This window comes from Homo sapiens, chromosome 21 (assembly GCF_000001405.40).
Source record: "Homo sapiens chromosome 21, GRCh38.p14 Primary Assembly".
Classification (NCBI taxonomy): Eukaryota; Metazoa; Chordata; class Mammalia; order Primates; family Hominidae; genus Homo; species Homo sapiens.
Genome location: NC_000021.9, coordinates 11,466,101 through 11,610,279, shown reverse-complemented (window position 1 = coordinate 11,610,279; position 144,179 = coordinate 11,466,101). Strand labels below are relative to the sequence as shown.

General features: G+C 38.8%; 1 annotated feature.

Annotated features, from left to right (window-relative positions):
* Positions 1 to 144,179: part of a centromere (Linear centromere model derived predominantly from reads generated in PMID: 17803354. This region does not represent an actual centromere sequence, as long-range ordering of repeats and unmapped WGS contigs is not provided by the model. For details of model production, see http://arxiv.org/abs/1307.0035.) that runs on past both edges of the window.

The following is a 144,179-nucleotide window of genomic DNA, read 5'->3' as shown; positions in this document are numbered from 1 at the left end:
TATTTGAAGATATTTCCTTTCTCACCATAGACCTGAAAGCTGTCCTAATGTTCACTTCCAGATACTACAGAAAGAGTGTTTCAAAACTGCTGTACAAAAGGGAATGTTCAACTCTGTGACTTGAATGCACACATCACAAAGAAGTTTCTGAGGATGCTGCTGTCTACTTTTTATACGTAATCCTGTTTCCAACGAAATCCTCCAAGCTATCCAAATATCCACTTGCAGATTCCACAGAAAGACTGTTTCAAACCTGCTCTGTCAATAGAAAGGTTCAACTCTGTTAGCTACGTGCATATATCCCAAAGAAGATTCTGAGATTGCTTCTGTCTACTTTTTATGAGAAGATATTTCCCTTTTCACCGTAGGCGTCAAGGCGCTCCAAATGTCCACTTCCAGATACTACAAAAAGAGTGTTTCAAACCTACTCTGTAAAAGGGAATATTCAACTCTGTGACTTGAATGCACATATCACAAAGAAGTTTCTGAGAATGCTTCTGTCGAGATTTTATATGAAGATATTCCCGTTTCCAACGAAATCCTGAAATCTATCGAAATATCCCCTCGCAGATTCTACAAAAAGAGTGTTTCAAAACTGCTCTGTAAAAAGAAAGGTTCAACTCTGTTAGTTGAGTACACACATCACAAACTAGTTTCACAGAATGCTTCTTTCTAGCTTGTAGGGGAAGATATTCCCTTTATCACCATGGGCCTCAAACCGTCCGAAACGTCCACTTCCATATGCTACAAAAAGAGCATTTCAAACCTGCTCTAGGAAAGGCAATGTTCAACTCTGTGACTTGAATGCAGACATCACAGAGCTGTTTCTGAGAATGCTTCTGTCTAGATTTCATAGGAAGATATTTCCGTTTCCAACGAAACCTTCACAGCTATCCAAATATCCACTTGCAGATTCTACAAAAAGAGTGTATCAAAACTGCTCTGTCAAAAGGAAGGTTCTTCTCTGTTAGGTGAGTGCATACGTCATAAAGGAGTTTCTGAGAATGTTTCTGTCTACTGGTTATGGGAAGATATTTGCTTTTTCACCGTAGGCCTCAGAGCGCTCCAAATATCCACTTGCACATGCTACAAAAAGAGTGCTTCAAAGCTGCTCTCTGAAACGGAATGTTCAACTCTATGAGTTGAATGCAAACATCACAAAGACGTTTCTGAGAATGCTTCTGTCTAGATTTGATATGAAGATATTCCCGTTTCCAACGAAATCTTCAAATCTATCCAAATGTCCACTTGCAGATTCAACAAAAAGTGTTTTTCAGAACTGCTCTATCAAAAGAAAGATCCACCTCTGTTAGCTGAGTTCGCACATCACAAACAAGTTTATGAGAATGCTTCTGTCTAGTTTTTATTTGAAGATATTTCCTTTCTCACCATAGACCTGAAAGCTGTCTTAATGTTCACTTCCAGTTACTACAGAAAGAGTGTTTCAAAACTGCTGTACGAAAGGGAATGTTCAACTCTGTGACTTGAATGCACACATCACAAAGAAGTTTCTGAGGATGTTGCTGTCTACTTTTTATACGTAATCCCGTTTCCAACGAAATCCTCCAAGCTATCCAAATATCCACTTGCAGATTACACAGAAAGACTGTTTCAAAACTGCTCTGTCAATAGAAAGGTTCAACTCTGTTAGCTGCGTGCATATATCCCAAAGAAGATTCTGAGATTGCTTCTGTCTAGTTTTTATGGGAAGATATTTCCCTTTTCACCGTAGGCGTCAAGGCGCTCCAAATGTCCACTTCCAGATACTACAAAAAGAGTGTTTCATACCTACTCTATGAAAGGGAATATTCAACTCTGTGACTTGAATGCACATATCACAAGGAAGTTTCTGAGAATGCTTCTGTCGAGATTTTATATGAAGATATTCCCGTTTCCAACGAAATCCTGAAATGTATCCAAATATCCCCTCGCAGATTCTACAAAAAGAGTGTTTCAAAACTGCTCTGTAAAAAGAAAGGTTCAACTCTGTTAGTTGAGTGCACACATCACAAACAAGTTTCACAGAATGCTTCTTTCTAGCTTGTAGAGGAAGATATTCCCTTTATCACCATGGGCCTCCAACCGTCCGAAACATCCACTTCCATATACTACAAAAAGAGCGTTTCAAACCTGCTCTATGAAAGGCAATGTTCAACTCTGTGACTTGAATGCAGACATCACAGAGCAGTTTCTGAGAATGCTTCTGTCTAGATTTTATAGGAAGATATTCCCGTTTCCAACGAAATCTTCACAGCTATCCAAATATCCACTTGCAGTTTCTACAAAAAGAGTGTATCAAAACTGCTCTGTCAAAAGGAAGGTTCTTCTCTGTTAGTTGAGTACATACGTCATAAAGGAGTTTCTGAGAATGTATCTGTCTAGTGGTTATGGGAAGATATTTGCTTTTTCACCATAGGCCTCAGAGCGCTCCAAATATCCACTTGCACATACTACAAAAAGAGTGCCTCACAGCTGCTCTCTGAAACGGAATGTTCAACTCTATGAGTTGAATGCAAACATCGCAAAGACGTTTCTGAGAATGCTTGTCTGTCTAGATTTGATATGAAGATATTCCCGTTTCCAACGAAATCTTCAAATCTATCCAAATGTCCACTTGCAGATTCAACAAAAAGTGTTTTTCAGAACTGCTCTATCAAAAGAAAGATCCACCTCTGTTAGCTGAGTTCACACATCAGAAACAAGTTTATGAGAATGCTTCTGTCTAGTTTTTATTTGAAGATATTTCCTTTCTCACAATAGACCTGAAAGCTGTCCTAATGTTCACTTCCAGATACTACAGAAAGAGTGTTTCAAAACTGCTGTACGAAAGGGAATGTTCAACACTGTGACTTGAATGCACACATCACAAAGAAGTTTCTGAGGATGCTGCTGTCTACTTTTTATGCGTAATCCCGTTTCCAACGAAATCCTCCAAGCTATCCAAATATCCACTTGCAGATTCCACAGAAAGACTGTTTCAAAACTGCTCTGTCAATAGAAAGGTTCAACTCTGTTAGCTGCGTGCATATATCCCAAAGTAGATTCTGAGATTGCTTCTGTCTAGTTTTTGTGGGAAGATATTTCCCTTTTCACCGTAGGGGTCAAGGCGCTCCAAATGTCCACTTCCAGATACTACAAAAAGAGTGTTTCAAACCTACTCTGTGAAAGGGAATATTCAACTCTGTGACTTGAATGCACATATCACAAAGAAGTTTCTGAGAATGCTTCTGTCGAGATTTTATATGAAGATATTCCCGTTTCCAACGAAATCCTGAAATGTACCCAAATATCCCCTCGCAGATTCTACAAAAAGAGTGTTTCAAAACTGCTCTGTAAAAAGAAAGGTTCAACTCTGTTAGTTGAGTACACACATCACAAATAAGTTTCACACAATGCTTCTTTCTAGCTTGTAGGGGAAGATATTCCCTTTATCACCATGGGCCTCAAACCGTCCGAAACGTCCACTTCCATATACTACAAAAAGGGCGTTTCAAACCTGCTCTATGAAAGGCAATGTTCAACTCTGTGACTTGAATGCAGACATCACAGAGCAGTTTCTGAGAATGCTTCTGTCTAGATTTTATAGGAAGATATTTCCGTTTCCAACGAAATCTTCACAGCTATCCAAATATCCACTTGCAGATTCTACAAAAAGAGTGTATCAAAACTGCTCTGTCAAAAGGAAGGTTCTTCTCTGTTAGTTGAGTACATACGTCATAAAGGAGTTTCTGAGAATGTTTCTGTCTAGTGGTTATGGGAAGATATTTGCTTTTTCACCTTAGGCCTCAGATCGCTCCAAATATCCACTTGCACATACTACAAAAAGAGTGCTTCAAAGCGGCTCTCTGAACCGCAATGTTCAATTCTATGAGTTGAATGCAAACATCACAAAGACGTTTCTGAGAATGCTTCTGTCTAGATTTGATATGAAGATATTCCCGTTTCCAACGAAATCTTCAAATCTATCCAAATGTCCACTTGCAGATTCAACAAAAAGTGTTTTTCAGAACTGCTCTATCAAAAGGAAGATCCACCTCTGTTAGCTGAGTTCAGACATCACAAACAAGTTTATGAGAATGCTTCTGTCTAGTTTTTATTTGAAGATATTTCCTTTCTCACCATAGACCTGAAAGCTGTCCTAATGTTCACTTCCAGATACTACAGAAAGAGTGTTTCAAAACTGCTGTACGAAAGGGAATGTTCAACTCTGTGACTTGAATGCACACATCACAAAGAAGATTCTGAGGATGCTGCTGTCTACTTTTTATACGTAATCCCGTTTCCAACGAAATCCTCCAAGCTATCCAAATATCCACTTGCAGATTCCACAGAAAGACTGTTTCAAAACTGCTCTGTCAATAGAAAGGTACAACTCTGTTAGCTGCGTGCATATATCCCAAAGAAGATTCTGAGATTGCTTCTGTCTAGTTTTGATGGGAAGATATTTCCCTTTTCACCGTAGGCGTCAAGGCGCTCCAAATGTCCACTTCCAGATACTACAAAAAGAGTGTTTCAAACCTACTCTGTGAAAGGGAATATTCAACTCTGTGACTTGAATGCACATATCGCAAGGAAGTTTCTGAGAATGCTTCTGTCGAGATTTTATATGAAGATACTCCCGTTTCCAGCGAAATCCTGAAATCTATCCAAATATCCCCTCGCAGATTCTACAAAAAGAGTGTTTCAAAACTGCTCTGTAAAAAGGAAGGTTCAACTCTGTTAGTTGAGTACACACATCAAAAACAAGTTTCACAGAATGCTTCTTTCTAGCTTGTAGGGGAAGATATTCCCTTTATCACCATCGGCCTCAAACCGTCTGAAACATCCACTTACATATACTACAAAAAGAGCGTTTCAAACCTGCTCTATGAAAGGCAATGTTCAACTCTGTGACTTGAATACAGACATCACAGAGCAGTTTCTGAGAATGCTTCTGTCTAGATTTTATAGGAAGATATTCCCGTTTCCAACGAAATCTTCACAGCTATCCAAATATCCACTTGCAGATTCTACAAAAAGAGTGTATCAAAACTGCTCTGTCAAAAGGAAGGTTCTTCTCTGTTAGTTGAGTGCATACGTCATAAAGGAGTTTCTGAGAATGTTTCTGTCTAGTGGTTATGGGAAGATATTTGCTTTTTCACCGCAGGCCTCACAGCGCTCCAAATATCCACTTGCACATACTACAAAAAGAGTGCTTCAAAGCTGCTCCCTGAAACGGAATGTTCAACTCTATGGGTTGAATGCAAACATCACAAAGACGTTTCTGAGAATGCTTCTGTCTAGATTTGATATGAAGATATTCCCGTTTCCAACGAAATCTTCAATTCTATCCAAATGTCCACTTGCAGATTCAACAAAAAGTGTTTTTCAGAACTGCTCTATCAAAAGAAAGATCCACCTCTGTTAGCTGAGTTCAGACATCACAAACAAGTTTATGAGAATGCTTCTGTCTAGTTTTTATTTGAAGATATTTCCTTTCTCACCATAGACCTGAAAGCTGTCCTAATGTTCACTTCCGGTTACTACAGAAAGAGTGTTTCAAAACTGCTGTACGAAAGGGAATGTTCAACTCTGTGACTTGAATGCACACATCACAAAGAAGTTTCTGAGGATGCTGCTGACTACTTTTTATACGTAATCCCGTTTCCAACGAAATCCTCCAAGCTATCCAAATATCCACTTGCAGATTCCACAGAAAGACTGTTTCAAAACTGCTCTGTCAATAGAAAGGTTCAACTCTGTTAGCTGCGTGCATATATCCCAAAGAAGATTCTGAGATTGCTTCTGTCTAGTTTTTATGGGAAGATATTTCCCCTTTCACCGTAGGCGTCAAGGCGCTCCAAATGTCCACTTCCAGATACTACAAAAAGAGTGTTTCAAACCTACTCTGTGAAAGGGAATATTCAACTCTGTGACTTGAATGCACATATCACAAGGAAGTTTCTGAGAATGCTTCTGTCGAGATTTTATATGAAGATATTCCCGTTTCCAACGAAATCCTGAAATGTATCCAAATATCCCCTCGCAGATTCTACAAAAAGAGTGTTTCAAAACTGCTCTGTGAAAAGAAAGGTTCAACTTTGTTAGTTGAGTACACACATCACAAACAAGTTTCACAGAATGCTTCTTTCCAGCTTGTAGGGGAAGATATTCCCTTTATCACCATGGGCTTCCAACCGTCCGAAACATCCACTTCCATATACTACAAAAAGAGCGTTTCAAACCTGCTCTATGAAAGGCAATGTTCAACTCTGTGACTTGAATGCAGACATCACAGAGCAGTTTCTGAGAATGCTTCTGTCTAGATTTTATAGGAAGCTATTCCCGTTTCCAACGAAATCTTCACAGCTATCCAAATATCCACTTGCAGATTCTACAAAAAGAGTGTATCAAAACTGCTCTGTCAAAAGGAAGGTTCTTTTCTGTTAGGTGAGTGCATACGTCATAAAGGAGTTTCTGAGAATGTTTCTGTCTAGTGGTTATGGGAAGATATTTGCTTTTTCACAGAAGGCCTCAGAGCGCTCCAAATATCCACTTGCACATACTACAAAAAGAGTGCCTCAAAGCTGCTCTCTGAAACGGAATGTTCAACTTTATGAGTTGAATGCAAACATCACAAAGACGTTTCCGAGAATGCTTCTGTCTAGATTTGATATGAAGATATTCCCGTTTCCAACGAAATCTTCAAATCTATCCAAATGTCCACTTGCAGATTCAACAAAAAGTGTTTTTCAGATCTGCTCTATCAAAAGAAAGATCCATCTCTGTTAGCTGAGTTCACACATCACAAACAAGTTTATGAGAATGCTCTGTCTAGTTTTTATTTGAAGATATTTCCTTTCTCACCATAGACCTGAAAGCTGTCCTAATGTTCACTTCCAGATACTACAGAAAGAGTGTTTCAAAACTGCTTTACGAAAGGGAATGTTCAACTACTGTGACTTGAATGCACACATCACAAAGAAGTTTCTGAGGATGCTGGCTGTCTACTTTTTATACGTAATCCCGTTTCCAACGAAATCCTCCAAGCTATCTAAATATCCACTTGCAGATTCCACAGAAAGACTGTTTCTAAACTGCTCTTTCAATAGAAAGGTTCAACTCTGTTAGCTGCGTGCATATATCCCAAAGAAGATTCTGAGATTGCTTCTGTCTCGTTTTTATGGTAAGATATTTACCTTTTCACCGTAGGTGTCAAGGCGCTCCAAATGTCCACTTCCAGATACTACAAAAAGAGTGTTTCAAACCTACTCTGTGAAAGGGAATATTCAACTCTGTGACTTGAATGCAGATATCACAAAGAAGTTTCTGAGAATGCTTCTGTCGAGATTTTATATGAAGATATTCCCGTTTCCAACGAAATCCTGAAATCTATCCAAATATCCCCTCGCAGATTCTACAAAAAGAGTGTTTCAAAACTGCTCTGTAAAAAGAAAGGTTCAACTCTGTTAGTTGAGTACACACATCACAAACAAGTTTCACAGAATTGTTCTTTCTAGCTTGTAGGGGAAGATATTCCCTTTATCACCATGGGCCTGAAACCGTCCGAAACGTCCACTTCCATATACTACAAAAAGAGTGTTTCAAACCTGCTCTATGAAAGGCAATGTTCAACTCTGTGACTTGAATGCAGACATCACAGAGCAGTTTCTGAGAATGCTTCTGTCTAGATTTTATAGGAAGATATTACCGTTTCCAACGAAATCTTCACAGCTATCCCAATATCCACTTGCAGATTCTACAAAAAGAGTGTATCAAAACTGCTCTGTCAAAAGGAAGGTTCTTCTCTGTTAGGTGAGTGCATACGTCATAAAGGAGTTTCTGAGAATGTTTCTGTCTAGTGGTTATGGGAAGATATTTGCTTTTTCACCGAAGGCCTCAGAGCGCTCCCAATATCCACTTGCACATACTACAAAATGAGTGCCTCAAAGCTGCTCTCTGAAACGGAATGTTCAAATCTATGAGTTGAATGCAAACATCACAAAGACGTTTCCGAGAATGCTTCTGTCTAGATTTGATATGAAGATATTCCCGTTTCCAACGAAATCTTCAAATCTATCCAAATGTCCTCTTGCAGATTCAACAAAAAGTGTTTTTCAGAACTGCTCTATCAAAAGAAAGATCCACGTGTGTTAGCTGAGTTCACACATCACGAACAAGTTTATGAGAATTCTTCTGTCTAGTTTTTATTTGAAGATATTGCCTTTCTCACCATAGACCTGAAAGCTGTCCTAATGTTCACTTCCAGATACTACAGAAAGAGTGTTTCAAAACTGCTGTACGAAAGGGAATGTTCAACTCTGTGACTTGAATGCACACATCACAAAGAAGTTCCTGAGGATGCTGCTGTCTACTTTTTATACGTAATCCCGTTTCCAACGAAATCCTCCAAGCTATCCAAATATCCACTTGCAGATTCCACAGAAAGAGTGTTTCAAAACAGCTCTGTCAATAGAAAGGTTCAACTCTGTTAGCTGCGTGCATATATCCCAAAGAAGATTCTGAGATTGCTTCTGTCTACTTTTTATGAGAAGATATTTCCCTTTTCACCGTAGGCGTCAAGGCGCTCCAAATGTCCACTTCAGATACTACAAAAAGAGTGTTTCAAACCTACTCTGTGAAAGGGAATATTGAACTCTGTGACTTGAATGCACATATCACAAAGAAGTTTCAGAGAATGCTTCTGTCGAGATTTTATATGAAGATATTCCCGTTTCCAACGAAATGCTGAAATCTATCCAAATATCCCCTCGCAGATTCTACAAAAAGAGTGTTTCAAAACTGCTCTGTGAAAAGAAAGGTTCAACTCTGTTAGTTGAGTACACACATCACAAACTAGTTTCACAGAATGCTTCTTTCTAGCTTGCAGGGGAAGATATTCCCTTTATCACCATGGGCCTCAAACCGTCTGAAACGTCCACTTCCATATACTACAAAAAGAGCATTTCAAACCTGCTCTATGAAAGCCAATGTTCAACTCTGTGACTTGAATGCACACATCACAGAGCAGTTTCTGAGAATGCTTCTGTCTAGGTTTTATAGGAAGATATTCCCGTTTCCAACGAAATCTTCACAGCTATCCAAATATCCACTTGCAGATTCTACAAAAAGAGTGTATCAAAACTGCTCTGTCAAAAGGAAGGTTCTTCTCTGTTAGGTGAGTGCATACGTCATAAAGGAGTTTCTGAGAATGTTTCTGTCTAGTGGTTATGGGAAGATATTTGCTTTTTCACCGTAGGCCTCAGAGCGCTCCAAATATCCACTTGCACATACTACAAAAAGAGTGCCTCAAAGCTGCTCTCTGAAACGGAATGTTCAACTCTATGAGTTGAATGCAAACATCGCAAAGACGTTTCTGAGAATGCTTATCTGTCTAGATTTGATATGACGATATTCCCGTTTCCAACGAAATCTTCAAATCTATCCAAATGTCCACTTGCAGATTCAACAAAACGTGTTTTTCAGAACTGCTCTATCAAAAGAAAGATCCACGTCTGTTAGCTGAGTTCAGACATCACAAACAAGTTTATGAGAATGCTTCTGTCTAGTTTTTATTTGAAGATATTTCCTTTCTCACCATAGACCTGAAAGCTGTCCTAATGTTCACTTCCAGATACTACAGAAAGAGTGTTTCAAAACTGCTGTACGAAAGGGAATGTTCAACTGTGTGACTTGAATGCACACATCACAAAGAAGTTTCTGAGGAGGCTGCTGTCTACTTTTTATACGTAATCCCGTTTCCAACGAAATCCTCCAAGCTATCCAAATATCCACTTGCAGATTCCACAGAAAGACTGTTTCAAAACTGCTCTGTCAATAGAAAGGTTCAACTCTGTTACCTGCGTGCATATATCCCGAAGAAGATTCTGAGATTGCTTCTGTCTACTTTTTATGAGAAGATATTTCCCTTTTCACCGTAGGCGTCAAGGCGCTCAAAATGTCCACTTCCAGATACTACAAAAAGAGTGTTTCAAACCTACTCTGTGAAAGGGAATATTCAACTCTGTGACTTGAATGCAGATATCACAAAGAAGTTTACTGAGAATGCTTTCTGTCGAGATTTTATATGAAGATATTCCCGTTTCCAACGGAATCCTGAAATCTATCCAAATATCCCCTCGCAGATTCTACAAAAAGAGTGTTTCAAAACTGCTATGTAAAAAGAAAGGTTCAACTCTGTTAGTTGAGTACACACATCACAAACAAGTTTCACAGAATGCTTCTTTCTAGCTTGTAGGGGAAGATATTCCCTTTATCACCATGGGCCTCCAACCGTCCGAAACATCCACTTCCATACACTACAAAAAGAGCGTTTCAAACCTGCTCTATGAAAGGCAATGTTCAACTCTGTGACTTGAATGCAGACATCACAGAGCAGTTTCTGAGAATGCTTCTGTCTAGATTTTATAGGAAGATATTCCCGTTTCCAACGAAATCTTCACAGCTATCCAAATATCCACTTGCAGATTCTGCAAAAAGAGTGTATAAAAACTGCTCAGTCAAAAGGAAGGTTCTTCTCTGTTAGGTGAGTGCATACGTCATAAAGGAGTTTCTGAGAATGTTTCCGTCTAGTGGTTATGGGAAGATATTTGCTTTTTCACCGTAGGCCTCAGAGCGCTCCAAATATCCACTTGCACATACTACAAAAAGAGTGCCTCAAAGCTGCTCTCTGAAACGGAATGTTCAACTCTATGAGTTGAATGCAAACATCGCAAAGACGTTTCTGAGAATGCTTCTGTCTAGATTTGACATGAAGATATTCCCGTTTCCAACGAAATCTTCAAATCTATCCAAATGTCCACTTGCAGATTCAACAAAAAGTGTTTTTCAGAACTGCTCTATCAAAAGAAAGATCCACCTCTGTTAGCTGAGTTCACACATCACAAACAAGTTTATGAGAATGCTTTTGTCTAGTTTTTATTTGAAGATATTTCCTTTCTCACCGTAGACCTGAAAGCTGTCCTAATGTTCACTTCCAGTTACTACAGAAAGAGTGTTTGAAAACTGCTGTACGAAAGGGAATGTTCAACTCTGTGACTTGAATGCACACATCACAAAGAAGTTTCTGAGGATGCTGCTGTCTACTTTTCATACGTAATCCCGTTTCCAACGAAATCCTCCAAGCTATCCAAATATCTACTTGCAGATTCCACAGAAAGACTGTTTCAAAACTGCTCTGTCAATAGAAAGGTTCAACTCTGTTAGCTGCGTGCATATATCCCAAAGAAGATTCTGAGATTGCTTCTGTCTAGTTTTTATGGGAAGATATTTCCCTTTTCACCGTAGGTCTCAAGGGGCTCCAAATGTCCACTTCCAGATACTACAAAAAGAGTGTTTCAAACCTACTCTGTGAAAGGGAATATTCAACTCTGTGACTTAAAGGCAGATATCACAAAGAAGTTTCTGAGAATGCTTCTGTCGATATTTTATATGAAGATATTCCCGTTTCCAACGAAATCCTGAAATCTATCCAAATATCCCCTCTCAGATTCTACAAAAAGAGTGTATCAAAACTGCTCTGTAAAAAGAAAGGTTCAACTCTGTTAGTTGAGTACACACATCACAAGCAAGTTTCACAGAATGCTTCTTTCTAGCTTGTAGGGGAAGATATTCCCTTTATCACCATGGGCCTCAAACTGTCCGAAACGTCCACTTCCATATACTACAAAAAGAGTGTTTCAAACCTGCTCTATGAAAGGCAATGTTCAACTCTGTGACTTGAATGCAGACATCACAGAGCAGTTTCTGAGAATGCTTCTGTCTAGATTTTATAGGAAGATATTCCCGTTTCCAATGAAATCTTCACAGCTATCCAAATATCCACTTGCAGATTCTACAAAAAGAGTGTATCAAAACTGCTCTGTCAAAAGGAAGGTTCTTCTCTGTTAGGTGAGTGCATACGTCATAAAGGAGTTTCTGAGAATGTTTCTGTCTAGTGGTTATGGGAAGATATTTGCTTTTTCACCGTAGGCCTCACAGCGCTCCAAATATCCACTTGCACAGACTACAAAAAGAGTGCTTCAAAGCTGCTCTCTGAAAGGGAATGTTCAACTCTATGAGTTGAATGCAAACATCACAAAGACGTTTCTGAGAATGCTTCTGTCTAGATTTGATATGAAGATATTCCCGTTTCCAACGAAATCTTCAAATCTATCGAAATGTCCACTTGCAGATTCAACAAAAAGTGTTTTTCCGAACTGCTCTATCAAAAGAAAGATCCGCCTCTGTTAGCTGAGTTCACACATCACAAACAAGTTTATGAGAATGCTTCTGTCTAGTTTTTATTTGAAGATATTTCCTTTCTCACTATAGACCTGAAAGCTCTCCTAAAGTTCACTTCCAGATACTACAGAAAGAGTGTTTCAAAACTGCTGTACGAAAGGGAATGTTCAACTCTGTGACTTGAATGCACACATCACAAGGAAGTTTCTGAGGATGCTGCTGTCTAATTTTTATACGTAATCCCGTTTCCAACGAAATCCTCCAATCTATCCAAATATCCACTTGCAGATTCCACAGAAAGACTGTTTCAAAACTGCTCTGTCAATAGAAAGGTTCAACTCTGTTAGCTGCGTGCATATATCCCAAAGAAGATTCTGAGATTGCTTCTGTCTAGTTTTTATGGGAAGATATTTCCCTTTTCACCGTAGGCGTCAAGGCGCTCCAAATGTCCACTTCCAGATACTACAAAAAGAGTGTTTCAAACCTACTCTGTGAAAGGGAATATTCAACTCTGTGACTTGAATGCACATATCACAAAGGAAGTTTCTGAGAATGCTTCTGTCGAGATTTTATGTGAAGATATTCCCGTTTGCAACGAAATCCTGAAATCTATCCAAATATCCCCTCGCAGATTCTACAAAAAGAGTGTTTCAAAACTGCTCTGTAAAAAGAAAGGTTCAACTCTTTTAGTTGAGTACACACATCACAAACAAGTTTCACAGAATGCTTCTTTCTACCTTGTAGGGGAAGATATTCCCTTTATCACCATGGGCCTCAAACCGTCCGAAATGTCCACTTCCATATACTACAAAAAGAGTGTTTCAAACCTGCTCTATGAAAGGCAATGTTCAACTCTGTGACTTGAATGCAGACATCACAGAGCAGTTTCTGAGAATGCTTCTGTCTAGATTTTATAGGAAGATATTCCCGTTTCCAACGAAATCTTCACAGCTATCCAAATATCCACTTGCAGATTCTACAAAAAGAGTGTACCAAAACTGCTCTGTCAAAAGGAAGGTTCTTTTCTGTTAGGTGAGTGCATACGTCATAAAGGAGTTTCTGAGAATGTTTCTGTCTAGTGGTTATGGGAAGATATTTGCTTTTTCACCGTAGGCCTCAGAGCGCTCCAAATATCCACTTGCACATACTACAAAAAGAGTGCTTCAAATCTGCTCTCTGAAAGGGAATGTTCAACACTATGAGTTGAATGCAAACATCACAAAGACGTTTCTGAGAATGCTTCTGTCTATATTTGATATGAAGATATTCCCGTTTCCAACGAAATCTTCAAATCTATCCAAATGTCCACTTGCAGATTCAACAAAAAGTGTTTTTCAGAACTGCTCTATCAAAAGAAAGATCCACCTCTGTTAGATGAGTTCACACATCACAAACAAGTTTATGAGAATGCTTCTGTCTAGTTTTTATTTGAAGATATTTCCTTTCTCACCATAGACCTGAAAGCTGTCCTAATGTTCACTTACAGATACTACAGAAAGAGTGTTTCAAAACTGCTGTACGAAAGGGAATGTTCAACTCTGTGACTTGAATGCACACATCACAAAGAAGTTTCTGAGGATGCTGCTGTCTTCTTTTTATACGTAATCCCGTTTCCAACGAAATCCTCCAAGCTATCCAAATATCCACTTGCAGATTCCACAGAAAGACTGTTTCAAAACTGCTCTGTCAATAGAAAGGTTCAACTCTGTTAGCTGCGTGCATATATTCCAAAGAAGATTCTGAGATTGCTTCTGTCTAGTTTTTATGGGAAGATATTTCCCTTTTCACCATAGGCGTCAAGGCGCTCCAAATGTCCACTTCCAGGTATACAAAAAGAGTGTTTCAAACCTACTCTGTGAAAGGGAATATTCAACTCTGTGACTTGAATGCAGATATCACAAAGAAGTTTCTGAGAATGCTTCTGTCGAGATTTTGTATGAAGATATTCCCGATTCCAACGAAATCCTGAAATCTATCCAAATTTCCCCTCGCAGATTCTACAAAAAGAGTGTTTCAAAACTGCTCTGTGAAAAGAAAGGTTCAACTCTGTTAGTTGAGTACACACATCACAAACAAGTTTCACAGAATGCTTCTTTCTAGCTTGTAGGGGAAGATATTTCCTTTATCACCATGGTCCTCAAACCGTCCGAAACGTCCACTTCCATATACTAAAAAAAGAGTGTTTCAAACCTGCTCTATGAAAGGCAATGTTCAACTCTGTGACTTGAATGCAGACATCACAGAGCAGTTTCTGGGAATGCTTCTGTCTAGATTTTATAGGAAGATATTCTCGTTTCCAACGAAATCTTCACAGCTATCCAAATATCCACTTGCAGATTCTACAAAAAGAGTGTATCAAAACTGCTCTGTGAAAAGGAAGGTTCTTCTCTGTTAGGTGAGTGCATACTTCATAAAGGAGTTTCTGAGAATGTTTCTGTCTAGTGGTTATGGGAAGATATTTGCTTTTTCACCGTAGGCCTCAGAGCGCTCCAAATATCCACTTGCACATACTACAAAAAGAGTGCCTCACAGCTGCTCTCTGAAACGGAATGTTCAACTCTATGGGTTGAATGCAAACATCGCAAAGACGTTTCTGAGAATGCTTCTGTCTAGATTTGATATGAAGATATTCCCGTTTCCAACGAAATCTTCAAATCTATGCAAATGTCCACTTGCAGATTCAACAAAAAGTGTTTTTCAGAACTGCTCTATCAAAAGAAAGATCCACCTCTGTTAGCTGAGTTCACACCTCACAAACAACTTTATGAGAATGCTTCTGTCTAGTTTTTATTTGAAGATATTTCCTTTCTCACCATAGAGCTGAAAGCTGTCCTAATGTTCACTTCCAGATACTACAGAAAGAGTGTTTCAAAACTGCTGTACGAAAGGGAATGTTGAACTCTGTGACTTGAATGCACACATCACAAAGAAGTTTCTGAGGATGCTGCTGTCTACTTTTTATATGTAATCCCGTTTCCAACGAAATCCTCCAAGCTATCCAAATATCCACTTCCAGATTCCACAGAAAGACTGTTTCAAAACTCCTCTGTCAATAGAAAGGTTCAACTCTGTTAGCTGCGTGCATATATCCCAAAGAAGATTCTGAGATTGCTTCTGTCTAGTTTTTATGGGAAGATATTTCCCTTTTCACCGTAGGCGTCAAGGCGCTCCAAATGTCCACTTCCAGATACTACAAAAAGAGTGTTTCAAACCTACCCTGTGAAAGGGAATATTCAACTCTGTGACTTGAATGCACATATCACAAAGAAGTTTCTGAGAATGCTTCTGTCGAGATTTTGTATGAAGATATTCCCGTTTCCAACGAAATCCTGAAATCTATCCAAATTTCCCCCCGCAGATTCTACAAAAAGAGTGTTTCAAAACTGCTCTGTAAAAAGAAAGGTTCAACTCTGTTAGTTGAGTACACACATCACAAACAAGTTTCACAGAATGCTTCTTTCTAGCTTGTAGGGGAAGATATTCCCTTTATCACCATGGGCCTCAAACCGTCCGATAAGTCCACTTCCATATACTACAAAAAGAGCGTTTCAAACCTGCTCTATGAAAGGCAACGTTCAACTCTGTAACTTGAATGCAGACATCACAGAGCAGTTTCTGAGAATGCTTCTGTCTAGATTTTATAGGAAGATATTCCCGTTTCCAACGAAATCTTCACAGCTATCCAAATATCCACTTGCAGATTCTACAAAAAGAGTTTATCAAAACTGCTCTGTCAAAAGGAAGGTTCTTCTCTGTTAGTTGAGTACATACGTCATAAAGGAGTTTCTGAGAATGTTTCTGTCTAGTGGTTATCGGAAGATATTTGCTTTTTCACCGTAGGCCTCAGAGCGCTCCAAATATCCACTTGCACATACTACAAAAAGAGTGCTTCAAAGCTGGTCTCTGAAACGGAATGTTCAACTCTATGAGTTGAATGCAAACATCACAAAGACGTTTCTGAGAATGCTTCTGTCTAGATTTATGACGATATTCCCGTTTCCAACGAAATCTTCAAATCTATCCAAATGTCTACTTGCAGATTCAACAAAGTGTTTTTCAGAACTGCTCTATCAAAAGAAAGATCCACCTCTGTTAGCTGAGATCACACTTCACAAACAAGTTTATCAGAATGCTTCTGTCTAGTTTTTATTTGAAGATATTTCCTTTCTCACCATAGAGCTGAAAGCTGTCCTAATGTTCACTTCCAGATACTACAGAAAGAGTTTTTCAAAACTGCTGTACGAAAGGGAATGTTCAACTCTGTGACTTGAATGCACACATCACAAAGAAGTTTCTGAGGATGCTGCTGTCTACTTTTTATACTTAATCCCGTTTCCAACGAAATCCTCCAAGCTATCCAAATATCCACTTGCAGATTCCACAGAAAGACTGTTTCAAAACTGCTCTGTCAATGGAAAGGTTCAACTCTGTTAGCTGCGTGCATATATCCCAAAGAAGATTCTGAGATTGCTTCTGTCTAGTTTTTATGGGAAGATATTTCCCTTCTCACCATAGGCGTCAAGGCGCTCCAAAAGTCCACTTCTAGATACTACAAAAAGAGTGTTTCAAACCTACTCTGTGAAAGGGAATATTCAACTCTGTGACTTCAATGCAGATATCACCAAGAAGTTTCTGAGAATGCTTCTGTCGAGATTTTATATGAAGATATTCCCGTTGCCAACGAAATCCTGAAATCTATCCAAATATCCCCTCGCAGATTCTACAAAAAGAGTGTTTCAAAACTGCTCTGTAAAAAGAAAGGTTCAACTCTGTTAGTTGAGTACACACATCACAAACAAGTTTCACAGAATGCTTCTTTCTAGCTTGTAGGGGAAGATATTCCCTTTATCACCATTGGGCCTCAAACCGTCCGAAACGTCTACTTCCATATACTACAAAAAGAGCGTTTCAAACCTGCTCTATGAAAGGCAATGTTCAACTCTGTGACTTGAATGCAGACATCACAGAGCAGTTTCTGAGAATGCTTCTGTCTAGATTTTATAGGAAGATATTCCCGTTTCCAGCGAAATCTTCACAGCTATCCAAATATCCACTTGCAGATTCTACAAAATGAGTTTATCAAAACTGCTCTGTCAAAAGGAAGGTTCTTCTCTGTTAGGTGAGTGCATACGTCATAAAGGAGTTTCTGAGAATGTTTCTGTCTAGTGGTTATGGGAAGATATTTGCTTTTTCACCGTAGGCCTCAGAGCGCTCCAAATGTCCACTTGCACATACTACAAAAAGAGTGCTTCAAACCTGCTCTCTGAAAGGGAATGTTCAACTCTATGAGTTGAATGCAAACATCACAAAGACGTTTCTGAGAATGCTTCTGTCTAGATTTGATATGAAGATATTCCCGTTTCCAACGAAATCTTCAAATCTATCCAAATGTCCACTTGCAGATTCAACAAAAAGTGTTTTTCAGAACTGCTATATCAAAAGAAAGATCCACCTCTGTTAGCTGAGTTCACACATCACAAACAAGTTTATGAGAATGCTTCTGTCTAGTTTTTATTTGAAGATATTTCCTTTCTCACCATAGAGCTGAAAGCTGTCCTAATGTTCACTTCCAGATACTACAGAAAGAGTGTTTCAAAACTGCTGTATGAAAGGGAATGTTCAACTATGTGACTTGAATGCACACATCACAAAGAAGTTTCTGAGGATGCTGCTGTCTACTTTTTATACGTAATCCCGTTTCCAACGAAATCCTCCAAGCTATCCAAATATCCACTTGCAGATTCCACAGATAGACTGTTTCAAAACTGCTCTGTCAATAGAAAGGTTCAACTCTGTTAGCTGCGTGCATATATCCCAAAGAAGATTCTGAGATTGCTTTTGTCTAGTTTTTATGGGAAGATATTTCCCTTTTCACCGTAGGCGTCAAGGCGCTCCAAATGTCCACTTCCAGATACTACAAAAAGAGTGTTTCAAACCTACTCTGTGAAAGGGAATATTCAACTCTGTGACTTGAAGGCAGATATCACAAAGAAGTTTCTGAGAATGCTTCTGTCGAGATTTTATATGAAGATATTCCCGTTTACAACGAAATCCTGAAATCTATCCAAATATCCCCTCGCAGATTCTACAAAAAGAGTGTTTCAAAACTGCTCTGTAAAAAGAAAGGTTCAACTCTGTTAGTTGAGTACACACATCACAAACAAGTTTCACAGAATGCTTCTTTCTAGCTTGTAGGGGAAGATATTCCCTTTATCACCATGGGCCTCAAACCGTCCGAAACGTCCACTTCCATATACTACAAAAAGAGCCTTTCAAACATGCTCTATGAAAGGCAATGTTCAACTCTGTGACTTGAATGCAGACATCACAGAGCAGTTTCTGAGAATCCTTCTGTCTAGATTTTATAGGAAGATATTCCCGTTTCCAACGAAATCTTCACAGCTATCCAAATATCCACTGTCAGATTCCACAAAAAGAGTGTATCAAAAGTGCTCTGTCAAAAGGAAGGTTCTTCTCTGTTAGGTGAGTGCATACGTCATAAAGGAGTTTCTGAGAATGTTTCTGTCTAGTGGTTATGGGAAGATATTTGCTTTTTCACCGTAGGCCTCAGAGCGCTCCAAATATCCACTTGCACATACTACAAAAAGAGTGCTTCAAAGCTGCTCTCTGAAACGGAATGTTCAACTCTATGAGTTGAATGCAAACATCACAAAGACGTTTCTGAGTATGCTTCTGTCTAGATTTGATATGAAGATATTCCCGTTTCCAACGAAATCTTCAAATCTATCCAAATGTCCACTTCCAGATTCAACAAAAAGTGTTTTTCAGAACTGCTCTATCAAAAGAAAGATCCACCTCTGTTAGCTGAGTTCACACATCACAAACATGTTTATGACAATGCTTCTGTCTAGTTTTTATTTGAAGATATTTCCTTTCTCACCATAGAGCTGAAAGCTGTCCTAATGTTCACTTCCAGATACTACAGAAAGAGTGTTTGAAAACTGCTGTACGAAAGGGAATGTTCAACTCTGTGACTTGAATGCACACATCACAAAGAAGGTTCTGAGGATGCTGCTGTCTACTTTTTATACGTAATCCCGTTTCCAACGAAATCCTCCAAGCTATCCAAATATCCACTTGCAGATTCCACAAAAAGACTGTTTCAAAACCGCTCTGTCAATAGAAAGGTTCAACTCTGTTAGCTGCGTGCATACATCCCAAAGAACATTCTGAGGTTGCTTCTGTCTAGTTTTTATGGGAAGATATTTCCCTTTTCACCGTAGGCATCAAGGCGCTCCAAATGTCCACTTCCAGATACTACAAAAAGAGTGTTTCAAACCTACTCTGTGAAAGGGAATATTCAACTCTGTGACTTGAATGCACATATCACAAGGAAGTTTCTGAGAATGCTTCTGTCGAGATTTTATATGAAGGTATTCCCGTTTCCAACGAAATCCTGAAATCTATCCAAATATCCCCTCGCAGATTCTACAAAAAGAGTGTTTCAAAACTGCTCTGTAAAAAGAAAGGTTCAACTCTGTTAGTTGAGTACACACATCACAAACAAGTTTCACAGAATGCTTCTTTCTAGCTTGTAGGGGAAGATATTCCCTTTATCACCATGGGCCTCAAACCGTCCGAAACGTCCACTTCCATATACTACAAAAAGAGCGTTTCAAACCTGCTCTATGAAAGGCAATGTTCAACTCCGTGAGTTGAATGCAGACATCACAGAGCAGTTTCTGAGAATGCTTCTGTCTAGTGGTTATGGGAAGATATTTGCTTTTTCACCGTAGGCCTCAGAGCGCTCAAAATATCCACTTGCACATACTACAAAAAGAGTGCTTCAAAGCTGCTCTCTGAAAGGGAATGTTCAACTCTATGAGTTGAATGCAAACATCACAAAGACGTTTCTGAGAATGCTTCTGTCTAGATTTGATATGAAGATATTCCCGTTTCCAACGAAATCTTCAAATCTATCCAAATGTCCACTTGCAGATTCAACAAAAATTGTTTTTCAGAACTGCTCTATCAAAAGAAAGATCCACGTGTGTTAGCTGAGTTCACACATAACAAACAAGTTTATGAGAATGCTTCTGTCTAGTTTTTATTTGAAGATATTTCCTTTCTCACCATAGACCTGAAAGCTGTCCTAATGTTCACTTCCAGATACTACAGAAAGAGTGTTTCAAAACTGCTGTATGAAAGGGAATGTTCAACTCTGTGACTTGAATGCACACATCAAAAAGAAGTTTCTGAGGATGCTGCTGTCTACTTTTTATACGTAATCCCGTTTCCAACGAAATCCTCCAAGGTATCCAAATATCCACTTGCAGATTCCACAGAAAGACAGTTTCAAAACTGCTCTGTCAATAGAAAGGTTCAACTCTGTTAGCTGCGTGCATATATCCCAAAGAAGATTCTGAGATTGCTTCTGTCTACTTTTCATGAGAAGATATTTCCCTTTTCACCGTAGGCGTCAAGGTGCTCCAAATGTCCACTTCCAGATACTACAAAAAGAGTGTTTCAAACCTACTCTGTGAAAGGGAATATTCAACTCTGTGACTTGAATGCACATATCACAAAGAAGCTTCTGAGAATGCTTCTGTCGAGATTTTATATGAAGATATTCCCGTTTCCAACGAAATCCTGAAATCTATCCAAATATCCCCTCGCAGATTCTACAAAAAGAGTGTTTCAAAACTGCTCTGTAAAAGAAAGGTTCAACTCTGTTAGTTGAGTACACACATCACAAACAAGTTTCACAGAATGCTTCTTTCTAGCTTGTAGAGGAAGAATATTCCCTTTATCACCATGGGCCTCCAACCGTCCGAAACATCCACTTCCATATACTACAAAAAGAGCGTTTCAAACCTGCTCTATGAAAGGCAATGTTCAACTCTGTGACTTGAATGCAGACATCACAGAGCAGTTTCTGAGAATGCTTCTGTCTAGATTTTATAGGAAGATATTCCCGTTTCCAATGAAATCTTCACAGGTATCCAAATATCCACTTGCAGATTCTACAAAAAGAGTGTATCAAAACTGCTCTGTCAAAAGGAAGGTTCTTCTCTGTTAGGTGAGTGCATACGTCATAAAGGAGTTTCTGAGAATGTTTTCTGTCTAGTGGTTATGGGAAGATATTTGCTTTTTCACCGTAGGCCTCAGAGCGCTCCAAATATCCACTTGCACATACTACAAAAAGAGTGCCTCAAAGCTGCTCTCTGAAACGGAATGTTCAACTCTATGAGTTGAATGCAAACATCACAAAGACGTTTCTGAGAATGCTTCTGTCTAGATTGGATATGAAGATATTCCCGTTTCCAACGAAATCTTCAAATCTATCCAAATGTCCACTTGCAGATTCAACAAAAAGTGTTTTTCAGAACTGCTCTATCAAAAGAAAGATCCACCTCTGTTAGCTGAGTTCACACATCACAAACAAGTTTATGAGAATGCTTCTGTCTAGTTTTTATTTGAAGATATTTCCTTTCTCACCATAGAGCTGAAAGCTGTCCTAATGTTCACTTCCAGATACTACAGAAAGAGTGTTTCAAAACTGCTGTACGAAAGGGAATGTTCAACTCTGTGACTTGAATGCACACATCAGAAAGAAGTTTCTGAGGATGCTGCTGTCTACTTTTTCTACGTAATCCCGTTTCCAACGAAATCCTCCAAGCTATCCAAATATCCACTTGCAGATTCCACAGAAAGACTGTTTCAAAACTGTTCTGTCAATAGAAAGGTTCAACTCTGTTAGCTGCGTGCATATATCCCAAAGAAGATTCTGAGATTGCTTCTGTCTAATTTTTATGGGAAGATATTTCCCTTTTCACCGTAGGCGTCAAGGCGCTCCAAATGTCCACTTCCAGATACTACAAAAAGAGTGTTTCAAACCTACTCTGTGAAAGGGAATATTCAACTCTGTGACTTGAATGCACATATCACAAGGAAGTTTCTGAGAATGCTTTCTGTCGAGATTTTATATGAAGATATTCCCATTTCCAACGAAATCCTGAAATCTATCCAAATATCCCCTCGCAGATTCTACAAAAAGAGTGTTTCAAAACTGCTCTGTAAAAAGAAAGGTTCAACTCTGTTAGTTGAGTACACACATCACAAACAAGTTTCACAGAATGCTTCTTTCTAGCTTGTAGGGGAAGATATTCCCTTTATCACCATGGGCCTCAAACCGTCCGAAAAGTCCACTTCAATATACTACAAAAAGAGCGTTTCAAACCTGCTCTATGAAAGGCAATGTTCAACTCTGTGACTTGAATGCAGACATCACAGAGCAGTTTCTGAGAATGCTTCTGTCTAGGTTTTATAGGAAGATATTCCCGTTTCCAACGAAATCTTCACAGCTATCCAAATATCCACTTGCAGACAGTACAAAAAGAGTGTATCAAAAATGCTCCGTCAAAAGGAAAGTTCTTCTCTGTCAGTTGAGTACATACGTCATAAAGGAGTTTCTGAGAATGTTTCTGTCTAGTGGTTATGGGAAGATATTTGCTTTTTCACCGTAGGCCTCAGAGCGCTCCAAATATCCACTTGCACATACTACAAAAAGAGTGCTTCAAACCTGCTCTCTGAAACGGAATGTTCAACTCTATGAGATGAATGCAAACATCACAAAGACGTTTCTGAGAATGCTTCTGTCTAGATTTGATATGAAGATACTCCCGTTTCCAACGAAATCTTCAAATCTATCCAAATGTCCTCTTGCAGATTCAACAAAAAGTGTTTTTCAGAACTGCTCTATCAAAAGAAAGATCCACGTGTGTTAGCTGAGTTCACACATCACGAACAAGTTTATGAGAATGCTTCTGTCTAGTTTTTATTTGAAGATATTTCCTTTCTCACCATAGAGCTGAAAGCTGTCCTAATGTTCACTTCCAGATACTACAGAAAGAGTGTTTCAAAACTGCTGTACGAAAGGGAATGTTCAACTCTGTGACTTCAATGCACACATCACAAAGAAGTTTCGGAGGATGCTGCTGTCTAATTTTTATACGTAATCCCGTTACCAACGAAATCCTCCAAGCTATCCAAATATCCACTTACAGATTCCACAGAAAGACTGTTTCAAAACTGCTCTGTCAATAGAAAGGTTCAACTCTGTTAGCTGCGTGCATATATCCCAAAGAAGATTCTGAGATTGCTTCTGTCTAGTTTTTATGGGAAGATATTTCCCTTTTCACCGTAGGTGTCAAGGCGCTCCAAATGTCCACTTCCAGATACTACAAAAACAGTGTTTCAAACCTACTCTGTGAAAGGGAATATTCAACTCTGTGACTTGAATGCACATATCACAAAGAAGTTTCTGAGAATGCTTCTGTCGAGATTTTATATGAAGATATTCCCGTTTCCAACGAAATCCTGAAATGTATCCAAATATCCCCTCGCAGATTCTACAAAAAGAGTGTTTCAAAACTGCTCTGTAAAAAGAAAGGTTCAACTCTGTTAGTTGAGTACAAACATCACAAACAAGTTTCACAGAATGCTTCTTTCTAGCTTGTAGGGGAAGATATTCCCTTTATCAACATGGGCCTCAAACCTTCCGAAACGTCCACTTCCATATACTACAAAAAGAGGGTTTCAAACCTGCTCTATGAAAGGCAATGTTCAACTCTGTGACTTGAATGCAGACATCACAGAGCAGTTTCTGAGAATGCTTCTGTCTAGATTTTATAGGAAGATATTCCCGTTTCCAACGAAATCTTCACAGCTATCCAAATATCCACTTGCAGATTCTACAAAAAGAGTGTATCAAAACTGCTCTGTCAAAAGGAAGGTTCTTCTCGGTTAGGTGAGTGCATACGTCATAAAGGAGTTTCTCAGAATGTTTCTGTCTAGTGGTTATGGGAAGATATTTGCTTTTTCCCCGTAGGCCTAAGAGCGCTCCAAATATCCACTTGCACATACTACAAAAAGAGTGCTTCAAAGCTGCTCTCTGAAACGGAATGTTCAACTCTATGAGTTGAATGCAAACATCACAAAGACGTTTCTGAGAATGCTTCTGTCTAGATTTGATATGAAGATATTCCCGTTTCCAACGAAATCTTCAAATCTATCCAAATGTCCACTTGCAGATTCAACAAAAAGTGTTTTTCAGAACTGCTCTATCAAAAGAAAGATCCACCCCTGTTAGATGAGTTCACACATCACAAACAAGTTTATGAGAATGCTTCTGTCTAGTTTTTATTTGAAGATATTTCCTTTCTCATCATAGACCTGAAAGCTGTCCTAATGTTCACTTCCAGATACTACAGAAAGAGTGTTTCAAAACTGCTGTACGAAAGGGAATGTTCAACTTTGTGACTTGAATGCACACATCACAAAGAAGTTTCTGAGGATGCTGCTGTCTACTTTTATACGTAATCCCGTTTCCAACGAAATCCTCCAAGCTATCCAAATATCCACTTGCAGATTCCACAGAAAGACTGTTTCAAAACTGCTCTGTCAATAGAAAGGTTCAACTCTGTTAGCTGCGTGCATATATCCCGAAGAAGATTCTGAGATTGCTTCTGTCTAGTTTTTATGGGAAGATATTTCCCTTTTCACCGTGGGCGTCAAGGCGCTCCAAATGTCCACTTCCAGATACTACAAAAAGAGTGTTTCAAACCTCCTCTGTGAAAGGGAATATTCAACTCTGTGACTTGAATGCACATATCACAAGGAAGTTTCTGAGAATGCTTCTGTCGAGATTTTATATGAAGATATTCCCGTTTCCAACGAAATCCTGAAATGTATCCAAATATCCCCTCGCAGATTCTACAAAAAGAGTGTTTCAAAACTGCTCTGTGAAAAGAAAGGTTCAACTCTGTTAGTTGAGTACACACAAACAAGTTTCACAGAATGCTTCTTTCTAGCTTGTAGGGGAAGATATTCCCTTTATCACCATGTGCCTCAAACCGTCCGAAACGTCCACTTCCATATACTACAAAAAGAGCGTTTCAAACCTGCTCTATGAAAGGCAATGTTCAACTCTGTGACTTGAATGCAGACATCACAGAGCAGTTTCTGAGAATGCTTCTGTCCAGACTTTATAGGAAGATATTCCCGTTTCCAACGAAATCTTCACAGATATCCAAATATCCACTTGCAGATAGTACAAAAAGAGTGTATCAAAAATGCTCTGTCAAAAGGAAAGTTCTTCTCTGCTAGTTGAGTACATACGTCATAAAGAAGTTTCTGAGAATGTTTCTGTCTAGTGGTTATGGGAAGATATTTGCTTTTTCCCCGTAGGCCTCAGGGCGCTCCAAATGTCCACTTGCACATGCTACAAAAAGAGTGCTTCAAATCTGCTCTCTCAAAGGGAATGTTCAACTCTATGAGTTGAATGCAAACATCGCAAAGACGTTTCTGAGAATGCTTCTGTCTAGATGTGATATGAAGATATTCCCGTTTCCAACGAAATCTTCAAATCTATCCAAATGTCCACTTGCAGATTCAACAAAAAGTGTTTTTCAGAACTGCTCTATCAAAAGAAAGATCCACCTCTGTTAGCTGAGTTCAGACATCACAAACAAGTTTATGAGAATGCTTCTGTCTAGTTTTTATTTGAAGATATTTCCTTTCTAACCATAGACCTGAAAGCTGTCCTAATGTTCACTCCCAGATACTACAGAAAGAGTGTTTCAAAACTGCTGTACGAAAGGGAATGTTCAACTCTGTGACTTGAATGCACACATCACAAAGAAGATTCTGAGGATGCTGCTGTCTACTTTTTATACTTAATCCCATTTCCAACGAAATCCTCCAAGCTATCCAAATATCCACTTGCAGATTCCACAGAAAGACTGTTTCAAAACTGCTCTGTCAATAGAAAGGTTCAACTCTGTTAGCTGCGTGCATATATCCCAAAGAAGATTCTGAGATTGCTTCTGTCTACTTTTTATGAGAAGATATTTCCCTTTTCACCGTAGGCGTCAAGGCGCTCCAAATGTCCACTTCCAGATACTACAAAAAGAGTGTTTCAAACCTACTCTGTGAAAGGGAATATTGAACTCTGTGACTTGAATGCACATATCACAAAGAAGCTTTCTGAGAATGCTTCTGTCGAGATTTTATATGAAGATATTCCCCTTTCCAACGAAATCCTGAAATCTATCCAAATATCCCCTCGCAGATTCTACAAAAAGAGTGTTTCAAAACTGCTCTATAAAAAGAAAGGTTCAACTCTGTTAGTTGAGTACACACATCACAAACAAGTTTCACAGAATGCTTCTTTCTAGCTTGTAGGGGAAGATATTCCCTTTATCACCATGGGCCTCAAACCGTCCGAAACGTCTACTTCCATATACTACAAAAAGAGCGTTTCAAACCTGCTCTATGAAAAGCAATGTTCAACTCTGTGACTTGAATGCAGACATCAGATAGCAGTTTCTGAGAATGCTTCTGTCTAGATTTTATAGGAAGATATTCCCGTTTCCAACGAAATCTTCACAGCTATCCAAATATCCACTTGCAGATTCTACAAAAAGAGTGTATCAAAACTACTCTGTCAAAAGGAAGGTTCTTCTCTGTTAGTTGAGTACATACGTCATAAAGGAGTTTCTGAGAATGTTTCTGTGTAGTGGTTATGGGAAGATATTTGCTTTTTCACCGTAGGCCTCAGAGCGCTCCAAATATCCACTTGCACATACTACAAAAAGAGTGCCTCACAGCTGCTCTCTGAAACGGAATGTTCAACTCTATGAGTTGAATGCAAACATCGCAAAGACGTTTCTGAGAATGCTTCTGTCTAGATTTGATATGAAGATATTCCCGTTTCCAACGAAATCTTCAAATCTATCCAAATGTCGACTTGCAGATTCAACAAAAAGTGTTTTTCAGAACTGCTCTATCAAAAGAAAGATCCACCTCTGTTAGCTGAGTTCACACATCACAAACAAGTTTATGAGAATGCTTCTGTCTAGTTTTTATTTGAAGATATTTCCTTTCTCACCATAGACCTGAAAGCTGTCCTAATGTTCACTTCCAGATACTACAGAAAGAGTGTTTCAAAACTGCTGTACGAAAGGGAATGTTCAACTCTGTGACTTGAATGCACACATCACAAAGATGTTTCTGAGGATGCTGCTGTCTACTTTTTATACATAATCCCGTTTCCAACGAAATCCTCCAAGCTATCCAAATATCCACTTGCATATTCCACAGAAAGACTGTTTCAAAACTGCTATGTCAATAGAAAAGTTCAACTCTGTTAGCTGTGTGCATATATCCCAAAGAAAATTCTGAGATTGCTTCTGTCTTGTTTTTATGGGAAGATATTTCCCTTTTCACCGTAGGTCTCAAGGGGCTCCAAATGTCCACTTCCAGATACTACAAAAAGAGTGTTTCAAACCTACTCTGTGAAAGGGAATATTCAACTCTGTGACTTAAAGGCAGATATCACAAAGAAGTTTCTGAGAATGCTTCTGTCGAGATTTTATATGAAGATATTCCCGTTCCAACGAAATCCTGAAATCTATCCAAATATCCCCTCGCAGATTCTACAAAAAGAGTGTCTCAAAACTGCTCTGTAAAAAGAAAGGTTCAACTCTGTTAGTTGAGTACACACATCACAAACAAGTTTCACAGAATGCTTCTTTCTAGCTTGTAGCGAAGATATTTCCTTTATCACCATGGGCCTCAAACCGTCCGAAACGTCCACTTCCATATACTACAAAAAGAGCATTTCAAAACTGCTCTATGAAAGGCAATGTTCAACTCTGTGACTTGAATGCAGACATCACAGAGCAGTTTCTGAGAATGCTTCTGTCTAGATTTTATAGGAAGATATTCCCGTTTCCAACGAAATCTTCACAGCTATCCAAATATCCACTTGCAGATTCTACAAAAAGAGTGTATCAAAACTGCTCTGTCAAAAGGAAGGTTCTTCTCTGTTAGTTGAGTACAAACGTCATAAAGGAGTTTCTGAGAATGTTTCTGTCTAGTGGTTATGGGAAGATATTTGCTTTTTCACCTTAGGCCTCAGAGCGCTCCATATATCCCCTTGCACATACTACAAAAAGAGTGCCTCAAAGCTGCTCTCTGAAACGGAATGTTCAACTCTATGAGTTGAATGCCAACATCACAAAGACGTTTCTGAGAATGCTTCTGTCTAGATTTGATATGAAGATATTCCCGTTTCCAACGAAATCTTCAAATCTATCCAAATGTCCACTGCAGATTCAACAAAAAGTGTTTTTCAGAACTGCTCTATCAAAAGAAAGATCCACCTCTGTTAGCTGAGTTCACACATCACAAACAAGTTTATGAGAATGCTTCTGTCTAGTTTTTATTTGAAGATATTTCCTTTCTCACCATAGACCTGAAAGCTGTCCTAATGTTCACTTCCAGATACTACAGAAAGAGCGTTTCAAAACTGCTGTACGAAAGGGAATGTTCAACTCTGTGACTTGAATGCACACATCACAAAGAAGTTTCTGAGGATGCTGCTGTCTACTTTTTATACGTAATCCCGTTTCCAAAGAAATCCTCCAATCTATCCAAATATCCACTTGCAGATTCCACAGAAAGACTGTTTCTAAACTGCTCTGTCAATAGAAAGGTTCAACTCTGTTAGCTGCGTGCATATATCCCAAAGAAGATTCTGAGATTGCTTCTGTCTAGTTTTTAGGGGAAGATATTTCCTTTTTCACAATAGGCGTCAAAGCGATCCAAATGTCCAATTCCAGATACTACAAAAAGAGTGTTTCAAACCTACTCTGTGAAAGGGAGTATTCAAGTCTGTGACTTCAATGCAGATATCACAATGAAGTTTCTGAGAATGCTTCGGTCTTCTGTCGAGATTTTATATGAAGATATTCCCGTTTCCAACGAAATCCTGAAATCTATCCAAATATCCCCTCGCATATTCTACAAAAAGAGTGTTTCAAAACTGCTCTGTAAAAAGAAAGGTTCAACTCTGTTAGTTGAGTACACACATCACAAACAAGTTTCACAGAATGCTTCTTTCTAGCTTGTAGGGGAAGATATTCCCTTTATCACCATGGGCCTCAAACCGTCCGAAACGTCCACTTCCATATACTACAAAAAGAGCGTTTCAAACCTGCTCTAGGAAAGGCAGAGTTCAACTCTGTGACTTGAATGCAGACATCACAGAGCAGTTTCTGAGAATGCTTCTGTCTAGATTTTATAGGAAGATATTCCCGTTTCCAACGAAATCTTCACAGCTATCCAAATATCCACTTGCAGATTCTACAAAAAGTGTGTATCAAAAATGCTCTGTCAAAAGGAAGGTTCTTCTCTGTTAGGTGAGTGCACACGTCATAAAGGAGTTTCTGAGAATGTTTCTGTCTAGTGGTTATGGGAAGATATTTGCTTTTTCACCTTAGGCCTCAGAGCGCTCCAAATACCCCCTTGCACATACTACAAAAAGAGTGCTTCAAAGCTGCTCTCTGAAAGGGAATGTTCAACTCTATGAGTTGAATGCAAACATCACAAAGACGTTTCTGAGAATGCTCTGTCTAGATTTGATATGAAGATATTCCCGTTTCCAACGAAATCTTCATATCTATCCAAATGTCCACTTGCAGATTCAACAAAACGTGTTTTTCAGAACTGCTCTATCAAAAGAAACATCCACCTCTGTTAGCTGAGTTCACACATCACAAACAAGTTCTTGAGAATGCTTTCTGTCTAGTTTTTATTTGAAGATATTTCCTTTCTCACCATAGAGCTGAAAGCTGTCCTAATGTTCACTTCCAGATATTACAGAAAGAGTGTTTCAAAACTGCTGTACGAAAGGGAATGTTCAACTCTGTGACTTGAATGCACACATCACAAAGAAGTTTCTGAGGATGCTGCTGTCTACTTTCTATACGTAATCCCGTTTCCTACGAAATCCTCCAAGCTATCCAAATATCCACTTGCAGATTCCACAGAAAGACTGTTTCAAAACTGCTCTGTCAATAGAAAGGTTCAACTCTATTAGCTGCGTGCATATATCCCAAAGAAGATTCTGAGATTGCTTCTGTCTAGTTTTTATGGGAAGATATTTCCCTTTTCACCGTAGGTGTCAAGGCGCTCCAAATGTCCACTTCCAGATACTACAAAAAGAGTGTTTCAAACCTACTCTGTGAAACGGAATATTCAACTCTGTGACTTGAATGCACATATCACAAAGAAGTTTCTGAGAATGCTTCTGTCGAGATTTTATATGAAGATATTCCCGTTTCCAACGAAATCCTGAAATCTATCCAAATATCCCCTCGCAGATTCTACAAAAAGAGTGTTTCAAAACTGCTCTGTAAAAAGAAAGGTTCAACTCTGTTAGTTGAGTACACGCATCACAAACATGTTTCACAGAATGCTTCTTTCTAGCTTGTAGGGGAAGATATTCCCTTTATCACCATGGTCCTCAAACCGTCCGAAACGTCCACTTCCATATACTACAAAAAGAGCGTTTCAAACCTGCTCTAGGAAAGGCAATGTTCAACTCTGTGACTTGAATGCAGACATCACAGAGCAGTTTCTGAGAATGCTTCTGTCTAGTATTTTATAGGAAGATATTCCCGTTTCCAGCAAAATCTTCACAGCTATCCAAATATCCACTTGCAGATTCTACAAAAAGAGTGTATCAAAACTGCTCTGTCAAATGGAAGGTTCTTCTCTGTTAGGTGAGTGCATACGTCATAAACGAGTTTCTGAGAATGTTTCCATCTAGTGGTTATGGGAAGATATTTGCTTTTTCACCGAAGGCCTCAGAGCGCTCCAAATATCCACTTGCACATACTACAAAAAGAGTGCCTCAAAGCTGCTCTCTGAATCGGAATGTTCAACTCTATGAGTTGAATGCAAACATCACAACGACGTTTCTGAGAATGCTTCTGACTAGATTTGATATGAAGATATTCCCGTTTCCAACGAAATCTTCAAATCTATTCAAATGTCCACTTGCAGATTCAACAAAAAGTGTTTTTCAGAACTGCTCTATCAAAAGAAAGATCCACCTCTGTTAGCTGAGTTCACACATCACAAACAAGTTTATGAGAATGCTTCTGTCTAGTTTTTATTTGAAGATATTTCCTTTCTCACCATAGACCTGAAAGCTGTCCTAATGTTCACTTCCAGTTACTACAGAAAGAGTGTTTCAAAACTGCTGTACGAAAGGGAATGTTCAACTCTGTGACTTGAATGCACAGATCACAAAGAAGTTTCTGAGGATGCTGCTGTCTACTTTTTATACGTAATCCCGTTTCCAACGAAATCCTCCAAGCTATCCAAATATCCACTTGCAGATTCCACAGAAAGACTGTTTCAAAACTGCTCTGTGAATAGAAAGGTTCAACTCTGTTAGCTGCGTGCATATATCCCAAAGAAGATTCTGAGATTGCTTCTGTCTAGTTTTTATGGGAAGATATTTCCCTTTTCACCGTAGGCATCAAGGCGCTCCAAATGTCCACTTCCAGACTACTACAAAAAGGGTTTTTCAAACCTAGTCTGTGAAAGGGAATATTCAACTCTGTGACTTGAATGCACATATCACAAAGAAGTTTCTGAGAATGCTTCTGTCGAGATTTTATATGAAGATATTCCCGTTTCCAACGAAATCCTGAAATCTATCCAAATATCCCCTCGCAGATTCTACAAAAAGAGGGTTTCAAAACTGCTCTGTAAAAAGAAAGGTTCAACTCTGTTAGTTGAGTACACACATCACAAACAAGTTTCACAGAATGCTTCTTTTCTAGCTTGTAGGGGAAGATATTCCCTTTATCACCATGGGCCTCAAACCGTCCGAAACGTCCACTTCCATATACTACAAAAAGAGTGTTTCAAACCTGCTCTATGAACGGCAATGTTCAACTCTGTGACTTGAATGCAGACATCACAGAGCAGTTTCTGAGAATGCTTCTGTCTAGATTTTATAGGAAGATATTCTCGTTTCCAACGAAATCTTCACAGCTATCCAAATATCCACTTGCAGATTCTACAAAAAGAGTGTATCAAAACCGCTCTGTCAAAAGGAAGGTTCTTCTCTGTTAGGTGAGTGCATACGTCATAAAGGAGTTTCTGAGAATGTTTCTGTCTAGTGGTTATGGGAAGATATTTGCTTTTCCACCGTAGGCCTCAGAGCGCTCCAAATATCCACTTGCACATACTACAAAAAGAGTGCTTCAAAGCTGCTCTCTGAAAGAGAATGTTCAACTCTATGAGTTGAATGCAAACATCACAAAGACGTTTCTGAGAATGCTTCTGTCTAGATTTGATATGAAGATATTCCCGTTTCCAACGAAATCTTCAAATCTATCCAAATGTCCACTTGCAGATTCAACAAAAAGTGTTTTTCAGAAGTGCTCTATCAAAAGAAAGATCCACCTCTGTTAGCTGAGTTCACACATCACAAACAAGTTTATGAGAATGCTTCTGTCTAGTTTTTATTTGAAGATATATCCTTTCTCACTATAGACCTGAAAGCTCTCCTAAATTTCACTTCCAGATACTACAGAAAGAGTGTTTCAAAACTGCTGTACGAAAGGGAATGTTCAACTCTGTGACTTGAATGCACACATCACAAGGATGTTTCTGAGGATGCTGCTGTCTACTTTTTATACTTAATCCCGTTTCCAACGAAATCCTCCAAGCTATCCAAATATTCACTTGCAGATTCCACAGAAAGACTGTTTCAAAACTGCTCTGTCAATAGAAAGGTTCAACTCTGTTAGCTGCGTGCATATATCCCAAAGAAGATTCTGAGATTGCTTCTGTCTAGTTTTTATGGGAAGATATTTCCCTTTTCACCGTAGGCATCAAGGCGCTCCAAATGTCCACTTCCAGATACTACAAAAAGAGTGTTTCAAACCTACTCTGTGAAAGCGAATATTCAACTCTGTGACTTGAATGCACATATCACAAAGAAGTTTCTGAGAATGCTTCTGTCGAGGATTTTATATGAAGATATTCCCGTTTCCAACGAAATCCTGAAATGTATCCAAATATCCCCTCGCAGATTCTACAAAAAGAGTGTTTCAAAACTGCTCTGTAAAAAGAAAGGTTCAACTCTGTTAGTTGAGTACACACATCACAAATAAGTTTCACACAATGCTTCTTTCTAGCTTGTAGGGGAAGATATTCCCTTTATCACCATGGGCCTCCAACCGTCGGAAACATCCGGTTCCATATACTACAAAAAGAGCGTTCCAAACCTGCTCTATGAAAGGCAATGTTCAACTCTGTGACTTGAATGCAGACATCACAGAGCAGTTTCTGAGAATGCTTCTGTCTAGATTTTATAGGAAGATATTCCCGTTTCCAACGAAATCTTCACAGCTATCCAAATATCCACTTGCAGATTCTACAAAAAGAGTGTATCAAAACTGCTCTGTGAAAAGGAAGGTTCTTTTCTGTTAGGTGAGTGCATACGTCATAAAGGAGTTTCTGAGAATGTTTCTGTCTAGTGGTTATGGGAGATATTTGCTTTTTCCCCGTAGGCCTCAAAGCGCTCCAATTGTCCACTTGCACATACCACAAAAAGAGTTCTTCAAAGCTGCACTCTGAAAGGGAATGTTCAACTCTATGAGTTGAATGCAAACATCACAAAGCCGTTTCTGAGAATGCTTCTGTCTAGATTTGATATGAAGATATTCCCGTTTCCAACGAAATCTTCAAATCTATCCAAATGTCCACTTGCAGATTCAACAAAAAGTGTTTTTCAGAACTGCTCTATCAAAACAAAGATCCACCTCTGTTAGCTGAGTTCACACATCACAAACAAGTTTATGAGAATGCTTCTGTCTAGTTTTTATTTGAAGATATTTCCTTTCTCACCATAGTCCTGAAAGCTGTCCTAATGTTCACTTCCAGATACTACAGAAAGAGTGTTTCAAAACTGCTGTACGAAAGGGAATGTTCAACTCTGTGACTTGAATGCACACATCACAAAGAAGTTTACTGAGGATGCTGCTGTCTACTTTTTATACGTAATCCCGTTTCCAACGAAATCCTCCAAGCTATCCAAATATCCACTTGCAGTTTCCACAGAAAGACTGTTTCAAAACTGCTCTGTCAATAGAAAGGTTCAACTCTGTTAGCTGCGTACATATATCCCAAAGAAGATTCTGAGATTGCTTCTGTCTACTTTTTATGAGAAGATATTTGCCCTTTTCACCGTAGGCGTCAAGGCGCTCCAAATGTCCACTTCCAGATACTACAAAAAGAGTGTTTCAAACCTACTCTGTGAAAGGGAACATTGAACTCTGTGACTTGAATGCACATATCACAAAGAAGTTTCTGAGAATGCTTCTGTCGAGATTTTATATGAAGATATTCCCGTTTCCAACGAAATCCTGAAATCTATCCAAATATCCCCTCGCAGATTCTACAAAAAGAGTGTTTCAAAACTGCTCTGTAAAAAGAAAGGTTCAAATCTATTAGTTGAGTACACACATCACAAACAAGTTTCACAGAATGCTTCTTTCTAGCTTGTAGGGGAAGATATTTCCTTTATCACCATGGTCCTCAAACCGTCCGAAACGTCCACTTCCATATAGTAAAAAAAGAGTGTTTGAAACCTGCTCTATGAAAGGCAATGTTCAACTCTGTGACTTGAATGCACACATCACAAAGAAGTTTCTGAGGATGCTTCTGTCCAGACTTTATAGGAAGATATTCCGGTTTCCAACGAAATCTTCACAGCTATCCAAATATCCACTTGCAGATACTACAAAAAGAATGTATCAAAAATGCTCTGTCAAAAGGAAAGTTCTTCTCTGCTAGTTGAGTACATACGTCATAAAGAAGTTTCTGAGAATGTTTCTGTCTATTGGTTATGGGAAGATATTTGCTTTTTCCCCGTAGGCCTCAGAGCGCTCCAAATGTCCACTTGCACATGCTACAAAAAGAGTGCTTCAAAGCTGCTCTCTGCAAGGGAATGTTCAACTCTATGAGTTGAATGTAAACATCACAAAGACGTTTCTGAGAATGCTTCTGTCTAGATTTGATATGAAGATATTCCCGTTTCCAACGAAATCTTCAAATCTATCCAAATGTCCACTTGCAGATTCAACAAAAAGTGTTTTTCAGAACCGCTCTATCAAAAGAAAGATCCATCTCTGTTAGCTGAGTTCACACATCACAAACAAGTTTATGAGAATGCTTCTGTCTAGTTTTTATTTGAAGATATTTCCTTTCTCACCATAGAGCTGAAATCTGTCCTAATGTTCACTTCCAGATACTACAGAAAGAGTGTTTCAAAACTGCTGTACGAAAGGGAATGTTCAACTCTGTGACTTGAATGCACACATCACAAAGTAGTTTCTGAGGATGCTGCTGTCTACTTTTTATACGTAATCCCGTTTCCAACGAAATCCTCCAAGCTATCCAAATATCCACTTGCAGATTCCACAGAAAGACTGTTTCAAAACGGCTCTGTCAATAGAAAGGTTCAACTCTGTTAGCTGCGTGCATATATCCCAAAGAAGATTCTGAGATTGCTTCTGTCTACTTTTTATGAGAAGATATTTCCCTTTTCACCGTAGGCGTCAAGGCGCTCAAAATGTCCACTTCCAGATACTACAAAAAGAGTGTTTCAAACCTACTCTGTGAAAGGGAATATTCAACTCTGTGACTTGAATGCAGATATCACAAAGAAGTTTCTGAGAATGCTTCTGTCGAGATTTTATATGAAGATACTCCCGTTTCCAACGAAATCCTGAAATCTATCCAAATATCCCCTCGCAGATTCTACAAAAAGAGTGTTTCAAAACTACTCTGTAAAAGGAAAGGTTCAACTCTGTTAGTTGAGTACACACATCACAAACAAGTTTCACAGAATGCTTCTTTCTAGCTTGTAGGGGAAGATATTCCCTTTATCACCATGGGCCTCAAACAGTCCGAAACGTCCACTTCCATATACTACAAAAAGAGCGTTTCAAACCTGCTCTAGGAAAGGCAATGTTCAACTCCGTGACTTGAATGCAGACATCCCAGAGCAGTTTCAGAGAATGCTTCTGTCTAGATTTTATAGGAAGATATTCCCGTTTCCAACGAAATCTTCACACCTATCCAAATATCCACTTGCAGATTCTACAAAAAGAGTGTATCAAAACTGCTCTGTCAAAAGGAAGGTTCTTCTCTGTTAGGTGAGTGCATACGTCATAAAGGAGTTTCTGAGAATGTTTCTGTCTAGTGGTTATGGGAAGATATTTGCTTTTTCCCCGTAGGCCTCAGGGCGCTCCAAATGTCCACTTGCACATGCTACAAAATGAGTGCTTCAAAGCTACTCTCTGGAAGGGAATGTTCAACTCTATGAGTTGAATGCAAACATCACAAAGACGTTTCTGAGAATGCTTCCGTCTAGATTTGATATGAAGATATTCCCGTTTCCAACGACATCTTCAAATCTATCCAAATGTCCACTTGCAGATTCAACAAAAAGTGTTTTTCAGAACTGCTCTATCAAAAGAAAGATCCACCTCGGTTAGCTGAGTTCACACATCACAAACAAGTTTATGAGAATGCTTCTGTCTAGTTTTTATTTGAAGATATTTCCTTTCTCAATATAGACCTGAAAGCTGTCCTAATATTCACTTTCAGATACTACAGAAAGAGTGTTTCAAAACTGCTGTACGAAAGGGAATGTTCAACTCTGTGACTTGAATGCACACATCACAAAGAAGTTTCTGAGGATGCTGCTGTCTACTTTTTATACGTAATCCCGTTTCCAACGAAATCCTCTAAGCTATCCAAATATCCACTTGCAGATTCCACAGAAAGACTGTTTCAAAACTGCTCTGTCAATAGAAAGGTTCAACTCTGTTAGCTGCATGCATATATCCCAAAGAAGATTCTGAGATTGCTTCTGTCTAGTTTTTATGGAAGATATTTCCCTTTTCACCGTAGGCGTCAAGGCGCTCCAAATGTCCACTTCCAGATACTACAAAAAGAGTGTTTCAAACCTACTCTGTGAAAGGGAATATTCAACTCTGTGACTTGAATGCACATATCACAAAGAAGTTTCTGAGAATGCTTCTGTCGAGATTTTGTATGAAGATATTCCCGTTTCCAACGAAATCCTGAAATCTATCCAAATTTCCGCTCGCAGATTCTACAAAAAGAGTGTTTCAAAACTGCTCTGTGAAAAGAAAGGTTCAACTCTGTTAGTTGAGTACACACATCACAAACAAGTTTCACAGAATGCTTCTTTCTAGCTTGTAGGGGAAGATATTCCCTTTATCATCATGGGCCTCAAACCGTACGAAACGTCCACTTCCATATACTACAAAAAGAGCGTTTCAAACCTGCTCTATGAAAGGCAATGTTCAACTCTGTGACTTGAATGCAGACATCACAGAGCAGTTTCTGAGAATGCTTCTGTATAGATTTTATAGGAAGATATTCCCGTTTCCAAAGAAATCTTCACAGCTATCCAAATATCCACTTGCAGATTCTACAAAAAGAGTGTATCAAAACTGCTCTGTCAAAAGGAAGGTTCTTCTCTGTTAGCTGAGTGCATACGTCATAAAGGAGTTTCTGAGAATGTTTCTGTCTAGTGGTTATGGGAAGATATTTGCTTTTTCACCTTAGGCCTCAGAGTGCTCCAAATATCCCCTTGCACATACTACAAAAAGAGTGCTTCAAAGCTGCTCTCTGAAACGGAATGTTCAACTCTATGAGTTGAATGCAAACATCACAAAGACGTTTCTGGGAATGCTTCTGTCTAGATTTGATATGAAGATATTCCCGTTTCCAACGAAATCTTCAAATCTATCCTAATGTCCACTTGCAGATTCAACAAAAAGTGTTTTTCAGAACTGCTGTATCAAAAGAAAGATCCACCTGCTGTTAGCTGAGTTCACACATCACAAACAAGTTTATGAGAATGCTTTCTGTCTAGTTTTTATTTGAAGATATTTCCTTTCTCACCATAGACCCGAAAGCTGTCCTAATGTTCACTTCCAGATACTACAGAAAGAGTGTTTCAAAACTGCTGTACGAAAGGGAATGTTCAACTCTGTGACTTGAATGCACACATCACAAAGAAGTTTCTGAGGATGCTGCTGTCTACTTTTTATACGTAATCCCGTTTCCAACGAAATCCTCCAAGCTATCCAAATATCCACTTGCAGATTCCACAGAAAGACTGTTTCAAAACTGCTCCGTCAATAGAAAGGTTCAACTCTGTTAGCTGCGTGCATATATCCCAAAGAAGATTCTGAGATTGCTTCTGTCTAGTTTTTATGGGAAGATATTTCCCTTTTCACCGTAGGTGTCAAGGCGCTCCAAATGTCCACTTCCAGATACTACAAAAAGAGTGTTTCAAACCTACTCTCTGAAAGGGAATATTCAACTCTGTGACTTGAATGCACATATCACAAAGAAGTTTCTGAGAATGCTTCTGTCGAGATTTTATATGAAGATATTCCCGTTCCAACGAAATCCTGAAATCCATCCAAATATCCCCTCGCAGATTCTACAAAAAGAGTGTTTCAAAACTGCTCTGTAAAAAGAAAGGTTCAACTCTGTTAGTTGAGTACACACATCACAAACAAGTTTCACAGAATGCTTCTTTCTAGCTTGTAGGGGAAGATATTCCCTTTATCACCATGGGCCTCAAACCGTCCGAAACGTCCACTTCCATATACTACAAAAAGAACGCTTCAAACCTGCTCTATGAAAGACAATGTTCAACTCTGTGACTTGAATGCAGACATCACAGAGCAGTTTCTGAGAATGCTTCTGTCTAGATTTTATAGGAAGATATTCCCGTTTCCAACGAAATCTTCACAGCTATCCAAATATCCTCTTGCAGATTCTACAAAAAGAGTGTATCAAAACTGCTCTGTCAAAAGGAAGGTTCTTTTCTGTTAGGTGAGTGCATACGTCATAAAGGAGTTTCTGATAATGTTTTCTGTCTAGTGGTTATGGGAAGATATTTGCTTTTTCACCGTAGGCCTCAGAGCGCTCCAAATATCCCCTTGCACATACTACAAAAAGAGTGCTTCAAAGCTGCTCTCTGAAAGGGAATGTTCAACTCTGTGAGTTGAATGCAAACATCACAAAGACTTTTCTGAGAATGCTTCTGTCTAGATTTGATATGAAGATATTCCCGTTTCCAACGAAATCTTCAAATCTATCCAAATGTCCACTTGCAGATTCAACAAAAAGTGTTTTTCAGAACTGCTCTATCAAAAGAAAGATCCACCTCTGTTAGCTGAGTTCACACATCACAAAGAAGTTTATGAGAATGCTTCTGTCTAGTTTTTATTTGAAGATATTTCCTTTCTCACCATAGAGCTGAAAGCTGTCCTAATGTTCACTTCCAGATACTACAGAAAGAGTGTTTGAAAACTGCTGTACGAAAGGGAATGTTCAACTCTGTGACTTGAATGCACACATCACAAAGAAGTTTCGGAGGATGCTGCTGTCTACTTTTTATGCGTAATCCCGTTTCCAACGAAATCCTCCAAGCTATCCAAATATCCACTTGCAGATTCCACAGAAAGACTGTTTCAAAACTGCTCTGTCAATAGAAAGGTTCAAATCTGTTAGCTGCGTGCATATATCCCAAAGAAGATTCTGAGATTGCTTCTGTCTACTTTTTATGAGAAGATATTTCCCTTTTCACCGTAGGCGTCAAGGCGCTCTAAATGTCCACTTCCAGATACTACAAAAAGATTGTTTCAAACCTACTCTGTGAAAGGGAATATTCAACTCTGTGACTTGAATGCACATATCACAAAGAAGCTTCTGAGAATGCTTCTGTCGAGATTTTATATGAAGATATTCTCGTTTCCAATGAAATCCTGAAATCTATCCAAATATCCCCTCGCAGATTCTACAAAAAGAGTGTTTCAAAACTGCTCTGTAAAAAGAAAGGTTCAACTCTGTTAGTTGAGTACACACATCACAAACAAGTTTCACAGAATGCTTCTTTCTAGCTTGTAGGGGAAGATATTCCCTTTATCACCATGGGCCTCAAACCGTCCGAAACTTCCACTTCCATATACTACAAAAAGAGCGTTTCAAACCTGCTCTATGAAAGGCAATGTTCAACTCTGTGACTTGAATGCAGACATCACAGAGCAGTTTCTGAGAATGCTTCTGTCTAGATTTTATAGGAAGATATTCCCGTTTCCAACGAAAGCTTCACAGCTATCCCAATATCCACTTGCAGATTCTACAAAAAGAGTATCTCAAAACTGCTCTGTCAAAAGGAAGGTTCTTCTCTGTTAGGTGAGTGCATACGTCATAAAGGAGTTTCTGAGAATGTTTCTGTCTAGTGGTTATGGGAAGATATTTGCTTTTTCACCGAAGGCCTCAGAGCGCTCCAAATATCCACTTGCACATACTACAAAAAGAGTGCCTCAAAGCTGCTCTCTGAAACGGAATGTTCAACTCTATGAGTTGAATGCAAACATCACAAAGACGTTTCCGAGAATGCTCTGTCTAGATTTGATATGAAGATATTCCCGTTTCCAACGAAATCTTCAAATCTATCCAAATGTCCACTTGCAGATTCAACAAAAAGTGTTTTTCAGAACTGCTCTATCAAAAGAAAGATCCACCTCTGTTAGCTGAGTTCAGACATCACAAACAAGTTTATGAGAATGCTTTCTGTCTAGTTTTTATTTGAAGATATATCCTTTCTCACTATAGACCTGAAAGCTGTCCTAAAGTTCACTTCCAGATACTACAGAAAGAGTGTTTCAAAACTGCTGTACGAAAGGGAATGTTCAACTCTGTGACTTGAATGCACACATCACAAGGGATGTTTCTGAGGATGCTGCTGTCTACTTTTTATACGTAATCCCGTTTCCAAAGAAATCCTCCAAGCTATCCAAATATCCACTTGCAGATACCACAGAAAGACTGTTTCAAAACTGCTCTGTCAATAGAAAGGTTCAACACTGTTAGCTGCGTCCATATATCTCAAAGAGGATTCTGAGATTGCTTCTGTCTAGTTTTTATGGGAAGATATTTCCATTTTCACCGTAGGTGTCAAGGCGCTCCAAATGTCCACTTCCAGATACTACAAAAAGAGTGTTTCAAACCTACTCTGTGAAAGGGAATATTCAACTCTGTGACTTGAATGCACATATCACAAAGAAGTTTCTGAGAATGCTTCTGTCGAGATTTTGTATGAAGATATTCCCGATTCCAACGAAATCCTGAAATCTATCCAAATTTCCCCTCGCAGATTCTACAAAAAGAGTGTTTCAAAACTGCTCTGTGAAAAGAAAGGTTCAACTCTGTTAGTTGAGTACACACATCATAAACAAGTTTCACAGAATGCTTCTTTCTAGCTTGTAGGGGAAGATATTTCCTTTATCACCATGGTCCTCAAACCGTCCGAAACGTCCACTTCCATATACTAAAAAAAGAGTGTTTGAAACCTGCTCTATGAAAGGCAACGTTCAACTCTGTGACTTGAATGCAGACATCACAGAGCAGTTTCAGAGAATGCTTCTGTATAGATTTTATAGGAAGATATTCCCGTTTCCAACGAAATCTTCACAGCTATCCAAATATCCACTTGCAGATTCTACAAAAAGAGTGTATCAAAAGTGCTCTGTCAAAAGGAAGGTTCTTCTCTGTTAGGTGAGTGCATACGTCATGAAGGAGTTTCTGAGAATGTTTCTGTCTAGTGGTTATGGGAAGATATTTGCTTTTTCACCATAGGCCTCAGAGCGCTCCAAATATCCACTTGCACATACTACAAAAAGAGTGCTTCAAAGCTGCTCTCTGAAAGGGAATGTTCAACTCTATGAGTTGAATGCTAACATCACAAAGACGTTTCTGAGAATGCTTCTGTCTAGATTTGATATGAAGATATTCCCGTTTCCAACGAAATCTTCAAATCTATCCAAATGTCCACTTGCAGATTCAACAAAAAGTGTTTTTCAGAACTGCTCTATCAAAAGAAAGATCCACCTCTGTTAGCCTGAGTTCACACATCACAAACAAGTTTATGAGAATGCTTCTGTCTAGTTTTTATTTGAAGATATTTCCTTTCTCACCATAGAGCTGAAAGCTGTCCTAATGTTCACTTCCAGATACTACAGAAAGAGTGTTTCAAAACTGCTGTACGAAAGGGAATGTTCAACTCTGTGACTTGAATGCACACATCACAAAGAAGTTTCTGAGGATGCTGGCTGTCTACTATTTATACGTAATCCCGTTTCCAACGAAATCCTCCAAGCTATCCAAATATCCACTTGCAGATTCCACAGAAAGACTGTTTCAAAACTGCTCTGTCAATAGAAAGGTTCAACTCTGTTAGCTGCGTGCATATATCCCAAAGCTGATTCTGAGATTCCTTCTGTCTAGTTTTTATGGGAAGATATTTCCCTTTTCACCGTAGGCGTCAAGGCGCTCCAAATGTCCACTTCCAGATACTACAAAAAGAGTGTTTCAAACCTACTCTGTGAAAGGGAATATTCAACTCTGTGACTTGAAGGCAGATATCACAAAGAAGTTTCTCAGAATGCTTCTGTCGAGATTTTATATGAAGATACTCCCGTTTCCAACGAAATCCTGAAATCTATCCAAATATCCCCTCGCAGATTCTACAAAAAGAGTGTTTCAAAACTGCTCTGTAAAAAGAAAGGTTCAACTCTGTTAGTTGAGTACACACATCACAAACAAGTTTCACAGAATGCTTCTTTCTAGCTTGTAGGGGAAGATATTCCCTTTATCACCATGGGCCTCAAACCGTCCGAAACGTCCACTTCCATATACTAAAAAAAGAGTGTTTCAAACCTGCTCTATGAAAGGCAATGTTCAACTCTGTGACTTGAATGCAGACATCACAGAGCAGTTTCTGAGAATGCTTCTGTCCAGAATTTATAGGAAGATATTCCCGTTTCCAACGAAATCTTCACAGCTATCCAAATATCCACTTGCAGATAGTACAAAAAGAGTGTATCAAAAATGCTCTGTCAAAAGGAAAGTTCTTCTCTGCTAGTTGAGTACATACGTCATAAAGGAGTTTCTGAGAATGTTTCTGTCTAGTGGTTATGGGAAGATATTTGCTTTTTCACCGTAGGCCTCAGAGCGCTCAAAATATCCACTTGCACATACTACAAAAAGAGTGCTTCAAAGCTGCTCTCTGAAAGGGAATGTTCAACTCTATGAGTTGAATGCAAACATCACAAAGACGTCTCTGAGAATGCTTCTGTCTAGATTTGATATGAAGATATTCCCGTTTCCAACGAAATCTTCAAATCTATCCAAATGTCCACTTGCAGATTAAACAAAAAGTGTTTTTCAGAACTGCTCTATCAAAAGAAAGATCCACGTGTGTTAGCTGAGTTCACACATTACAAACAAGTTTATGAGAATGCTTCTGTCTAGTTTTTATTTGAAGATATTTCCTTTCTCACCATAGACCTGAAAGCTGTCCTAATGTTCACTCCCAGATACTACAGAAAGAGTGTTTCAAAAATGCTGTACGAAACAACTCTGTTACTTGAATGCACATATCACAAAGAAGTTTCTGAGGATGCTGCTGTCTACTTTTTATACGTAATCCCGTTTCCAACGAAATCCTCCAAGCTATCAAAATATCCACTTGCAGATTCCACAGAAAGACTGTTTCAAAACTGCTCTGTCAATAGAAAGGTTCAACTCTGTTAGCTGCGTGCATATATCCCAAAGAAGATTCTGAGATTGCTTCTGTCTAGTTTTTATGGGAAGATATTTCCCTTTTCACCGTAGGCGTCAAGGTGCTCCAAATGTCCACTTCCAGATACTACAAAAGGAGTGTTTCAAACCTACTCTGTGAAAGGGAATATTCAACTCTGTGACTTGAATGCAGATATCACAAAGAAGTTTCTGAGAATGTTTCTGTCGAGATTTTATATGAAGATATTCCCGTTTCCAACGAAATCCTGAAATCTATCCAAATATCCCCTCGCAGATTCTACAAAAAGAGTGTTTCAAAACTGTTCTGTAAAAAGAAAGGTTTAACTCTGTTAGTTGAGTACACACATCACAAACAAGTTTCACAGAATGCTTCTTTCTAGCTTGTAGGGGAAGATATTCCCTTTATCACCATGGTCCTCAAACCGTCCGAAACGTCCACTTTCATATACTACAAAAAGAGTGTTTCAAACCTGCTCTAGGAAAGGCAATGTTCAACTCTGTGACTTGAATGCAGACATCACAGAGCAGTTTCTGAGAATGCTTCCTGTCTAGATTTTATAGGAAGATATTCCCGTTTCCAACGAAATCTTCACAGCTATCCAAATATCCACTTGCAGATTCTACAAAAAGAGTGTATCAAAACTGCTCTGTCAAAAGGAAGGTTCTTTTCTGTTAGGTGAGTGCATACGTCATAAAGGAGTTTCTGAGAATGTTTCTGTCTAGTGGTTATGGGAAGATATTTGCTTTTTCACCGTAGGCCTCACAGCGCTCCAAATATCCCCTTGCACATACTACAAAAAGAGTGCCTCAAAGCTGCTCTCTGAAACGGAATGTTCAACTCTATGAGTTGAATGCAAACATCACAAAGACGTTTCTGAGAATGCTTCTGTCTAGATTTTACATGAAGATATTCCCGTTTCCAACGAAATCTTCAAATCTATCCAAATGTCCACTTGCAGATTCAACAAAACGTGTTTTTAAGAACTGCTCTATCAAAAGAAAGATCCAACTCTGTTAGCTGAGTTCACACATCACAAACAAGTTTATGAGAATGCTTCTGTCTAGTTTTTATTTGAAGATGTTTCCTTTCTCACCATAGACCTGAAAGCTGTCCTAATGTTCACTTCCAGATACTACAGAAAGAGTGTTTCAAAACTGCTGTACGAAAGGGAATGTTCAACTCTGTGACTTGAATGCACACATCACAAAGAAGTTTCTGAGGATGCTGCTGTCTACTTTTTATACGTAATCCCGTTTCCAAAGAAATCCTCCAAGCTATCCAGATATCCACTTGCAGATTCCACAGAAAGACTGTTTCAAAACTGCTCTGTCAATAGAAAGGTTCAACTCTGTTAGCTGCGTGCATATATCCCAAAGAAGATTCTGAGATTGCTTCTGTCTACTTTTTATGAGAAGATATTTCCCTTTTCACCGTAGGCGTCAAGGCGCTCCAAATGTTCACTTCCAGATACTACAAAAAGAGTGTTTCAAACCTACTCTGTAAAAGGGAATATTCAACTCTGTGACTTGAATGCACATATCACAAAGAAGTTTCTGAGAATGCTTCTGTCGAGATTTTATATGAAGATATTCCCGTTTCCAACGAAATCTTGAAATCTATCCAAATATCCCCTCGCAGATTCTACAAAAAGAGTGTTTCAAAACTGCTCTGTAAAAAGAAAGGTTCAACTCTGTTAGTTGAGTACACACATCACAAACAAGTTTCACAGAATGCTTCTTTCTAGCTTGTAGGGGAAGATATACCCTTTATCACCATGGTCCTCAAACCGTTCGAAACGTCCTCTTCCATATAGTACAAAAAGAGCGTTTCAAACCTGCTCTATGAAAGGCAATGTTCAACTCTGTGACTTGAATGCAGACATCACAGAGCAGTTTCTGAGAATGCTTCTGTCTAGATTTTATAGGAAGATATTCCCGTTTCCAACGAAATCTTCACAGCTATCCAAATATCCACTTGCAGATTCTACAAAAAGAGTGTATCAAAACTGCTCTGTCAAAAGGAAGGTTCTTCTCTGTTAGGTGAGTGCACACGTCATAAAGGAGTTTCTGAGAATGTTTCTGTCTAGTGGTTATGGGAAGATATTTGCTTTTTCACCGTAGGCCTCAAAGCGCTCCAAATCTCCACTTGCACATACTACAAAAAGAGTGCTTCAAAGCTGCTCTCTGAAAGGGAATGTTCAACTCTATGAGTTGAATGCAAATATCACAAAGACGTTTCTGAGAATGCTTCTGTCTAGATTTGATATGAAGATATTCCCGTTTCCAACGAAATCTTCAAATCTATCCAAATGTCCACTTGCAGATTCAACAAAAAGTGTTTTTCAGAACTGGTCTACCAAAAGAAAGATCCACCTCTGTTAGCTGAGTTCACACATCACAAACAAGTTTATGAGAATGCTTTTGTCTAGTTTTTATTTGAAGATATTTCCTTTCTCACCATAGACCTGAAAGCTGTCCTAATGTTCACTTCCAGATACTACAGAAAGAGTGTTTCAAAACTGCTGTACGAAAGGGAATGTTCAACTCTGTGACTTGAATGCACACATCACAAAGAAGTTTCTGAGGATGCTGCTGTCTACTTTTTATAAGTAATCCCGTTTCCAACGAAATCCTCCAAGCTATCCAAATATCCACTTGACAGATTCCACAGAAAGACTGTTTCAAAACTGCTCTGTCAATAGAAAGGTTCAACTCTGTTAGCTGCGTGCATATATCCCAAAGAAGATTCTGAGATTGCTTCTGTCTAGTTTTTATGGGAAGATATTTCCCTTTTCACCGTAGGTGTCAAGGCGCTCCAAATGTCCACTTCCAGATACTACAAAAAGAGTGTTTCAAACCTACTCTGTGAAAGGGAATATTCAACTCTGTGACTTGAATGCAGATATCACAAAAGAAGTTTCTGAGAATGCTTCTGTCGAGATTTTATATGAAGATATTCCCGTTTCCAACGGAATCCTGAAATCTATCCAAATATCCCCTCGCAGATTCTACAAAAAGAGTGTTTCAAAACTGCTCTGTAAAAAGAAAGGTTCAACTCTGTTAGTTGAGTACACACATCACAAACAAGTTTCACAGAATGCTTCTTTCTAGCTTGTAGGGGAAGATATTTCCTTTATCACCATGGGCCTCAAACCGTCCGAAACGTCCACTTCCATATACTAAAAAAAGAGTGCTTGAAACCTGCTCTATGAAAGGCAATGTTCAACTCTGTGACTTGAATGCAAACATCAAAGAGCAGTTTCTGAGCAATGCTTCTGTCGAGATTTTATATGAAGATATTCCCGTTTCCAACGAAATCCTGAAATCTATCCAAATATCCCCTCGCAGATTCTACAAAAAGAGTGTATCAAAACTGCTCTGTCAAAAGGAAGGTTCTTCTCTGTTAGGTGAGTGCATACGTCATAAAGGAGTTTCTGAGAATGTTTCCATCTAGTGGTTATGGGAAGATATTTGCTTTTTCACCGAAGGCCTCAGAGCGCTCCAAATATCCACTTGCACATACTACAAAAAGAGTGCCTCAAAGCTGCACTCTGAAACGGAATGTTCAACTCTATGAGTTGAATGCAAACATCGCAAAGACGTTTCTGAGAATGCTTCTGTCTAGATTTGATATGAAGATATTCCCGTTTCCAACGAAATCTTCAAATCTATCCAAATGTCCACTTGCAGATTCAACAAAAAGTGTTTTTCAGAACTGCTCTATCAAAGGAAAGATCCACCTCTGTTAGCTGAGTTCACACTTCACAAACAAGTTTATCAGAATGCTTCTGTCTAGTTTTTATTTGAAGATATATCCTTTCTCACTATAGACCTGAAAGCTGTCCTAATGTTCACTTCCAGATACTACAGAAAGAGTGTTTCAAAACTGCTGTACGAAAGGGAATGTTCAACTCTGTGACTTGAATGCACACATCACAAGGATGTTTCTGAGGATGCTGCTGTCTACTTTTTACACGTAGTCCCGTTTCCAAAGAAATCCTCCAAGCTATCCAAATATCCACTTGCAGATTCCACAGAAAGACTGTTTCAAAACTGCTCTGTCAATAGAAAGGTTCAACTCTGTTAGCTGCGTGCATATATCCCAAAGAAGATTCTGAGATTGCTTCTGTCAAGTTTTTATGGGAAGATATTTCCCTTTTCACCGTAGGCGTCAAGGCGCTCCAAATGTCCACTTCCAGATACTACAAAAAGAGTGTTTCAAACCTACTCTGTGAAAGGGAATATTCAACTCTGTGACTTGAATGCAGATATCACAAAGAAGTTTCTGAGAATGCTTCGGTCTAGATTTTATATTAAGACATCCCCGTTTCCGACGAAATCTTTAAATCTATCCAAATATCCACTTGCAGGTTCTACAAAAAGAGTTTTTCAAAACTGTTCTGTAAAAGAAAGGTTCAACTCCATTAGTTGAGTACACACATCACAAAGAAGTTCCTGAGAATGCTTCTTTCTAGCTTGTAGGGGAAGATATTCCCTTTATCACCATGGGCCTCAAACTGTCCGAAACGTCCACTTCCATATACTACAAAAAGAGCGTTTCAAACCTGCTCTATGAAAGGCAATGTTCAGCTCTGTGACTTGAATGCAGACATCACAGAGCAGTTTCTGAGAATGCTTCTGTCTAGATTTTATAGGAATATATTCCCGTTTCCAACGAAATCTTCACAGCTATCCAAATATCCACTTGCAGATTCCACAAAAAGAGTGTATCAAAACTGCTCTGTCAAAAGGAAGGTTCTTTTCTGTTAGGTGAGTGCATACGTCATAAAGGAGTTTCTGAGAATGTTCCTGTCTAGTGGTTATGAGAAGATATTTGCTTTTTCCCCGTAGGCCTCAAAGCGCTCCAATTGTCCACTTGCACATACTACAAAAAGAGTGCTTCAAAGCTGCTCTCTGAAAGGGAATGTTCAACTGTATGAGTTGAATGCAAACATCACAAAGACGTTTCTGAGAATGCTTCTGTCTAGATTTGATATGAAGATATTCCCGTTTCCAACGAAATCTTCAAATCTATCGAAATGTCCACTTGCAGATTCAACAAAAAGTGTTTTTCAGAACTGCTCTATCAAAAGAAAGATCCACCTCTCTTAGCTGAGTTGACACATCACAAACAAGTTTATGAGAATGCTTCTGTCTAGTTTTTATTTGAAGATATTTCCTTTCTCACCATAGACCTGAAAGCTGTCCTAATGTTCACGTCCAGATACTACAGAAAGAGTGTTTCAAAACTGCTGTACGAAAGGGAATGTTCAACTCTGTGACTTGAATGCACACATCACAAAGAAGTTTCTGAGGATGCTGCTGTCTACTTTTTATACGTAATCCCGTTTCCAACGAAATCCTCCAAGCTATCCAAATATCCACTTGCAGATTCCACAGAAAGACTGTTTCAAAACTGCTCTGTCAATAGAAAGGTTCAACTCTTTTAGCTGCGTGAATATATCCCAAAGAAGATTCTGAGATTGCTTCTGTCTAGTTTTTATGGGAAGATATTTCCCTTTTCACCGTAGGCGTCAAGGCGCTCCAAATGTCCACTTCCAGATACTACAACAAGAGTGTTTCAAACCTACTCTGTGAAAGGGAATATTCAACTCTGTGACTTGAATGCACATATCACAAAGAAGTTTCTGAGAATGCTTCTGTCGAGATTTTATATGAAGATATTCCCGTTTCCAACGAAATCCTGAAATCTATCCAAATATCCCCTCGCAGATTCTACAGAAAGAGAGTTTCAAAACTGCTCTGTAAAAAGAAAGGTTCTACTCTGTTACTTGAGTACACACATCACAAACAAGTTTCACAGAATGCTTCTTTCTAGCTTGTAGGGGAAGATATTCCCTTTATCACCATGGGCCTCCAACCGTCCGAAACATCCACTTCCATATACTACAAAAAGAGCGTTTCAAACCTGCTCTATGAAAGGCAATGTTCAACTCTGTGACTTGAATACAGACATCACAGAGCAGTTTCTGAGAATGCCTCTGTCGAGATTTTATAGGAAGATATTCCCGTTTCCAACGAAATCTTCACAGCTATCCAAATATCCACTTGCAGATTCTACAAAAAGAGTGTATCAAAACTGCTCTGTCAAAAGGAAGGTTCTTCTCTGTTAGTTGAGTACATACGTCATACAGGAGTTTCTGAGAATGTTTCTGTCTAGTGGTTATGGGAAGATATTTGCTTTTTCACCGTAGGCCTCAGGGCGCTCCAAATTTTCTCTTGCACATGCTACAAAAAGAGTGCTTAAAAGCTGCTCTCTCAAAGGGAATGTTCAACTCTATGAGTTGAATGCAAACATCGCAAAGACGTTTCTGAGAATGCTTCTGTCTAGATTTGATATGAAGATATTCCCGTTTCCAACGAAATCTTCAAATCTATCCAAATGTCCACTTGCAGATTCAACAAAAAGTGTTTTTCAAAACTGCTGTAACAAAAGAAAGATCCGCCTCTGTTAGCTGAGTTCACACATCACAAACAAGTTTATGAGAATGCTTCTGTCTAGTTTTTATTTGAAGATATTTCCTTTCTCACCATAGACCTGAAAGGTGTCCTAATGTTCACTTCCAGATACTACAGAAAGAGTGTTTCAAAACTGCTGTACGAAAGGGAATGTTCAACTCTGTGACTTGAATGCACACATCACAAAGAAGTTTCTGAGGATGCTGCTGTCTACTTTTTATACGTAATCCCGTTTCCAACGAAATCCTCCAAGTTATCCAAATATCCACTTGCAGATTCCACAGAAAGACTGTTTCAAAACTGCTCTGTCAATAGAAAGGTTCAACTCTGTTAGCTGCGTCCATATATCCCAAAGAAGATTCTGAGATTGCTTCTGTCTAGTTTTTATGGGAAGATATTTCCCTTTTCACCGTAGGCGTCAAGGCGCTCCAAATGTCCACTTCCAGATACTACAAAAAGAGTGTTTCAAACCTATTCTGTGAAAGGGAATATTCAACTCTGTGACTTGAATGCACATATCACAAAGAAGTTTCTGAGAATGCTTCTGTCGAGATTTTATATGAAGATATTCCCGTTTCCAACGAAATCCTGAAATCTATCCAAATATCCCCTCGCAGATTCTACAAAAAGAGTGTTTCAAAACTGCTCTGTAAAAAGAAAGGTTCAACTCTGTTAGTTGAGTACACACCTCACAAACAAGTTTCACAGAATGCTTCTTTCTAGCTTGTAGGGGAAGATATTCCTTTATCACCATGGGCCTCAAACTGTCCGAAACGTCTACTTCCATATACTACAAAAAGAGCGTTTCAAACCTGCTCTATGAAAGGCAATGTTCAGCTCTGTGACTTGAATGCAGACATCACAGAGCAGTTTCTGAGAATGCTTCTGTCTAGATTTTATAGGAAGATATTCCCGTTTCCAACGAAATCTTCACAGGTATCCAAATATCCACCTGCAGATTCTACAAAAAGAGTGTATCAAAACTGCTCTGTCAAAAGGAAGGTTCTTCTCTGTTAGGTGAGTGCATACGTCATAAAGGAGTTTCTGAGAATGTTTCTGTCTAGTGGTTATGGGAAGATATTTGCTTTTTCCCCGTAGGCCTCAGGGCGCTCCAAATGTCCACTTGCACATGCTACAAAAAGAGTGCTTCAAAGCTACTCACTGGAAGGGAATGTTCAACTCTATGAGTTGAATGCAAACATCACAAAGACGTTTCTGAGAATGCTTCTGTCTAGATTTGATATGAAGATATTCCCGTTTCCAACGAAATCTTCAAATCTATCCAAATGTCCACTTGCAGATTCAACAAAAAGTGTTTTTCAGAACTGCTCTATCGAAAGATCCACCTCTGTTAGCTGAGTTCACACATCACAAACAAATTTATGAGAATGCTTCTGTCTAGTTTTTATTTGAAGGTATTTCCTTTCTCACCATAGACCTGAAAGCTGTCCTAATGTTCACTTCCAGATACTACAGAAAGAGTGTTTCAAAACTGCTGTACGAAAGGGAATGTTCAACTCTGTGACTTGAATGCACACATCACAAAGAAGTTTCTGAGGATGCTGCTGTCTACTTTTTATACGTAATCCCGTTTCCAACGAAATCCTCCAAGCTATCCAAATATCCAATTGCAGATTCCACAGAAAGACTGTTTCAAAACTGCTCTGTCAATAGAAAGGTTCAACTCTGTTAGCTGCGTGCATATATCCCAAAGAAGATTCTGAGATTACTTCTATCTAGTTTTTATGGGAAGATATTTCCCTTTTCACCGTAGGCGTCAAGGCGCTCCAAATGTCCACTTCCAGATACTGCAAAAAGAGTGTTTCAAACCTACTCTGTGAAAGGGAATATTCAACTCTGTGACTTGAATGCAGATATCACAAAGAAGTTTCTGAGAATGCTTCTGTCGAGATTTTATATGAAGATATTCCCGTTTCCAACGAAATCCTGAAATCTCTCCAAATATCCCCTCGCAGATTCTACAAAAAGAGTGTTTCAAAACTGCTCTGTAAAAAGAAAGGTTCAACTCTGTTAGTTGAGTACACACATCAAAAACAAGTTTCACAGAATGCTTCTTTCTAGCTTGTAGGGGAAGATATTCCCTTTATCACCATGGGCCTCAAACCGTCTGAAACGTCCACTTCCATATACTACAAAAAGAGCATTTCAAACCTGCTCTATGAAAGGCAATGTTCAACTCTGTGACTTGAATGCACACATCACAGAGCAGTTTCTGAGAATGCTTCTGTCTAGATTTTATAGGAAGATATTCCCGTTTCCAACGAAATCTTCACAGCTATCCAAATATGCACTTGCAGATTCTACAAAAAGAGTGTATCAAAACTGCTCTGTGAAAAAGAATGTTCTTCTCTGTTAGTTGAGTACATACGTCATAAAGGAGTTTCTGAGAATGTTTCTGTCTAGTGGTTATGGGAAGATATTTGCTTTTTCACCGTAGGCCTCAGAGCGCTCCAAATATCCACTTGAACATACTACAAAAAGAGTGATTCAAAGCTGCTCTCTGAAACGGAATGTTCAACTCTATGAGTTGAATGCAACCATCACAAAGACGTTTCTGAGAATGCTTCTGTCTAGATTTGATATGAAGATATTCCCGTTTCCAACGAAATCTTCAAATCTATCCAAATGTCCACTTGCAGATTCAACAAAAGAGTTTTTCAGAACTGCTCTATCAAAAGAAAGATCCACCTCTGTTAGCTGAGTTCACACATCACAAACAAGTTTATGAGAATGCTTCTGTCTAGTTTTTATTTGAAGATATTTCCTTTCTCACCATAGACCTGAAAGCTCTCCTAATGTTCACTTCCAGATACTACAGAAAGAGTGTTTCAAAACTGCTGTATGAAAGGGAATGTTCAACTCTGTGACTTGAATGCACACATCACAAAGAAGTTTCTGAGGATGCTGCTGTCTACTTTTTATACGTAATCCCGTTTCCAACGAAATCCTCCATGCTATCCAAATATCCACTTGCAGATTCCACAGAAAGACTGTTTCAAAACTGCTCTGTCAATAGAAAGGTTCAACTCTGTTAGCTGTGTGCATATATCTCAAAGAAAATTCTGAGATTGCTTCTGTCTTGTTTTTATGGGAAGATATTTCCCTTTTCACCGTAGGCGTCAAGGCGCTCCAAATGTCCACTTCCAGATACTACAAAAAGAGTGTTTCAAACCTACTCTGTGAAAGGGAATATTCAACTCTGTGACTTGAATGCACATATCACAAGGAAGTTTCTGAGAATGCTTCCTGTCGAGATTTTATATGAAGATATTCCCGTTTCCAACGAAATGCTGAAATGTATCCAAATATCCCCTCGCAGATTCTACAAAAAGAGTGTTTCAAAACTGCTCTGTAAAAAGAAAGGTTCAACTCTGTTAGTTGAGTACACACATCACAAACAAGTTTCACAGAATGCTTTCTTTCTAGCTTGTAGGGGAAGATATTCCCTTTATCACCATGGGCCTCAAACCGTCCGAAAAGTCCACTTCCATATACTACAAAAAGAGCGTTTCAAACCTGCTCTATGAAAGGCAATGTTCAACTCTGTGACTTGAATGCAGACATCACAGAGCAGTTTCTGAGAATGCTTCTGTCTAGATTTTATACGAAGATATTCCCGTTTCCAACGAAATCTTCACAGGTATCAAAATATCCACTTGCAGATTCTACAAAAAGAGTGTATCAAAACTGCTCTGTCAAAAGGAAGGTTCTTCTCTGTTAGGTGAGTGCATACGTCATAAAGGAGTTTCTGAGAATGTTTCTGTCTAGTGGTTATGGGAAGACATTTGCTTTTTCACCGTAGGCCACAGAGCGCTCCAAATATCCACTTGCACATACTACAAAAAGAGTGCCTCAAAGCTGCTCTCTGAAAGGGAATGTTCAACTCTATGAGTTGAATGCAAACATCGCAAAGACGTTTCTGAGAATGCTTCTGTCTAGATTTGATATGAAGATATTCCCGTTTCCAACGAAATCTTCAAATTTATCCAAATGTCCACTTGCAGATTCAACAAAAAGTGTTTTTCAGAACTGCTCTATCAAAAGAAAGATCCACCTCTGTTAGCTGAGTTCACACATCACAAACAAGTTTATGAGAATGCTTCTGTCTAGTTTTTATTTGAAGATATTTTCTTTCTCACCATAGACCTGAAAGCTGTCCTAATGTTCACTTCCAGATACTACAGAAAGAGTGTTTCAAAACTGCTGTACGAAAGGGAATGTTCAACTCTGTGACTTGAATGCACACATCACAAAGAAGTTTCTGAGGATGCTGCTGTCTACTTTTTATGCGTAATCCCGTTTCCAACGAAATCCTCCAAGCTATCCCAATATCCACTTGCAGATTCCACAGAAAGACTGTTTCAAAACTGCTCTGTCAATAGAAAGGTTCAACTCTGTTAGCTGCGTGCATATATCCCAAAGAAGATTCTGAGATTGCTTCTGTCTAGTTTTTATGGGAAGATATTTCCCTTTTCACCGTAGGTGTCAAGGCGCTCCAAATGTCTACTTCCAGATACTACAAAAAGAGTGTTTCAAACCTACTCTGTGAAAGGGAATATTCAACTCTGTGACTTGAATGCACATATCACAAGGAAGTTTCTGAGAATGCTTCTGTCGAGATTTTGTATGAAGATATTCCCGTTTCCAACGAAATCCTGAAATCTATCCAAATTTCCCCTCGCAGATTATACAAAAAGAGTGTTTCAAAACTGCTCTGTGAAAAGAAAGGTTCAACTCTGTTAGTTGAGTACACACATCACAAACAAGTTTCACAGAATGCTTCTTTCTAGCTTGTAGGGGAAGATATTCCCTTTATCACCATGGGCCTCAAACCGTCCGAAAAGTCCACTTCCATATACTACAAAAAGAGCGTTTCAAACCTGCTCTATGAAAGGCAATGTTCAACTCTGTGACTTGAATGCAGACATCACAGAGGCAGTTTCTGAGAATGCTTCTGTCTAGATTTTATAGGAAGATATTCCCGTTTCCAACGAAATCTTCACAGCTATCCAAATATCCACTTGCAGATTCTACAAAAAGAGTGTATCAAAACTGCTCTGTCAAAAGGAAGGTTCTTCTCTGTTAGGTGAGTGCATACGTCATAAAGGAGTTTCTGAGAATGTTTTCTGTCTAGTGGTTATGGGAAGATATTTGCTTTTTCACCGTAGGCCTCAGAGCGCTCCAAATATCCACTTGCACATACTACAAAAAGAGTGCCTCAAAGCTGCTCTTTGAAACGGAATGTTCAACTCTATGAGTTGAATGCAAACATCACAAAGACGTTTCTGAGAATGCTTCTGTCTAGATTTGATATGAAGATATTCCCGTTTCCAACGAAATCTTCAAATCTATCCAAATGTCCACTTGCAGATTCAACAAAAAGTGTTTTTCAGAACTGCTCTATCAAAAGAAAGATCCACCTCTGTTAGCTGAGTTCACACATCACAAACAAGTTTATGAAAATGTTTCTGTCTAGTTTTTATTTGAAGATATTGCCTTTCTCACCATAGACCTGAAAGCTGTCCTAATGTTCACTTCCAGATACTACAGAAAGAGTGTTTCAAAACTGCTGTACGAAAGGGAATGTTCAACTCTGTGACTTGAATGAACACATCACAAAGAAGTTTCCTGAGGATGCTGCTGTCTACTTTTTATACGTAATCCCGTTTCCAACGAAATCCTCCAAGCTATCCAAATATCCACTTGCAGATTCCACAGAAAGACTGTTTCAAAACTGCTCTGTCAATAGAAAGGTTTAACTCTGTTAGCTGCGTGCATATATCCCAAAGAAGATTCTGAGATTGCTTCTGTCTAGTTTTTATGGGAAGATATTTCCCTTTTCACCGTGGGCATCAAGGCGCTCCAAATGTCCACTTCCAGATACTACAAAAAGAGTGTTTCAAACCTACTCTGTGAAAGGGAATATTCAACTCTGTGACTTGAATGCACATATCACAAGGAAGTTTCTGAGAATGCTTCTGTCGAGTATTTTATATGAAGATATTCCCGTTTCCAACGAAATCCTGAAATCTATCCAAATATCCCCTCGCAGATTCTACAAAAAGAGTGTTTCAAAACTGCTCTGTAAAAAGAAAGGTTCAACTCTGTTAGTTGAGTACACACATCACAACAAGTTTCACAGAATGCTTCTTTCTAGCTTGTAGGGGAATATATTCCCTTTATCACCATGGGTCTCAAACCGTCCGAAACGTCCACTTCCATATACTACAAAAAGAGCGGTTCAAACCTGCTCTATGAAAGGCAATGTTCAACTCTGTGACTTGAATGCAGACATCACAGAGCTGTTTCTGAGAATGCTTCTGTCTAGATTTTATAGGATGATATTCCCGTTTCCAACGAAATCTTCACAGCTATCCAAATATCCACTTGCAGATTCTACAAAAAGAGTGTATCCAAACTGCTCTGGCAAAAGGAAGGTTCTTCTCTGTTAGGTGAGTGCATACGTCATAAAGGAGTTTCTGAGAATGTTTCTGTCTAGTGGTTATGGGAAGATATTTGCTTTTTCACCTTAGGCCTCAGAGTGCTCCAAATATCCTTTTGCACATACTACAAAAAGAGTGCTTCAAAGCTGCTCTCTGAAACGGAATGTTCAACTCTATGAGTTGAATGCAAACATCACAAAGACGTTTCTGGGAATGCTTCTGTCTAGATTTGATATGAAGATATTCCCGTTTCCAACGAAATCTTCAAATCTATCCAAATGTCCACTGGCAGATTCAACAAAAAGTGTTTTTCAGAACTGCTCTATCAAAAGAAAGATCCACCTCTGTTAGCTGAGTTCACACATCACAAAGAGGTTTATGAGAATGCTTCTGTCTAGTTTTTATTTGAAGATATTTCCTTTCTCACCATAGACCTGAAAGCTGTCCTAATGTTCACTTCCATGTACTACAGAAAGAGTGTTTCAAAACTGCTGTACGAAAGGGAATGTTCAACTCTGTGACTTGAATGCACACATCACAAAGAAGTTTCTGAGGATGCTGCTGTCTACTTTTTATACGTAATCCCGTTTCCAACGAAATCCTCCAAGCTATCCAAATATCCACTTGCAGATTCCACAGAAAGACTGTTTCAAAACTGCTCTGTCAATAGAAAGGTTCAACTCTGTTAGCTGCGTGCATATATCCCAAAGAAGATGCTGAGATTGCTTCTGTCTAGTTTTTATGGGAAGATATTTCCCTTTTCACCGTAGGCGTCAAGGCGCTCCAAATGTCCACTTCCAGATACTACAAAAAGAGTGTTTCAAACCTACTCTGTGAAAGGGAATATTCAACTACTGTGACTTGAAGGCAGATATCACAAAGAAGTTTCTGAGAATGCTTTCTGTCGAGATTTTATATGAAGATATTCCCGTTTCCAACGAAATCCTGAAATCTATCCAAATATCCTCTCGCAGATTCTACAAAAAGAGTGTTTCAAAACTGCTCTGTAAAAAGAAAGGTTCAACTCTGTTAGTTGAGTACACACATCAAAAACAACTTTCACAGAATGCTTCTTTCTAGCTTGTAGGGGAAGATATTCCCTTTATCACCATGGGCCTCCAACCGTCCGAAACATTCTCTTCCATATACTACAAAAAAGCATTTCAAACCTGCTCTATGAAAGGCAATGTTCAACTCTGTGACTTGAATGCAGACATCACAGAGCAGTTTCTGAGAATGCTTCTGTCTAGATTTTATAGGAAGATATTCCCGTTTCCAACGAAATCTTCACAGCTATCCAAATATCCACTTGCAGATTCTACAAAAAGAGTGTATCAAAACTGCTCTGTCAAAAGGAAGGTTCTTCTCCGTTAGGTGAGTGCACACGTCATAAAGGAGTTTCTGAGAATGTTTCAGTGTAGTGGTTATGGGAAGATATTTGCTTTTTCCCCGTAGGCCTCAGAGCGCTCCAAATATCCACTTGCACATACTACAAAAAGAGTACTTCAAAGCTGCTCTCTGAAACGGAATGTTCAACTCTATGAGTTGAATGCAAACATCACAAAGACGTTTCTGAGAATGCTTCTGTCTAGATTTGATATGAAGATATTCCCGTTTCCAACGAAATCTTCAAATCTATCCAAATGTCCACTTGCAGATTCAACAAAAAGTGTTTTTCAGAACTGCTCTATCAAAAGAAAGATCCACCTCTCTTAGCTGAGTTCACACATCACAAACAAGTTTATGAAAATGCTTCTGTCTAGTTTTTATTTGAAGATATTTCCTTTCTCACCATAGAGCTGAAAGCTGTCCTAATGTTCACTTCCAGATACTACAGAAAGAGTGTTTCAAAACTGCTGTACCAAAGGGAATGTTCAACTCTGTGACTTGAATGCACACATCACAAAGAAGTTTCGGAGGATGCTGCTGTCTACTTTTTATACGTAATCCCGTTTCCAACGAAATCCTCCAATCTATACAAATATCCACTTGCAGATTCCACAGAAAGACTGTTTCAAAACTGCTCTGTCAATAGAAAGGTTCAACTCTGTTAGCTGCGTGCATATATCCCAAAGAAGATTCTGAGATTGCTTCTGTCTACTTTTTATGAGAAGATATTTCCCTTTTCACCGTAGGCGTCAAGGCGCTCCAAATGTCCACTTCCAGATACTACAAAAAGAGTGTTTCAAACCTACTCTGTGAAAGGGAATATTCAACTCTGTGACTTGAATGCACATATCACAAAGAAGCTTTCTGAGAATGCTTCTGTCGAGATTTTATATGAAGATATTCCCATTTCCAACGAAATCCTGAAATCTATCCAAATATCCCCTCTCAGATTCTACAAAAAGAGTGTTTCAAAACTGCTCTGTAAAAAGAAAGGTTCAACTCTGTTAGTTGAGTACACACATCACAAACAAGTTTCACAGAATGCTTCTTTCTAGCTTGTAGGGGAAGATATTCCCTTTATCACCATGGGCCTCAAACCGTCCGAAACGTCCACTTCCATATACTACAAAAAGAGCGTTTCAAACCTGCTCTAGGAAAGGCAATGTTCAACTCTGTGACTTGAATGCAGACATCACAGAGCAATTTCTGAGAATGCTTCTGTCTATATTTTATAGGAAGATATTCCCGTTTCCAACGAAATCTTCACAGCTATCCAAATATCCACTTGCAGATTCTACAAAAAGAGTGTATCAAAACTGCTCTGTCAAAAGGAAGGTTCTTTTCTGTTAGGTGAGTGCATACGTCATAAAGGAGTTTCTGAGAATGTTTCTGTCTAGTGGTTATGGGAAGATATTTGCTTTTTCACCTTAGGCCTCAGAGCGCTCCAAATATCCCCTTGCACATACTACAAAAAGAGTGCTTCAAAGCTGCTCTCTGAAAGGGAATGTTCAACTCTATGAGTTGAATGCAAACATCACAAAGACGTTTCTGGGAATGCTTCTGTCTAGATTTGATATGAAGATATTCCCGTTTCCAACGGAATCTTCATATCTATCCAAATGTCCACTTGCAGATTCAACAAAAAGTGTTTTTCAAAACTGCTGTATCAAAAGAAAGATCCACGTCCGTTAGCTGAGTTCACACATCACAAACAAGTTTATGAGAATGCTTCTGTCTAGTTTTTATTTGAAGATATTTCCTTTCTCACCATAGACCTGAAAGCTGTCCTATTGTTCACTTCCAGATACTACAGAAAGAGTGTTTCAAAACTGCTGTACGAAAGGGAATGTTCAACTCTGTGACTTGAATGCACACATCACAAAGAAGTTTCTGAGGATGCTGCTGTCTACTTTTTATACGTAATCCCGTTTCCAAAGAGATCCTCCAAGCTATCCAAATATCCACTTGCAGATTCCACAGAAGGACTGTTTCTAAACTGCTCTGTCAATAGAAAGGTTCAACTCTGTGAGCTGCGTGCATATATCCCAAAGAAGATTCTGAGATTGCTTCTGTCTACTTTTTATGAGAAGTTATTTCCCTTTTCACCGTAGGTGTCAAGGCGCTCCAAATGTCCACTTCCAGATACTACAAAAAGAGTGTTTCAAACCTACTCTGTGAAAGGGAATATTCAACTCTGTGACTTGAATGCACATATCACAAAGAAGTTTCTGAGAATGCTTTCTGTCGAGAATTTTCTATGAAGATATTCCCGTTTCCAACGAAATCCTGAAATCTATCCAAATATCCCCTCGCAGATTCTACAAAAAGAGTGTTTCAAAACTGCTCTGTAAAAAGAAAGGTTCAACTCTGTTACTTCAGTACACACATCACAAACAAGTTTCACAGAATGCTTCTTTCTAGCTTGTAGGGGAAGATATTCCCTTTATCACCATGGGCCTCAAACCGTCCGAAACGTCCACTTCCATATACTACAAAAAGAGCGTTTCAAACCTGCTCTATGAAAGGCAATGTTCAACTCTTTGACTTGAATGCAGACATCACAGAGCAGTTTCTGAGAATGCTTCTGTCTAGACTTTATAGGAAGATATTCCCGTTTCCAACGAAATCTTCACAGCTATCCAAATATGCACTTGCAGATTCTACAAAAAGAGTGTATCAAAAGTGCTCTGTCAAAAGGAAGGTTCTTCTCTGTTAGTTGAGTACATACGTCATAAAGGAGTTTCTGAGAATGTTTTCTGTCTAGTGGTTATGGGAAGATATTTGCTTTTTCACCTTAGGCCTCAGAGCGGCTCCATATATCCCCTTGCACATACTACAAAAAGAGTGCTTCAAAGCTGCTCTCTGAAAGGGAATGTTCAACTCTATGAGTTGAATGCAAACATCACAAAGACGTTTCTGAGAATGCTTCTGTCTAGATTTGATATGAAGATATTCCCGTTTCCAAAGAAATCTTCAAATCTATCCAAATGTCCACTTGCAGATTCAACAAAAAGTGTTTTTCAAAACTGCTCTATCAAAAGAAAGATCCACGGCTCTTAGCTGAGTTCACACATCACGAACAAGTTTATGAGAATGCTTCTGTCTAGTTTTTATTTGAAGATATTTCCTTTCTCACCATAGACCTGAAAGCTGTCCTAATGTTCACTTCCAGATACTACAGAAAGAGTGTTTCAAAACTGCTGTACGAAAGGTAATGTTCAACTCTGTGACTTGAATGCACACATCACAAAGAAGTTTCTGAGGATGCTGCTGTCTACTTTTTATACGTAATCCCGTTTCCAACGAAATCCTCCAATCTATCCAAATATCCACTTGCAGATTCCACAGAAAGACTGTTTCAAATCTGCTCAGTCAATAGAAAGGTTCAACTCTGTTAGCTGCGTGCATATATCCCAAAGAAGATTCTGAGATTGCTTCTGTCTAGTTTTTATGGGAAGATATTTCCCTTTTCACCGTAGGTGTCAAGGCGCTCCAAATGTCCACTTCCAGATACTACAAAAAGAGTGTTTCAAACCTACTCTGTGAAAGGGAATATTCAACTCTGTGATTGAATGCACATATCACAAAGAAGTTTCTGAGAATGCTTCTGTCGCGATTTTATATGAAGATATTCCCGTTTCCAACAAAATCCTGAAATCTTTCCAAATATCTCCTCGCAGATTCTACAAAAAGAGTGTTTCAAAACTGCTCTGTAAAAAGAAAGGTTCAACTCTGTTAGTTGAGTACACACATCACAAACAAGTTTCACAGAATGCTTCTTTCTAGCTTGTAGGGGAATATATTCCCTTTATCACCATGGGCCTCCAACCGTCCGAAACATCCACTTCCATATACTACAAAAAGAGCGTTTCAAACCTGCTCTATGAAAGGCAATGTTCAACTCTGTGACTTGAATGCAGACATCACAGAGCAGTTTCTGAGAATGCTTCTGTCTAGATTTTATAGGAAGATATTCCCGTTTCCAACGAAATCTTCACAGCTATCCAAATATCCACTTGCAGATTCTACAAAAAGAGTGTATCAAAACTGCTCTGTCAAAAGGAAGGTTCTTCTCTGTTGGGTGAGTGCATACGTCAGAAAGGAGTTTCTGAGAATGTTTCTGTCTAGTGGTTATGGGAAGATATTTGCTTTTTCACCTTAGGCCTCAGAGCGATCCAAATATCCACTTGCACATACTACAAAAAGAGTGCTTCAAAGCTGCTCTCTGAAAGTGAATGTTCAACTCTATGAGTTGAATGCAAACATCACAAAGACGTTTCCGAGAATGCTTCTGTCTAGATTTGATATGAAGATATTCCCGTTTCCAACGAAATCTTCAAATCTATCCAAATGTCTACTTGCAGATTCAACAAAAAGTGTTTTTCAAAACTGCTGTATCAAAAGAAAGATCCACGTCTGTTAGCTCAGTTCACACATCACAAACAAGTTTATGAGAATGCTTCTGTCTAGTTTTTATTTGAAGATATTTCCTTTCTCACCATAGACCTGAAAGCTGTCCTAATGTTCACTTCCAGATACTACAGAAAGAGTGTTTCAAAACTGCTGTACGAAAGGGAATGTTCAACTGTGTGACTTGAATGCACACATCACAAAGAAGTTTCTGAGGATGCTGCTGTCTACTTTTTATACGTAATGCCGTTTCCAACGAAATCCTCCAAGCTATCCAAATATCCACTTGCAGATTCCACAGAAAGACTGTTTCAAAACTGCTCTGTCAATAGAAAGGTTCAACTCTGTTAGCTGCGTGCATATATCCCAAAGAAGATTCTGAGATTGCTTCTGTCTAGTTTTTATGGGAAGATATTTCCCTTTTCACCGTAGGCGTCAAGGCGCTCCAAATGTCCACTTCCAGATACTACAAAAAGAGTGTTTCAAACCTACTCTGTGAAAGGGAATATTCAACTCTGTGACTTGAATGCAGATATCACAAAGAAGTTTATGAGAATGCTTCTGTCGAGATTTTATATGAAGATATTCCCGTTTCCAACGAAATGCTGAAATGTATCCAAATATCCCCTCGCAGATTCTACAAAAAGAGTGTTTCAAAACTGCTCTGTAAAAAGAAAGGTTCATCTCTGTTAGTTGAGTACACACATCACAAACAAGTTTCACAGAATGCTTCTTTCTAGCTTGTAGGGGAAGATATTCCCTTTATCACCATGGGCCTCAAACCGTCCGAAACATCCACTTCCATATACTACAAAAAGAGCGTTTCCAACCTGCTCTATGAAAGGCAATGTTCAACTCTGTGACTTGAATGGAGACATCACAGAGCAGTTTCTGAGAATGCTTCTGTCTAGATTTTATAGGAAGATATTCCCGTTTCCAACGAAAGCTTCACAGCTATCCAAATATCCACTTGCAGATTCTACAAAAAGAGTGTATCAAAACTGCTCTGTCAAAAGGAAGGTTCTTCTCTGTTAGGTGAGTGCATACGTCATACAGGAGTTTCTGAGAATGTTTCTGTCTAGTGGTTAGGGGAAGATATTTGCTTTTTCACCTTAGGCCTCACAGCGCTCCAAATATCCCCTTGCACATACTACAAAAAGAGTGCTTCAAAGCTGCTCTCTGAAACGGAATGTTCAACTGTATGAGTTGAATGCAAACATCACAAAGACGTTTCTGAGAATGCTTCTCTCTAGATTTGATATGAAGATATTCCCGTTTCCAACGAAATCTTCAAATCTATCCAAATGTCCACTTGCAGATTCAACAAAAAGTGTTTTTCAGAACTGCTCTATCAAAAGAAAGATCCACCTCTGTTAGCTGAGTTCACACATCACAAACAAGTTTATGAGAATGCTTCTGTCTAGTTTTTATTTGAAGATATTTCCTTTCTCACCATAGACCTGAAAGCTGTCCTAATGTTCACTTCCAGTTACTACAGAAAGAGTGTTTCAAAACTGCTGTACGAAAGGGAATGTTCAACTTCTGTGACTTGAATGCACACATCACAAAGAAGTTTCTGAGGATGCTGCTGTCTACTTTTTATACTTAATCCCGTTTCCAACGAAATCCTCCAAGCTATCCAAATATCCACTTGCAGATTCCACAGAAAGACTGTTTCAAAACTGCTCTGTCAATAGAAAGGTTCAATTCTGTTAGCTGCGTGCATATATCCCAAAGAAGATTCTGAGATTGCTTCTGTCTAGTTTTTATGGGAAGATATTTCCCTTTTCACCGTGGGCGTCAAGGCGCTCCAAATGTCCACTTCCAGATACTACAAAAAGAGTGTTTCAAACCTACTCTGTGAAAGGGAATATTCAACTCTGTGACTTGAATGCACATATCACAAGGAAGTTTTCTGAGAATGCTTCTGTCGAGATTTTATATGAAGATATTCCCGTTTCCAACGAAATCCTGAAATCTATCCAAATATCCCCTCGCAGATTCTACAAAAAGAGTGTTTCAAAACTGCTCTGTAAAAAGAAAGGTTCAACTCTGTTAGTTGAGTGCACATATCACAAACAAGTTTCACAGAATGCTTCTTTCTAGCTTGTAGGGGAAGATATTCCCTTTATCACCATGGGCCTCAAACCGTCCGAAACGTCCACTTCCATATACTACAAAAAGAGCGTTTCAAACCTGTTCTAGGAAAGGCAATGTTCAACTCTGTGACTTGAATGCAGACATCACAGAGCAGTTTCTGAGAATGCTTCTGTCTAGATTGTATAGGAAGATATTCCCGTTTCCAACGAAATCTTCACAGCTATCCAAATATCCACTTGCAGATTCTACAAAAAGAGTGTATCAAAACTGCTCTGTCAAAAGGAAGGTTCTTCTCTGTTAGGTGAGTGCATACGTCATAAAGGAGTTTCTGAGAATGTTTCTGTCTAGTGGTTATGGGAAGATATTTGCTTTTTCACCTTAGGCCTCAGAGTGCTCCAAATATCCCCTTGCACATACTACAAAAAGAGTGCTTCAAAGCTGCTCTCTGAAAGGGAATGTTCAACTCTATGAGTTGAATGCAAACATCACAAAGACGTTTCTGAGAATGCTTCTGTCTAGATTTGATATGAAGATATTCCCGTTTCCAACGAAATCTTCAAATCTATCCAAATGTCCACTTGCAGATTCAACAAAAAGTGTTTTTCAGAACTGCTCTATCAAAAGAAAGATCCACATCTGTTAGCTGAGTTCACACATCACAAACAACTTTATGAGAATGCTTCTGTGTAGTTTTTATTTGAAGATATTTCCTTTCTCACCATAGAGCTGAAATCTGTCCTAATGTTCACTTCCAGATACTACAGAAAGAGTGTTTCAAAACTGCTGTACGAAAGGGAATGTTCAACTCTGTGACTTTAATGCACACATCACAAAGAAGTTTCTGAGGATGCTGCTGTCTACTTTTTATACGTAATCCCGTTTCCAACGAAATCCTCCAAGCTATCCAAATATCCACTTGCAGATTCCACAGAAAGACTGTTTCTAAACTGCTCTGTCAATAGAAAGGTTCAACTCTGTTAGCTGCGTGCATATATCCCAAAGAAGATTCTGAGATTCCTTCTGTCTAGTTTTTATGGGAAGATATTTCCCTTTTCACCGTAGGCGTCAAGGCGCTCCAAATGTCCACTTCCAGATACTACAAAAAGAGTGTTTCAAACCTACTCTGTGAAAGGGAATATTCAACTCCTGTGACTTGAAGGCAGATATCACAAAGAAGTTTCTGAGAATGCTTCTGTCGAGATTTTATATGAAGATATTCCCGTTTCCAACGACATCCTGAAATCTATCCAAATATCCCCTCGCAGATTCTACAAAAAGAGTGTTTCAAAACTGCTCTGTAAAAAGAAAGGTTCAACTCTGTTAGTTGAGTACACACCTCACAAACAAGTTTCACAGAATGCTTCTTTCTAGCTTGTAGGGGAAGATATTCCCTTTATCATCATGGGCCTCAAACCGTCCGAAACGTCCACTTCCATATACTACAAAAAGAGCGTTTCAAACCTGCTCTATCAAAGGCAATGTTCAACTCTGTGACTTGAATGCAGACATCACAGAGCAGTTTCTGAGAATGCTTCTGTCTAGATTTTATAGGAAGATATTCCCGTTTCCAACGAAATCTTCACAGCTATCCAAATATCCACTTGCAGATTCTACAAAAAGAGTGTATCAAAACTGCTCTGTCAAAAGGAGGGTTCTTCTCTGTTAGTTGAGTACATACGTCATAAAGGAGTTTCTGAGAATGTTTCTGTCTAGTGGTTATGGGAAGATATTTGCTTTTTCACCGTAGGCCTCAGAGCGCTCCAAATATCCCCTTGCACATACTACAAAAAGAGTGCTTCAAAGCTGCGCTCTGAAAGGGAATGTTCAACTCTGTGAGTTGAATGCAAACATCACAAAGACGTTTTCTGAGAATGCTTCTGTCTAGATTTGATATGAAGATATTTCCGTTTCCAATGAAATCTTCAAATCTATTCAAGTGTCCACTTGCAGATTCAACAAAAAGTGTTTTTCAAAAGGGCTGTATAAAAAGAAAGATCCACCTCTGTTAGTTGAGTTCACACATCAAAACAAGTTTATGAGAATGCTTCTGTCTAGTTTTTATTTGAAGATATTTCCTTTCTCACAATAGACCTGAAAGCTCTCGTCCCGTTCACTTCCAGGTACTAGAGAAAGAGTGTTTCAAACCTGCTGTACGAAAGGGAATGTTCAACTCTTTGACTTGAATGCACACATCACAAAGAAGTTTCTGAGAATGCTGCTGTCTACTTTTTATACGTAATCCTGTTTCCAACGAAATCCTCCAAGCTATCCAAATATCCACTTGCAGATTCCACAGAAAGACTGTTTCAAAACTGCTATGTCAATAGAAAAGTTCAACTCTGTTAGCTGTGTGCATATATCCCAAAGAAGATTCTGAGATTGCTTCTGTCTAGTTTTTATGGGAAGATATTTCCCTTTTCACCGTAGGTGTCAAGGCGCTCCAAATGTCCACTTCCAGATATTACAAAAAGAGTGTTTCAAACCTACTCTCTGAAAGGGAATATTCAACTCTGTGACTTGAATGCAGATATCACAATGAAGTTTCTGAGAATGCTTCTGTCGAGATTTTATATGAAGATATTCCCGTTTCCAACGAAATGCTGAAATCTATCCAAATATCCCCTCGCAGATTCTACAAAAAGAGTGTTTCAAAACTGCTCTGTAAAAAGGAAGGTTCAACTCTGTTAGTTGAGTACACACATCACAAACAAGTTTCACAGAATGCTTCTTTCTAGCTTGTAGGGGAAGATATTCCCTTTATCACCATGGGCCTCAAACCGCCCGAAACGTCCACTTCCATATACTACAAAAAGAGGGTTTCAAACCTGCTCTATGAAAGGCAATGTTCAACTCTGTGACTTGAATGCAGACATCACAGAGCAGTTTCTGAGAATTCTTCTGTCTAGATTTTATAGGAAGATATTCCCGTTTCCAACGAAATCTTCACAGCTATCCAAATATCCACTTGCAGATTCTACAAAAAGAGTGTATCAAAACTGCTCTGTCAAAAGGAAGGTTCTTCTGTGTTAGGTGAGTGCATACGTCATAAAGGAGTTTCTGAGAATGTTTCTGTCTAGTGGTTATGGGAGATATTTGCTTTTTCCCCGTAGGCCTCAAAGCGCTCCAAATGTCCACTTGCACATACTACAAAAAGAGTGCTTCAAAGCTGCTCTCTGAAAGGGAATGTTCAACTCTATGAGTTGAATGCAAACATCACAAAGACGTTTCTGAGAATGCTTCTGTCTAGATTTGATATGAAGATATTCCCGTTTCCAACGAAATCTTCAAATCTATCCAAATGTCCACTTGCAGATTCAACAAAAAATGTTTTTCAGAACTGCTCTATCAAAAGAAAGATCCACCTCTGTTAGCTGAGTTCACACATCACAAACAAGTTTATGAGAATGCTTCTGTCTAGTTTATATTTGAAGATATTTCCTTTCTCACCATAGACCTGAAAGCTGTCCTAATGTTCACTTCCAGATACTACAGAAAGAGTGTTTCAAAACTGCTGTACGAAAGGGAATGTTCAACTCTGTGACTTGAATGCACACATCACAAAGAAGATTCTGAGGATGCTGCTGTCTACTTTTTATACGTAATCCCGTTTCCAACGAAATCCTCCAAGCTATCCAAATATCCACTTGCAGATTCCACAGAAAGACTGTTTCAAAACTGCTCTGTCAATAGAAAGGTTCAACTCTGTTAGCTGCGTGCATGTATCCCAAAGAAGATTCTGAGATTGCTTCTGTCTAGTTTTTATGGGAAGATATTTCCCTTTTCACCGTAGACGTCAAGGCGCTCCAAATGTCCACTTCCAGATACTACAAAAAGAGTGTTTCAAACCTACTCTGTGAAAGGGAATATTCAACTCTGTGACTTGAATGCACATATCACAAAGAAGTTTCTGAGAATGCTTCTGTCTAGATTTTATAGGAAGATATTCCCGTTTCCAACGAAATCTTCACAGCTATACAAATATCCACTTGCAGATAGTACAAAAAGAGTGTATCAAAAATGCTCTGTCAAAAGGAAAGTTCTTCTCTGCTAGTTGAGTACATACGTCATAAAGAAGTTTCTGAGAATGTTTCTTTCTAGCTTGTAGGGGAAGATATTCCCTTTATCACCATGGGCCTCCAACCGTCCGAAACATCCACTTCCATATACTCCAAAAAGAGCGTTTCAAACCTGCTCTATGAAAGGCAATGTTCAACTCTGTGACTTGAATGCAGACATCACAGAGCAGTTTCTGAGAATGCTTCTGTATAGATTTTATAGGAAGATATTCCCGTTTCCAACGAAATCTTCACAGCTATCCAAATATCCACTTGCAGATTCTACAAAAAGAGTGTATCAAAACTGCTCTGTCAAAAGGAAGGTTCTTTTCTGTTAGGTGAGTGCATACGTCATAAAGGATTTTCTGAGAATGCTTTTGTCTAGTGGTTATGGGAAGATATTTGCTTCTTCCCCGTAGGCCTCAGAACGCTCCAAATATCCACTTGCACATACTACAAAAAGAGTGCTTCAAAGCTGCTCTCTGAAACGGAATGTTCAACTCTATGAGTTGAATGCAAACATCACAAAGACGTTTCTGAGAATGCTTCTGTCTAGATTTGATATGAAGATATTCCCGTTTCCAACGAAATCTTCAAATCTATCCAAATGTCCACTTGCAGATTCAACAAAATGTGTTTTTCCGAACTGCTCTATCAAAAGAAAGATCCGCCTCTGTTAGCTGAGTTCACACATCACAAACAAGTTTATGAGAATGCTTCTGTCTAGTTTTTATTTGAAGATATTTCCTTTCTCAATATAGACCTGAAAGCTGTCCTAATATTCACTTTCAGATACTACAGAAAGAGTGTTTCAAAACTGCTGTATGAAAGGGAATGTTCAACTCTGTGACTTGAATGCACACATCACAAAGAAGTTTCTGAGGATGCTGCTGTCTACTTTTTATACGTAATCCCGTTTCCAACGAAATCCTCCAAGCTATCCAAATATCCACTTGCAGGTTCCACAGAAAGACTGTTTCAAAACTGCTATGTCAATAGAAAAGTTCAACTCTGTTAGCTGTGTGCATATATCCCAAAGAAGATTCTGAGATTGCTTCTGTCTAGTTTTTATGGGAAGATATTTCCCTTTTCACCGTAGGTGTCAAGGTGCTCCAAATGTCCAATTCCAGATACTACAAAAAGAGTGTTTCAAACCTACTCTGTGAAAGGGAATATTCAACTCTGTGACTTGAATGTAGATATCACAAAGAAGTTTCTGAGAATGCTTCTGTCGAGATTTTATATGAAGATATTCCCGTTTCCAACGAAATCCTGAAATCTATCCAAATATCCCCTCGCAGATTCTACAAAAAGAGTGTTTCAAAACTGCTCTTTAAAAAGAAAGGTTCAACTCTGTTAGTTGAGTACACACATCACAAACAAGTTTCACAGAATGCTTCTTTCTAGCTTGTAGGGGAAGATATTCCCTTTATCACCATGGGCCTCAAACCGTCCGATAAGTCCACTTCCATATACTACAAAAAGAGCGTTTCAAACCTGCTCTATGAAAGACAACGTTCAACTCTGTGACTTGAATGCAGACATCACAGAGCAGTTTCTGAGAATGCTTCTGTCTAGATTTTATAGGAAGATATTCCCGTTTCCAACGAAATCTTCACAGCTATCCAAATATCCACTTGCAGATTCTATAAAAAGAGTGTATCAAAACTGCTCTGTCAAAAGGAAGGTTCTTTTCTGTTAGGTGAGTGCATACGTCATAAAGGAGTTTCTGAGAATGTTTCTGTCTAGTGGTTATGGGAAGATATTTGCTTTTTCCCCGTAGGCCTCAGGGCACTCCAAATGTCCACTTGCACATGCTACAAAAAGAGTGCTTCAAAGCTACTCTCTGGAAGGGAATGTTCAACTCTATGAGTTGAATGCAAACATCACAAAGACGTTTCTGAGAATGCTTCTGTCTAGGTTTGATATGAAGATATTCCCGTTTCCAACGAAATCTTCAAATCTATCCAAATGTCCACTTGCAGATTCAACAAAAAGTGTTTTTCAGAACTGCTCTATCAAAAGAAAGATCCACCTCTGTTAGCTGAGTTCACACATCACAAACAAGTTTATGAGAATGCTTCTGTCTAGTTTTTATTTGAAGATATTTCCTTTCTCACCATAGACCTGAAAGCTGTCCTAATGTTCACTTCCAGATACTACAGAAAGAGTGTTTCAAAACTGCTGTACGAAAGGGAATGTTCAACTCTGTGACTTGAATGCACACATCACAAAGAAGTTTCTGAGGATACTGCTGTCTACTTTTTATACGTAATCCCATTTCCAACGAAATCCTCCAAGCTATCCAAATATCCACTTGCAGATTCCACAGAAAGACTGTTTCAAAACTGCTCTGTCAATAGAAAGGTTCAACTCTGTTAGCTGCATGCATATATCCCAAAGAAGATTCTGAGATTGCTTCTGTCTAGTTTTTATGGGAAGATATTTCCCTTTTCACCGTAGGTGTCAAGGCGCTCCAAATGTCCACTTCCAGATACTACAAAAAGAGTGTTTCAAACCTTCTCTATGGAAGGGAATATTGAACTCTGTGACTTGAATGCAGATATCACAAAGAAGTTTCTGAAAATGCTTCTGTCGAGATTTTATAGGAAGATATTCCCGTTTCCAACGAAATCCTGAAATCTATCCAAATAACCCCTCGCAGATTCTACAAAAAGAGTGTTTCAAAACTGCTCTGTAAAAAGAAAGGTTCAACTCTGTAAGATGAGTACACACACCACAAACAAGTTTCACAGAATGCTTCTTTCTAGCTTGTAGGGAAAGATATTCCCTTTATCACCATGGGCCTCAAAGCGTCCGAAACGTCCACTTCCATATACTACAAAAAGAGCGTTTCAAACCTGCTCTAGGAAAGGCAATGTTCAACTCTGTGACTTGAATGCAGACATCACAGAGTAGTTTCTGAGAATGCTTCTGTCTAGATATTATAGGAGGATATTCCCGTTTCCAACGAAATCTTCACAGCTATCCAAATATCCACTTGCAGATTCTACAAAAAGAGTGTATCAAAACTGCTCTGTCAAAAGGAAGGTTCTTCTCTGTTAGATGAGTGCATACGTCATAAAGGAGTTTCTGAGAATGTTTCTGTGTAGTGGTTATGGGAAGATATTTGCTTTTTCCCCGTAGGCCTCAGAGCGCTCCAAATATCCACTTGCACATACTACAAAAAGAGTGCTTCAAAGCTGCTCTCTGAAACGGAATGTTCAACTCTATGAGTTGAATGCAAACATCACAAAGACGTTTCTGAGAATGCTTCTGTCTAGATTTGATATGAAGATATTCCCGTTTCCAATGAAATCTTCAAATCTATCCAAATGTCCACTTGCAGATTCAACGAAAAGTGTTTTTCAAAACTGCTGTATCAAAAGAAAGATCCACCTCTGTTAGCTGAGTTCACACATCACAAACAAGTTTATGAGAATGCTTCTGTCTAGTTTTTATTTGAAGATATTTCCTTTCTCACCATAGACCTGAAAGCTGTCCTAATGTTCACTTCCAGATACTACAGAAAGAGTGCTTCAAAACTGCTGTACGAAAGGGAATGTTCAACTCTGTGACTTGAATGCACACATCACAAAGAAGTTTCTGAGGATGCTGCTGTCTACTTTTTATACGTAATCCCGTTTCCAACGAAATCCTCCAAGCTATCCAAATATCCACTTGCAGATTCCACAGAAAGACTGTGTCAAAACTGCTCTGTCAATAGGAAGGTTCAACTCTGTTAGCTGCGTGCATATATCCCAAAGAAGATTCTGAGATTGCTTCTGTCTAGTTTTTATGGGAAGATATTTCCCTTTTCACCGTAGGCGTCAAGGCGCTCCAAATGTCCACTTCCAAATACTACAAAAAGAGTGTTTCAAACCTACTCTGTGAAAGGGAATATTCAACTCTGTGACTTGAATGCACATATCACAAAGAAGTTTCTGAGAATGCTTCTGTCGAGATTTTATATGAAGATATTCCCGTTTCCAACGAAATCCTGAAATCTATCCAAATATCCCCTCGCAGATTCTACAAAAAGAGTGTTTCAAAACTGCTCTGTAAAAAGAAAGGTTCAACTCTGTTAGTTGAGTACACACATCACAAACAAGTTTCACAGAATGTTTCTTTCTAGCTTGTAGGGGAAGATATTCCCTTTATCACCATGGGCCTCAAACCGTCCGAAACGTCCACTTCCATATACTACAAAAAGAGCGTTTCAAACCTGCTCTAGGAAAGGCAATGTTCAACTCTGTGACTTGAATGCAGACATCACATAGCAGTTTCTGAGAATGCTTCTGTCTAGATTTTATAGGAAGATATTCCCGTTTCCAACGAAATCTTCACAGCTATCCAAATATCCACTGGCAGATTCTACAAAAAGAGTGTATCAAAACTGCTCTGTCAAAAGGAAGGTTCTTCTCTGTTAGTTGAGTACATACGTCATAAAGGAGTTTCTGAGAATGTTTCTGTCTAGTGGTTATGGGAAGATATTTGCTTTTTCACCGTAGGCCTCAGAGCGCTGCAAATATCCGCTTGCACATACTACAAAAAGAGTGCTTCAAAGCTGCTCTCTGAAACGGAATGTTCAACTCTATGAGTTGAATGCAAACATGACAAAGACGTTTCTGAGAATGCTTCTGTCTAGATTTGATATGAAGATATTCCCGTTTCCAATGACATCTTCAAATCTATCCAAATGTCCACTTGCAGATTCAACAAAACGTGTTTTTCAGAACTGCTCTATCAAAAGAAAGATCCACCTCTGTTAGCTGAGTTCACACATCACAAAAAAGTTTATGAGAATGCTTCTGTCTAGTTTTTATTTGTAGATATTTCCTTTCTCACCATAGAGCTGAAAGCTGTCCTAATGTTCACTTCCAGATACTACAGAAAGAGTGTTTCAAAACTGCTGTACGAAAGGGAATGTTCAACTCTGTGACTTGAATGCACACATCACAAAGAAGTTTCTGAGGATGCTGCTGTCTACTTTTTATACGTAATCCCGTTTCCAAAGAAATCCTCCAAGCTATCCAAATATCCACTTGCAGATACCACAGAAAGACTGTTTCAAAACTGCTCTGTCAATAGAAAGGTTCAACTCTGTTAGCTGCGTCCATATATCTCAAAGAGGATTCTGAGATTGCTTCTGTCTACTTTTTATGAGAAGATATTTCCCTTTTCACGGTAGGTGTCAAGGCGCTCCAAATGTCCACTTCCAGATACTACAAAAAGAGTGTTTCAAACCTACTCTGTGAAAGGGAATATTCAACTCTGTGACTTGAATGCACATATCACAAAGAAGTTTCTGAGAATGCTTCTGTCGGGATTTTATATGAATATATTCACGTTTCCAACGAAATCCTGAAATCTATCCAAATATCCCCTCGCAGATTCTACAAAAAGAGTGTTTCAAAAGTGCTCTGTAAAAAGAAAGGTTCAACTCTGTTAGTTGAGTACACACATCACAAACAAGTTTCACAGAATGCTTCTTTCTAGCTTGTAGGGGAAGATATTCCCTTTATCACCATGGGCCTCAAACCGTCCGAAACGTCCACTTCCATATAATACAAAAAGAACGCTTCAAACCTGCTCTATGAAAGACAATGTTCAACTCTGTGACTTGAATGCAGACATCACAGAGCAGTTTCTGAGAATGCTTCTGTCTAGATTTTACAGGAAGATATTCCCGTTTCCAACGAAATCTTCACAGCTATCCAAATATCCACTTGCAGATTCTACAAAAAGAGTGTATCAAAACTGCTCTGTCAAAAGGAAGGTTCTTCTCTTTTAGGTGAGTGCATACGTCATAAAGGAATTTCTGAGAATGTTTCTGTCTAGTGGTTATGGGAAGATATTTGCTTTTTCACCGTAGGCCTCAGAGCCCTCCAAATATCCACTTGCACATACTACAAAAAGAGTGCTTCAAACCTGCTCTCTGAAACGGAATGTTCAACTCTGAGTTGAATGCAAACATCACAAAGACGTTTCTGAGAATGCTTCTGTCTAGATTTGATATGAAGATATTCCCGTTTCCAACGAAATCTTCAAATCTATCCAAATGTCCACTTGCAGATTCAACAAAAAGTGTTTTTCAGAACTGCTCTATCAAAAGGAAAGATCCACCTCTGTTAGCTGAGTTCACACATCACAAACAAGTTTATGAGAATGCTTCTGTCTAGTTTTTATTTAAAGATATTTCCTTTCTCACCATAGAGCTGAAAGCTGTCCTAATATTCACTTCCAGATACTACAGAAAGAGTGTTTCAAAACTGCTGTACGAAAGGGAATGTTCAACTCTGTGACTTGAATGCACACATCACAAAGAAGTTTCTGAGGATGCTGCTGTCTACTTTTTATACGTAATCCCGTTTCCAACGAAATCCTCCAAGCTATCCAAATATCCACCTGCAGATTCCACAGAAAGACTGTTTCAAAACTGCTCTGTCAATAGAAAGGTTCAACTCTATTAGCTGCGTACATATATCCCAAAGAAGATTCTGAGATTGCTTCTGTCTAGTTTTTATGGGAAGATATTTCCCTTTTCACCGTAGGTGTCAAGGCGCTCCAAATGTCCACTTCCAGATACTACAAAAGGAGTGTTTCAAACCTACTCTGTGAAAGGGAATATTCAACTCTGTGACTTGAATGCAGATATCACAAAGAAGATTCTGAGAATGCTTCTGTCGAGATTTTATATGAAGATATTCCCGTTTCCAACGAAATCCTGAAATCTATCCAAATATCGCCTCGCAGATTCTACAAAAAGAGTGTTTCAAAACTGCTCTGTAAAAAGAACGGTTCAACTCTGTTAGTTGAGTACACACATCACAAACAAGTTTCACAGAATGCTTCTTTCTAGCTTGTAGGGGAAGGTATTCCCTTTATCACCATGGGCCTCAAACCGTCCGAAACGTCCACTTCCATATACTACAAAAAGAGCGTTTCAAACCTGCTCTAGGAAAGGCAATGTTCAACTCTGTGACTTGAATGCAGACATCACAGAGCAGTTTCTGAGAATGCTTCTGTCTAGGTTTTATAGGAAGATATTCCCGTTTCCAACGAAATCTTCACAGCTATCCAAATATCCACTTGCAGATTCTACAAAAAGTGTGTATCAAAACTGCTCTGTCAAAAGGAAGGTTCTTCTCTGTTAGTTGAGTACATACGTCATAAAGGAGTTTCTGAGAATGTTTCTGTCTAGTGGTTATGGGAAGATATTTGCTTTTTCACCGTAGGCCTCAGAGCGCTCCAAATATCCACTTGCACATACTACAAAAAGAGTGCCTCAAAGCTGCTCTCTGAAACGGAATGTTCAACTCTATGAGTTGAATTCAAACATCACAAAGACGTTTCTGAGAATGCTTCTGTCTAGATTTGATAGGAAGATATTCCCGTTTCCAACGAAATCTTCAAATCTATCCAAATGTCCACTTGCAGATTCAACAAAAAGTGTTTTTCAGAACTGCTCTATCAAAAGAAATATCCACCTCTGTTAGCTGAGTTCACACATCAAAAACAAGTTTATGAGAATGCTTCTGTCTAGTTTTTATTTGAAGATATTTCCTTTCTCACCATAGACCTGAAAGCTGTCCTAATGTTCACTTCCAGATACTACAGAAAGAGTGTTTCAAAACTGCTCTACGAAAGGGAATGTTCAACTCTGTGACTTGAATGCACACATCACAAAGAAGTTTCTGAGGATGCTGCTGTCTACTTTTTATACGTAATCCCGTTTCCAACAAAATCCTCCAAGCTATCCAAATATCCACTTGCAGATTCCACAGAAAGACTGTTTCAAAACTGCTCTGTCAATAGAAAGGTTCAACTCCGTTAGCTGCGTGCATATATCCCAAAGAAGATTCTGAGATTGCTTCTGTCTAGTTTTTATGGGAAGATATTTCCCTTTTCACTGTAGGCGTCAAGGCGCTCCAAATGTCCACTTCCAGATACTACAAAAAGAGTGTTTCAAACCTACTCTGTGAAAGGGAATATTCAACTCCTGTGACTTGAATGCAGATATCACAAAGAAGTTTGCTGAGAATGCTTCTGTCGAGATTTTATATGAAGATATTCCCCTTTCCAACGAAATCCTGAAATCTATCCAAATATCCCCTCGCAGATTCTACAAAAAGAGTGTTTCAAAACTGCTCTGTAAAAAGAAAGGTTCAACTCTGTTAGTTGAGTACACACATCACAAAGAAGTTTCACAGAATGCTTCTTTCTAGCTTGTAGGGGAAGATATTCCCTTTATCACCATGGGCCTCAAACCGTCTGAAACGTCCACTTCCATATACTACAAAAAGAGCATTTCAAACCTGCTCTATGAAAGGCAATGTTCAACTCTGTGACTTGAATACAGACATCACAGAGCAGTTTCTGAGAATGCTTCTGTCTAGATTTTATAGGAAGATATTCCCGTTTCCAACGATATCTTCACAGCTATCCCAATATCCACTTGCAGATTCTACAAAAAGAGTGTATCAAAACTGCTCTGTCAAAAGGAAGGTTCTTCTCTGTTAGGTGAGTGCATACCGTCATAAAGGAGTTTCTGAGAATGTTTCTGTCTAGTGGTTATGGGAAGATATTTGCTTTTTCACCGTAGGCCTCAGAGCGCTCCAAATATCCCCTTGCACATACTACAAAAAGAGTGCTTCAAAGCTGCTCTCTGAAACGGAATGTTCAAATCTATGAGTTGAATGCAAACATCACAAAGACGTTTCTGGGAATGCTTCTGTCTAGATTTGATATGAAGATATTCCCGTTTCCAACGAAATCTTCAAATCTATCCAAATGTCCACTTGCAGATTCAACAAAGTGTTTCTCAAAACTGCTGTATCAAAAGAAAGATCCACCTCTGTTACCTGAGTTCACACTTCGCAAACAAGTTTATGAGAATGCTTCTGTCTAGTTTTTATTTGAAGATATTGCCTTTCTCACCATAGACCTGAAAGCTGTCCTAATGTTCACTTCCAGATACTACAGAAAGAGTGTTTCAAAACTGCTGTACGAAAGGGAATGTTCAACTCTGTGACTTGAATGCACACATCACAAAGTAGTTTCTGAGGATGCTGCTGTCTACTTTTTATACGTAATCCCGTTTCCAACGGAAATCCTCCAAGCTATCCAAATATCCACTTGCAGATTCCACAGAAAGACTGTTTCAAAACTGCTCTGTCAATAGAAAGGTTCAACTCTGTTAGCTGCATGCATATATCCCAAAGAAGATTCTGAGATTGCTTCTGTCTAGTTTTTATGGGAAGATATTTCCCTTTTCACCGTAGGTGTCAAGGCGCTCCAAATGTCCACTTCCAGATACTACAAAAAGAGTGTTTCAAACCTACTCTGTGAAAGGGAATATTCAACTCTGTGACTTGAATGCACATATTACAAAGAAGTTTCTGAGAATGCTTCTGTCGAGATTTTATATGAAGATATTCCCGTTTCCAACGAAATGCTGAAATGTATCAAATATCCCCTCGCAGATTCTACAAAAAGAGTGTTTCAAAACTGCTCTGTAAAAAGAGAGGTTCAACTCTGTTAGTTGAGTACACACATCACAAACAAGTTTCACAGAATGCTTCTTTCTAGCTTGTAGGGGAAGATATTCCCTTTATTACCATGGGCCTCCAACCGTCCGAAACATCCACTTCCATATACTACAAAAAGAGCGTTTCAAACCTGCTCTATGAAAGGCAATGTTCAACTCTGTGACTTGAATGCAGACATCACAGAGCAGTTTCTGAGAATGCTTCTCTCTAGATTTTATAGGAAGATATTCCCGTTTCCAACGAAATCTTCACAGCTATCCAAATATCCACTTGCAGATTCTACAAAAAGAGTGTATCAAAACTGCTCTGTCAAAAGGAAGGTTCTTCTCTGTTAGGTGAATGCATACGTCATAAAGGAGTTTCTGAGAATGTTTCTGTCTAGTGGTTATGGGAAGATATTTGCTTTTTCACCGTAGGCCTCAGAGCGCTCCAAATATCCACTTGCACATACTACAAAAAGAGTGCTTCAAATCTGGTCTCTGAAACGGAATGTTCAACTCTATGAGTTGAATGCAAACATCACAAAGACGTTTCTGAGAATGCTTCTGTCTAGATTTGATATGAAGATATTCCCGTTTCCAACGAAATCTTCAAATCTATCCAAATGTCCACTTGCAGATTCAACAAAAAGTGTTTTTCAGAACTGCTCTATCAAAAGAAAGATCCACCTCTGTTAGCTGAGTTCACACATCACAAACAATTTATGAGAATGCTTCTGTCTAGTTTTTATTTGAAGATATATCCTTTCTCACTATAGACCTGAAATCTGTCCTAAAGTTCACTTCCAGATACTACAGAAAGAGTGTTTCAAAACTGCTGTACGAAAGGGAATGTTCAACTCTGTGACTTGAATGCACACATCACAAGGATGTTTCTGAGGATGCTGCTGTCTACTTTTTATACGTAATCCCGTTTCCAACGAAATCCCCCAAGCTATCCAAATATCCACTTGCAGATTCCACAGAAAGACTGTTTCAAAACTGCTCTGTCAATAGAAAGGTTCAACTCTATTAGCTGCGTACATATATCCCAAAGAAGATTCTGAGATTGCTTCTGTCTAGTTTTTATGGGAAGATATTTCCCTTTTCACCGTAGGCGTCAAGGCGCTCCAAATGTCCACTTCCAGATACTACAAAAAGAGTGTTTCAAACATACTCTGTGAAAGCGAATATTCAACTCTGTGACTTGAATGCACATATCACAAAGAAGTTTCTGAGAATGCTTCTGTCGAGATTTTATATGAAGATATTCCCCTTTCCAACGAAATCCTGAAATCTATCCAAATATCCCCTCGCAGATTCTACAAAAAGAGTGTTTCAAAACTGCTCTGTAAAAAGAAAGGTTCAACTCTGTTAGTTGAGTAAACACATCACAAACAAGTTTCACAGAATGCTTCTTTCTAGCTTGTAGGGGAAGATATTCCCTTTATCACCATGGGCCTCAAACCGTCCGAAAAGTCCACTTCCATATACTACAAAAAGAGCATTTCAAACCTGCTCTATGAAAGGCAATGTTCAACTCTGTGACTTGAATGCAGCCATCACAGAGCAGTTTCTGAGAATGCTTCTGTCTAGATTTTATAGGAAGATATTCCCGTTTCCAACGAAATCTTCACAGCTATCCAAATATCCACTTGCAGATTCTACAAAAACAGTGTATCAAAACTGCTCTGTCAAAAGGAAGGTTCTTCTCTGTTAGGTGAGTGCATACGTCATAAAGGAGTTTCTGAGAATGTTTCTGTCTAGTGGTTATGGGAAGATATTTGCTTTTTCACCTTACGCCTCAGAGTGCTCCAAATATCCTTTTGCACATACTACAAAAAGAGTGTTTCAAAGCTGCTCCCTGAAACGGAATGTTCAAATCTATGAGTTGAATGCAAACATCACAAAGACGTATCTGGGAATGCTTCTGTCTAGATTTGATATGAAGATATTCCCGTTTCCAACGAAATCTTCAAATCTATCCAAATGTCCACTTGCAGATTCAACAAAAAGTGTTTTTCCGAACTGCTCTATCAAAAGAAAGATCCACATCTGTTAGCTGAGTTCACACATCACAAACAAGTTTATGAGAATGCTTCTGTCTAGTTTTTATTTGAAGATATTACCTTTCTCACCATAGACCTGAAAGCTGTCCTAATGTTCACTTCCAGATACTACAGAAAGAGTGTTTCAAAACTGCTGTACGAAAGGGAATGTTCAACTCTGTGACTTGAATGCACACATCACAAAGAAGTTTCTGAGGATGCTGCTGTCTAATTTTTATACGTAATCCCGTTTCCAACGAAATCCTCCAAGCTATCCAAATATCCACTTGCAGATTCCACAGAAAGACTGTTTCAAAACTACTCTGCCAATAGAAAGGATCAACTCTGCTAGCTGCGCGCATATATCCCAAAGAAGATTCTGAGATTGCTTCTGTCTAGTTTTGATGGGAAGATATTTCCCTTTTCACCGTAGGCGTCAAGGCGCTCCAAATGTCCACTTCCAGATACTGCAAAAAGAGTGTTTCAAACCTACTCTGTGAAAGGGAATATTCAACTCTGTGCCTGGAATGCAGATATCACAAAGAAGTTTCTGAGAATGCTTCTGTCGAGATTTTATATGAAGATATTCCCGTTTCCAACGAAACCCTGAAATCTATCAAAATATCCCCTCGCAGATTCTACAAAAAGAGTGTTTCAAAACTGCTCTGTAAAAAGAAAGGTTCAACTCTGTTAGTTGAGTACACACATCACAAACAAGTTTCACAGAATGCTTCTTTCTAGCTTGTAGGGGAAGATATTCCCTTTATCACCATGGGCCTCAAACCTTCCGAAAAGTCCACTTCCATATACTACAAAAAGAGCGTTTCAAACCTGCTCTATGAAAGGCAATGTTCAACTCTGTGACTTGAATGCAGACATCACAGAGCAGTTTCTGAGAATGCTTCTGTCTAGATTTTATAGGAAGATATTCCCGTATCCAACGAAATCTTCACAGCTATCCAAATATCCACTTGCAGATTCTACAAAAAGAGTGTATCAAAACTGCTCTGTCTAAAGGAAGGTTCTTCTCTGTTAGTTGAGTACATACGTCATAAAGGAGTTTCTGAGAATGTTTCTGTCTAGTGGTTATGGGAAGATATTTTCTTTTTCACCGTAGGCCTCAGAGCGCTCCAAATATCCACTTGCACATACTACAAAAAGAGTGTTTCAAAGCTGCTCTCTGAAAGGGAATGTTCAACTCTATGAGTTGAATGCAAACAGGACAAAGACGTTTCTGAGAATGCTTCTGTCTAGATTTTATATGAAGATATTCCCGTTTCCAACGAAATCTTCAAATCTATCCAAATGTCCACTTGCAGATTCAACAAAAAGTGTTTTTCAGAACTGCTCTATCAAAAGAAAGATCCACCTCTGTTAGCTGAGTTCACACATCACAAACAAGTTTATGAGAATGCTTCTGTCTAGTTTTTATTTGAAGATATTGCCTTTCTCACCATAGACCCGAAAGCTGTCCTAATGTTCACTTCCAGATACTACAGAAAGAGTGTTTCAAAACTGCTGTACGAAAGGGAATGTTCAACTCTGTGACTTGAATGCACACATCACAAAGAAGTTTCTGAGGATGCTGCTGTCTACTTTTTATACATAATCCCGTTTCCAACGAAATCCTCCAAGCTATCCAAATATCCACTTCCAGATTCCACAGAAAGACTGTTTCAAAACTGCTCTGTCAATAGAAAGGTTCAACTCTGTTAGCTGCGTGCATATATCCCAAAGAAGATTCTGAGATTGCTTCTGTCTAGTTTTTATGGGGAGATATTTCCCTTTTCACCGTAGGCGTCAAGGCGCTACAAATGTCCACTTCCAGATACTACAAAAAGAGTGTTTCAAACCTACTCTGTGAAAGGGAATATTCAACTCTGTGACTTGAATGCACATATCACAAAGAAGTTTCTGAGAATGCTTCTGTCGAGATTTTATATGAAGATATTCCCGTTTCCAACGAAATCCTGAAATCTATCCAAATATCCCCTCGCAGATTCTACAAAAAGAGTGTTTCAAAACTGCTCTGTAAAAAGAAAGGTTCAACTCTGTTACTTCAGTACACACATCACAAACAAGTTTCACAGAATGCTTCTTTCTAGCTTGTAGGGGAAGATATTCCCTTTATCACCATGGGCCTCAAACCGTCCGAAACGTCCACTTCCATATAGTACAAAAAGAGCGTTTCAAACCTGCTCTAGGAAAGGCAATGTTCAACTCTGTGACTTGAATGCAGACATCACAGAGCAGTTTCTGAGAATGCTTCTGTCTAGATTTTATAGGAAGAATTTCCCGTTTCCAACGAAATCTTCACAGCTATCCAAATATCCACTTGCAGATTCTACAAAAAGAGTGTATCAAAACTGCTCTGTCAAAAGGAAGGTTCTTCTCTGTTAGGTGAGTGCATACGTCATAAAGGAGTTTCTGAGAATGTTTCTGTCTAGTGGTTATGGGAAGATATTTGCTTTTTCACCATAGGCCTCAGAGGGCTCCATATATCCACTTGCACATACTACAAAAAGAGTGCTTCAAAGCTGCTCTCTGAAAGGGAATGTTCAACTCTATGAGTTGAATGCTAACATCACAAAGACGTTTCTGAGAATGCTTCTGTCTAGATTTGATATGAAGATATTCCCGTTTCCAACGAAATCTTCAAATCTATCCAAATGTCCTCTTGCATATTCAACAAAAAGTGTTTTTCAGAACTGCTCTATCAAAAGAAAGATCCACGTGTGTTAGCTGAGTTCACGCATCACGAACAAGTTTATGAGAATGCTTCTGTCTAGTTTTTATTTGAAGATATTTCCTTTCTCACCATAGACCTGAAAGCTGTCCTAATGTTCACTTCCAGATACTACAGAAACAGTGTTTCAAAACTGCTGTATGAAAGGGAATGTTCAACTCTGTGACTTGAATGCACACATCACAAAGAAGTTTCTGAGGATGCTGCTGTCTACTTTTTATACGTAATCCCGTTTCCAATGAAATCCTCCAAGCTATCTAAATATCCACTTGCAGATTCCACAGAAAGACTGTTTCAAAACTGCTCTGTCAATAGAAAGGCTCAACTCTGTTAGCTGCGTGCATATATCCCAAAGAAGATTCTGAGATTGCTTCTGTCTACTTTTTATGAGAAGTTATTTCCCTTTTCACCGTAGGTGTCAAGGCGCTCCAAATGTCCACTTCCAGATACTACAAAAAGAGTGTTTCAAACCTACTCTGTGAAAGGGAATATTCAACTCTGTGACTTGAATGCACATATCACAAAGAAGTTTCTGAGAATGCTTCTGTCGAGATTTTATATGAAGATATTCCCGTTTCCAACGAAATCCTGAAATGTATCCAAATATCCCCTCGCAGATTCTACAAAAAGAGTGTTTCAAAACTGCTCTGTAAAAAGAAAGGTTCAACTCTGTTACTTGAGTACACACATCACAAACAAGTTTCACAGAATGCTTCTTTCTAGCTTGTAGGGGAAGATATTTCCTTTATCACCATGGTCCTCAAACCGTCCGAATCGTCCACTTCCATATACTAAAAAAAGAGTGTTTGAAACCTGCTCTATGAAAGGCAATGTTCAACTCTGTGACTTGAATCCAGACATCACAGAGCAGTTTCTGAGAATGCTTCTGTCCAGACTTTATAGGAAGATATTCCCGTTTCCAACGAAATCTTCACAGCTATCCACATATCCACTTGCAGATACTACAAAAAGTGTGTATCCAAAGTGCTCTGTCAAAAGGAAAGTTCTTCTCTGCTACTTGAGTACATACATCATAAAGAAGTTTCTGAGAATGTTTCTGTCTAGTGGTTATGGGAAGATATTTGCTTTTTCACCGTAGGCCTCAGATCGCTCCAAATATCCACTTGCACATACTACAAAAAGAGTGCTTCAAACCTGCTCTCTGAAACGGAATGTTCAACTCTATAAGTTGAATGCAAACATCACAAAGACGTTTCTGAGAATGCTTCTGTCTAGATTTGATATGAAGATATTCCCGTTTCCAACGAAATCTTCAAATCTATCCAAATGCCCACTTGCAGATTCAACAAAAAGTGTTTTTCAGAACTGCTCTATCAAAAGAAAGATCCACCTCTGTTAGCTGAGTTCACACATCACAAACAAGTTTCTGAGAATGCTTCTGTCTAGTTTTTATTTGAAGATATTTCCTTTCTCACCATAGAGCTGAAAGCTGTCCTAATGTTCACTTCCAGATACTACAGAAAGAGTGTTTCAAAACTGCTGTAGGAAAGGGAATGTTCAACTCTGTGACTTGAATGCACACATCACAAAGAAGTTTCTGAGGATGCTGCTGTCTACTTTTGATACGTAATCCCGTTTCCAACGAAATCCTCCAATCTATCCAAATATCCACTTGCAGATTCCACAGAAAGACTGTTTCAAATCTGCTCAGTCAATAGAAAGGTTCAACTCTGTTAGCTGCGTGCATATATCCCAAAGAAGATTCTGAGATTGCTTCTGTCTAGTTTTTACGGGAAGATATTTCCCTTTTCACCGTAGGTGTCAATGCGCTCCAAATGTCCACTTCCAGATACTACAAAAAGAGTGTTTGAAACCTACTCTGTGAAAGGGAATATTCCGCTCTGTGACTTGAATGCAGATATCACAATGAAGTTTCTGAGAATGCTTCTGTCGAGATTTTATATGAAGATATTCCCGTTTCCAACGAAATCCTGAAATGTATCCAAATATCCCCTCGCAGATTCTACAGAAAGAGTGTTTCAAAACTGCTCTGTAAAAAGAAAGGTTCAACTCTGTTAGTTGAGTACACACATCACAAACAAGTTTCACAGAATGCTTCTTTCTAGCTTGTAGGGGAAGATATTCCCTTTATCACCATGGGCCTCAAACCGTCCGAAACGTCCACTTCCATATACTACAAAAAGAGCGTTTCAAACCTGCTCTATGAAAGGCAATGTTCAACTCTGTGACTTGAATGCAGACATCACAGAGCGGTTTCTGAGAATGCTTCTGTCTAGATTTTATAGGAAGATATTCCCGTTTCCAACGAAATCTTCACAGCTACCCAAATATCCACTTGCAGATTCTACAAAAAGAGTGTATCAAAACTGCTCTGTCAAAAGGAAGGTTCTTTTCTGTTAGTTGAGTGCATACATCATAAAGGAGTTTCTGAGAATGTTTCTGTCTAGTGGTTATGGGAAGATATTTGCTTTTTCCCCGTAGGCCTCAGGGCGCTCCAAATGTCCACTTGCACATGCTACAAAAAGAGTGCTTCAAAGCTACTCTCTGGAAGGGAATGTTCAACTCTATGAGTTGAATGCAAACATCACAAAGACGTTTCTGAGACTGCTTCTGTCTAGATTTGATATGAAGATATTCCCGTTTCCAACGAAATCTTCAAATCTATACAAATGTCCACTTGCAGATTCAACAAAGTGTTTTTCAAAACTGCTGTATCAAAAGAAAGATCCACCTGTGTTAGCTGAGTTCACACTTCACAAACAAGTTTATCAGTATTCTTCTGTCTAATTTTTATTTGAAGATATATCCTTTCTCACTATAGACCTGAAAGCTCTCCTAATGTTCACTTCCAGATACTACAGAAAGAGTGTTTCAAAACTACTGTACGAAAGGGAAAGTTCAACTCTGTGACTGGAATGCACAAATCACAAGGAAGTTTCTGAGGATGCTGCTGTCTACTTTTTATACGTAATCCCGTTTCCAACGAAATCCTCCAATCTATCCAAATATCCACTTGCAGATTCCACAGAAAGACTGTTTCAAAACTGCTCTGTCAATAGAAAGGTTCAACTCTGTTAGCTGTGTGCATATATCCCAAAGAAGATTCTGAGATTGCTTCTGTCTAGTTTTTATGGGAAGATATTTTCCTTTTCACCGTAGGCGTCAAGGCGCTCCAAATGTCCACTTCCAGATACTACAAAAAGAGTGTTTCAAACCTACTCTGTGAAAGGGAATATTCAACTCTGTGACTTGAATGCACATATCACAAGGAAGTTTCTGAGAATGCTTCTGTCGAGATTTTCGATGAAGATATTCGCGTTTCCAACGAAATCCTGAAATCTATCCAAATATCCCCTCGCAGATTCTACAAAAAGAGTGTTTCAAAACTGCTCTGTAAAAAGAAAGGTTCAACTCTGTTAGTTGAGTACACACATCACAAACAAGTTTCACAGAATGCTTCTTTCTAGCTTGTAGGGGCAGATATTCCCTTTATCACCATGGGCCTCAAACCGTCCGAAACGTCTACTTCCATATACTACAAAAAGAGCGTTTCAAACCTGCTCTATGAAAGGCAATGTTCAACTCTGTGACTTGAATGCAGACATCACAGAGCAGTTTCTGAGAATGCTTCTGTCTAGATTTTATAGGAAGATATTCCCATTTCCAACGAAATCTTCACAGCTATCCAAATATCCACTTGCAGATTCTACAAAAAGAGTGTATCAAAACTGCTCTGTCAAAAGGAAGGTTCTTCTCTGTTAGTTGAGTACATACGTCATAAAGGAGTTTCTGAGAATGTTTCTGTCTAGTGGTTATGGGAAGATATTTGCTTTTTCCCCGTAGGCCTCAGAGCGCTCCAAATATCCACTTGCACATACTACAAAAAGAGTGCTTTAAAGCTGCTCTCTGAAAGTGAATGTTCAACTCTATGAGTTGAATGCAAACATCACAAAGACGTTTCTGAGAATGTTTCTGTCTACATTTGATATGAAGATATTCCCGTTTCCAACGAAATCTTCAAATTTATCCAAATGTCCACTTGCAGATTCAACAAAGTGTTTTTCAAAACTGCTGTATCAAAAGAAAGATCAAACTCTGTTAGCGGAGTTCACACTTCACAAACAAGTTTATCAGAATTCTTGTGTCTAGTTTTTATTTGAAGATATTTCCTTTCTCACCATAGACCTGAAAGCTGTCCTAATGTTCACTTCCAGATACTACAGAAAGAGTGTTTCAAAACTGCTGTACGAAAGGGAATGTTCAACTCTGTGACTTGAATGCACACATCACAAAGAAGTTTCTGAGGATGCTGCTGTCTACTTTTTATACGTAATCCCGTTTCCAACGAAATCCTCCAAGCTATCCAAATATCCACTTGCAGATTCCACAGAAAGACTGTTTCAAAACTGCTCTGTCAATAGAAAGGTTCAACTCTGTTAGCTGCGTGCATATATCCCAAAGAAGATTCTGAGATTACTTCTGTCTAGTTTTTATGGGAAGATATTTCCCTTTTCACTGTAGGTGTCATGGCGCTCCAAATGTCCACTTCCAGATACTACAAAAAGAGTGTTTCAAACCTACTCTGTGAAAGGGAATATTCAACTCTGTGACTTGAATGCACATATCACAAAGAAGTTTCTGAGAATGCTTCTGTCGAGATTTTATATGAAGATATTCCCGTTTCCAACGAAATCCTGAAATCTATCCAAATATCCCCTCGCAGATTCTACAAAAAGAGTGTTTCAAAACTGCTCTGTAAAAAGAAAGGTTCAACTCTGTTAGTTGAGTACACACATCACAAACAAGTTTCACACAATGCTTCTTTCTAGCTTGGAGGGGAAGATATTCCCTTTATCACCATGGGCCTCCAACCGTCCGAAACATCCACTTCCATATACTACAAAAAGAGCGTTTCAAACCTGCTCTATGAAAGGCAATGTTCAACTCTGTGACTTGAATGCAGACATCACAGAGCAGTTTCTGAGAATGCTTCTGTCTAGATTTTATAGGAAGATATTACCGTTTCCAACGAAATCTTCACAGCTATCCCAATATCCACTTGCAGATTCTACAAAAAGAGTGTATCAAAACTGCTCTGTAAAAAGGAAGGTTCTTCTCTGTTAGGTGAGTGCACACGTCATAAAGGAGTTTCTGAGAATGTTTCTGTCTAGTGGTTATGGGAAGATATTTGCTTTTTCACCGTAGGCCTCAGAGCGCTCCAAATATCCACTTGCACATGCTACAAAAAGAGTGCTTCAAAGCTGCTCTCTGAAACGGAATGTTCAACTCTATGAGTTGAATGCAAACATCACAAAGACGTTTCTGAGAATGCTTCTGTCTAGATTTGATATGAAGATATTCCCGTTTCCAACGAAATCTTCAAATCTATCCAAATGTCCACTTGCAGATTCAACAAAACGTGTTTTTCAGAACTGCTCTATCAAAAGAAAGATCCACGTCTGTTAGCTGAGTTCAGACATCACAAACAAGTTTATGAGAATGCTTCTCTCTAGTTTTTATTTGAAGATATTTCCTTTCTCACCATAGAGCTGAAAGCTGTCCTAATGTTCACTTCCAGATACTACAGAAAGAGTGTTTCAAAACTGCTGTACGAAAGGGAATGTTCAACTCTGTGACTTGAATGCACACATCACAAAGAAGTTTCGGAGGATGCTGCTGTCTACTTATTATACGTAATCCCGTTTCCAACGAAATCCTCCAAGCTATCCAAATATCCACTTGCAGATTCCACAGAAAGACTCTTTCAAAACTGCTCTGTCAATAGAAAGGTTCAACTCTGTTAGCTGCGTGCATATATCCCAAAGAAGATTCTGAGATTGCTTCTGTCTACTTTTTATGAGAAGATATTTCCCTTTTCACCGTAGGTGTCAAGGCGCTCCAAATGTCCACTTCCAGATACTAGAAAAAGAGTGTTTCAAACCTACTCTGTGAAAGGGAATATTCAACTCTGTGACTTGAATGCACATATCACAAAGAAGCTTCTGAGAATGCCTCTGTCGAGATTTTATGTGAAGATATTCCCGTTTCCAACGAAATCCTGAAATCTATCCAAATATCCCCTCGCAGATTCTACAAAAAGAGTGTTTCAAAACTGCTCTGTAAAAAGAAAGGTTCAACTCTGTTAGTTCAGTACACACATCACAAACAAGTTTCACAGAATGCTTCTTTCTAGCTTGTAGGGGAAGATATTCCCTTTATCACCATGGGCCTCAAACCGTCTGAAACGTCCACTTCCATATACTACAAAAAGAGCATTTCAAACCTGCTCCATGAAAGGCAATGTTCAACTCTGTGAGTTGAATGCAGACATCACAGAGCAGTTTCTGAGAATGCTTCTGTCCAGACTTTATAGGAAGATATTCCCGTTTCCAACGAAATCTTCACAGCTATCCAAATATCCACTTACAGATACTACAAAAAGAGTGTATCAAAAATGCTCTGTCAAAAGGAAAGTTCTTCTCTGCTAGTTGAGTACATACGTCATAAAGAAGTTTCTGAGATTGTTTCTGTTTAGTGGTTATGGGAAGATATTTGCTTTTTCACCTTAGGCCTCAGAGCGCTCCAAATATCCCCTTGCACATACTACAAAAAGAGTGCTTCAAAGCTGCTCTCTGAAACGGAATGTTCAACTCCATGAGTTGAATGCAAACATGACAAAGACGTTTCCGAGAATGCTTCTGTCTAGATTTGATATGAAGATATTCCCGTTTCCAACGAAATCTTCAAATCTATCCAAATGTCCACTTGCAGATTCAAGAAAAAGTGTTTTTCAGAACTGCTCTATCAAAAGAAAGATCCACCTCTGTTAGCTGAGTTCACACATCACAAACAAGTTTATGAGAATGCTTCTGTCTAGTTTTTATGGGAAGATATTTCCCTTTTCACCGTAGGCGTCAAGGCGCTCCAAATGTCCACTTCCAGATACTACAAAAAGAGTGTTTCAAACCTACTCTGTGAAAGGGAATATTCAACTCTGTGACTTGAATGCACACATCACAAAGAAGTTTCTGAGGATGCTGCTGTCTACTTTTTATACGTAATCCCGTTTCCAACGAAATCCTCCAAGCTATCCAAATATCCACTTGCAGATTCCACAGAAAGACTGTTTCAAAACTGCTCTGTCAATAGAAAGGTTCAACTCTGTTAGCTGCGTGCATATATCCCAAAGAAGTTTCTGAGATTGCTTCTGTCTAGTTTTTATGGGAAGATATTTCCCTTTTCACCGTAGGTGTCAAGGCGCTCCAAATGTCCACTTCCAGATACTACAAAAAGAGTGTTTCAAACCTACTCTGTCAAAGGGAATATTCAACTCTGTGACTTGAATGCACATATCACAAAGAAGTTTCTGAGAATGCTTCTGTCGAGATTTTATATGAAGATATGCCCGTTTCCAACGAAATCCTGAAATCTATCCAAATATCCCCTCGCAGATTCTACAAAAAGAGTGTTTCAAAACTGCTCTGTAAAAAGAAAGGTTCAACTCTGTTAGTTGAGTACACACATCACAAACAAGTTTCACAGAATGCTTCTTTCTAGCTTGTAGGGGAAGATATTCCCTTTATCACCATGGGCCTCAAACCGTCCGAAACGTCCACTTCCATATGCTACAAAAAGAGCGTTTCAAACCTGCTCTATGAAAGGCAATGTTCAACTCTGTGACTTGAATGCAGACATCACAGAGCAGTTTCTGAGAATGCTTCTGTCTACATTTTATAGGAAGATATTCCCGTTTCCAACGAAATCTTCACAGCTATCCAAATATCCACTTGCAGATTCTACAAAAAGAGTGTATCAAAACTGCTCTGTCAAAAGGAAGGTTCTTCTCTGTTAGGTGAGTGCATACGTCATAAAGGAGTTTCTGAGAATGTTTCTGTCTAGTGGTTATGGGAAGATATTTGTTTTTTCACCGTAGGCCTCAGAGCGCTCCAAATATCCACTTGCACATACGACAAAAAGAGTGTTTCAAAGCTGCTCTCTGAAAGGGAATGTTCAACTCTATGAGTTGAATGCAAACATGACAAAGACGTTTCTGAGAATGCTTCTGTCTAGATTTGATATGAAGATATTCCCGTTTCCAACGAAATCTTCAAATATATCCAAATGTCCACTTGCAGATTCAACAAAAAGTGTTTTTCAAAACTGCTGTATCAAAAGAAAGATCCACGTCTGTTAGCTGAGTTCACACATCACAAACAAGTTTATGAGAATGCTTCTGTCTAGTTTTTATTTGAAGATATTTCCTTTCTCACCATAGACCTGAAAGCTGTCCTAACGTTCACTTCCAGATACTACAGAAAGAGTGTTTCAAAACTGCTGTACGAAAGGGAATGTTCAACTCTGTGACTTGAATGCACACATCACAAAGAAGTTTCTGAGGATGCTGCTGTCTACTTTTTATACGTAATCCCGTTTCCAAAGAAATCCTCCAATCTATCCAAATATCCACTTGCAGATTCCACAGAAAGACTGTTTCAAAACTGCTCTGTCAATAGAAAGGTTCAACTCTGTTAGCTGCGTGCATATATCCCAAAGAAGATTCTGAGATTGCTTCTGTCTAGTTTTTATGAGAAGATATTTCCCTTTTCACCGTAGGCGTCAAAGCGCTCCAAATGTCCACTTCCAGATACTACAAAAAGAGTGTTTCAAACCTACTCTGTAAAAGGGAATATTCAACTCTGTGACTTGAATGCACATATCACAATGAAGTTTCTGAGAATGCTTCTGTCGAGATTTTATATGAAGATATTCCCGTTTCCAACGAAATCCTGAAATCTATCCAAATATCCCCTCGCAGATTCTACAAAAAGAGTGTTTCAAAACTGCTCTGTAAATAGAAAGGTTCAACTCTGTTAGTTGAGTACACACATCACAAACAAGTTTCACAGAATGCTTCTTTCTAGCTTGTAGGGGAAGATATTCCCTTTATCACCATGGGCCTCAAACCGTCCGAAACGTCCACTTCCATATACTACAAAAAGAGTGTTTCAAACCTGCTCTATGAAAGGCAATGTTCAACTCTGTGACGTGAATGCAGACATCACAGAGCAGTTTCTGAGAATGCTTCTGTCTAGATTTTATAGGAAGATATTCACGTTTCCAACGAAATCTTCACAGCTATCCAAATATCCACTTGCAGATTCTACAAAAAGAGTGTATCAAAACTGCTCTGTCAAAAGGAAGGTTCTTTTCTGTTAGGTGAGTGCATACGTCATAAAGGAGTTTCTGAGAATGTTTCTGTCTAGTGTTTATGGGAAGATATTTGCTTTTTCACCATAGGCCTCATAGCGCTCCAAATGTCCACTTCCACATACTACAAAAAGAGTTCTTCAAAGCTGCTCTCTTAAAGGGAGTGTTCACCTCTATGAGTTGAATGCAAACATCACAAAGTCGTATCTGAGAACGCTTCTGTCTAGATTTGATATGAAGATCTTCCCGTTTCCAACGAAATCTTCAAATCTATCCAAATGTCCACTTGCAGATTCAACAAAAAGTGTTTTTCAGAACTGCTCTATCAAAAGAAAGATCCACCTCTGTTAGCTGAGTTCAGACATCACAAACAAGTTTATGAGAATGCTTCTGTCTAGTTTTTATTTGAAGATATTTCCTTTCTCACCATAGACCTGAAAGCTGTCCTAATGTTGACTTCCAGATACTACAGAAACAGTGTTTCAAAACTGCTGTACGAAAGGGAATGTTCAACTCTGTGACTTGAATGCACACCTCACAAATAAGTTTCTGAGGATGCTGCTGTCTACTTTTTATGCGTAATCCCGTTTCCAACGAAATCCTCGAAGCTATCCAAATATCCACTTGCAGATTCCACAGAAAGACTGTTTCAAAACTGCTCTGTCAATAGAAAGGTTCAACTCTGTTAGCTGCGTGCATATATCCCAAAGAAGATTCTGAGATTGCTTCTGTCTAGTTTTTATGGGAAGATATTTCCCTTTTCACCGTAGGCGTCAAGGCGCTCCAAATGTCCACTTCCAGATACTACAAAAAGAGTGTTTCAAACCTACTCTGTGAAAGGGAATATTCAACTCTGTGACTTTAATGCACATATCACAAAGAAGTTTCTGAGAATGCTTCTGTCGAGATTTTATATGAAGATATTCAAGTTTCCAACGAAATCCTGAAATCTATCCAAATATCCCCTCGCAGATTCTACAAAAAGAGTGTTTCAAAACTGCTCTGTAAAAAGAAAGGTTCAACTCTGTTAGTTGAGTACACACATCACAAACAAGTTTCACAGAATGCTTCTTTCTAGCTTGTAGGGGAAGATATTCCCTTTATCACCATGGGCCTCCAACCGTCCGAAACATCCACTTCCATATAGTACAAAAAGAGCGTTTCAAACCTGCTCTATGAAAGGCAATGTTCAACTCTGTGACTTGAATGCAGACATCACAGAGCAGTTTCTGAGAATGCTTCTGTCTAGATTTTATAGGAAGATATTCCCGTTTCCAACGAAATCTTCACAGCTATCCAAATATCCACTTGCAGATTCTGCAAAAAGAGTGTATCAAAACTGCTCAGTCAAAAGGAAGGTTCTTCTCTGTTAGGTGAGTGCATACGTGATAACGGAGTTTCTGAGAATGTTTCTGTCTAGTGGTTTTGGGAAGATATTTGCTTTTTCACCGTAGGCCTCACAGCGCACCAAATATCCACTTGCACATACTACAAAAAGAGTGCCTCAAAGCTGCTCTCTGAAACGGAATGTTCAACTCTATGGGTTGAATGCAAACATCACAAAGACGTTTCTGAGAATGCTTTCTGTCTAGATTTGATATGAAGATATTCCCGTTTCCAACGAAATCTTCATATCTATCCAAATGTCCACTTGCAGATTCAACAAAAAGTGTTTTTCAAAACTGCTGTATCAAAAGAAAGATCCACGTGTGTTAGCTGAGTTCACACATCACAAACAAGATTATGAGAATGCTTCTGTCTAGTTTTTATTTGAAGATATTTCCTTTCTCACCATAGACCTGAAAGCTGTCCTAATGTTCACTTCCAGTTACTACAGAAAGAGTGTTTCAAAACTGCTGTACGAAAGGGAATGTTCAACTCTGTGACTTGAATGCACACATCACAAAGAAGTTTTTGAGGATGCTGCTGTCTACTTTTTATACGTAATCCCGTTTCCAACGAAATCCTCCAAGCTATCCAAATATCCACTTGCAGATTCCACAGAAAGACTGTTACAAAACTGCTCTGTCAATAGAAAGGTTCAACTCTGTTAGCTGCGTGCATATATCCCAAAGAAGATTCTGAGATTGCTTCTGTCTAGTTTTTATGGGAAGATATTTCCCTTTTCACCGTAGGTGTCAAGGAGCTACAAATGTCCACTTCCAGATACTACAAAAAGAGTGTTTCAAACCTACTCTGTGAAAGGGAATATTCAACTCTGTGACTTGAGTGCAGATATCACAAAGAAGTTCCTGAGAATGCTTCTGTCGAGATTTTATATGAAGATAGTCCCGTTTCCAACGAAATCCTGAAATCTATCCAAATATCCCCTCGCAGATTCTACAAAAAGAGTGTTTCAAAACTGCTCTGTAAAAAGAAAGGTTCAACTCTGTTAGTTGTGTACACACATCACAAACAAGTTTCACAGAATGCTTATTTCTAGCTTGTAGGGGAAGATATTCCCTTTATCACCATGGGCCTCAAACCGTCCGAAACGTCCACTTCCATATACTACAAAAAGAGCGTTTCAAACCTGCTCTAGGAAAGGCAATGTTCAACTCTGTGACTTGAATGCAGACATCTCAGAGCAGTTTCTGAGAATGCTTCTGTCTAGATTTTATAGGAAGATATTCCCGTTTCCTACGAAATCTTCACAGCTATCCAAATATCCACTTGCAGATTCTACAAAAAGAGTGTATCAAAACTGCTCTGTCAAAAGGAAGGTTCTTTTCTGTTAGGTGAGTGCATACGTCATAAAGGAGTTTCTGAGAATGTTTCTGTCTAGTGGTTATGGGAAGATATTTGCTTTTTCACCATAGGCCTCAGAGCGCTCCAAATATCCCCTTGCACATACTACAAAAAGAGTGCTTCAAAGCTGCTCTCTGAAACGGAATGTTCAAATCTATGAGTTGAATGCAAACATCACAAAGACGTTTCTGAGAATGCTTCTGTCTAGATTTGATATGAAGATATTCCCGTTTGCAACGAAATCTTCAAATCTATCCAAATGTCCACTTGCAGATTCAACAAAAAGTGTTTTTCAGAACTGCTCTATCAAAAGAAAGATCCACGTGTGTTAGCTGAGTTCACACATCACGAACAAGTTTATGAGAATGCTTCTGTCTAGTTTTTATTTGAAGATATTTCCTTTCTCACCATAGACCTGAAAGCTGTCCTAATGTTCACTTCCAGGTACTACAGAAAGAGTGTTTCAAAACTGCTGTACGAAAGGGAATGTTCAACTCTGTGACTTCAATGCACACATCACAAAGAAGTTTCTGAGGATGCTGCTGTCTACTTTTTATACATAATCCCTTTTCCAACGAAATCCTCCAAGCTATCCAAATATCCACTTGCAGATTCCACAGAAAGACTGTTTCAAAACTGCTCTGTCAATAGAAAGGTTCAACTCTGATAGCTGCGTGCATATATCCCAAAGAAGATTCTGAGATTGCTTCTGTCTAGTTTTTATGGGAAGATATTTCCCTTTTCACCGTAGGTGTCAAGGAGCTCCAAATGTCCACTTCCAGATACTACAAAAAGAGTGTTTCAAACCTACTCTGTGAAAGGGAATATTCAACTCTGTGACTTAAAGGCAGATATCACAAAGAAGTTTCTGAGAATGCTTCTGTCGAGATTTTATAGGAAGATATTCCCGTTTCCAACAAAATCTTCACAGCTATCCAAATATCCACTTGCAGATTCTACAAAAAGAGTGTATCAAAACTGCTCTGTCAAAAGGAAGGTTCTTCTCTGTTAGGTGAGTGCATACGTCATAAAGGAGTTTCTGAGAATGTTTCTTTCTAGCTTGTAGGGGAAGATATTCCCTTTATCACCATGGGCCTCAAACCATCCGAAACGTCCACTTCCATATACTACAAGAAGAGCGTTTCAAACCTGCTCTAGGAAAGGGAATGTTCAACTCTGTGACTTGAATGCAGACATCACAGAGCAGTTTCTGAGAATGCTTCTGTCTAGATTTTATAGGAAGATATTCCCGTTTCCAACGAAATCTTCACAGCTATCCAAATATCCACTTGCAGATTCTACAAAAAGAGTGTATCAAAACTGCTCTGTCAAAAGGAAGGTTCTTCTCTGTTAGGTGAGTGCATACGTCATAAAGGAGTTTCTGAGAAAGTTTCTGTCTAGTGGTTATGGGAAGATATTTGCTTTTTCACCGAAGGCCTCAGAGCGCTCCAAATATCCACTTGCACATACTACAAAATGAGTGCCTCAAAGCTGCTCTCTGAAACGGAATGTTCAATTCTATGAGTTGAATGCAAACATCACAAAGACGTTTCCGAGAATGCTTCTGTCTAGATTTGATATGAAGATATTCCCGTTTCCAACGAAATCTTCAAATCTATCCAAATGTCCACTTGCAGATTCAACAAAAGAGTTTTTCAGAACTGCTCTATCAAAAGAAAGATCCACCTCTGTAAGCTGAGTTCACACATCACAAACAAGTTTATGAGAATGCTTCTGTCTAGTTTTTATTTGAAGATATTTCCTTTCTCACCATAGACCTGAAAGCTGTCCTAATGTTCACTTCCAGATACTACAGAAAGAGTGTTTCAAAACTGCTGTATGAAAGGGAATGTTCAACTCTGTGAATTGAATGCACACATCACAAAGAAGTTTCTGAGGATGCTGCTGTCTACTTTTTATACGTAATCCCGTTTCCAACGAAATCCTCCAAGCTATCCAAATATCCACTTGCAGATTCCACAGAAAGACTGTTTCAAATCTGCTCAGTCAATAGAAAGGTTCAACTCTGTTAGCTGCGTGCATATATCCCAAAGAAGATTCTGAGATTGCTTCTGTCTAGTTTTTATGGGAAGATATTTCCCTTTTCACCGTAGGTGTCAAGGCGCTCCAAATGTCCACTTCCAGATACTACAAAAAGAGTGTTTTAAACCTACTCTGTGAAAGGGAATATTCAACTCTGTGACTTGAATGCACATATCACAAAGAAGTTTCTGAGAATGCTTCTGTCGAGATTTTATATGAAGATATTCCCGTTTCCAACGAAATCCTGAAATCTATCCGAATATCCCCTCGCAGATTCTACAAAAAGAGTGTTTCAAAACTGCTCTGTAAAAAGAAAGGTTCAACTCTGTTAGTTGAGTACACACATCACAAACAAGTTTCACAGAATGCTTCTTTCTAGCTTGTAGGGGAAGATATTCCCTTTATCACCATGGGCCTCAAACCGTCCGAAACGTCCACTTCCATATACTACAAAAACAGCATTTCAAACCTGCTCTAGGAAAGGCAATGTTCAACTCTGTGACTTGAATGCAGACATCACAGAGCAGTTTCTGAGAATGCTTCTGTCTAGATTTTATAGGAAGATATTCCCGTTTCCATCGAAAACTTCACAGCTATCCAAATATCCACTTGCAGATTCTACAAAAAGAGTGTATCAAAACTGCTCTGTCAAAAGGAAGGTTTTTCTCTGTTAGTTGAGTGCATACGTCATAAAGGAGTTTCTGAGAATGTTTCTGTCTAGTGGCTATGGGAAGATATTTGCTTTTTCACCGTAGGCCTCAGAGCGCTCCAAATATCCACTTGCACATACTACAAAAAGAGTGCCTCAAAGCTGCTCTCTGAAACGGAATGTTCAACTCTATGAGTTGAATGCAAACATCACAAAGACGTTTCTGAGAATGCTTCTGTCTAGATTTGATATGAAGATATTCCCGTTTCCAACGAAATCTTCAAATCTATCCAAATGTCCACTTGCATAATCAACAAAAAGTGTTTTTCACAACTGCTCTATCAAAAGAAAGATCCACCTCTGTTAGCTGAGTTCACACATCACAAACAAGTTTATGAGAATGCTTCTGTCTAGTTTTTATTTGAAGATATATCCTTTCTCACTATAGACCTGAAAGCTCTCCTAATGTTCACTTCCAGATACTACAGAAAGAGTGTTTCAAAACTGCTGTACGAAAGGGAAAGTTCAACTCTGTGACTTGAATGCACACATCACAAGGAAGTTTCTGAGGATGCTGCTGTCTACTTTTTCTACGTAATCCTGTTTCCAACGAAATCCTCGAAGCTATCCAAATATCCACTTGCAGATTCCACAGAAAGACTGTTTCAAACCTGCTCTGTCAATAGAAAGGTTCAACTCTGTTAGCTACGTGCATATATCCCAAAGAAGATTCTGAGATTGCTTCTGTCTAGTTTTTATGGGAAGATATTTTCCTTTTCACCGTAGGCGTCAAGGCGCTCCAAATGTCCACTTCCAGATACTACAAAAAGAGTGTTTCAAACCTACTCTGTGAAAGGGAATATTCAACTCTGTGACTTGAATGCACATATCACAAAGAAGTTTCTGAGAATGCTTCTGTCGAGATTTTATATGAAGATATTCCCCTTTCCAACGAAATCCTGAAATCTATCCAAATATCCCATCGCAGATTCTACAAAAAGAGTGTTTCAAAACTGCTCTGTAAAAAGAAAGGTTCAACTCTGTTAGTTGAGTACACACATCACAAACAAGTTTCACAGAATGCTTCTTTCTAGCTTGTAGAGAGAAGATATTCCCTTTATCACCATGGGCCTCAAACCGTCCGAAACGTCCACTTCCATATACTACAAAAAGAGCGTTTCAAACCTGCTCTATGAAAGGCAATGTTCAACTCTGTGACTTGAATGCAGACATCACAGAGCAGTTTCTGAGAATGCTTCTGTCTAGATTTTATAGGAAGATATTCCCGTTTCCAACAAAATCTTCACAGCTATCCAAATATCCACTTACAGATTCTACAAAAAGAGTGTATCAAAACTGCTCTGTCAAAAGGAAGGTTCTTCTCTGTTAGGTGAGTGCATACGTCATAAAGGAGTTTCTGAGAATGTTTCTGTCTAGTGGTTATGGGAAGATATTTGCTTTTTCACCGTAGGCCTCAGAGCGCTCCAAATATCCACTTGCACATACTACAAAAAGAGTGCCTCAAAGCTGCTCTCTGAAAGGGAATGTTCAACACTATGAGTTGAATGCAAACATCGCAAAGACGTTTCTGAGAATGCTTCTGTCTAGCTTTGATATGAAGATATTCCCGTTTGCAACGAAATCTTCAAATCTATCAAAATGTCCACTTGCAGATTCAACAAAACGTGTTTTTCAGAACTGCTCTATCAAAGGAAAGATACACCTCTGTTAGCTGAGTTCACACATCACAAACAAGTTTATGAGAATGCCTTCTGTCTTGTTTTTATTTGAAGATATTTCCTTTCTCACCATAGACCTGAAAGCTGTCCTAATGTTCACTTCCAGATACTACAGAAAGAGTGTTTCAAAACTGCTGTACGAAAGGGAATGTTCAACACTGTGACTTGAATGCACACATCACAAAGAAGTTTCTGAGGATGCTGCAGTCTACTTTTTATACGTAATCCCGTTTCCAAAGAAAACCTCCAAGCTATCCAAATATCCACTTGCAGATTCCACAGAAAGACTGTTTCAAAACTGCTCTGTCAATAGAAAGGTTCAACTCTGTTAGCTCCGTGCATATATCCCAAAGAAGATTCTGAGATTGCTTCTGTCTAGTTTTTATGGGAAGATATTTCCTTTTTCACCGTAGGCGTCAAGGCGCTCCAAATGTCCACTTCCAGATACTACAAAAAGAGTGTTTCAAACCTACTCTGTGAAAGGGAATATTCAACTCTGTGACTTGAATACACATATCACAAGGAAGTTTCTGAGAATGCTTCTGTCGAGATTTTATATGAAGATATTCCCGTTTCCAACGAAATCCTGAAATCTATCCAAATATCCCCTCGCAGATTCTACAAAAAGAGTGTTTCAAAACTGTTCTTTAAAAAGAAAGGTTCAACTCTGTTAGTTGAGTACACACATCACAAACAAGTATCACAGAATGCTTCTTTCTAGCTTGTAGGGGAAGATATTCCCTTTATCACCATGGGCCTCAAACCGTCCGAAAAGTCCACTTCAATATACTACAAAAAGAGCGTTTCAAACCTGCTCTATGAAAGGCAATGTTCAACTCTGTGACTTGAATGCAGACATCACAGAGCTGTTTCTGAGAATGCTTCTGTCCAGACTTTATAGGAAGATATTCCCGTTTCCAAGGAAATCTTCACAGCTATCCAAATATCCACTTGCAGATACTACAAAAAGAATGTATCAAAAATGCTCTGTCAAAAGGAAAGTTCTTCTCTGCTAGTTGAGTACATACGTCATAAAGAAGTTTCTGAGAATGTTTTCTGTCTAGTGGTTATGGGAAGATATTTGCTTTTTCACCGTAGGCCTCAGTAGCGCTCCAAATATCCGCTTGCACATACTACAAAAAGAGTGCTTCAAAGCTGCTCTCTGAAACGGAATGTTCAACTCTATGAGTTGAATGCAAACATGACAAAGACGTTTCTGAGAATGCTTCTGTCTAGATTTGATATGAAGATATACCCGTTTCCAACGAAATCTTCAAATCTATCCAAATGTCCACTTGCAGATTCAACAAAAAGTGTTTTTCAGAACTGCTCTATCAAAAGAAAGATCCACCTCTGTTAGCTGAGTTAACACATCACAAACAAGTTTATGAGAATGCTTCTGTCTAGTTTTTATTTGAAGATATTTCCTTTCTCACCATAGACCTGAAAGCTGTCCTAATGTTCACTTCCAGATACTACAGAAAGAGTGTTTCAAAACTGCTGTACGAAAGAGAATGTTCAACTCTGTGACTTCAATGCACACATCACAAAGAAGTTTCTCAGGATGCTGCTGTCTACTTTTTATACGTAATCCCGTTTCCAACGAAATCCTCCAAGCTATCCAAATATCCACTTGCAGATTCCACAGAAAGACTGTTTCAAAACTGCTCTGTCAATAGAAAGGTTCAACTCTGTTATCTGCGTGCATATATCCCAAAGAAGATTCTGAGATTGCTTCTGTCTAGTTTTTATGGGAAGATATTTCCCTTTTCACCGTAGGTGTCAAGGCGCTCCAAATGTCCACTTCCAGATACTACAAAAAGAGTGTTTCAAACCTACTCTGTGAAAGGGAATATTCAACTCTGTGACTTGAATGCAGATATCACAAAGAAGTTTCTGAGAATGATTCTGTCGAGATTTTGTATGAAGATATTCCCGTTTCCAACGAAATCCTGAAATCTATCCAAATATCCCCTCGCAGATTCTACAAAAAGAGTGTTTCAAAACTGCTCTGTGAAAAGAAAGGTTCAACTATCTTAGTTGAGTACACACATCACAAACAAGTTTCACAGAATGCTTCTTTCTAGCTTGTAGGGGAAGATATTCCCTTTATCACCATGGGCCTCAAACCGTCCGAAACGTCTACTTCCATATACTACAAAAAGAGCGTTTCAAACCTGCTCTATGAAAGGCAATGTTCAACTCTGAGACTTGAATGCAGACATCACAGAGCAGTTTCTGAGAATGCTTCTGTCTAGATTTTATAGGAAGATATTCCCGTTTCCAACGAAATCTTCACAGCTATCCAAATATGCACTTGCAGATTCTACAAAAAGAGTGTATCAAAACTGCTCTGTCAAAAGGAAGGTTCTTCTCTGTTAGTTGAGTACATACGTCATAAAGGAGTTTCTAAGAATGTTTCTGACTAGTGGTTATGGGAAGATATTTGCTTTTTCACCGTAGGCCTCAGAGCGCTCCAAATATCCACTTGCACATACTACAAAAAGAGTGCCTCAAAGCTGCTCTCTGAAACGGAATGTTCAACTCTATGAGTTGAATGAAAACATCACAAAGACGTTTCTGAGAATGCTTCTGTCTAGATTTGATATGAAGATATTCCCGTTTCCAACGAAATCTTCCAATCTATCCAAATGTCCACTTGCAGATTCAACAAAAAGTGTTTTTCAAAAGTGCTGTATCAAAAGAAAGATCCACCTCTGTTAGTTGAGTCCACACATCACAAAGAACTTTATGAGAATGCTTCTGTCTAGTTTTTATTTGAAGATATTTCCTTTCTCACCATAGACCTGAAAGCTGTCCTAATGTTCACTTCCAGATACTACAGAAAGAGTGTTTCAAAACTGCTGCATGAAAGGGAATGTTCAACTCTGTGACTTGAATGCACACATCACAAAGAAGTTTCTGAGGATGCTGCTGTCTACTTTTTATACGTAATCCCGTTTCCAACAAAATCCTCCAAGCTATACAAATATCCACTTGCAGATTCCACAGAAAGACTGTTTCAAAACTGCTCTGTCAATAGAAAGGTTCAACTCTGTTAGCTGCGTGCATATATCCCAAAGAAGATTCTGAGATTGCTTCTGTCTAGTATTTATGGGAAGATATTTCCCTTTTCACCGTAGGTGTCAAGGAGCTCCAAATGTCCACTTCCAGATACTACAAAAAGAGTGTTTCAAACCTACTCTGCGAAAGGGAATATTCAACTCTGTGACTTGAAGGCAGATATCACAAAGAAGTTTCTGAGAATGCTTCTGTCGAGATTTTATATAAAGATATTACGGTTTCCAACAAATTCCTGAAATCTATCCAAATATCCCCTCGCAGATTCTACAAAAAGAGTGTTTCAAAACTGCTCTGTAAAAAGAAAGGTTCAACTCTGTTAGTTGAGTACACACATCACAAACAAGTTTCACAGAATGCTTCTTTCTAGCTTGTAGGGGAAGATATTCCCTTTATCACCAAGGGCCTCAAACCGTCTGAAACGTCTACTTCCATATACTACAAAAAGAGCGTTTCAAACCTGCTCTATGAAAGGCAATGTTCAACTCTGTGACTTGAATGCAGACATCACAGAGCAGTTTCTGAGAATGCTTCTGTCTAGATTTTATAGGAAGATATTCCCGTTTCCAACGAAATCTTCACAGCTATCCAAATATCCACTTGCAGATTCTACAAAAAGAGTCTATCAAAACTGCTCTGTCAAAAGGAAGGTTCTTCTCTGTTAGTTGAGTACATACGTCATAAAGGAGTTTCTGAGAATGTTTCTGTCTAGTGGTTATGGGAAGATATTTGCTTTTTCACCGTAGGCCTCATAGCGCTCCAAATATCCACTTGCACATACTACAAAAAGTGTGCTTCAAAGCTGCTCTCTGAAAGGGAATGTTCAACTCTATGAGTTGAATGCAAACATCACAAAGACGTCTCTGAGAATGCTTCTGTCTAGATTTGATATGAAGATATTCCCGTTTCCAACGAAATCTTCAAATCTATCCAAATGTCCACTTGCAGATTCAACAAAAAGTGTTTTTCAGAACTGCTCTATCAAAAGAAAGATCCACCTCTTTTAGCTGGGTTCACACATCACAAACAAGTTTACGAGAATGCTTCTGTCTAGTTTTTATTTGAAGATATTTCGTTTCTCACCATAGACCTGAAAGCTGTCCTAATGTTCACTTCCAGTTACTACAGAAAGAGTGTTTCAAAACTGCTGTACGAAAGGGAATGTTCAACTCTGTGACTTGAATGCACACATCACAAAGAAGTTTCTGAGGATGCTGCTGTCTACTTTTTATACTTAATCCCGTTTCCAACGAAATCCTCCAAGCTATCCAAATATCCACTTGCAGATTCCACAGAAAGACTGTTTCAAAACTGCTCTGTCAATAGAAAGGTTCAACTCTGTTAGCTGCGTGTATATATCCCAAAGAAGATTCTGAGATTGCTTCTGTCTAGTTTTTATGGGAAGATATTTCCCTTTTCACCGTAGGCGTCAAGGCGCTCCAAATGTCCACTTCCAGATACTTCAAAAAGAGTGTTTCAAACCTACTCTGTGAAAGGGAATATTCAAGTCTGTGACTTGAATGCACATATCACAAGGAAGTTTCTGAGAATGCTTCTGTCGAGATTTTACATGAAGATATTCCCGTTTCCAACCAAATGCTGAAATCTATCCAAATATCCCCTCGCAGATTCTACAAAAAGAGTGTTTCAAAACTGCTCTGTGAAAAGAAAGGTTCAACTCTGTTAGTTGAGTACACACATCACAAACAAGTTTCACAGAATGCTTCTTTCTAGCTTGTAGGGGAAGATATTCCCTTTATCACCATGGGCCTCAAACCGTCTGAAACGTCCACTTCCATATACTTCAAAAAGAGCATTTCAAACCTGCTCTATGAAAGGCAATGTTCAACTCTGTGACTTGAATGCAGACATCACAGAGCAGTTTCTGAGAATGCTTCTGTCTAGATTTTATAGGAAGATATTCCCGTTTCCAACGAAATCTTCACAGCTATCCAAATATCCACTTGCAGATCCTACAAAAAGAGTGTATCAAAACTGCTCTGTCAAAAGGAAGGTTCTTCTCTGTTAGTTGAGTATATACGTCATAAATTAGTTTCTGAGAATGTTTCTGTCTAGTGGTTATGGGAAGATATTTGCTTTTTCACCGTAGGCCACAGAGCGATCAAAATATCCACTTGCACATACTACAAAAAGAGTGCTTCAAAGCTGCTCTCTGAAAGTGAATGTTCAACTCTATGAGTTGAATGCAAACATCACAAAGACGTTTCTGAGAATGCTTCTGTCTAGATTTGATATGAAGATATTCCCGTTTCCAACGAAATCTTCAAATCTATCCAAATGTCCACTTGCAGATTCAACAAAAAGTGTTTTTCAGAACTGCTCTATCAAAAGAACGATCCACCTCTGTTAGCTGAGTTCACACATCACAAACAAGTTTATGAGAATGCTTCTGTCTAGTTTTTATTTGAAGATATTGCCTTTCTCACCATAGACCTGAAAGCTGTCCTAATGTTCACTTCCAGATACTACAGAAAGAGTGTTTCAAAACTGCTGTACGAAAGGGAATGTTCAACTGTGTGACTTGAATGCACACATCACAAAGAAGTTTCTGAGGAGGCTGCTGTCTACTTTTTATACCTAATCCCGTTTCCAACGAAATCCTCCAAGCTATCCAAATATCCACTTGCAGATTCCGCAGAAAGACTGTTTCAAAACTGCTCTGTCAATAGAAAGGTTCAACTCTGTTAGCTGCGTGCATATATCCCAAAGAAGATTCTGAGATTGTTTCTGTCTAGTTTTTATGGGAAGATATTTCCCTTTTCACCGTAGGCGTCAAGGCGCTCCAAATGTCCACTTCCAGATACTACAAAAAGAGTGTTTCGAACCTACTCTGTGAAAGGGAATATTCAACTCTGTGACTTGAATGCACATATCACAAAGAAGTTTCTGAGAATGCTTCTGTCGAGATTTTATATGAAGATATTCCCGTTTCCAATGAAATCCTGAAATCTATCCAAATATCCCCTCGCAGATTCTACAAAAAGAGTGTTTCAAAACTGCTCTGTGAAAAGAAAGGTTCAACTCTCTTAGTTGAGTACACACATCACAAACAAGTTTCACAGAATGCTTCTTTCTAGCTTGTAGGGGAAGATATTCCCTTTATCACCATGGGCCTCAAACCGTCCGAAACGTCCACTTCCATATACTACAAAAAGAGCGTTTCAAACCTGCTCTAGGAAAGGCAATGTTCAACTCTGTGACTTGAATGCAGATATCACAGAGCAGTTTCTGAGAATGCTTCTGTCTAGATTTTATAGGAAGATATTCCCGTTTCCAACGAAACCTTCACAGCTATCCAAATATCCACTTGCAGATTCTACAAAAAGAGTGTATCAAAACTGCTCTGTCAAAAGGAAGGTTCTTTTCTGTTAGGTGAGTGCATACGTCATAAAGGAGTTTCTGAGAATGTTTCTGTCTAGTGGTTATGGGAAGATATTTGCTTTTTCACCTTAGGCCTCACAGCGATCCAAATATCCACTTGCACATACTACAAAAAGAGTGCTTCAAAGCTGCTCTCTGAAACGGAATGTTCAACTCTATGAGTTGAATGCAAACATCACAAAGACGTTTCTGAGAATGCTTCTGTCTAGATTTGATATGAAGATATTCCCGTTTCCAACGAAATCTTCAAATCTATCCAAATGTCCACTTGCAGATTCAACAAAAAGTGTTTTTCAGAACTGCTCTCTCAAAAGAAAGATCCACCTCTGTTAGCTGAGTTCACACATCACAAACAAGTTTATGAGAATGCTTCTGTCTAGTTTTTATTTGAAGATATTTCCTTTCTCACCATAGACCTGAAAGCTGTCCTAAAGTTCACTTCCAGATACTACAGAAAGAGCGTTTCAAAACTGCTGTACGAAAGGGAATGTTCAACTCTGTGACTTGAATGCACACATCACAAAGAAGTTTCTGAGGATGCTGCTGTCTACGTTTTATACGTAATCCCGTTTCCAACGAAATCCTCCAAGCTATCCAAATATCCACTTGCAGATTCCACAGAAAGACTGTTTCAAAACTGCTCTGTCAATAGAAAGGTTCAACTCTGTTAGCTGCGTGCATATATCCCAAAGAAGATTCTGAGATTGCTTCTGTCTAGTTTTTATGGGAAGATATATCCCTTTTCACCGTAGGCGTCAAGGCGCTCCAAATGTCCACTTCCGGATACTACAAAAAGAGTGTTTCAAACCTACTCTGTGAAAGGGAATATTCAACTCTGTGACTTGAAGGCAGATATCACAAAGAAGTTTCTGAGAATGCTTCTGTCGAGATTTTATATGAAGATATCCCCGTTTCCAACGAAATCCTGAAATCTATCCAAATATCCCCTCGCAGATTCTACAAAAAGAGTGTTTCAAAACTGCTCTGTAAAAAGAAAGGTTCAACTCTGTTAGTTGAGTACACACATCACAAACAAGTTTCACAGAATGCTTCTTTCTAGCTTGTAGGGGAAGATATTCCCTTTATCACCATGGGCCTCAAACCGTCCGAAACGTCCACTTCCATATACTACAAAAAGAGCGTCTCACACCTGCTCTATGAAAGGCAATGTTCAACTCTGTGACTTCAATGCAGACATCACAGAGCAGTTTCTGAGAATGCTTCTGTCCAGACTTTATAGGAAGATATTCCCGTTTCCAACGAAATCTTCACAGCTATCCAAATATCCACTTGCAGATACTACAAAAAGAGTGTATCAAAAGTGCTCTGTCAAAAGGAAAGTTCTTCTCTGCTAGTTGAGTACATACGTCATAAAGAAGTTTCTGAGAATGTTTCTGTCTAGTGGTTATGGGAAGATATTTGCTTTTTCACCGTAGGCCTCAGAGCGCTCAAAATATCCACTTGCACATACTACAAAAAGAGTGCTTCAAAGCTGCTCTCTGAAACGGAATGTTCAACTCTATGAGTTGAATGCAAACATCACAAAGACGTTTGCTGAGAATGCTTCTGTCTAGATTTGATATGAAGATATTCCCGTTTCCAACGAAATCTTCAAATCTATCCAAATGTCCACTTGCAGGTTCAACAAAATGTGTTTTTCAGAACTGCTCTATCAAAAGAAAGATCCACCTCTGTTAGCTGAGTTCACACATCACAAACAAGTTTATGAGAATGCTTCTGTCTAGTTTTTATTTGAAGATATTTCCTTTCTCACCATAGACCTGAAAGCTGTCCTAATGTTCACTTCCAGATACTAGAGAAAGAGTGTTTCAAAACTGCTGTACGAAAGGGAATGTTCAGCTCTTTGACTTGAATGCACACATCACAAAGAAGATTCTGAGGATGCTGCTGTCTACTTTTTATACGTAATCCCGTTTCCAACGAAATCCTCCAAGCTATCCAAATATCCACTTGCAGATTCCACAAAAAGACTGTTTCAAAACTGCTCTGTCAATAGAAAGGTTCAACTCTGTTAGCTGGGTGCATACATCCCAAAGAAGATTCTGAGATTGCTTCTGTCTAGTTTTTATGGGAAGATATTTCCCTTTTCACCGTAGGTGTCAAGGCGCTACAAATGTCCACTTCCAGATACTACAAAAAGAGTGTTTCAAACCTACTCTGTGAAAGGGAATATTCAACTCTGTGACTTGAATGCACATATCACAAAGAAGTTTCTGAGAATGCTTCCTTCGAGATTTTATGTGAAGATATTCCCGTTTCCAACGAAATCCTGAAATCTATCCAAATATCCCCTCGCAGATTCTACAAAAAGAGTGTTTCAAAACTGCTCTGTAAAAAGAAAGGTTCAACTCTGTTACTTGAGTACACACATCACAAACAAGTTTCACAGAATGCTTCTTTCTAGCTTGTAGGGGAAGATATTCCCTTTATCACCATGGGCCTCAAACCGTCCGAAACGTCAACTTCCATATACTACAAAAAGAGCGTTTCAAACCTGCTCTATGAAAGGCAATGTTCAACTCTGTGACTTGAATGCAGACATCACAGAGCAGTTTACTGAGAATGCTTCTGTCTAGATTTTATAGGAAGATATTCCCGTTTCCAACGAAATCTTCACAGCTATCCAAATATCCACTTGCAGATTCTACAAAAAGAGTGTATCAAAACTGCTCTGTCAAAAGGAAGGTTCTTCTCTCTTAGTTGAGTACATACGTCATAAAGGAGTTTCTGAGAATGTTCCTGTCTAGTGGTTATGGGAAGATATTTGCTTTTTCCCCGTAGGCCTCAAAGCGCTCCAAATGTCCACTTGCACATACTACAAAAAGAGTGCTTCAAAGCTGCTCTCTGAAAGGGAATGTTCAACTCTATGAGTTGAATGCAAACATGACAAAGACGTTTCTGAGAATGCTTCTGTCTAGATTTGATATGAAGATATTCCCGTTTCCAACGAAATCTTCAAATCTATCCAAATGTCCACTTGCAGATTCAACAAAAAGTGTTTTTCAGAACTGCTCTATCAAAAGAAAGATCCACGTCTCTTAGGTGAGTTCACACATCACAAACAAGTTTATGAGAATGCTTCTGTCTAGTTTTTATTTGAAGATATTGCCTTTCTCACCATAGACCTGAAAGCTGTCCTAATGTTCACTTCCAGATACTACAGAAAGAGTGTTTCAAAACTGCTGTACAAAAGGGAATGTTCAACTCTGTGACTTGAATGCACACATCACAAAGAAGTTTCTGAGGATGCTGCTGTCTACTTTTTATACGTAATCCCGTTTCCAACGAAATCCTCCAAGCTATCCAAATATCCACTTGCAGATTCCACAGAAAGACTGTTTCAAAACTGCTCTGTCAATAGAAAGGTTCAACTCTGTTAGCTGCGTGCATATATCACAAAGAAGATTCTGAGATTGCTTCTGTCTAGTTTTTATGGGAAGATATTTCCCTTTTCACCGTAGGCGTCAAGGCGCTCCAAATGTCCACCTCCAGATACTACAAAAAGAGTGTTTCAAACCTACTCTGTGAAAGGGAATATTCAACTCTGTGACTTGAATGCACATATCACAAAGAAGTTTCTGAGAATGCTTCTGTCGAGATTTTATATGAAGATATTCCCGTTTCCAACGAAATCCTGAAATCTATCCAAATATCCCCTCGCAGATTCTACAGAAAGAGTGTTTCAAAACTGCTCTGTAAAAAGAAAGGTTCAACTCTGTTACTTGAGTACACACATCAGAAACAAGTTTCACAGAATGCTTCTTTCTAGCTTGTAGGGGAAGATATTCCCTTTATCACCATGGGCCTCAAACCGTCCGAAACGTCCACTTCAATATACTACAAAAAGAGCGTTTCAAACCTGCTCTATGAAAGGCAATGTTCAACTCTGTGACTTGAATGCAGACATCACAGAGCAGTTTCTGAGAATGCTTTCTGTCTAGATTTTATAGGAAGATATTTCCGTTTCTAACGAAACCTTCACAGCTATCCAAATATCCACTTGCAGATTCTACAAAAAGAGTGGATCAAAACTGCTCTGTCAAAAGGAAGGTTCTTCTCTGTTAGTTGAGTACATACGTCATAAAGGAGTTTCTGAGAATGTTTCTGTCTAGTGGTTATGGGAAGATATTTGCTTTTTCACCGTAGGCCCCAGAGCGCTCCAAATATCCACTTGCACATACTACAAAAAGAGTGCTTCAAAGCTGCTCTCTGAAACGGAATGTTCAACTCTATGAGTTGAATGCAATCATCACAAAGACGTTTCTGAGAATGCTTCTGTCTAGATTTGATATGAAGATATTCCCGTTTCCCAACGAAATCTTCATATCTATCCAAATGTCCACTTGCAGATTCAACAAAAAGTGTTTTTCAGAACTGCTGTATCAAAAGAAAGATCCACGTCTGTTAGCTGAGTTCACACATCACAAACAAGTTTATGAGAATGCTTCTGTCTGGTTTTTATTTGAAGATATTTCCTTTCTCACCATAGAGCTGAAAGCTGTCCTAATGTTCACTTCCAGATACTACAGAAAGAGTGTTTCAAAACTGCTGTACGAAAGGGAATGTTCAACTCTGTGACTTGAATGCACACATCACAAAGAAGTTTCTGAGGATGCTGCTGTCTACTTTTTATACGTAATCCCGTTTCCAACGAAATCCTCCAAGCTATCCAAATATCCACTTGCAGATTCCACAGAAAGACTGTTTCAAAACTGCTCTGTCAATAGAAAGGTTCAACTCTGTTAGCTGCGTGCATATATCCCAGAGAAGATTCTGAGATTGCTTCTGTCTACTTTTTATGAGAAGATATTTCCCTTTTCACCGTAGGCGTCAAGGCGCTCCAAATGTCCACTTCCAGATACTACAAAAAGATTGTTTCAAACCTACTCTGTGAAAGGGAATATTCAACTCTGTGACTTGAATGCACATATCACAAAGAAGTTTCTGAGAATGCTTCTGTCGAGATTTTATATGAAGATATTCCCGTTTCCAACGAAATCCTGAAATCTATCCAAATATCCCCTCGCAGATTCTACAAAAAGAGTGTTTCAAAACTGCTCTGTAAAAAGAAAGGTTCAACTCTGTTAGTTGAGTACACACATCACAAACAATTTCACAGAATGCTTCTTTCTAGCTTGTAGGGGAAGATATTCCCTTTATCACCATGGGCCTCAAACCGTCCGAAACGTCCACTTCCATATACTACCAAAAGAGCGTTTCAAACCTGCTCTAGGAAAGGCAATGTTCAACTCCTGTGACTTGAATGCGGACATCAGAGAGCAGTTTCTGAGAATGCTTCTGTCTAGATTTTATAGGAAGATATTCCCGTTTCCAACAAAATCTTCACAGGTATCCAAATATCCACTTGCAGATTCTACAAAAAGAGTGTATCAAAACTGCTCTGTCAAAAGGAAGGTTCTTCTCTGTTAGGTGAGTGCATACGTCATAAAGGAGTTTCTGAGAATGTTTCTGTCTAGTGGTTATGGGAAGATATTTGCTTTTTCACCGTAGGCCTCAGAGCGCTCCAAATATCCACTTGCACATACTACAAAAAGAGTGCCTCAAACTGCTCTCTGAAACGGAATGTTCAACTCTATGAGTTGAATGCAAACATCGCAAAGACGTTTCTGAGAATGCTTCTGTCTAGATTTGATATGAAGATATTCCCTTTTCCAAGGAAATCTTCAAAACTATCCAAATGTCCACTTGCAGATTCAACAAAAAGTGTTTTTCAGAACTGCTCTATCAAAAGAAAGATCCACCGTTGTTAGCTGAGTTCACACATCACAAACAAGTTTATGAGAATGCTTGTCTGTCTAGTTTTTATTTGAAGATATTTCCTTTCTCACCATAGACCTGAAAGCTGTCCTAATGTTCACTCCCAGATACTACAGAAAGAGTGTTTCAAAACTGCTGTACGAAAGGGAATGTTCAACTCTGTGACTTGAATGCACACATCACAAAGAAGATTCTGAGGATGCTGCTGTCTACTTTTTATACGTAATCCCGTTTCCAACGAAATCCTCCAAGCTATCCAAATATCCACTTGCAGATTCCACAGAAAGACTGTTTCAAAACTGCTCTGTCAATAGAAAGGTTCAACTCTGTTAGCTGCGGGCATATATCCCAAAGAAGATTCTGAGATTGCTTCTGTCTAGTTTTTATGGGAAGATATTTCCCTTTTCACCGTAGGTGTCAAGGCGCTCCAAATGTCCACTTCCAGATACTACAAAAAGAGTGTTTCAAACCTACTCTGTGAAAGGGAATATTCAACTCTGTGACGTGAATGCACATATCACAAAGAAGTTTCTGAGAATGCTTCTGTCGAGATTTTATATGAAGATATTCCCGTTTCCAACGAAATCCTGAAATCTATCCAAATATCCCCTCACATATTCTACAAAAAGAGTGTTTCAAAACTGCTCTGTAAAAAGAAAGGTTCAACTCTGTTAGTTGAGTACACACCTCACAAACAAGTTTCACAGAATGCTTTCTTTCTAGCTTGTAGGGGAAGTATATTCCCTTTATCACCATGGGCCTCAAACCGTCCGAAAAGTCCACTTCCATATACTACAAAAAGAGCGTTTCAAACCTGCTCTATGAAAGGCAATGTTCAACTCTGTGACTTGAATGCAGACATCACAGAGCAGTTTCTGAGAATGCTTCTGTCTAGATTTTATAGGAAGATATTCCCGTTTCCAACGAAATCTTCACAGCTATCCAAATATCCACTTGCAGATTCTACAAAAAGAGTGTATCAAAACTGCTCTGTCAAAAGGAAGGTTCTTTTCTGTTAGGTGTGTGCATACGTCATAAAGGAGTTTCTGAGAATGTTCCTGTCTAGTGGTTATGGGAAGATATTTGCTTTTTCCCCGTAGACCTCAAAGCGCTCCAAATGTCCACTTGCACATACTACAAAAAGAGTGCTTCAAAGCTGCTCTCTGAAAGGGAATGTTCAACTCTATGAGTTGAATGCTAACATCACAAAGACGTTTCTGAGAATGCTTCTGTCTAGATTTGATATGAAGATATTCCCGTTTCCAACGAAATCTTCAAATCTATCCAAATGTCCACTTGCAGATTCAACAAAAAGTGTTTTTCAGAACTGCTCTATCAAAAGAAAGATCCACCCCTGTTAGCTGAGTTCACACATCACAAACAAGTTTATGAGTATGCTTCTGTCTAGTTTTTATTTGAAGATATTTCCTTTCTCACCATAGACCTGAAAGCTGTCCTAATGTTCACTTCCAGATACTACAGAAAGAGTGTTTCAAAACTGCTGCACGAAAGGGAATGTTCAACTCTGTGACTTGAATGCACACATCACAAAGAAGTTTCTGAGGATGCTGCTGTCTATTTTTTATACGTAATCCCGTTTCCAACGAAATCCTCCAAGCTATCCAAATATCCACTTGCAGATTCCACAGAAAGACTGTTTCAAAACTGCTCTGTCAATAGAAAGGTTCAACTCTATTAGCTGCGTGCATATATCTCAAAGAAGATTCTGAGATTGCTTCTGTCTAGTTTTTATGGGAAGATATTTCCCTTTTCACCGTAGGCGTCAAGGCGCTCCAAATGTCCACTTCCAGATACTACAAAAAGAGTGTTTCAAACCTACTCTGTGAAAGGGAATATTCAACTCTGTGACTTGAATGCAGATATCACAAAGAAGTTCCTGAGAATGCTTCTGTCGAGATTTTATATGAAGATATTCCCGTTTCCAACGAAATCCTGAAATCTATCGAAATATCCCCTCGCAGATTCTACAAAAAGAGTGTTTCAAAACTGCTCTGTAAAAAGAAAGGTTCAACTCTGTTAGTTGAGTACACACATCACAAACAAGTTTCACAGAATGCTTCTCTTTCTAGCTTGTAGGGGAAGATATTCCCTTTATCACCATGGACCTCCAACCGTCCGAAACATCCACTTCCATATACTACAAAAAGAGCGTTTCAAACCTGCTCTATGAAAGGCAATGTTCAACTCTGTGACTTGAATGCAGACATCACAGAGCAGTTTCTGAGAATGCTTCTGTCTAGATTTCATAGGAAGATATTCCCGTTTCCAACGAAATCTTCACAGCTATCCAAATATCCACTTGCAGATTCTACAAAAAGAGTGTATCAAAACTGCTCTGTCAAAAGGAAGGTTCTTCTCTGTTACTTGAGTGCATACGTCACAAAGGAGTTTCTGAGAATGTTTCTGTCTAGTGGTTATGGGAAGATATTTGCTTTTTCACCGTAGGCCTCAGAGCGCTCCAAATATCCACTTGCACATACTACAAAAAGAGTGCCTCAAAGCTGCTCTCTGAAACGGAATGTTCAAATCTATGAGTTGAATGCAAACATCACAAAGACGTTTCTGAGAATGCTTCTGTCTAGATTTGATATGAAGATATTCCCGTTTCCAACGAAATCTTCAAATCTATCCAAATGTCCACTTGCAGATTCAACAAAAAGTGTTTTTCAGAACTGCTCTATCAAAAGAAAGATCCACCTCTGTTAGCTGAGTTCACACATCACAAAGAAGTTGATGAGAATGCTTCTGTCTAGTTTTTATTTGAAGATATTTCCTTTCTCACCATAGACCTGAAAGCTGTCCTAATGTTCACTTCCAGATACTACAGAAAGAGCGTTTCAAAACTGATGTACGAAAGGGAATGTTCAACTCTGTGACTTGAATGCCCACATCACAAAGAAGTTTCTGAGGATGCTGCTGTCTACTTTTTATACGTAATCCCGTTTCCAACGAAATCCTCCAAGCTATCCAAATATCCACTTGCAGATTCCACAGAAATACTGTTTCAAAACTGCTCTGTCAATAGAAAGGTTCAACTCTGTTAGCTGCGTGCATATATCCCAAAGAAGATTCTGAGATTGCTTCTGTCTAGTTTTTATGGGAAGATATTTCCCTTTTCACCGTAGGCGTCGAGGCGCTCCAAATGTCCACTTCCAGATACTACAAAAAGAGTGTTTCAAACCTACTCTGTGAAAGGGAATATTCAACTCTGTGACTTGAATGCACATATCACAAAGAAGTTTCTGAGAATGCTTCTGTCGAGATTTTATATGAAGATATTCTCGTTTCCAACGAAATCCTGAAATCTATCCAAATATCCCCTCACAGATTCTACAAAAAGAGTGTTTCAAAACTGCTCTGTAAAAAGAAAGGTCCAACTCTGTTAGTTGAGTACACACATCACAAACAAGTTTCACAGAATGCTTCTTTCTAGCTTGTAGGGGAAGATATTCCCTTTATCACCATGGGCCTCAAACCGTCCGAAACGTCCACTTCCATATACTACAAAAAGAGCGTTTCAAACCTGCTCTAGGAAAGGCAGTGTTCAACTCTGTGACTTGAATGCAGACATCACAGAGCAGTTTCTGAGAATGCTTCTGTCTAGATTTTATAGGAAGATATTCCCGTTTGCAACGAAATCTTCACAGCTATCCAACTATCCACTTGCAGATTCTACAAAAAGAGTGTATCAAAACTGCTCTGTCAAAAGGAAGGTTCTTCTCTGTTAGGTGAGTGCATACATCATAAAGGAGTTTCTGAGAATGTTTCTGTCTAGTGGTTATGGGAAGATATTTGCTTTTTCACCGTAGGCCTCAGTAGCGCTCCAAATATCCACTTGCACATACTACAAAAAGAGTGCCTCAAAGCTGCTCTCTGAAACGGAATGTTCAACTCTATGAGTTGAATGCAAACATCGCAAAGACGTTTCTGAGAATGCTTCTGTCTAGATTTGATATGAAGATATTGCCGTTTCCAACGAAATCTTCAAATCTATCCAAATGTCCACTTGCAGATTCAACAAAAAGTGTTTTTCAGAACTGCTCTATCAAAAGAAAGATCCACCTGTGTTAGATGAGTTCACACATCACAAACAAGTTTATTAGAATGCTTCTGTCTAGTTTTTATTTGAAGATATTTCCTTTCTCACCATAGACCTGAAAGCTGTCCTAATGTTCACTTCCAGATACTACAGAAAGAGTGTTTCAAAACTGCTGTACGAAAGGGAATGTTCAACTCTGTGACTTGAATGCACACATCAAAAAGAAGTTTCTGAGGATGCTTCTGTCAAAATTTGATATGAAGATATTCCCGTTTCCAACGAAATCTTCAAATCTATCCAAATGTCCACTTGCAGATTCAACAAAAAGTGTTTTTCAGAACTGCTCTATCAAAAGAAAGATCCACCTCTGTTAGCTGAGCTCACACATCACAAACAAGTTTACGAGAATGCTTCTGTCTAGTTTTTATTTGAAGATATTTCCTTTCTCACCATAGAGCTGAAAGCTGTCCTAATGTTCACTTCCAGATACTACAGAAAGAGTGTTTCAAAACTGCTGTACGAAAGGGAATGTTCAACTCTGTGACTTGAATGCACATATCACAAAGAAGTTTCTGAGAATGCTTCTGTCGATCTTTTATATGAAGATATTCCCGTTTCCAACGAAATCCTGAAATCTATCCAAATATCCCCTCGCAGATTCTACAAAAAGAGTGTTTCAAAACTGCTCTGTAAAAAGAAAGGTTCAACTCTGTTAGTTGAGTACACACATCACAAACAAGTTTCACAGAATGCTTCTTTCTAGCTTGCAGGGGAAGATATTCCCTTTATCACCATGGTCCTCAAACCGTCCGAAACGTCCACTTCCATATACTACAAAAAGAGCGTTTCAAACCTGCTCTAGGAAAGGCAATGTTCAACTCTGTGACTTGAATGCAGACATCACAGAGCAGTTTCTGAGAATGCTTCTGTCTAGATTTTATAGGAAGATATTCCCGTTTCCAACGATATCTTCACAGCTATCCCAATATCCACTTGCAGATTCTACAAAAAGAGTGTATCAAAACTGCTCTGTCAAAAGGAAGGTTCTTCTCTGTTAGGTGAGTGCATACGTCATAAAGGAGTTTCTGAGAATGTTTCTGTCTAGTGGTTATGGGAAGATATTTGCTTTTTCACCGTAGGCCTCAGAGCGCTCCAAATATCCACTTGCACATACTACAAAAAGAGTGCTTCAAAGCTGCTCTCTGAAACGGAATGTTCAACTGCTATGAGTTGAATGCAAACATCACAAAGACGTTTCTGAGAATGCTTCTGTCTAGATTTGATATGAAGATATTCCCGTTTCCAAAGAAATCTTCAAATCTATCCAAATGTCCACTTGCAGATTCAACAAAAAGTGTTTTTCAAAACTGCTGTATCAAAAGAAAGATCCACCTCTGTTAGCTGCGTTCACACATCACAAACAAGTTTATGAGAATGCTTCTGTCTAGTTTTTATTTGAAGATATTTCCTTTCTCACCATAGAGCTGAAAGCTGTCCTAATGTTCACTTCCAGATACTACAGAAAGAGTGTTTCAAAACTGCTGTACGAAAGGGAATGTTCAAATCTGTGACTTGAATGCACACATCACAAAGAAGTTTCTGAGGATGCTGCTGTCTACTTTTTATACGTAATCCCGTTTCCAACGAAATCCTCCAAGCTATCCAAATATCCACTTGCAGATTCCACAGAAAGACTGTTTCAAAAATGCTCTGTTAATAGAAAGGTTCAACTCGGTTAGCTGCGTGCATATATCCCAAAGAAGATTCTGAGATTGCTTCTGTCTAGTTTTTATGGGAAGATATTTCCCTTTTCACCGTAGGTGTCAAGGTGCTCCAAATGTCCACTTCCAGATACTACAAAGAGTGTTTCAAACCTACTCTGTGAAAGGGAATATTCAACTCTGTGACTTGAATGCAGATATCACAAAGAAGTTTCTGAGAATGCTTCTGTCGAGATTTTATATTAAGATATTCCCGTTTCCAACGAAATCCTGAAATCTATCCAAATATCCCCTCGCAGATTCCACAAAAAGAGTGTTTCAAAACTGCTCTGTAAAAAGAAAGGTTCAACTCTGTTAGTTGAGTACACACATCACAAACAAGTTTCACAGAATGCTTCTTTCTAGCTTGTAGGGGAAGATATTTCCTTTATCACCATGGGCCTCAAACGGCTCGAAATTTCCACTTCCATATACTACAAAAAGAGCGTTTCAAACCTGCTCTATGAAAGGCAATGTTGAACTCTGTGACTTGAATGCAGACATCACAGAGCAGTTTCTGAGCATGCTTCTGTCTAGATTTTATAGGAAGATATTCTCGTTTCCAACGAAATCTTCACAGCTATCCAAATATCCACTTGCAGATTCTACAAAAAGAGTGTATCAAAACTGCTCTGTGAAAAGGAAGGTTCTTCTCTGTTAGGTGAGTGCATACGTCATAAAGGAGTTTCTGAGATTGTTTCTGTCTAGTGGTTATGGGAAGATATTTGCTTTTTCACCGTAGGCCTCAGAGTGCTCCAAATATCCACTTGCACATACTACAAAAAGAGTGCTTCAAAGCTGCTCTCTGAAACGGAATGTTCAACTCTATGAGTTGAATGCAAACATGACAAAGACGTTTCTGAGAATGCTTCTGTCTAGATTTGATATGAAGATATTCCCGTTTCCAACGAAATCTTCAAATCTATCCAAATGTCCACTTGCAGATTCAATTAAAAGGGTTTTTCATAACTGGTGTATCAAAAGAAAGACCCACCTCTGTTAGTTGAGATCACACATCACAAACAAGTTTATGAGAATGCTTCTGTCTAGTTTTTATTTGAAGATATTTCCTTTCTCACCATAGAGCTGAAAGCTGTCCTAATGTTCACTTCCAGATACTACAGAAAGAGTGTTTCAAAACTGCTGTACGAAAGGGAATGTTCAACTCTGTGACTTGAATGCACACATCACAAAGAAGTTTCTAAGGATGCTGCTGTCTACTTTTTATACATAATCCCGTTTCCAACGAAATCCTCCAAGCTATCCAAATATCCATTTGCAGATTCCACAGAAAGACTGTTTCAAAACTGCTCTGTCAATAGAAAGGTTCAACTCTGTTAACTGCGTGCATATATCCCAAAGAAGATTCTGAGATTGCTTCTGTCTAGTTTTTATGGGAAGATATTTCCCTTTCCACCGTAGGCGTCAAGGCGCTCCAAATGTCCACTTCCAGATACTACAAAAAGAGTGTTTCAAACCTACTCTGTGAAAGGGAATATTCAACTCTGTGACTTGAATGCACATATCACAAAGAAGTTTCTGAGAATGCTTCTGTCGAGATTTTATATGAAGATATTCCAGTTTCCAACGAAATCCTGAAATCTATCCAAATATCCCCTCGCAGATTCTACAGAAAGAGCGTTTCAAAACTGCTCTGTAAAAAGAAAGGTTCAACTCTGTTACTTGAGTACACACATCACAAACAAGTTTCACAGAATGCTTCTTTCTAGCTTGTAGGGGAAGATATTCCCTTTATCACCATGGGCCTCAAACCGTCCGAAACGTCCACTTCCATATACTACAAAAAGAGAGTTTCAAACCTGCTCTATGAAACGCAATGTTCAACTCTGTGACTTGAATGCAGACATCACAGAGCAGTTTCTGAGAATGCTTCTGTCTAGATTTTATAGGAAGATATTCCCGTTTCCAACGAAATCTTCACAGCTATCCAAATATCCACTTGCAGATTCTACAAAAAGAGTGTATCAAAACTGGTCTGTCAAAAGGAAGGTTCTTCTCTGTTAGGTGAGTGCATACGTCATAAAGGAGTTTCTGAGAATGTTTCTGTCTAGTGGTTTTGGGAAGATATTTGCTTTTTCACCGTAGGCCTCACAGCGCACCAAATATCCACTTGCACATACTACAAAAAGAGTGCCTCAAAGCTGCTCTCTGAAACGGAATGTTCAACTCTATGGGTTGAATGCAAACATCACAAAGACGTTTCTGAGAATGCTTCTGTCTAGATTTGATATGACGATATTCCCGTTTCCAACGAAATCTTCAAATCTATCCAAATGTCCACTTGCAGATTCAACAAAACGTGTTTTTCAGAACTGCTCTATCAAAAGAAAGATCCACCTCTGTTAGCTGAGTTCACACATCACAAACAAGTTGATGAGAATGCTTCTGTCTAGTTGTTATTTGAAGATATTTCCTTTCTCACCATAGACCTGAAAGCTGTCCTAATGTTCACTTCCAGATACTACAGAAAGAGTGTTTCAAAACTGCTGTACGAAAGGGAATGTTCAACTCTGTGACTTGAATGCACACATCACAAAGAAGTTTCTGAGGATGCTGCTGTCTACTTTTTATACGTAATCCCGTTTCCAACGAAATCCTCGAATCTATCCAAATATCCACTTGCAGATTCCACAGAAAGACTGTTTCAAAACTGCTCTGTCAATAGAAAGGTTCAACTCTGTTAGCTGCGTGCATATATCCCAAAGAAGATTCTGAGATTGCTTCGGTCTAGTTTGTATGGGAAGATATTTCCCTTTTCACCGTAGGCGTCAAGGCGCTCCAAATGTCCACTTCCAGATACTACAAAAAGAGTGTTTCAAACCTACTCTGTGAAAGGGAATATTCAACTCTGTGACTTGAATGCACATATCACAAAGAAGTTTCTGAGAATGCTTCTGTCGAGATTTTATATGAAGATATTCTCGTTTACAACGAAATCCTGAAATCTATCCAAATATCCCCTCGCAGATTCTACAAAAAGAGTGTTTCAAAACTGCTCTGTAAAAAGAAAGGTTCAACTCTGTTAGTTGAGTACACACATCACAAACAAGTTTCACAGAATGCTTCTTTCTAGCTTGTAGGGGAAGATATTCCCTTTATCACCATCGGCCTCAAACCGTGTGAAACGTCCACTTCCATATACTACAAAAAGAGCATTTCAAACCTGCTCTATGAAAGGCAATGTTCAACTCTGTGACTTGAATGCAGACATCACAGAGCAGTTTCTGAGAATGCTTCTGTCTAGATTTTATAGGAAGATATTCCCGTTTCCAACGAAATCTTCACAGCTATCCAAATATCCACTTGCAGATTCTACAAAAAGAGTGTATCAAAACTGCTCTGTCAAAAGGAAGGTTCTTCTCTGTTAGGTGAGTGCATACATCATAAAGGAGTTTCTGAGAATGTTTCTGTCTAGTGGTTATGGGAAGATATTTGCTTTTTCACCGTAGGCCTCAGTAGCGCTCCAAATATCCACTTGCACATACTACAAAAAGAGTGCTTCACAGCTGCTCTCTGAAAGGGAATGTTCAACTCTATGAGTTGAATGCAAACATCACAAAGACGTTTCTGAGAATGCTTCTGTCTAGTTTTGATATGAAGATATTCCCGTTTCCAACGAAATCTTCAAATCTATCCAAATGTCCACTTGCAGATTCAACAAAAAGTGTTTTTCAAAACTGCTATATGAAAAGAAAGATCCACCTCTGTTAGTTGAGTTCACACATCACAAACAAGTTTATGAGAATGCTTCTGTCTAGTTTTTATTTGAAGATATTTTCTTTCTCACCATAGACCTGAAAGCTCTCGTAACGTTCACTTCCAGATACTAGAGAAAGAGTGTTTCAAACCTGCTCTACGAAAGGGAATGTTGAACTCTGTGACTTGAATGCACACATCACAACGAAGTTTCTGAGAATGCTGCTGGCTACTTTTTATACGTAATCCCGTTTCCAACGAAATCCTCCAAGCTATCCAAATATCCATTTGCAGATTCCACAGAAAGACTTTTTCAAAACTGCTCTGTCAATAGAAAGGTTCAACTCTGTTAGCTGCGTGCATATATCCCAAAGAAGATTCTGAGATTGCTTCTGTCTAGTTTTTATGGGAATATATTTCCCTTTTCACCGTAGGCGTCAAGGCGCTCCAAATGTCCACTTCCAGATACTACAAAAAGAGTGTTTCAAACCTACTCTGTGAAAGGGAATATTCAACTCTGTGACTTGAATGCACATATCAAAAAGAAGTTTCTGAGAATGCTTCTGTCGAGCATTTTATATGAAGATATTCCCGTTTCCAACGAAATGCTGAAATGTATCCAAATATCCCCTCGCAGATTCTACAAAAAGAGTGTTTCAAAACTGCTCTGTAAAAAGAAAGGTTCAACTCTGTTAGTTGAGTACACACATCACAAACAAGTTTCACAGAATGCTTCTGTCTAGATTTTATAGGAAGATATTCCCGTTTCCAACGAAATCTTCACAGCTATCCAAATATCCACTTGCAGATTCCACAAAAAGAGTGTATCAAAACTGCTCTGTCAAAAGGAAGGTTCTTTTCTGTTAGGTGAGTGCATACGTCATAAAGGAGTTTCTGAGAATGTTTCTGTCTAGTGGTTATGGGAAGATATTTGCTTTTTCACCGTAGGCCTCAGAGCGCTCCAAATATCCACTTGCACATACTACAAAAAGAGTGCTTCAAACCTCCTCTCTGAAACGGAATGTTCAACTCTATGAGTTGAATGCAAACATCACAAAGACGTTTCTGAGAATGCTTCTGTCTAGATTTGATATGAAGATATTCCCGTTTCCAACGAAATCATCAAATCTATCCAAATGTCCACTTGCAGATTCAACAAAGTGTTTTTCAAAACTGCTGTATCAAAAGAAAGATCCACCTCTGTTAGCTGAGTTCACACTTCACAAACAAGTTTATCAGAAAGCTTCTGTCTAGTTTTTATTTGAAGATATTTCCTTTCTCACCATAGACCTGAAAGCTGTCCTAATGTTCACTTCCAGTTACTACAGAAAGAGTGTTTCAAAACTGCTGTACGAAAGGGAATGTTCAACTCTGTGACTTGAATGCACACATCTCAAAGAAGTTTCTGAGGATGCTGCTGTCTACTTTTTATACTTAATCCCGTTTCCAACGAAATCCTCCAAGTTATCCAAATATCCACTTGCAGATTCCACAGAAAGACTGTTTCAAAACTGCTCTGTCAATAGAAAGGTTCAACTCTGTTAGCTGCGTGCATATATCCCAAAGAAGATTCTGAGATTGCTTCTGTCTAGTTTTTATGGGAAGATATTTCCCTTTTCACCGTAGGCGTCAAGGCGCTCCAAATGTCCACTTCCAGATACTACAAAAAGAGTGTTTCAAACCTCCTCTGTGAAAGCGAATATTCAACTCTGTGACTTGAATGCACATATCACAAAGAAGTTTCTGAGAATGCTTCTGTCGAGATTTTATATGAAGATATTCCCGTTTCCAACGAAATCCTGAAATCTATCCAAATATCCCCTCGCAGATTCTACAAAAAGAGTGTTTCAAAGCTGCTCTGTAAAAAGAAAGGTTCAACTCTGTTAGTTGAGTACACACATCACAAACAAGTTTCATAGAATGCTTCTTTCTAGCTTGTAGGGGAAGATATTCCCTTTATCACCATGGGCCTCAAACCGTCCGATAAGTCCACTTCCATATAATACAAAAAGAGCGTTTCAAACCTGCTCTATGAAAGGCAATGTTCAACTCTGTGACTTGAATGCAGACATCACAGAGCAGTTTCTGAGAATGCTTCTGTCTAGATTTTATAGGAAGATATTCCCGTTTCCAACGAAATCTTCATAGCTATCCAAATATCCACTTGCAGATTCTACAAAAAGAGTGTATCAAAACTGCTCTGTCAAAAGGAAGGTTCTTCTCTGTTAGTTGAGTACATACTTCATAAAGGAGTTTCTGAGAATGCTTCTGTCTAGTGGTTATGGGAAGATATTTGCTTTTTCACCGTAGGCCTCAGAGCGCTCCAAATATCCACTTGCACATACTACAAAAAGAGTGCCTCACAGCTGCTCTCTGAAACGGAATGTTCAAATCTATGAGTTGAATGCAAACATCGCAAAGACGTTTCTGAGAATGCTTCTGTCTAGATTTGATATGAAGATATTCCCGTTTCCAACGAAATCTTCAAATCTATCCAAATGTGCACTTGCAGATTCAACAAAAAGTGTTTTTCAGAACTGCTCTATCAAAAGAAAGATCCACGTGTGTTAGCTGAGTTCACACATTACGAACAAGTTTATGAGAATGCTTCTGTCTAGTTTTTATTTGAAGATATTTCCTTTCTCACCATAGAGCTGAAAGCTGTCCTAATGTTCACTTCCAGATACTACAGAAAGAGTGTTTCCAAACTGCTGTACGAAAGGGAATGTTCAACTCTGTGACTTGAATGCACACATCACAAAGAAGTTTCGGAGGATGCTGCTGTCTACTTTTTATACGTAATCCCGTTTCCAACGAAATCCTCCAAGCTATCCAAATATCCACTTGCAGATTCCACAGAAAGACTGTTTCAAAACTGCTCTGTCAATAGAAAGGTTCAACTCTGTTAGCTCCGTGCATATATCCCAAAGAAGATTCTGAGATTGCTTCTGTCTAGTTTTTATGGGAAGATATTTCCCTTTTCACCGTAAGCGTCAAGGCGCTCCAAATGTCCACTTCCAGATACTACAAAAAGAGTGTTTCAAACCTACTCTGTGAAAGGGAATATTCAACTCTGTGACTTGAATGCACATATCACAAAGAAGTTTCTGAGAATGCTTCTGTCGAGATTTTATATGAAGATATTCCCCTTTCCAACGAAATCCTGAAATCTATCCAAATATCCCCTCGCAGATTCTACAAAAAGAGTGTTTCAAAACTGCTCTGTAGAAAGAAAGGTTCAACTCTGTTAGTTGAGTACACACATCACAAACAAGTTTCACAGAATGCTTCTTTCTAGCTTGTAGGGGAAGATATTCCCTTTATCACCATGGGCCTCAAACCGTCCGAAACGTCAACTTCCATATACTAAAAAAAGAGCGTTTCAAACCTGCTCTATGAAAGGCAATGTTCAACTCTGTGACTTGAATGCAGACATCACAGAGCAGTTTCTGAGAATGCTTCTGTCTAGATTTTATAGGAAGATATTCCCGTTTCCAACGAAATCTTCACAGCTATCCAAATATCCACTTGGAGATTCTACAAAAAGAGTGTATCAAAAATGCTCTGTCAAAAAGAAGGTTCTTCTCTGTTAGTTGAGTACATACGTCATAAAGGAGTTTCTGAGAATGTTTCTGTCTAGTGGTTATGGGAAGATATTTGCTTTTTCACCGTAGGCCTCAGAGCGCTCAAAATATCCACTTGCACATACTACAAAAAGAGTGCCTCAAAGCTGCTCTCTGAAACGGAATGTTCAACTCTATGAGTTGAATGCCAACATCACAAAGACGTTTCTGAGAATGCTTCTGTCTAGATTTGATATGAAGATATTCCCGTTTCCAACGACATCTTCAAATCTATCCAAATGTCCACTTGCAGATTCAACAAAACGTGTTTTTCAGAACTGCTCTATCAAAAGAAACATCCACCTCTGTTAGCTGAGTTCACACATAACAAACAAGTTCTTGAGAATGCTTTCTGTCTAGTTTTTATTTGAAGATATTTCCTTTCTCACCATAGACCTGAAAGCTGTCCTAATGTTCACTTCCAGATACTACAGAAAGAGTGTTTCAAAACTGCTGTACGAAAGGGAATGTTCAACTCTTTGACTTGAATGCACACATCACAAAGAAGATTCTGAGGATGCTGCTGTCTACTTTTTATACGTAATCCCGTTTCCAACGAAATCCTCCAAGCTATCCAAATATCCACTTGCAGATTCCACAGAAAGACTGTTTCAAAACTGCTCTGTCAATAGAAAGGTTCAACTCTGTTAGCTGCGTGCATATATCCCAAAGATGATTCTGAGATTTCTTCTGTCTAGTTTTTATGGGAAGATATTTCCCTTTTCACTGTAGGCGTCAAGGCGCTCCAAATGTCCACTTCCAGATACTACAAAAAGAGTGTTTCAAACCGACTCTGTGAAAGGGAATATTCAACTCTGTGACTTGAATGCAGATATCACAAAGAAGTTTCTGAGAATGCTTCTGTCGAGATTTTATATGAAGATAATCCCCTTTCCAACGAAATCCTGAAATCTATCCAAATATCCCCTCGCAGATTCTACAAAAAGAGTGTTTCAAAACTGCTCTGTAAAAAGAAAGGTTCAACTCTGTTAGTTGAGTACACACATCACAAACAAGTTTCACAGAATGCTTGTCTTTCTAGCTTGTAGGGCAAGATATTCCCTTTATCACCATGGGCCTCAAACCGTCCGAAACGTCCACTTCCATATACTACAAAAAGAGCGTTTCAAACCTGCTCTATGAAAGGCAATGTTCAACTCTGTGACTTGAATGCAGACATCACAGAGCAGTTTCTGAGAATGCTTCTGTCTAGATTTTATAGGAAGATATTCCCGTTTCCAACGAAATCTTCACAGCTATCCCAATATCCTCTTGCAGATTCTACAAAAAGAGTGTATCAAAACTGCTCTGTCAAAAGGAAGGTTCTTCTCTGTTAGGTGAGTGCATACGTCATAAAGGAGTTTCTGAGAATGTTTTCTGTCTAGTGGTTATGGGAAGATATTTGCTTTTTCACAGAAGGCCTCAGAGCGCTCCAAATATCCACTTGCACATACTACAAAAAGAGTGCCTCAAAGCTGCTCTCTGAAACGGAATGTTCAACTTTATGAGTTGAATGCAAACATCACAAAGACGTTTCCGAGAATGCTTCTGTCTACATTTGATATGAAGATATTCCCGTTTCCAACGAAATCTTCAAATCTATCCAAATGTCCCCTTGCAGATTCAACAAAAAGTGTTTTTCAGAACTGCTCTATCAAAAGAAAGATCCACCTCTGTTAGCTGAGTTCACACATCACAAACAAGTTTATGAGAATGCTTCTGTCTAGTTTTTATTTGAAGATATTTCCTTTCTCACCATAGACCTGAAAGCTGTCCTAATGTTCACTTCCAGATGCTACAGAAAGAGTCTTTCAAAACTGGTGTACGAAAGGGAATGTTCAACTCTGTGACTTGAATGCACACATCACAAAGAAGTTTCTGAGGATGCTGCTGTCTACTTTTTATACGTAATCCCGTTTCCAACGAAATCCTCCAAGCTATCCAAATATCCACTTGCAGATTCCACAGAAAGACTGTTTCAAAACTGCTCTGTCAATAGAAAGGTTCAACACTGTTAGCTGCGTGCATATATCCCAAAGAAGATTCTGAGATTGCTTCTGTCTCGTTTTTATGGGAAGATATTTCCCTTTTCACCGTAGGCGTCAAGGCGCTCCAAATGTCCACTTCCAGATACTACAAAAAGAGTGTTTCAAACCTACTCTGTGAAAGGGAATATTCAACTCTGTGACTTGAATGCACATATCACAAAGAAGTTTCTGAGAATGCTTCTGTCGAGATTTTATATGAAGATATTCCCGTTCCCAACGAAATCCTGAAATCTATCCAAATATCCCCTCGCAGATTCTACAAAAAGAGTGTTTCAAAACTGCTCTGTAAAAAGGAAGGTTCAACTCTGTTAGTTGAGTACACACATCACAAACAAGTTTCACAGAATGCTTCTTTCTAGCTTGTAGGGGAAGATATTCCCTTTATCACCATGGGCCTCAAACCGTCCGAAACGTCTACTTCCATATACTACAAAAAGAGCGTTTCAAACCTGCTCTATGAAAGGCAATGTTCAACTCTGTGACTTGAATGCAGACATCACAGCAGCAGTTTCTGAGAATGCTTCTGTCTAGATTTTATAGGAAGATATTCCCGTTTCCAACGAAACCTTCACAGCTATCCAAATATCCACTTGCAGATTCTACAAAAAGAGTGTATCAAAACTGCTCTGTCAAAAGGAAGGTTCTTCTCTGTTAGGTGAGTGCATACGTCATACAGGAGTTTCTGAGAATGTTTCTGTCTAGTGGTTATGGGAAGCATATTTGCTTTTTCACCGTAGGCCTCAAAGCGCTCCAAATGTCCACTTGCACATACTACAAAAAGAGTGCTTCAAAGCTGCTCTCTGAAACGGAATGTTCAACTCTATGAGTTGAATGCAAACATCACAAAGACGTTTCTGAGAATGCTTCTGTCTAGATTTGATATGAAGATATTCCCGTTTCCAACGAAATTTTCAAATCTATACAAATGTCCACTTGCAGATTCAACAAAGTGTTTTTCAAAACTGCTGTATCAAAAGAAAGATCCACCTCTGTTAGCTGAGTTCACACTTCACAAACAAGTTTATCAGACTGCTTCTGTCTAGTTTTTATTTGAAGATATTTCCTTTCTCACCATAGACCTGAAAGCTGTCCTAATGTTCACTTCCAGATACTACAGAAAGAGTGTTTCAAAACTGCTGTACGAAAGGGAATATTCAACTCTGTGACTTGAATGCACACATCACAAAGAAGTTTCTGAGGATGCGGCTTTCTACATTTTATACGTAATCCCGTTTCCAACGAAATCCTCCAAGCTATCCAAATATCCACTTGCAGATTCCACAGAAAGACTGTTTCAAAACTGCTCTGTCAATAGAAAGGTTCAACTCTGTTAGCTGCGTGCATATATCCCAAAGAAGATTCTGAGATTGCTTCTGTCTACTTTTTATGAGAAGGTATTTCCCTTTTCACCGTAGGCGTCAAGGCGCTCCAAATGTCCACTTCAGATACTACAAAAAGAGTGTTTCAAACCTACTCTGTGAAAGGGAATATTCAACTCTGTGACTTGAATGCACATATCACAAAGAAGCTTATGAGAATGCTTCTGTCGAGATTTTATATGAAGATATTCCCGTTTCCAACTAAATCCTGAAATCTATCCAAACTTCCCCTCGCAGATTCTACAAAAAGAGTGTTTCAAAACTGCTCTGTAAAAAGAAAGGTTCAACTCTGTTAGTTGAGTACACACATCACAAACAAGTTTCACAGAATGCTTCTTTCTAGCTCGTAGGGGAAGATATTCCCTTTATCACCATGGGCCTCAAACCATCCGAATCGTCCACTTCCATATACTACAAAAAGAGCGTTTCAAACCTGCTCCATGAAAGGCAATGTTCAACTCTGTGACTTGAATGCAGACATCACAGAGCAGTTTCTGAGAATGCTTCTGTCTAGATTTTATAGGAAGATATTCCCGTTTCCAGCAAAATCTTCACAGCTATCCAAATATCCACTTGCAGATTCTACAAAAAGAGTGCATCAAAACTGCTCTGTCAAATGGAAGGTTCTTCTCTGTTAGGTGAGTGCATACGTCATAAACGAGTTTCTGAGAATGTTTCTGTCTAGTGGTTATGGGAAGATATTTGCTTTTTCACCGAAGGCCTCAGAGCGCTCCCAATATCCACTTGCACATACTACAAAATGAGTGCCTCAAAGCTGCTCTCTGAAACGGAATGTTCAAATACTATGAGTTGAATGCAAACATCACAAAGACGTTTCCGAGAATGCTTTCTGTCTAGATTTGATATGAAGATATTCCCGTTTCCAACGAAATCTTCAAATCTATCCAAATGTCCACTTGCAGATTCAACGAAAAGTGTTTTTCAGAACTGCTCTATCAAAAGAAAGATCCACCTCTGTTAGCTGAGTTCAGACATCGCAAACATGTTTATGAGAATGCTTCTGTCTAGTTTTTATTTGAAGATATTTCCTTTCTCACCATAGACCTGAAAGCTGTCCTAATGTTCACTTCCAGATACTACAGAAAGAGTGTTTCAAAAATGCTGTACGAAAGGGAATATTCAACTCTGTGACTTGAATGCGCACATCACAAAGAAGTTTCTGAGGATGCTGCTGTCTACTTTTTATACGTAATCCCGTTTCCAACGAAATCCTCCAATCTATCAAAATATCCACTTGCAGATTCCACAGAAAGACTGTTTCAAAACTGCTCTGTCAATAGAAAGGTTCAACTCTGTTAGCTGCGTGCACATATCCCAAAGAAGATTCTGAGATTGCTTCTGTCTAGTATTTATGGGAAGATATTTCCCTTTTCACCGTAGGTGTCAAGGAGCTCCAATTGTCCACTTCCAGATACTACAAAAAGAGTGTTTCAAACCTACTCTGCGAAAGGGAATATTCAACTCTGTGACTTGAAGGCAGATATCACAAAGAAGTTTCTGAGAATGCTTCTGTCGAGATTTTAAATGAAGATATTCCCGTTTCCAACGAAATCCTGAAATCTATCCAAATATCCCCTCGCAGATTCTACAAAAAGAGTGTTTCAAAACTGCTCTGTAAAAAGAAAGGTTCAACTCTGTTAGTTGAGTATACACATCACAAACAAGTTTCACAGAATGCTTCTTTCTAGCTTGTAGGGGAAGATATTCCCTTTATCACCATGGGCCTCAAACCGTCCGAAACGTCTACTTCCATATACTACAAAAAGAGCGTTTCAAACCTGCTCTATGAAAGGCAATGTTCAACTCTGTGACTTGAATGCAGACATCACAGGGCAGTTTCTGAGAATGCTTCTGTCTAGATTTTATAGGAAGATATTCCCGTTTCCAACGAAATCTTCACAGCTATCCAAATATCCACTTGCTGATTCTACAAAAAGAGTGTATCAAAACTGCTCTGTCAAAAGGAAGGTTCTTCTCTGTTAGGTGAGTGCATACGTCATAAAGCAGTTTCTGAGAATGTTTCTGTCTAGTGGTTATGGGAAGATATTTGCTTTTTCCCCGTAGGCCTCAGGGCGCTCCAAATATCCACTTGCACATACTACAAAAAGAGTGCCTCAAAGCTGCTCTCTGAAAGGGAATGTTCAACTCTATGAGTTGAATGCAAACATCGCAAAGACGTTTCTGAGAATGCTTCTGTCTAGATTTGATATGAAGATATTCCCGTTTCCAACGAAATCTTCAAATCTATCCAAATCTCCACTTGCAGATTCAACAAAAAGTGTTTTTCAGAACTGCTCTATCAAAAGAAAGATCCACCTCTGTTAGCTGAGTTGACACATCACAAACAAGTTTATGAGAATGCTTCTGTCTAGTTTTTATTTGAAGATATTTCCTTTCTCACCATAGAGCTGAAAGCTGTCCTAATGTTCACTTCCAGATACTACAGAAAGAGTGTTTCAAAACTGCTGTACGAAAAGGAATGTTCAACTCTGTGACTTGAATGCACACATCACAAAGAAGTTTCTGAGGATGCTGCTGTCTACTTTTTATACGTAATCCCGTTTCCAACGAAATCCTCCAAGCTATCCAAATATCCACTTGCAGATTCCACAGAAAGACTGTTTCAAAACTGCTCTGTCAATAGAAAGGTTCAACTCTGTTAGTTGCGTGCATATATCCCAAAGAAGATTCTGAGATTCCTTCTGTCGAATTTTTATGGGAAGATATTTCCCTTTTCACCGTAGGCATCAAGGCGCTCCAAATGTCCACTTCCAGATACTACAAAAAGAGTGTTTCAAACCTACTCTGTGAAAGGGAATATTCAACTCTGTGACTTGAATGCACATATCACAAAGAAGTTTCTGAGAATGCTTCTGTCGAGATTTTATATGAAGATATTCCCCTTTCCAACGAAATTCTGAAATCTATCCAAATATGCCCTCGCAGATTCTACAAAAAGAGTGTTTCAAAACTGCTCTGTAAAAAGAAAGGTTCAACTCTGTTAGTTGAGTACACACCTCACAAACAAGTTTCACAGAATGCTTCTTTCTAGCTTGTAGGGGAAGATATTCCCTTTATCACCATGGGCCTCAAACCGTCTGAAACGTCCACTTCCATATACTACAAAAAGAGCGTTTCAAACCTGCTCTATGAAAGGCAATGATCAACTCTGTGACTTGAATGCAGACATCACAGAGCAGTTTCTGAGAATGCTTCTGTCCAGACTTTATAGGAAGATATTCCCGTTTCCAACGAAATCTTCACAGCTATCCAAATATCCACTTGCAGATAGTACAAAAAGAGTGTATCAAAAATGCTCTGTCAAAAGGAAAGTTCTTCTCTGCTAGTTGAGTACATACGTCATAAAGAAGTTTCTGAGAATGTTTCTGTCTAGTGGTTATGGAAAGATATTTGCTTTTTCACCGTAGGCCTCAGAGCGCTCCAAATATCCACTTGCACATACTACAAAAAGAGTGCCTCAAATCTGCTTTCTGAAACGGAATGTTCAACTCTATGAGTTGAATGCAAACAACGCAAAGACGTTTCTGAGAATGCTTCTGTCTAGACTTGATATGAAGATATTCCCGTTTCCAACGAAATCTTCAAATCTATCCAAATGTCCACTTGCAGATTCAACAAAAAGTGTTTTTCAGAACTGCTCTATCAAAAGAAAGATCCACCTCTGTTAGCTGAGTTCACACATCACAAACAAGTTTATGAGAATGCTTCTGTCTAGTTTTTATTTGAAGATATTTCCTTTCTCACCATAGACCTGAAAGCTGTCCTAATGTTCACTTCCAGATACTACAGAAAGAGTGTTTCAAAACTGCTGTACGAAAGGGAATGTTCAACTCTGTGACTTGAATGCACCCATCACAAAGAAGTTTCTGAGGATGCTGCTGTCTACTTTTTATACGTAATCCCGTTTCCAACGAAATCCTCCAAGCTATCCAAATATCCACTTGCAGATTCCACAGAAAGACTGTTTCAAAACTGCTCTGTCAATATAAAGGTTCAACTCTATTAGCTGCGTACATATATCCCAAAGAAGATTCTGAGATTGCTTCTGTCTAGTTTTTATGGGAAGATATTTCCCTTTTCACCGTAGGCGTCAAGGCGCTCCAAATGTCCACTTCCAGATACTACAAAAAGAGTGTTTCAAACCTACTACTGTGAAAGGGAATATTCAACTCTGTGACTTGAATGCACATATCACAAGGAAGTTTCTGAGAATGCTTCTGTCAAGATTTTATATGAAGATATTCCCGTTTCCAACGAAATCCTGAAATGTATCCAAATATCCCCTCGCAGATTCTACAAAAAGAGTGTTTCAAAACTGCTCTGTAAAAAGAAAGGTTCAACTCTGTTAGTTGAGTACACACATCACAAACAAGTTTCACAGAATGCTTCTTTCTAGCTTGTAGGGGAAGATATTCCCTTTATCACCATGGGCCTCAAACCGTACGAAACGTCCACTTCCATATACTACAAAAAGAGCGTTTCAAACCTGCTCTAGGAAAGGCAGTGTTCAACTCTGTGACTTGAATGCAGACATCACAGAGCAGTTTCTGAGAATGCTTCTGTCTAGATTTTATAGGAAGATATTCCCGTTTCCAACGAAATCTTCACAGCTATCCAAATATCCACTTGCAGATTCTACAAAAAGAGTGTATCAAAACTGCTCTGTCAAAAGGAAGGTTCTTCTCTGTTAGGTGAGTACATACGTCATAAAGGAGTTTCTGAGAATGTTTCTGTCTAGTGATTATGGGAAGATATTTGCTTTTTCACCGTAGGCCTCAGAGCGCTCCAAATATCCACTTGCATATACTACAAAAAGAGTGCTTCAAAGCTGCTCTCTGAAACGGAATGTTCAACTCTATGAGTTGAATGCAAACATCACAAAGACGTTTCTGAGAATGCTTCTGTCTAGATTTGATATGAAGATATTCCCGTTTCCAACGAAATCTTCAAATCTATCCAAATGTCCACTTGCAGATTCAACAAAAAGTGTTTTTCAAAACTGCTGTATCAAAAGAAAGATCCACGTCTGTTAGCTGAGTTCAGACATCACAAACAAGTTTATGAGAATGCTTCTGTCTTGTTTTTATTTGAAGATATTTCCTTTCTCACCATAGACCTGAAAGCTGTCATAATGTTCACTTCCAGATACTACAGAAAGAGTGTTTCAAAACTGCTGTACGAAAAGGAATGTTCAACTCTGTGACTTGAATGCACACATCACAAAGAAGTTTCTGAGGATGCTGCTGTCTACTTTTTATACGTAATCCCGTTTCCAAAGAAATCCTCCTAGCTATCCAAATATCCACTTGCAGATTCCACAGAAAGACTGTTTCAAAACTGCTCTGTCAATAGAAAGGTTCAACTCTGTTAGCTGCGTGCATATATCCCAAAGAAGATTCTGAGATTGCTTCTGTCTAGTTTTTATGGGAAGATATTTCCCTTTTCACCGTAGGCGTCAAGGCGCTCCAAATGTCCACTTCCAGATACTACAAAAAGAGTGTTTCAAACCTACTCTGTGAAAGGGAATATTCAACTCTGTGACTTGAATGCACATATCACAAAGAAGTTTCTGAGGATGCTTCTGTCGAGATTTTATATGAAGATATTCCGGTTTCCAACGAAATCCTGAAATCTATCCAAATATCCCCTCGCAGATTCTACAAAAAGAGTGTTTCAAAACTGCTCTGTAAAAAGAAAGGTTCAACTCTGTTAGTTGAGTACACACATCACAAACAAGATTCACAGAATGCTTCTTTCTAGCTTGTAGGGGAAGATATTCTCATTATCACCATGGTCCTCAAACCGTCCGAAACGTCCACTTTCATATACTACAAAAAGAGCGTTTCAAACCTGCTCTAGGAAAGGCAATGTTCAACTCTGTGACTTGAATGCAGACATCACAGAGCAGTTTCTGAGAATGCTTCTGTCTAAATTTTATAGGAAGATACTCCCGTTTCCAACGAAATCTTCACAGCTATCCAAATATCCACTTGCAGATTCTACAAAAAGAGTGTATCAAAACTGCTCTGTCAAAAGGAAGGTTCTTTTCTGTTAGGTGAGTGCATACGTCATAAAGGATTTTCTGAGAATGCTTCTGTCTAGTGGTTATGGGAAGATATTTGCTTTTTCACCGTAGACCTCAGAGCGCTCCAAATATCCACTTGCACATACTACAAAAAGAGTGCCTCAAAGCTGCTCTCTGAAACGGAATGTTCTACTCTATGAGTTGAATGCAAACATCACAAAGACGTTTCTGAGAATGCTTCTGTCTAGATTTGATATGAAGATATTCCCGTTTCCAACGAAATCTTCAAATCTATCCAAATGTCCACTTGCAGATTCAACAAAAAGTGTTTTTCAGAACTGCTCTATCAAAAGAAAGATCCACCTCTGTTAGCTGAGTTCACACTTCACGAACAAGTTTATCAGAATGCTTCTGTCTAGTTTTTATTTGAAGATATTTCCTTTCTCACCATAGAGCTGAAAGCTGTCCTAATGTTCACTTCCAGATACTACAGAAAGAGTGTTTCAAAACTGTTGTACGAAAGGGAATGTTCAACTCTGTGACTTGAATGCACACATCACAAAGAAGTTTCTGAGGATGCTGCTGTCTACTTTTGATACGTAATCCCGTTTCCAACGAAATCCTCCAAGCTATCCAAATATCCACTTGCAGATTCCACAGAAAGACTGTTTCAAAACTGCTCTGTCAATAGAAAGGTTCAACTCTGTTAGCTGTGTGCATATATCCCAAAGAAGATTCTGAGATTGCTTCTGTCTAATTTTTGTGGGAAGATATTTCGCTTTTCACCGTAGGTGTCAAGGCGCTCCAAATGTCCACTTCCAGATACTACAAAAAGATTGTTTCAAACCTACTCTGTGAAAGGGAATATTCAACTCTGTGACTTGAATGCACATATCACAAAGAAGTTTCTGAGAATGCTTCTGTCGAGATTTTATAGGAAGATATTCCCGTTTCCAACGAAATCCTGAAATCTATCCAAATATCCCCTCGCAGATTCTAAAAAAAGAGTGTTTCAAAACTGTTCTGTAAAAAGAAAGGTTCAACTCTGTTAGTTGAGTACACACATCACAAACAAGTTTCACAGAATGCTTCTTTCTAGCTTGTAGGGGAAGATATTCCCTTTATCACCATGGGCCTCAAACCGTCCGAAACGTCCGCTTCCATATACTACAAAAAGAACGCTTCAAACCTGCTCTATGAAAGACAATGTTCAACTCTGTGACTTGAATGCAGACATCACAGAGCAGATTCTGAGAATGCTTCTGTCTAGATTTTATAGGAAGATATTCCCGTTTCCAACGAAATCTTCACAGCTATCCAAATATCCACTTGCAGATTCTACAAAAAGAGTGTATGAAAACTGCTCTGTCAAAAGGAAGGTTCTTCTCTGTTAGGTGAGTGCATACGTTATAAAGGAGTTTCTGAGAATGTTTCTGTCTAGTGGTTATGGGAAGATATTTGCTTTTTCACCGTAGGCCTCAGAGCGCTCCAAATATCCACTTGCACATACTACAAAAAGAGTGCCTCAAAGCTGCTCTCTGAAACGGAATGTTCAACTCTATGAGTTGAATGCAAACATCACAAAGACGTTTCTGAGAATACTTCTGTCTAGATTTGATATGAAGATATTGCCGTTTCCAACGAAATCTTCAAATCTATCCAAATGTCCACTTGCAGATTCAACAAAAAGTGTTTTTCAGAACTGCTCTATCAAAAGAAAGATCCACCTCTGTTAGCTGAGTTCACACATCACAAACAAGTTTATGAGAATGCTTCTGTCTAGTTTTTATTTGAAGATATTTTGTTTCTCACCATAGAGCTGAAAGCTGTCCTAATGTTCACTTCCAGATACTACAGAAAGAGTGTTTCAAAACTGCTGTACGAAAGGGAATGTTCAACTCTGTGACTTGAATGCACACATCACAAAGAATTTTCTGAGGATGCTGCTGTCTACTTTTTATACGTAATCCGGTTTCCAACGAAATCCTCCAAGCTATCCAAATATCCACTTGCAGATTCCACAGAAAGACTGTTTCAAAACTGCTCTGTCAATAGAAAGGTTCAACTCTGTTAGCTGCGTGCATATATCCCAAAGAAGATTCTGAGATTGCTTCTGTCTAGTTTTTATGGGAAGATATTTCCCTTTCCACCGTAGGTGTCAAGGAGCTCCAAATGTCCACTTCCAGATACTACAAAAAGAGTGTTTCAAACCTACTCTGTGAAAGGGAATATTCAACTCTGTGACTTGAATGCACATATCACAAAGAAGTTTCTGAGAATGCTTCTGTCGAGATTTTATATGAAGTTATTCCCGTTTCCAACGAAATCCTGAAATCTATCCAAATATCCCCTCGCAGATTCTACAAAAAGAGTGTTTCAAAACTGCTCTGTGAAAGGGAATATTCAACTCTGTGACTTGAATGCAGATATCACAAAGAAGTTTCTGAGAATGCTTCTGTCGAGATTTTATATGAAGATATTCCGGTTTCCAACGAAATCCTGAAATCTATCCAAATATCCCCTCGCAGATTCTACAAAAAGAGTGTTTCAAAACTGCTCTGTAAAAAGAAAGGTTCAACTCTGTTAGTTGAGTACACACATCACAAACAAGTTTCACAGAATGCTTCTGTCTAGATTTTATAGGAAGATATTCCCGTTTCCAACGAAATCTTCACAGCTATCCCAATATCCACTTGCAGATTCTACAAAAAGAGTGTATCAAAACTGCTCTGTCAAAAGGAAGGTTCTTCTCTGTTAGGTGAGTGCATACAGTCATAAAGGAGTTTCTGAGAATGTTTCTGTCTAGTGGTTATGGGAAGATATTTGCTTTTTCACCGTAGGCCTCAGAGCGCTCCAAATATCCACTTGCACATACTACAAAAAGTGTGCCTCAAAGCTGCTCTCTGAAACGGAATGTTCAAATCTATGAGTTGAATGCAAACATCACAAAGACGTTTCTGAGAATGCTTCTGTCTAGACTTGATATGAAGATATTCCCGTTTCCAACGACATCTTCAAATCTATCCAAATGTCCACTTGCAGATTCAACAAAAAGTGTTTTTCAGAACTGCTCTATCAAAAGAAAGATCCACCTCTGTTAGCTGAGTTCACACATCACAAACAAGTTTATGAGAATGCTTCTGTCTAGTTTTTATTTGAAGATATTTCCTTTCTCACCATAGACCTGAAAGCTGTCCTAATGTTCACTTCCAGATACTACAGAAAGAGTGTTTCAAAACTGCTGTACGAAAGGGAATGTTCAACTACTGTGACTTGAATGCACACATCACAAAGAAGTTTCTGAGGATGCGTGCTGTCTACTTTTTATACGTAATCCCGTTTCCAACGAAATCCTCCAAGCTATCCAAATATCCACTTGCAGATTCCACAGAAAGACTGTTTCAAAACTGCTCTGTCAATAGAAAGGTTCAACTCTGTTAGCTGCGTGCATATATCCCAAAGAAGATTCTGAGATTGCTTCTGTCTAGTTTTTATGGGAAGATATTTCCCTTTTCACCGTAGGCGTCAAGGCGCTCCAAATGTCCACTTCCAGATACTACAAAAAGAGTGTTTCAAACCTACTCTGTGAAAGGGAATATTCAACTCTGTGACTTGAATGCACATATCACAAAGAAGTTTCTGATAATGCTTCTGTCGAGATTTTATATGAAGATATTCCCGTTTCCAACGAAATCCTGAAATCTATACAAATATCCCCTCGCAGATTCTACAAAAAGAGAGTTTCAAAACTGCTCTGTAAAAAGAAAGGTTCAACTCTGTTAGTTGAGTACACACATCACAAACAAGTTTCACAGAATGCTTCTTTCTAGCTTTTAGGGGAAGATATTCCCTTTATCACCATGGGCCTCCAACCGTCCGAAACATCCACTTCCATATACTACAAAAAGAGCGTTTCAAACCTGCTCTATGAAAGGCAATGTTCAACTCTGTGACTTGAATGCAGACATCACAGAGCAGTTTCTGAGAATGCTTCTGTCTAGATTTTATAGGAAGGTATTCCCGTTTCCAACGAAATCTTCACAGCTATCCAAATATCCTCTTGCAGATTCTACAAAAAGAGTGTATCAAAACTGCTCTGTCAAAAGGAAGGTCCTTCTCTGTTATTTGAGTACATACGTCATAAAGGGGTTTCTGAGAATGTTTCTGTCTAGTGGTTATGGGAAGATATTTGCTTTTTCACCGAAGGCCTCAGAGCGCTCCAAATATCCACTTGCACATACTACAAAAAGAGTGCTTCAAATCTGCTCTCTGAAAGGGAATGTTCAACTCTATGAGTTGAATGCAAACATCACAAAGACGTTTCTGACAATGCTTCTGTCTAGATTTGATATGAAGATATTCCCGTTTCCAACGAAATCTTCAAATCTATCCAAATGTCCACTTGCAGATTCAACAAAAAGTGTTTTTCAGAACTGCTCTATCAAAAGAAAGATCCACCTCTGTTAGCTGAGTTCACACACCACAAACAAGTTTATGAGAATGCTTCTGTCTAGTTTTTATTTGAAGATATTTCCTTTCTCACCATAGAGCTGAAAGCTGTCCAAATGTTCACTTCCAGATACTACAGAAAGAGTGTTTCAAAACTGCTGTACGAAAGGGAATGTTCAACTCTGTGACTTGAATGCACACATCACAAAGAACTTTCTGAGGATGCTGCTGTCTACTTTTTATACGTAATCCCGTTTCCAACGAAATCCTCCAAGCTATCCAAATATCCACTTGCAGATTCCACAGAAAGACTGTTTCTAATCTGCTCTGTCAATAGAAAGGTTCAACTCTGTTAGCTGCGTGCATATATCCCAAAGATGATTCTGAGATTTCTTCTGTCTAGTTTTGATGGGAAGATACTTCCCTTTTCACCGTAGGCGTCAAGGCGCTCCAAATGTCCACTTCCAGATACTACAAAAAGAGTGTTTCAAACCTACTCTGTGAAAGGGAATATTCAACTCTGTGACTTGAATGCACATATCACAAAGAAGTTTCTGAGAATGCTTCTGTCGAGATTTTATATGAAGATATTCCCGTTTCCAACGAAATCCTGAAATGTATCCAAATATCCCCTCGCAGATTCTACAAAAAGAGTGTTTCAAAACTGCTCTCTAAAAAGAAAGGTTCAACTCTGTTAGTTGAGTACACACATCACAAACAAGTTTCACAGAATGCTTCTTTCTAGCTTGTAGGGGAAGATATTCCCTTTATCACCATGGGCCTCAAACCGTCCGAAACGTCCACTTCCATATACTACAAAAAGAGCGTTTCAAACCTGCTGTATGAAAGGCAATGTTCAACTCTGTGACTTGAATGCAGACATCACAGAGCAGTTTCTGAGAATGCTTCTGTCTAGTATTTTATAGGAAGATATTCCCGTTTCCAACGAAATCTTCACAGCTATCCAAATATCCACTTTCAGATTCTACAAAAAGAGTGTATCAAAAGTGCTCTGTCAAAAGGAAGGTTCTTCTCTGTTAGGTGAGTGCATACGTCATAAAGGAGTTTCTGAGAATGTTTCTGTCTAGTGGTTATGGGAAGATATTTGCTTTTTCACCGTAGGCCTCAGAGCGCTCCAAATATCCACTTGCACATACTACAAAAAGAGTGCCTCAAAGCTGCTCTCTGAAACGGAATGTTCAACTCTATGAGTTGAATGCAAACATCACAAAGACGTCTCTGAGAATGCTTCTGTCTAGATTTGATATGAAGATATTCCCGTTTCCAAAGAAATCTTCAAATCTATCCAAATGTCCACTTGCAGATTCAACAAAAAGTGTTTTTCAGAACTCCTCTATCAAAAGAAAGATCCACCTCTGTTAGCTGAGTTCACACATCACAAACAAGTTTATGAGAATGCTTCTGTCTAGTTTTTATTTGAAGATATTTCCTTTCTCACCATAGACCTGAAAGCTGTCCTAATGTTCACTCCCAGATACTACAGAAAGAGTGTTTCAAAACTGCTGTACGAAAGGGAATGTTCAACTCTGTGACTTGAATGCACACATCACAAAGAAGCTTCTGAGGATGCTGCTGTCTACTTTTTATACGTAATCCCGTTTCCAATGAAATCCTCCAAGCTATCCAAATATCCACTTGCAGATTCTACAGAAAGACTGTTTCAAAACTGCTCTGTCAATAGAAAGGTTCAACTCTGTTAGCTGCGTGCATATATCCCAAAGAAGATTCTGAGATTGCTTCTGTCTAGTTTTTATGGGAAGATATTTCCCTTTTCATCGTAGGTGTCAAGGCGCTCCAAATGTCCACTTCCAGATACAACAAAAAGAGTGTTTCAAACCTACTCTGTGAAAGGGAATATTCAACACTGTGACTTGAATGCACATATCACAAAGAAGTTTCTGAGAATGCTTCTGTCGAGATTTTATATGAAGATATTCCCGTTTCCAACGAAATCCTGAAATCTATCCAAATATCCCCTCGCAGATTCTACAAAAAGAGTGTTTCAAAACTGCTCTGTAAAAAGAAAGGTTCAACTCTGTTAGTTGAGTACACACATCACAAATAAGTTTCACAGAATGCTTCTTTCTAGCTTGTAGGGGAAGATATTCCCTTTATCACCATGGGCCTCAAACAGTCCGAAACGTCCACTTCCATATACTACAAAAAGAGCGTTTCAAACCTGCTAAATGAAAGGCAATGTTCAACTCTGTGACTTGAATGCAGACATCACAGAGCAGTTTCTGAGAATGCTTCTGTCTAGATTTTGTAGGAAGATATTCCCGATTCCAACGAAATCTTCACAGCTATCAAAATATCCACTTGCAGATTCTACAAAAAGAGTGTATCAAAACTGCTCTGTCAAAAGGAAGGTTCTTCTCTGTTAGGTGAGTGCATACGTCATAAAGGAGTTTCTGAGAATGTTTCTGTCTAGTGGTTATGGGAAGATATTTGCTTTTTCACCGTAGGCCTCAGAGCGCTCCAAATATCCACTTCCACATACTACAAAAAGAGTGCTTCAAAGCTGCTCTCTGAAAGGGAATGTTCAACTCTATGAGTTGAATGCAAACATCACAAAGACGTTTCTGAGAATGCTTCTGTCTAGATTTGATATGAAGATATTCCCGTTTCCAACGAAATCTTCAAATCTATCCAAATGTCCACTTGCAGATTCAACAAAAAGTGTTTTTCAGAACTGCTCTATCAAAAGAAAGATCCTCCTCTGTTAGCTGAGTTCACACATCACAAACAAGTTTATGAGAATGCTTCTGTCTTGTTTTTATTAGAAGATATTTCCTTTCTCACCATAGACCTGAAAGCTGTCCTAATGTTCACTTCCAGATACTACAGAAAGAGTGTTTCAAAACTGCTGTACGAAAGGGAATGTTCAACTCTGTGACTTGAATGCACACATCACAAAGAAGTTTCTGAGGATGCTGCTGTCTACTTTTTATACGTAATCCCGTTTCCAACGAAATCCTCCAATCTATCCAAATATCCACTTGCAGATTCCACAGAAAGACTGTTTCAAAACTGCTCTGTCAATAGAAAAGTTCAACTCTGTTAGCTGCGTGCATATATCCCAAAGAAGATTCTGAGATTGCTTCTGTCTAGTTTTTATGGGAAGATATTTCCCTTTTCACCTTAGGCGTCAAGGCGCTCCAAATGTCCACTTCCAGATACTACAAAAAGAGTGTTTCAAACCTACTCTGTGAAAGGGAATATTCAACTCTGTGACTTGAATGCAGATATCACAAAGAAGTTTCTGAGAATGCTTCTGCCTAGTTTTTATGTGAAGATATTCCCGTTTCCAACAAAATCCTCAAAGCTAGCCAAATATCCACTTGCAGACTCTACAAAAAAGAATGTTTGAAAACTGCTCTATCAAAAGAAAAGTTCAACTCTGTTAGTTGAGTAAACACATCACAAACAAGTTTCACAGAATGCTTCTTTCTAGCTTGTAGGGGAAGATATTCCCTTTATCACCATGGGCCTCAAACCGTCCGAAACGTCCACTTCCATATACTACAAAAAGAGCGTTTCAAACCTGCTCTATGAAAGGTAATGTTCAACTCTGTGACTTGAATGCAGACATCACAGAGCAGTTTCTGAGAATGCTTCTGTCTAGATTTTATAGGAAGATATTCCCGTTTCCAACGAAATCTTCACAGCTATCCCAATATCCACTTGCAGATACTACAAAAAGAGTGTATCAAAACTGCTCTGTCAAAAGGAAGGTTCTTCTCTGTTGGGTGAGTGCATACGTCATAAAGGAGTTTCTGAGAATGTTTCTGTCTAGTGGTTATGGGAAGATATTTGCTTTTTCACCGTAGGCCTCAGAGCGCTCCAAATATCCACTTGCACATACTACAAAAAGAGTGCCTCAAAGCTGCTCTCTGAAACGGAATGTTCAACTCTATGAGTTGAATGCAAACATCACAAAGACGTTTCTGAGAAAGCTTCTGTCTAGATTTGATATGAAGATATTCCCGTTTCCAACGAAATCTTCAAATCTATCCAAATGTCCACTTGCAGATTCAACAAAAAGTGTTTTTCAAAACTGCTGTATGAAAAGAAAGATCCACCTCTGTTAGCTGAGTTCACACATCACACATGAGAATGCTTCTGTCTAGTTTTTATTTGAAGATATATCCTTTCTCACTATAGACCTGAAAGCTCTCCTAAAGTTCACTTCCAGATACTACAGAAAGAGTGTTTCAAAACTGCTGTACGAAAGGGAATATTCAACTCTGTGACTTGAATGCACGCATCACAAGGAAGTTTCTGAGGATGCTGCTGTCTACTTTTTATACGTAATCCTGTTTCCAACGAAATCCTCCAAGCTATCCAAATATCCACTTGCAGATTCCACAGAAAGACTGTTTCAAAACTGCTCTGTCAATAGAAAGGTTCAACTCTGTTAGCTGCGTGCATATATCCCAAAGAAGATTCTGAGATTGCTTCTGTCTAGTTTTTATGGGAAGATATTACCCTTTTCACCGTAGGCGTCAAGGCGCTCCAAATGTCCACTTCCAGATACTACAAAAAGAGTGTTTCAAACCTACTCTGTGAAAGGGAATATTCAACTCTGTGACTTGAAGGCAGATATCACAAAGAAGTTTCTGAGAATGCTTCTGTCGAGATTTTATATGAAGTTATTCCCGTTTCCAACGAAATCCTGAAATCTATCCAAATATCCCCTCGCAGATTCTACAAAAGAGTGTTTCAAAACTGTTCTGTAAAAAGAAAGGTTCAACTCTGTTAGTTGAGTACACACATCACAAACAAGTTTCACAGAATGCTTCTTTCTAGCTTGTAGGGGAAGATATTTCCTTTATCACCATGGGCCTCAAACCGTCCGAAACGTCCACTTCCATATACTAAAAAAAGAGTGTTTGAAAGCTGCTCTATGAAAGGCAATGTTCAACTCTGTGACTTGAATGCAGACATCACAGAGCAGTTTCTGACAATGCTTCTGTCTAGATTTTATAGGAAGATATTCCCGTTTCCAACGAAATCTTCACAGCTATCCAAATATCCACTTGCAGATCCTACAAAAAGAGTGTATCAAAACTGCTCTGTCAAAAGGAAGGTTCTTCTCTGTTAGGTGAGTGCATACGTCATAAAGGAGTTTCTGAGAATGTTTCTGTCTAGTGGTTATGGGAAGATATTTGCTTTTTCACCTTAGGCCTCAGAGCGCTCCAAATATCCCCTTGCACATACTACAAAAAGAGTGCTTCAAAGCTGCTCTCTGAAAGGGAATTGTTCAACTCTATGAGTTGAATGCAAACATCACAAAGACGTTTCTGAGAATGCTTCTGTCTAGATTTGATATGAAGATATTCCCGTTTCCAACGAAATCTTCAAATCTATCCAAATGTCCACTTGCAGATTCAACAAAAAGTGTTTTT